Genomic DNA, 144179 nt, shown 5'->3' on the forward strand with positions numbered 1-144179 from the left:
GATTTCAAACTACTTACCACACATTTGGGCCCCTAGAATGCCAGGGCAGTATAACTACCCCACAAGTCACCCCATTTTGGAAAGAAGACACCCCAAGGTATTCGCTGATGGGCATAGTGAGTTCATAGAAGTTTTTATTTTTTGTCACAAGTTAGTGGAATATGAGACTTTGTAAGAAAAAAAAAAAAAAAAATCATCATTTTCCACTAACTTGTGACAAAAAATAAAAAGTTCTATGAACTCACTATGCCCATCAGCGAATACCTTAGGGTGTCTACTTTCCGAAATGGGGTCATTTGTGGGGTGTTTGTACTGTCTGGCCATTGTAGAACCTCAGGAAACATGACAGGTGCTCAGAAAGTCAGAGCTGCTTCAAAAAGCGGAAATTCACATTTTTGTACCATAGTTTGTAAACGCTATAACTTTTACCCAAACCATTTTTTTTTTTACCCAAACATTTTTTTTTTATCAAAGACATGTAGAACAATAAATTTAGAGAAAAATTGATATATGGATGTCGTTTTTTTGGCAAAATTTTGCAACTGAAAGTGAAAAATGTCATTTTTTTGCAAAAAAATTGTTAAATTTTGATTAATAACAAAAAAAGTAAAAATGTCATCAGCAATGAAATACCACCAAATAATAGCTCTATTAGTGAGAAGAAAAGGAGGTAAAATTCATTTGGGTGGTAAGTTGCATGACCGAGCAATAAACCGCTAAATTTGTGAAGTGCCGATTTGTAAAAAAGAGCCTGGTCACTAGGGGGGTATAAACCTGTGGTCCTTAAGTGGTTTATTTAATAGTCACTAAAAATACTCTCCTTGACTTTTTATACTATTCGTCACAAAAGAACTACCTTATTTCCAAGATATATCAGAAACTGAAAAAATAATTTACGAGAAGTAATAAATTTGGGAGCAAAATTAAATGGGAAAGGGAATTACACAGTAGCACTAACTTACCTTGGAATAATCTATGTGGTAACATAAAGAAATCCAATGTTTCGCGAGCACACAGATTGATATTAATCAAGGTCATACATGGTTTATATTATACTCCACTATTTCTGTCTAGGATTTATTAAGATAGGGAAGATAAATGCTATAAATGTCAAGCAGATAGGGCAGATTATCTGCACTTATTATGGGAATGTCCGGGTATCCAGGAGTATGGGTCCAAGATATTCGAGTAGATTCGGAGCTGCACATCTCTTGATTACCCCCTTAGAATTGAACACGCTGTGTTAAGTATCTTTCCGGAAACCACGAGATACAAAGGTGAACAATCACTGTGGTTTAAAGGGATGGCCTTAGCTAAAGTTGTCATAACAAAATATTGGGGATCAAAAAAAACAAACATAATTTGTAGAATGGAAAGAATATATGGATAAAATCAAAATATATGAGGGTATATTCTTTAACAAAAAGAAGAATTGGATCAAAACCTGGCAAAATTGGAACTAGAGTGCCTTGAGTTTGGGGACATCAGTGGAATAGGGAAAGGTTGGGTAGGGATAGGGTTAGTGGGTTTAAATTTCGACATTAAGGAATTGTATATTGAATGTAAACTTACTGATGAACTTAAAGGGCTTCTGTCACCCCACTAAAGTAATATTTTTTTTTTGGGCTACTTAAATTCCTTATACTGCGATATATCAATATATAATGCTCTTACTCATTTTCGTTCAGCAGTTTCTTCAAAAAACTGACTTTTATAATATATAAATGACCTCTCTACCAGCAAGTAGGGCGGCTACTTGCTGGTAGCAGCCGCATCCTCCTTTCATAAAGACGCCCCCTCCTCATGTTGATTGACAGGGCCAGCGAACGCGCTCGTCCTCTTGCTGGCCCTGTCTGCGTTCAAAACTTGGCGCCTGCGCCGTACCTGTCTTGAGTCGGCGCAGGCGCACTGAGAGGAGGACGCTCGCTCGGCCGCTCCTTCCTCAGTGCGCCTGCGCTGGGTGTAGATGTGACGTCATCGGCACAGGCGCATTGAGGATGGAGCGGCCGAGCGAGCGTCCTCCTCTCAGTGCGCCTGCGCCGACTGAAGACAGGTACGGCGCAGGCGCCAGATTTTGAACCCAGACAGGGCCAGCCAGAGGACGAGCTCGTTCGCTGGCCTTGTCAATCAACATGAGGAGAGGGCGTCTTTATGAAAGGAGGATGCGGCTGCTACCAGCAAGTAGCCGCTCTACTTGCTGGTAGAGAGGTAATTTACATATTATAAAAGTCAGTTTTTTGAAGAAACTGCTGAACGAAAATGAGTAAGAGCATTATCTATTGATATATCGCAGTATAAGGAATTTAAGTAGCCAAAAAAAATAAATATGACTTTAGTGGGGTGACAGAAGCCCTTTAAGACAAAAGAGACACATGCTATACATACAGTATACGATCTCTGATATATGTTGTTTGTGGTCCTGGCTACGGTGGGAACAGAGTGGACAACCCAGGTTAGGAAAAGTGACATGACTGTCAACTATGGCTGAGGTGTTCCGGAAGCCATGGCCGTGTGCGAGCTAAATGAGGGGCATGCCTTGATGGTGAGAGAAGTAAAGAGGGGAAGGGTGGGAGGGGTAAGAGCGCGGCGTCCATGAGGATAAGCGGGGCGGTGCTAAATAGGCCTCCTTCACCCCTCCCACAAACACAGGCTGAGCTTCAGCCTTAACCACTTGTGGTCCTGGCTACGGTGGGAACAGAGTGGACAACCCAGGTTAGGAAAAGTGACTTGACTGTCAACTATCAATGGCTGAGGTGTGCCGGAAGCCATGGCCATGTGCGAGCTAAATGAGGGGCAAAAATCAATCAGGTAGGAAATGGCTAGTTACTGGACTCAGAGGGCTAAACTAGTAAAGGCTTGGCAATTTCAACCTGCGGGTTTGGAACGTAGTGCGTAAAATAGGAAGATTGCCATCTGCCCATTTTTTGGATGACATGCGCTGGGACCCCATGACTTGACGCTGCAGATGCTGCCCCTATGCGAAACGAATGTCCCGAAATGGCCTTGGCATTGAAACCTAGTCCGGAAGCTAAGATTCTGATGTAGTGAACGAACTGTGATGCTGTGAGATGTTTGGAATTGAAAGGGAAAAGAGGGCTGCCTGGCGTAGGGTTTTTAAAGGTGGCGAATAGCTGTTTGAACACAGCAACTGGGCACCAGTCATTGAAGGTCTGGAAATAGTGGATTTTAACTGGTAGTCCCACATGAGAGGTTTTAGTGAAGTGATAGGGAGCACTGCGTCTGCTGCCAGGCTAATTGATCTATGGTGGGGCCTGCGTGTCCAGGAGAGCTGGTGAATTCCCCGGGCCGTAAGAAGCCGTAAAAACAGAGGTACATGGCCGCTTTGATCACTATGCTTTTGTATGGCCCGAAAGGATCATTGTCTAGGGAGGTTGAAAAGGCCCTGAACATTGCCCCGGTGAATGACTTCCTGCGGAACTCTGGCTTGTTGCTGTTCTTTTGGATTCCTCTCAGAGTGGATTTAATGGCCTGAGAAGAAAATATGGACTGGCTGGCTGGATGATCTAAAGTGAAAAAATGTTGTACCCCTGCCAAGTACAACTTGATGGTATAGAATGATAGGTGAAGTTCTGTGTGACAAAAAGCCAGGAATGCCATGACATAAGTTGTTCTATCCAAATGTTCTTGTGGATGTCTGAGGGAGAATTGCCTCAAGGTTTTCCACCCTGTTTTGTAATTCCTGGCTGTATTGAGGGACAAGGAATTATGGTGGAGTGACTTTGCCGTTCTGACGTGCTTGCTTAGTCCATCGTCAGTGTCTCGAGGGTGGGTGGAGGGACCCCTGATGGATCGGCATCTGGCATTACCTGAAAGAAAACAGGGAAGTTGAAACGAGAGAGGGCATCAGCCGCCGTGTTTGCTGAACCCTGTATGAATCTACATGAGAAATGAAAATTGAACTGTAAAGCAAGACACACTAGTCTACAGACAAAAGGCATGATTTGTGGAGAAGAGGAACGGCATTTGCTGAGGATTTCTACAACTGCCTGATTGTCTGTGACGAAGATGACTGGCTTATTCCTCCAAAGCTCGCCCCAGACCTGGACAGCTGCAACAATAGGATAGATTTATAGAAGTGGAGAGGATTTGATGGAACTCTGAACTGAAGAAATCTGAAGCGGCCAAGGACCTGCGAACCAGTGGCTGCTAAAAATGTCTGCAAACACTTTAGAAGCTGCTGCGTCGGAAAAGACTGTGGGTGAATTATGGTCCCAAGAAGGGACGAAGAGAGAGATGCCATTCCAGTTTGAAAGGAAATGGTGCCACATGTGTAAATCGGCCATCGCAGCGGTATCGAGATGGATCAAGGCGTCCTGATCCGAGGCAGCAGGTAAAAGTTGCAGCAGTCTGGAAATGAAAGCTCGGCACTGAGGCATGATCTTTGAGGCAAAGTTTAACATTCCCAGAAGTGACTGGAGTTCGACCTTGGCGAGGGTCCTGGCCGTGACTGATTTCCTGATGGAATCTTGGATTTTTTTGAGCTTGTCGTCGGGCAGTCTGGCTTCCATCTTACCAGTGTCTAAAATGATGCCCAGGAAGGTTATGATTGAAGATGGACCTTCAACTTTTGCCGGGGCAACTGGGACGTTTAGTTTTGAAAATATGTCAATGATTGGGTGCTTGATCTGAGGTTTCCATCAGCAGGAAGTCATCCAGGTAGTGAATGACCCTGGAACATCCGCCATGATTGACCAAGACCCAGTGGAGATCAAACAGCCAGGGGCTGCTTTTTGATCCAAACGTCAATCTGTCTGAAAAATAGTACAGGTCCCTCCATTTGATGCCATAAAACTTCCATAATTGAGGTGAAACTGGAAGTAATTTAAAGGCATCGGCAATATCTGCCTTGGAAAGCCAAGCGCCTGGTCCCAGCTGGAGAATCAACCGTATGGCTTCGTCCAAGGAAGAGGAAAAGTCACTGCATGGAAAAGTCTTCTGAAGGAATTAGAGAATTTAAACTAGGTGTGCTGGAAGCATGAGGAGCAGAGAGGTCAAATATCAGCCTTTTTTTATTTGAAAACTTTTTGGTGACTAGACCAATGGGGTTGACCCTCCAGATGTCAAAGGGGGGGACTGCAAATGGACCTAGGAGAAAACCCTTGCTGATTTCGGACTGGATGAGAGAGTCAACTGACTCCGGATCTGCCAAGGCGGAACGGAGATTGGAGCCTTCCCATGTGGCCAGCGGGGAGGAAACCAGCCCTGTGTGGAACCCCTGTGAAAACCCAGAAATCAAAAACTGCACAAATTTGGTGTCGTGGTGATGCTGAAGGAGGGCAGCTAGTAATTCGATATTGACTCCGGCTAGTCATAGATTTTTGGACGATCTTTGCGGACAAGAAGACTGGGGATGGGCCCTGAAACAAATGGAGCAAACGTGCAAGGCCTTGCATTTAGAAAAATAACAGTCTGACCAATTGAAATTATTGCAGACCTGACTCCTGCCCCACTTGTCAACATTCTGCCCTGAACTTGAGGACCCAGAAGGAATGGCAGGGGGCCTACCTTGGGCTAGAGATCCTGAATTGGGACACCAGTCGGAGGATGCGAGATGGATTGACAGGTGGCACAGGTAGGCGCTTTAAGACCCGCAAAATGCCTGCAGAACAGCTCCATGTCTAGTGTGGACCAAATTGTGATGTACTGGAATTGGGACAGAGCAGCAGCGGCTTTGGCAGAGAACGAGCGATGATAGTCATAAAAAGCAGGACCTCCATACTTGTGACCCAAATCAGTTACTCTCTACAGGTAGGTGTCTAGTTCCTCCCTACGGTGTGGTTGGGCAGAGCATAGAATATCCCGGAATAATCTGAAAGCCAGCACAAATTCCGGAATGTAGAGTTTTTTGTGCAAGCGGGCATCTTTGGACTTAAGAACCACTGACACGTCTCCACATGCGATGGTCTTGTTTTCATTGGAGTCATGAGTGGAAATGAGGATAGAAGCCAGGTTTACGTCTTTACCTGCCAAAATATCCTTCCGGATGTTGTCAGGAACGAAGTGTGACGGGGCAATGGTAAAGGAGCTGGGAGCCCTACCTGGGGTTGGGGCACGAGTGGTGGAGGGGCCTGGAACCAGAGATGTAGGTATGTCCGGCATTGACGGCCTGGTCTCCACGGCCAGCAACCTGGTCTGGATGTTAGACACTGAACTGGAAAGAGTGTTGATGGTTGAGTGAAGCTGGACCAGCGATGTCTGGATTCTAGACAGGGACACTTGTTCTTCCACATCTAAGATAGGCTCAGCAGCTAGCAGTCTGTAAAAAATCTGCTTTGCGAGCCGAGGCAGGATAGCGGATGCCTCTCCTAGTTAATTCGGTCATTAGCTTTGGAATGGTCCACTGCCTGAAGGAAAGATTGCTTCCATGGGCCGAGCCGGGTGATTCCTGAATGGAGCGATTCTCGGCGATATCGGAAGCGTGGGACATCGTGCTGTGAAATAAATGATGGGAAAATGAAAAAAATGGAAGTGAGGAGGGTGGAAGAGCCACCTGACGCCCTCAAGTGAACCTGCGGAACCCTCTGAATACAAACACCGGAGTGTGACAGAAAAAAGCCGTCACCAAGAAGAGGGGTAAGAGGCTGACCCACCTGACGAGCTGGCCTAGATTACCTAAGAGAAAGGCGACATACATGATTCCGGCAGGATCTTGAAGGACGAAATAGTGAAACATCGAAACTTACCTGGATTGGGCGTATGATACCGTCCAACTTGAATGATCTGGATGACCAAGGACCTAAGACTGATACCTGGAGGAAACCACCTAAACGGAAACCGAACCAGACAGACCTCTTAGATGACCGTGGAAAACATGGGGTGCGGTTTGAGAGATGCTGGAGACAACGTGGAACCTGACGTGGATCAGGGAGCTGGAAGCCCGAATGTAGAGAAACCGAACCGTGCCTGATACATGTGAGGTAAATGAACGTATACCTGGAGTCAGAATTAAATGACCGATGCGTGGCAGGCGAACAAGAACACGTGTGCTGGCTGCGTGGCCAGTGGCAAGCTGCACCTGACGCGCATCTGGGCGAAATAAACAAATGAACCGATTGAACAAGCGATGCGTGTCAGGGTGGCAGATGAACCTGATGCATTTAAGAACCTTGAAAATGACATGAATCTGCTGCGTGGCAGATACCTGACCAGATGAACCTGATGCGTGTCAGGAAAGAATGAAAAATGACATGAATCTGCTGCGTGGCAGATACCTGGCCGGATGAACCTGATGCGTGTCAGGAAAATAAAAATGACATGAATCTGCTGCGTGGCAGATATCTGGCCGGATGAACCTGATGCGTGTCAGGAAAATAAAAATGACATGAATCTGTTGCGTGGCAGATACCTGTCCGGATGAACCTGATGCGTGTCAGGAAAATAACAATGACATGAATCTGCTGCATGACCGATACCGGAGCAGATGAACTTTATACGTGTCAGGAAAATAACAATGACATGAATCTGCTGCATGACAGATACCGGACCAGACGAACCTGATGCGTGTCAGGAAAATAACAATGACATGAATCTGCTGCGTGACAGAAAATTGAACCAAACATGTGCCTGATGCGTGTCAGGCAACTCAGCATGGACGTAAGTGTACGGCAAGTTGAGTCGGCGCTCAGAATGTAGATGTGGATTAAATGGAACTGCGAGGTGATGGCGAGTGAATGTGCGTACCTGGTATGTGTGAAACATTTAGCTCAATTATGCGTGAACTGGCACAAAATGGTCAGTGAAATAAATGGTGGTCCATGTATTACATAATGGACCCTTTGGAGCGGTCTCCACTCTGGATCATAGCGGTTTTTAATTTATTTTTATTTTACACTACTGCACATCTTCCCAAGGTTAGGGGCTGGGGCTACTAATGGGGATTTCTGCAATGGCCTATTGTGTCTGGCTTAGCCGTGGAATACGTTTTGTCCCCTGCCACCATCTCTGCTTGTGATGAGATGTGAGTACTATAATGTATGCTGGCTGTGGTTACATCAGAATAATATTGTGCTCTGTGCTGCCTATCTGCTGTGGGAAAGAATCTGAGCAAGCCGGATGACGCAGCCGGCGTTGCCCAGGAGACCAATGCGGAAGGCGGGGGTCAAGTATCGCGAGAGAACGGCCGAAGCTGAAGATACCTGAAGGATAGGGCGCCGAGGCTCCCAGAACGGGGAGCAGCTCAAGGCGCCTCGAGCTTACCGGATGGGTGAGAGGGTGGCAGCGGCAGTGTGATTCAGGCAGCAGCGAGGTTCAGGCGGCAGTGAGGTCGGGCGAGCAGCGACGTGCGCAGGAGACCCGGAAGCAGAAGGGACATCATGTAAGAGCGCGGCGTCCATGAGGATAAGCGGGGCGGTGCTAAATAGGCCTCCTTCGCCCCTCCCACAAAGACAGGCTGAGCTTCAGCCTTAACCACATGTCTGTTGCACTTTAAGTTAATTATGTGTATGTATATGGATTATCTGCGGATGTGTTATCCGCTGTGTGTTCCTTTAGTCGATGTCGTCTTTTGTCTTTGTATTAATTTTTTCTTAATCATGCCTGTAAGTTGTACGTAAAAAAATAAATATGTTATGGGCCCCAAACTATTTTTAGCAAATTATATGTTAGAAAATCCTGATGCTGCTCCTTCCCTTCTGAATGCTGCCGTGTCCCCAAACAGCAGTTTATGACCACGTATGAGGTGTTGCCGTATTCAGGAAAAAATGCATAACAAATTGTTGGGTGGATTCTCCTCTGTTATCCCTTGTGAAAAAGAAAAATTTGGGGCTAAAGAAACTTTATACTGGAAATAAAAGTTAATTTTTCATTTTTACAGCCATGTGTTTCTAAATTCTATGAAACACTTGTTGGGTCAAAGCATTTACTTCACCACTATATGTATTCCTTGAGGGGGGTAGTTTCTGTAATGGGGTCACATTTTGGGGTTTTCTTTCTAGGGGGTACCTCAGGGTCGCTTCACGTGTGACATGGCACCTGAAAACCATTTCAGCAAAATCTCCCCTCTGTTAACAATATAGCGCTCCTTTCCCTCTGCAACCTGCAGTGTGCCCATACAGCAGGTTATGACTACATATAGGCTGTTTCAGTAAGCTGCAGAATCAGGGTAATAAATATTGATGTTTTATTGGCTGTTAACCCTTGATGTGTTACAGAAAAATTGGATTTAACAAAAGTGACTCCAGAAGGCCTCTTGCATACAACCATATTTTCATTCTGTTCCATATACATACAGTCGTGTACAAGAGGTCTAACTGAACTGGTCCTTAAAAAAAATGGGTTTTGGAAATTTTCTAAAAACTTTTAAAATTTGCTTCTAAACTTCTAAGCCGTCTAACTTCCTAAAAAAAAAAAAATGACATTTACAATATAATGCCAACATAAAGTAGACATATGGTGAATGCAAAGTGATAACTATTTTATGAAGTATCCCTATCCATCTTAAAAGCAGAGAAATTCTAATTTTGAAAATAGGGAATTTTTCCACATTTTCTGCAAATTTGGGATTTTTTTATGCATAAAGGTAAAATGTATCAACTCAAATTCACCACTAAAATGAAATATGATGTGAAAATAGCCTCAGAATGGCTTGGAAAAGCATTCCAAAGTTATTACCAGATAAACTGACACATGTAAGATTTGAAAAATGGGGCTCTGGCATTTGGTCCAAACTGGCTGTCGCTTGAAGGGGTTAAACAATGGAGCTAAACCAAACAGTCAAAAGGTTAATGTGTCTGTTTTTTTCCCCTCTAAAACTTTGCATAGTCCCTTGTAGTAACTGTGGAAGATTTCTAATAAAAAGTCCCAGAGTCTCAGTATTAGCTGGCTGTACATTAACCTTTTCCACAGGGCAGTGCAGATATAGTGCAATAATAGTGCAAATGAACAGGATATATTACAATAAACAAAAAACAGCAGTTCAATAATATAAAACTGTATAAGCGTGAACAATGGCATTAATCATAGTGCAAGTTAACCCTTCTAAGTGCACTAAAGTAGGGAATTGATTGCTTTGAGTGGTAGCAATAGGGGCAAATGTCCACAAACATCCATAGTCCAAAGTACCCTGGGCACTACAGGCTCCAGGGCACTACATTAAGGCTAGGTCTACACGACGACATTCGTCGCGCGACATTTTGTTGCACCAATGTCGAGCGAGAATTTTTATAATGGCAGTCTATGGTGTCGCACTACAACATGCGACATGCTGCGACTGCGACGCGACAGTCGCAGAAAATCCATTCGAGATTGTCGCATGTTTCAGTCGACACCATAGTCTGCCATTATAAAAATTGTCGCGCGACATTGGTGCAACTAAAAGTCGCGCGACAAATGTTGCAGTGTAGTTGTGCCCTATCTGTCGCGCGACAAATGTCGTCGTGTAGACCTAGCCTTATAGGTATTTCTGTCCTAGGCACAGTCTCAATACACCCTATATTCAGACTGCTGTTTCATGTTCAAGAGTATATCCTCAGAAGGATCATCAATATCAGATTGCCAGGAAATCTACAGTGAACGGAACATGCTTCTGCTCCATACACTGTATATTTTCCTGTGCTGCAGCTGCCCAGATAGGTCATGAGGGTTGGTCCTCAATATCTGTAGCCCAAAGAAACCCCTTCACTTACACTTCAGTTTTTTTTTTAATTATTTTAACAGACTCCCAGTACTTTGCTAGCAGTGGTCATTTGATCACTTACATACACGTAGTGCTTTGGAATACATAGTGTTCCAAGAATTCCAAAGCATTAGTGCACGATTTTTGTTTACTGGTTGCAGCAGTGATGTAACTGTATAGGGCAACAGGTGCAGCCAGTGGCCTCAGTGATGTATGACACAAAATGAGTATGTCTTTTTTCTCATTTTAACACATTTATGGACATTTGCAAGGTTTTCCTATAACTTAGACAACCCCTTTAGCCATGAAAATGACATTCATTAATTGCTGTTTTCTTTCTTTTCATAGATGGTCTGACTGCATTTAGAGATTTCTTGAAGTCAGAATTTAGTGATGAAAATATTGAATTCTGGTTGGCCTGTGAGGACTTCAAAAAAACTAAAATGTCCACCCAATTGGCCTACAAAGCCAATAAAATATATTGTGAATACATTAAGACTGAGGCTCCGCGAGAGGTAATATGCAGATTCATATTACTTTTTTATTAGGTTATTGGTAAAATACAATATAAAATGTCATTTAAAGCATGCCAGTATGTACCGTATTAATAATGGTAAAAGCTGAAATGTCTTGCAAGTAATTGTATTTGTGTGGTTCTAACATTCTTTGGGTTGAGAAACAATGGTTTAAAATGATTTGCCATTTGTCCAGGTGACATATATTAGGTTCTCATACACAGAGAGGTATCATTGTGTTATTCGTGGTGTTACATAGGACTGCAGGTGACATCTACTACATTATTTGTACTCATAGAGTTATCATTGTGTTATCTCTGGTGTTACATAGGACTGCAGGTAATGTCTCCCTTAAATTATCATCTTGCTGCCTGTGCAGCATATCAATTTCCTATGGAATTTAGGCCATAAATGTTTGATAAGTGGGGGTTCAGTGCCCCTGCAGACCATCACACTTGAAGGGGCCATGGCGCTCCTTCACCCAGGTACATTTTGCTGTGTCTGTGCTTTCTCACTTAAACAGGACATGATGCAGTGTTTAGCAGAGCTGTCTTATGGATGTGCCATTGTGTCTGTGTAGACAAAATAAAACTGGGTACATGACTTGCAGGAATATGAAGCTCCTGTCACCGTAGTGATTGTGGGGGGGACCTGGAGTTCAGAACTGCATGATTAGTATTGATGGCCTACAACAAGGATGAGCCACCCTCAGCACTCCAGCTGTTCTGAAACTACAACTCCAGCTGATCCCTAGCCTACAATATTGATGTATGGCAGTGCACCATAGAGCTCTGTTTGGTGCAATGTTCATGGGTGTTAGGCTAGGGCTACACGGCAACATGTGTCACATGACATTTAACCCTTTCAGGACCAAGCCTTTTTTCTCCTTTCTACCCAGGCCATTTTCAGCAAATCTGACATGTGTCACTTTATGTGGTAATAACTTTAAAACGCTTTTACTTATCAAGGCCATTCTGAGATTGTTTTCTCGTCACATATTGTACTTCATGACAGTGGTAAATTTGAGTTAAAAAATGTCATTTTTATTTATAAAAAAATACAAAATTTACCAAAAATGTGGAAAAATTAGCAAATTTCCAAATTTCAATTTCTCTACTTTTATAATAGATAGAAATAATTCCAAAAATAGCTACTACTTTACATTCCCCATATGTATACTTCATGTTTGGATCATTTTGTGAATGCTATTTTATTTTTTAAGGGACGTTAGAAGGCTTAGAAGTTTAGAAGCAAATCTTGAAATTTTTCTGAAAATTTCCAAAACCCACTTTTTGAGGACCATTTCAGGTCTGAAGTCACTTTGTGAGGCTTACATAATAGAAACCACCCAAAAATGATCCAATTTTAGAAACTACATCCCTAAAGGTATTCTAAACTGACTTAATTAATGGAAAATGGAGAGGAAATTTCTGAATTTCACTTTTTTGGCAAATTTTCCATTTGAATCCATTTTTTTCCACTAAAAAAGCAAGGGTTAACAGCCAAACAAAACTCAATATTTATTGCCCTGATTCTGTAGTTTACAGAAACACCCCATATGTGGTCGTAAACCGCTGTACAGGCACACGACAGGGCGCAGAAGGAAAGGAATGCCATATGGTTTTTGGAAAGCAGATTTCACTGGGATAATTTTAAGCTGCCATGTCACATTTGAAGACCCCCTGATGCACCCCCACAGTAGAAACTCCAACTAATTTTGTTATGTTAGTTTTACACAATGATATCATTTAAAAAAAAAAAAAAATCATGTTTTAGTGTCTCCATAGTCTGGGAGCCATAGTTTTTACAGTTTTTGGGCATTTCTCTTAGGCCTAATGCACACGACCGTGCTGTTTTTTGTGGTCCGCAAACCGCGGATCCGCAAAAACGAAAGCCGCCCGTGTGCCTTCCGCAATTTGCGGAACGGAACGGGCGGCCCATTGTAGACATGCCTATTCTTGTCCGCAAAACGGACAAGAATAGGACATGCTATATTTTTTTTGCGGGGCCTTGGAACGGAAGTGAATGGGTGAATGGGTCCGCACCTGAGCCGCAAAAACTGCGGCTTGGATGCGGACCCGAAAAACGGTTGTGTGCATGAGGCCTTAAGTAGTGTATCATTTTTGCGGGATGAGATGACGGTTTGATTGGCACTATTTTGGGGTGCATATGACTTTTTGATGGCTTGCTATTACACTTTTTGTGATGTAAGATGACAGAAAATGACTTTTTTGACACTTTTTTTTTTACGGTGTTAACCTGAGGGGTTCGGTCATGTGATATTTTTTGTTAGAGCCATTGTTTTTACAGTTTTTGGGTGATTGTCTTAGGTAGGGTATCATTTTTGCGGGATGAGATGATGGTTTGATTGGCACTATTTTGGGGTTCATATGACTTTTTGACCGCTTGCTATTACACTTTTTGTGATGTAAGATGACAGAAAATGACTTTTTTGACACTTTTTTTTTACGGTGTTCATCTGAGGGGTTAGGTCATGTGATATTTTTATAGAGAAGGTCGTTATGGACTTGGTAATACCTAATACGTATGCTTTTTTTTTTTTTTTTTTTTACATTTAACACAATAAAAGTATTTTTAAAACAAAAAAATGTATGTTTTAGTGTCTCCATAGTCTGAGAGCCATATTTATTTTTTATTTTTTGGGCGATTGTCTTAGGTAGGCGTTCCTTTTTTGTGGGATGAGTTGACGGTTACATTGGTGCTATTTTGGGGGGCATACTCCTTTTTGATAGCTTGGTGTTGCACTTTTAGTGATGTAAGGTGACTAAAATGTGTTTTTTTTAGCACAGTTTTTATTTTATTTTTTTGACGGTGTTCATCTGAGGGGTTAGGTCATGTGATATTTTTATAGAGCTGGTCGATACGGACACGGCGATGCCTAATATGTCTAATAAGTTTTTTACTTTATTTTGGGAAAAAGTCGCTTTTTTACTTTACTTGAAACAAAATAAAAAATGTAAACTTTATTTAACCGCCTCCGGACCGCCTAACGCAGGATCGCGTTCCGGAGGCGGCAGCTCAGCGCAGAGTCACGCATATACGCGTCATCTCGCGAGACGCGAGATTTCCTGTGAACGTGCGCACACAGGCGCGCGCGTTCACAGGATCGGAAGGTAAGCGAGTGGATCTCCAGCCTGCCAGCGGCGATCGTTCGCTGGCAGGCTGGAGATGCGATTTTTTTTAACCCCTAACAGGTATATTAGACGCTGTTTTGATAACAGCGTCTAATATACCTGCTACCTGGTCCTCTGGTGGTCCCCTTTGCTTGGATCGACCACCAGAGGACACAGGCAGCTCAGTAATAAGTAGCACCAAACACCACTACACTACACCCCCCCCCGTCACTTATTAACCCCTTATTACCCCCTGATCACCCCATATAGACTCCCTGATCACCCCCCTGTCATTGATCACCCCCTTGTAAGGCTCCATTCAGACGTCCGTATGTTTTTTACGGATCCACAAAACACATACGGACGTCTGAATGGAGCCTTACAGGGGGGATCAATGACAGGGGGGTGATCACTCCATATAGACTCCCTGATCACCCCCCTGTCATTGATCACCCCCCTGTCATTGATCACCCCCCTGTAAGGCTCCATTCAGACGTCCGTATGTTTTTTACGGATCCACGGATACATGGATCGGATCTGCAAAACACATACAGACGTCTGAATGGAGCCTTACAGGGGGGTGATCACCCCATATAGACTCCCTGATCACCCCCCTGTCATTGATCACCCCCCTGTAAGGCTAAATAGAAAAACAGGCCAGCACTACTCACTGTTGTTGCAATAATTCTAATACGTGGTGGTGCCTGTAGCGTTGAATCCTGGTCCTAGGATTCCCGTAGTAGCCAAAACATGTGTAGAATAAGCCACGGCACTCCAAAGGGATCCAATCAATTTCTTTATTACACCTAGTGCAGCAACGTTTCAACCTAATGGTCTTTATCAAGCTCCCAATACACTGATATCAAAGTGAACTTTAAATACAATCCCATAGCCCCACATTGGCTATTGCTAAGCCCTGCCCATTAACCCCCTCATTACTGCCTAAAAACATTCACAAATTGCCAACCCCATTGTCAATCCCTGATGACATACTTTTATCATCCTCACCGACATGCTGTAGGAGACTCCGTCAAGCCCTCATCACTTCAGGTACATAACGATGTTCTCCCGCTGTTCCATGAGGACTCGGCGTCCCTAGATCCAATCTGCGCAGGCGCGACATCACTTCCGCCCTTTCAGGCGCACTTCCGCCAGGCTATGCCCTGTTTTCCGACCACATGACCCTGTCGCTCCAGTGACGCAATGTCACATGATCGTGCCTCGCTATCTTCATGTCACTAGGCGCTGGGGCTCAGTTATATTGAGTATTTAAGCAAACCTATAGGCAGAAGTTCTCGATTGGATGATGTGGGCTGCCTGGTGCACACCATAGAAAAGAACTAATATCTTTAACCATTTATCAAATCATTATTATACATAAGTTACTTAAGTGAAGAAGCTGCAGCCATAGGGTCCATCATTGCATCCTTATTTAGGGGTGCTTTTATCACACCTCGAGAAGCTAAAGAGTGAATAACATGGCGTTTATTCTAAGGCTGTTCATGCAGGTTTTCCATCATTCATCCAGTGGCTGGTATATAGAGCAAGTGTTCCAGGGGTGATAAGCCCTCAGTCCACTAGCCCATCCAGTCCCATACTGACATTCATTCTACAGGGAGGTAGGAATAGAGATGTGTGGAGTTACCCACCATAAAGGAGGGTCTCCATCTACCTCTCTCAACCACACAATTTTTTATGGTTAATCCCGCTATATCATTATTCAGCTTCAACACCATTTCACTCTATTGTCCTTACAGATAGATAGATTCTCAAGTTATATAAATCAAGCAACTAGGCCCTTCCGGCTGCAGTCTCTATACACTATACAAATTATATATAAAAAATTATATTATATCTGATGCAGACCTCAACAGCCTCACATCTCCATCAGGAAATCCACATAGCAGGTTCCCCTACTCCCTCATCAGCTATAGAACTTTCTTATAGAGGTATCGTGAAGGCCAAAAAGACGGTTCTCCCACAGCATGCGTATGTTCTCCATCTAGGGAAAGAAAAATAAATAAACTAATATCATAAAAATGGAGATGCAAATACAATAAGGGTTACATATTATACATATATGTAAGCATATAAAAATCACGGCTACTAAGCCTGATGTTTAAATCATATCTCCGCACATCCTGATCGAGAGTTCAGAAAAGGGAACCAACCTTAAATTCCCTGTTTAAGCCTTTCGGCTCCATTGTCTCCAACTCATAGATCCATCTTAGTTCTTTCTGTTTTAGCAGCTTCTCCCTATCTCCACCCCTCCTCAGGACTGGAACACTATCAATGATCCTATATCTCAATTGAGAGACATTATGCCTATATTTCCAAAAGTGTTCAGGTACCGGTAACTCAGCCTCATCTTCACATTCCTGATTTTGCTGATTCCCTTTTTCTTTTTTAGCCAACAGCTTACGTATTGTGTACCGATGCTGATTTATCCTGTTTTTGCAGGGCTGTGTCGTCTCTCCAATATAGAGAAGGCCACACGGGCACTGTAAGCTGTAGATAACAAAATCTGTGTTACACGTATAGTGTCCTCTAATGTCATATTTCTTCCCCGTTCTAGGGTGGCAGAAGGAGTCACCCTTGATTAGGCTGCCGCAATTGCAGCAGCCCAAGCAAGGGTAACACCCCCTTCTACCAACCTCTTTTTTCTTAACTTTTACATCAGCTGATGTCAGGCTATCCTTAAGATTTCTAGGCCTCTTATATGACATCAGCGGGGTGGGGGATTGGAATTCAATTACCTTTGGGAAAGAATGTGTTAGTATATGCCAGTTACGTCTCAATATGCCAGAGATACGATTACTCATTTTACTATAGGTTGACACAAATGGGATCCTACTTATTTTTTGTTCTTCCCTCTTCGTTGTTGTAGTTAATAATTGCTGTCGATCACTATTCCTGGCTTTTTCTAAATGCCTATCTATCAGGTTTTTGGGGTATTTCCTATCCCTGAATCTTTGTCCCATTTTTTTCAATCTGTCGTCAACCAAATTCTCTTCTGACACTATTCTTCTTGCTCGTAAAAACTTACTAAAAGGCAAGGATTCCACTGACCTCCTAGGGTGTGCACTATCAAAGCATAACATGCTGTTCCTGTCCGTTGGCTTAATAAAGAGGTCGGTTTCTAATTTACCTTCCCTTACATAAACCAACGTATCTAGGAATTGTAAAGATTCCGCTGAGTACACTTTTGTGAATTTCAGTTGATCATGTAACTGATTAATATATTCATGAAATTCATGCAGTTTTTCTTCCGTACCATATTAGGAAAATATCGTCTATATACCGCATCCACCCCCTCACATGACTGTAGAAGGTGGATGGGTGTATAGACGTCTCCTCCATGTTTGACATGTATATGTGAGCATATGTCGGGGCCACGTTGGACCCCATCGCGGTGCCCTGACATTGCTCATAAAACACATCCTCAAACAAAAAATAATTATGATACAGTAAAATTTCAAGTAGGGAGATTAGAAAGGTTTTTATGTCAGAACCAAAGTCCGACCTATCTAGGGCCCATTTAATTGCCTCCAGTCCCAGTTCATGGTCAATACTGGTATAGAGACTGGTTACATCAAATGAAACCAATAAGTCTCCCTCTTGAAATTCTAGTGCATCAATTTTTAACAGAAAATCTGTAGTGTCTCTCACATAGGATCTGGCCTCCATTGCATAAGATCTTAAGACTTGATCCAGAAAAGTGGCTGCATTGGAGAAGACTGACCCCATACCCGACACTATGGGGTGTCCTGGCGGGTCTATCAACCCTTTATGTATCTTAGGGAGGGTATACAAGAGAGGAGTCACCGGGTTCTGTGGCACAAGATAAGTATGTAAATTGGCATCAATCAGGTCATTTGCGAAAGCATTGTCCGCCAATAACCTGATCTTGCGCATATTATTCAATTTTGGATCTTGACTTAGAGGTTTATATACTTCTTTATCATTCACTTGTCTCATCACCTCCATTTTATACTTCTCTGTGTCCATCACCACGGTGGCTCCTCCCTTATCCGCCCTTTTGATAGTAATTTCCCTCCTATTTTTTAAGGACTTTAGTGCCGCTTTCTCACCCCTTGTCAGATTGGTGATATTTAGATCCATTTTTGATCTCTTAAGTTTTTCAATCTCCAGTCTGACAAGGGAGACAAAGGTAAATTAGAAACCGACCTCTTTATTAAGCCAACGGACAGGAACAGCATGTTATGCTTTGATAGTGCACACCCTAGGAGGTCAGTGGAATCCTTGCCTTTTAGTCAGTTTTTACGAGCAAGAAGAATAGTGTCAGAAGAGAATTTGGTTGACGACAGATTGAAAAAAATGGGACAAAGATTCAGGGATAGGAAATACCCCAAAAACCTGATAGATAGGCATTTAGAAAAAGCCAGGAATAGTGATCGACAGCAACTATTAACTACAACAACGAAGAGGGAAGAACAAAAAATAAGTAGGATCCCATTTGTGTCAACCTATAGTAAAATGAGTAATCGTATCTCTGGCATATTGAGACATAACTGGCATATACTAACACATTCTTTCCCAAAGGTAATTGAATTCCAATCTCCCCCGCTGATGTCATATAAGAGGCCTAGAAATCTTAAGGATAGCCTGACATCAGCTGATGTAAAAGTTAAGAAAAAAGAGGTTGGTAGAAGGGGGTGTTACCCTTGCTTGGGCTGCTGCAATTGCAGCAGCCTAATCAAGGGTGACTCCTTCTGCCACCCTAGAACGGGGAAGAAATATGACATTAGAGGACACTATACGTGTAACACAGATTTTGTTATCTACAGCTTACAGTGCCCGTGTGGCCTTCTCTATATTGGAGAGACGACACAGCCCTGCAAAAACAGGATAAATCAGCATCGGTACACAATACGTAAGCTGTTGGCTAAAAAAGAAAAAGGGAATCAGCAAAATCAGGAATGTGAAGATGAGGCTGAGTTACCGGTACCTGAACACTTTTGGAAATATAGGCATAATGTCTCTCAATTGAGATATAGGATCATTGATAGTGTTCCAGTCCTGAGGAGGGGTGGAGATAGGGAGAAGCTGCTAAAACAGAAAGAACTAAGATGGATCTATGAGTTGGAGACAATGGAGCCGAAAGGCTTGAACAGGGAATTTAAGGTTGGTTCCCTTTTCTGAACTCTCGATCAGGATGTGCGGAGATATGATTTAAACATCAGGCTTAGTAGCCGTGTTTTTTATATGCTTACATATATGTATAATATGTAACCCTTATTGTATTTGCATCTCCATTTTTATGATATTAGTTTATTTATTTTTCTTTCCCTAGATGGAGAACATACGCATGCTGTGGGAGAACCGTCTTTTTGGCCTTCACGATACCTCTATAAGAAAGTTCTATAGCTGATGAGGGAGTAGGGGAACCTGCTATGTGGATTTCCTGATGGAGATGTGAGGCTGTTGAGGTCTGCATCAGATATAATATAATTTTTTATATATAATTTGTATAGTGTATAGAGACTGCAGCCGGAAGGGCCTAGTTGCTTGATTTATATAACTTGAGAATCTATCTATCTGTAAGGACAATACACTGCGTGCAGAATTATTAGGCAAATGAGTATTTTGACCACATCATCCTCTTTATGCATGTTGTCTTACTCCAAGCTGTATAGGCTCGAAAGCCTACTACCAATTAAGCATATTAGGTGATGTGCATCTCTGTAATGAGAAGAGGTGTGGTCTAATGACATCAACACCCTATATTAGGTGTGCATAATTATTAGGCAACTTCCTTTCCTTTGGCAAAATGGGTCAAAAGAAGGACTTGACAGGCTCAGAAAAGTCAAAAATAGTGAGATATCTTGCAGAGGGATGCAGCACTCTTAAAATTGCAAAGCTTCTGAAGCGTGATCATCGAACAATCAAGCGTTTCATTCAAAAAAGTCAACAGGGTCGCAAGAAGCGTGTGGAAAAACCAAGGCGCAAAATAACTGCCCATGAACTGAGAAAAGTCAAGCGTGCAGCTGCCAAGATGCCATTTGCCACCAGTTTGGCCATATTTCAGAGCTGCAACATCACTGGAGTGCCCAAAAGCACAAGGTGTGCAATACTCAGAGACATGGCCAAGGTAAGAAAGGCTGAAAGACGACCACCACTGAACAAGACACACAAGCTGAAACGTCAAGACTGGGCCAAGAAATATCTCAAGACTGATTTTTCTAAGGTTTTATGGACTGATGAAATGAGAGTGAGTCTTGATGGGCCAGATGGATGGGCCCGTGGCTGGATTGGTAAAGGGCAGAGAGCTCCAGTGCGACTCAGACGCCAGCAAGGTGGAGGTGGAGTACTGGTTTGGGCTGGTATCATCAAAGATGAGCTTGTGGGGCCTTTTCGGGTTGAGGATGGAGTCAAGCTCAACTCCCAGTCCTACTGCCAGTTTCTGGAAGACACCTTCTTCAAGCAGTGGTACAGGAAGAAGTCTGCATCCTTCAAGAAAAACATGATTTTCATGCAGGACAATGCTCCATCACACGCGTCCAAGTACTCCACAGCGTGGCTGGCAAGAAAGGGTATAAAAGAAGAAAATCTAATGACATGGCCTCCTTGTTCACCTGATCTGAACCCCATTGAGAACCTGTGGTCCATCATCAAATGTGAGATTTACAAGGAGGGAAAAGAGTACACCTCTCTGAACAGTGTCTGGGAGGCTGTGGTTGCTTCTGCACGCAATGTTGATGGTGAACAGATCAAAACACTGACAGAATCCATGGATGGCAGGCTTTTGAGTGTCCTTGCAAAGAAAGGTGGCTATATTGGTCACTGATTTGTTTTTGTTTTGTTTTTGAATGTCAGAAATGTATATTTGTGAATGTTGAGATGTTATATTGGTTTCACTGGTAAAAATAAATTATTGAAATGGGTATATATTTGTTTTTTGTTAAGTTGCCTAATAATTATGCACAGTAATAGTCACCTGCACACACAGATATCCCCCTAAAATAGCTAAAACTAAAAACAAACTAAAAACTACTTCCAAAAATATTCAGCTTTGATATTAATGAGTTTTTTGGGTTCATTGAGAACATGGTTGTTGTTCAATAATAAAATGAATCCTCAAAAATACAACTTGCCTAATAATTCTGCACTCCCTGTAGAGTGAAATGGTGTTGAAGCTGAATAATGATATAGCGGGATTAACCATAAAAAATTGTGTGGTTGTGAGAGGTAGATGGAGACCCTCCTTTATGGTGGGTAACTTCACACATCTCTATTCCTACCTCCCTGTAGAATGAATGTCAGTATGGGACTGGATGGGCTAGTGGACTGAGGGCTTATCACCCCTGGAACACTTGCTCTATATACCAGCCACTGGATGAATGATGGAAAACCTGCATGAACAGCCTTAGAATAAACGCCATGTTATTCACTCTTTAGCTTCTCGAGGTGTGATAAAAGCACCCCTAAATAAGGATGCAATGATGGACCCTATGGCTGCAGCTTCTTCACTTAAGTAACTTATGTATTATAATGATTTGATAAATAGTTAAAGATATTAGTTCTTTTCTATGGTGTGCACCAGGCAGCCCACATCATCCAATCGAGAACTTCTGCCTATAGGTTTGCTTAAATACTCAATATAACTGAGCCCCAGCGCCTAGTGACATGAAGATAGCGAGGCACGATCCGATGTTCTCCCGCTGTTCCATGAGGACTCGGCGTCCCTAGATCCAATCTGCGCAGGCGCGACATCACTTCCGCCCTTTCAGGCGCACTTCCGCCAGGCTATGCCCTGTTTTCCGACCACATGACCCTGTCGCTCCAGTGACGCGATGTCACATGATCGTGCCTCGCTATCTTCATGTCACTAGGCGCTGGGGCTCAGTTATATTGAGTATTTAAGCAAACCTATAGGCAGAAGTTCTCGATTGGATGATGTGGGCTGCCTGGTGCACACCATAGAAAAGAACTAATATCTTTAACTATTTATCAAATCATTATAATACATAAGTTACTTAAGTGAAGAAGCTGCAGCCATAGGGTCCATCATTGCATCCTTATTTAGGGGTGCTTTTATCACACCTCGAGAAGCTAAAGAGTGAATAACATGGCGTTTATTCTAAGGCTGTTCATGCAGGTTTTCCATCATTCATCCAGTGGCTGGTATATAGAGCAAGTGTTCCAGGGGTGATAAGCCCTCAGTCCACTAGCCCATCCAGTCCCATACTGACATTCATTCTACAGGGAGGTAGGAATAGAGATGTGTGAAGTTACCCACCATAAAGGAGGGTCTCCATCTACCTCTCACAACCACACAATTTTTTATGGTTAATCCCGCTATATCATTATTCAGCTTCAACACCATTTCACTCTACAGGGAGTGCAGAATTATTAGGCAAGTTGTATTTTTGAGGATTCATTTTATTATTGAACAACAACCATGTTCTCAATGAACCCAAAAAACTCATTAATATCAAAGCTGAATATTTTTGGAAGTAGTTTTTAGTTTGTTTTTAGTTTTAGCTATTTTAGGGGGATATCTGTGTGTGCAGGTGACTATTACTGTGCATAATTATTAGGCAACTTAACAAAAAACAAATATATACCCATTTCAATAATTTATTTTTACCAGTGAAACCAATATAACATCTCAACATTCACAAATATACATTTCTGACATTCAAAAACAAAACAAAAACAAATCAGTGACCAATATAGCCACCTTTCTTTGCAAGGACACTCAAAAGCCTGCCATCCATGGATTCTGTCAGTGTTTTGATCTGTTCACCATCAACATTGCGTGCAGAAGCAACCACAGCCTCCCAGACACTGTTCAGAGAGGTGTACTCTTTTCCCTCCTTGTAAATCTCACATTTGATGATGGACCACAGGTTCTCAATGGGGTTCAGATCAGGTGAACAAGGAGGCCATGTCATTAGATTTTCTTCTTTTATACCCTTTCTTGCCAGCCACGCTGTGGAGTACTTGGACGCGTGTGATGGAGCATTGTCCTGCATGAAAATCATGTTTTTCTTGAAGGATGCAGACTTCTTCCTGTACCACTGCTTGAAGAAGGTGTCTTCCAGAAACTGGCAGTAGGACTGGGAGTTGAGCTTGACTCCATCCTCAACCCGAAAAGGCCCCACAAGCTCATCTTTGATGATACCAGCCCAAACCAGTACTCCACCTCCACCTTGCTGGCGTCTGAGTCGCACTGGAGCTCTCTGCCCTTTACCAATCCAGCCACGGGCCCATCCATCTGGCCCATCAAGACTCACTCTCATTTCATCAGTCCATAAAACCTTAGAAAAATCAGTCTTGAGATATTTCTTGGCCCAGTCTTGACGTTTCAGCTTGTGTGTCTTGTTCAGTGGTGGTCGTCTTTCAGCCTTTCTTACCTTGGCCATGTCTCTGAGTATTGCACACCTTGTGCTTTTGGGCACTCCAGTGATGTTGCAGCTCTGAAATATGGCCAAACTGGTGGCAAATGGCATCTTGGCAGCTGCACGCTTGACTTTTCTCAGTTCATGGGCAGTTATTTTGCGCCTTGGTTTTTCCACACGCTTCTTGCGACCCTGTTGACTTTTTTGAATGAAACGCTTGATTGTTCGATGATCACGCTTCAGAAGCTTTGCAATTTTAAGAGTGCTGCATCCCTCTGCAAGATATCTCACTATTTTTGACTTTTCTGAGCCTGTCAAGTCCTTCTTTTGACCCATTTTGCCAAAGGAAAGGAAGTTGCCTAATAATTATGCACACCTAATATAGGGTGTTGATGTCATTAGACCACACCTCTTCTCATTACAGAGATGCACATCACCTAATATGCTTAATTGGTAGTAGGCTTTCGAGCCTATACAGCTTGGAGTAAGACAACATGCATAAAGAGGATGATGTGGTCAAAATACTCATTTGCCTAATAATTCTGCACGCAGTGTATTGTCCTTACAGATAGATAGATTCTCAAGTTATATAAATCAAGCAACTAGGCCCTTCCGGCTGCAGTCTCTATACACTATACAAATTATATATAAAAAATTATATTATATCTGATGCAGACCTCAACAGCCTCACATCTCCATCAGGAAATCCACATAGCAGGTTCCCCTACTCCCTCATCAGCTATAGAACTTTCTTATAGAGGTATCGTGAAGGCCAAAAAGACGGTTCTCCCACAGCATGCGTATGTTCTCCATCTAGGGAAAGAAAAATAAATAAACTAATATCATAAAAATGGAGATGCAAATACAATAAGGGTTACATATTATACATATATGTAAGCATATAAAAAACACGGCTACTAAGCCTGATGTTTAAATCATATCTCCGCACATCCTGATCGAGAGTTCAGAAAAGGGAACCAACCTTAAATTCCCTGTTCAAGCCTTTCGGCTCCATTGTCTCCAACTCATAGATCCATCTTAGTTCTTTCTGTTTTAGCAGCTTCTCCCTATCTCCACCCCTCCTCAGGACTGGAACACTATCAATGATCCTATATCTCAATTGAGAGACATTATGCCTATATTTCCAAAAGTGTTCAGGTACCGGTAACTCAGCCTCATCTTCACATTCCTGATTTTGCTGATTCCCTTTTTCTTTTTTAGCCAACAGCTTACGTATTGTGTACCGATGCTGATTTATCCTGTTTTTGCAGGGCTGTGTCGTCTCTCCAATATAGAGAAGGCCACACGGGCACTGTAAGCTGTAGATAACAAAATCTGTGTTACACGTATAGTGTCCTCTAATGTCATATTTCTTCCCCGTTCTAGGGTGGCAGAAGGAGTCACCCTTGCTTGGGCTGCTGCAATTGCGGCAGCCTAATCAAGGGTGACTCCTTCTACCAACCTCTTTTTTCTTAACTTTTACATCAGCTGATGTCAGGCTATCCTTAAGATTTCTAGGCCTCTTATATGACATCAGCGGGGGAGATTGGAATTCAATTACCTTTGGGAAAGAATGTGTTAGTATATGCCAGTTATGTCTCAATATGCCAGAGATACGATTACTCATTTTACTATAGGTTGACACAAATGGGATCCTACTTATTTTTTGTTCTTCCCTCTTCGTTGTTGTAGTTAATAGTTGCTGTCGATCACTATTCCTGGCTTTTTCTAAATGCCTATCTATCAGGTTTTTGGGGTATTTCCTATCCCTGAATCTTTGTCCCATTTTTTTCAATCTGTCGTCAACCAAATTCTCTTCTGACACTATTCTTCTTGCTCGTAAAAACTGACTAAAAGGCAAGGATTCCACTGACCTCCTAGGGTGTGCACTATCAAAGCATAACATGCTGTTCCTGTCCGTTGGCTTAATAAAGAGGTCGGTTTCTAATTTACCTTTGTCTCCCTTGTCAGACTGGAGATTGAAAAACTTAAGAGATCAAAAATGGATCTAAATATCACCAATCTGACAAGGGGTGAGAAAGCGGCACTAAAGTCCTTAAAAAATAGGAGGGAAATTACTATCAAAAGGGCGGATAAGGGAGGAGCCACCGTGGTGATGGACACAGAGAAGTATAAAATGGAGGTGATGAGACAAGTGAATGATAAAGAAGTATATAAACCTCTAAGTCAAGATCCAAAATTGAATAATATGCGCAAGATCAGGTTATTGGCGGACAATGCTTTCGCAAATGACCTGATTGATGCCAATTTACATACTTATCTTGTGCCACAGAACCCGGTGACTCCTCTCTTGTATACCCTCCCTAAGATACATAAAGGGTTGATAGACCCGCCAGGACACCCCATAGTGTCGGGTATGGGGTCAGTCTTCTCCAATGCAGCCACTTTTCTGGATCAAGTCTTAAGATCTTATGCAATGGAGGCCAGATCCTATGTGAGAGACACTACAGATTTTCTGTTAAAAATTGATGCACTAGAATTTCAAGAGGGAGACTTATTGGTTTCATTTGATGTAACCAGCCTCTATACCAGTATTGACCATGAACTGGGACTGGAGGCAATTAAATGGGCCCTAGATAGGTCGGACTTTGGTTCTGACATAAAAACCTTTCTAATCTCCCTACTTGAAATTTTACTGTATCATAATTATTTTTTGTTTGAGGATGTGTTTTATGAGCAATGTCAGGGCACCGCGATGGGGTCCAACGTGGCCCCGACATATGCTCACATATACATGTCAAACATGGAGGAGACGTCTATACACCCATCCACCTTCTACAGTCATGTGAGGGGGTGGATGCGGTATATAGACGATATTTTCCTAATATGGTACGGAAGAAAAACTGCATGAATTTCATGAATATATTAATCAGTTACATGATCAACTGAAATTCACAAAAGTGTACTCAGCGGAATCTTTACAATTCCTAGATACGTTGGTTTATGTAAGGGAAGGTAAATTAGAAACCGACCTCTTTATTAAGCCAACGGACAGGAACAGCATGTTATGCTTTGATAGTGCACACCCTAGGAGGTCAGTGGAATCCTTGCCTTTTAGTAAGTTTTTACGAGCAAGAAGAATAGTGTCAGAAGAGAATTTGGTTGACGACAGATTGAAAAAAATGGGACAAAGATTCAGGGATAGGAAATACCCCAAAAACCTGATAGATAGGCATTTAGAAAAAGCCAGGAATAGTGATCGACAGCAATTATTAACTACAACAACGAAGAGGGAAGAACAAAAAATAAGTAGGATCCCATTTGTGTCAACCTATAGTAAAATGAGTAATCGTATCTCTGGCATATTGAGACATAACTGGCATATACTAACACATTCTTTCCCAAAGGTAATTGAATTCCAATCCCCCACCCCGCTGATGTCATATAAGAGGCCTAGAAATCTTAAGGATAGCCTGACATCAGCTGATGTAAAAGTTAAGAAAAAAGAGGTTGGTAGAAGGGGGTGTTACCCTTGCTTGGGCTGCTGCAATTGCGGCAGCCTAATCAAGGGTGACTCCTTCTGCCACCCTAGAACGGGGAAGAAATATGACATTAGAGGACACTATACGTGTAACACAGATTTTGTTATCTACAGCTTACAGTGCCCGTGTGGCCTTCTCTATATTGGAGAGACGACACAGCCCTGCAAAAACAGGATAAATCAGCATCGGTACACAATACGTAAGCTGTTGGCTAAAAAAGAAAAAGGGAATCAGCAAAATCAGGAATGTGAAGATGAGGCTGAGTTACCGGTACCTGAACACTTTTGGAAATATAGGCATAATGTCTCTCAATTGAGATATAGGATCATTGATAGTGTTCCAGTCCTGAGGAGGGGTGGAGATAGGGAGAAGCTGCTAAAACAGAAAGAACTAAGATGGATCTATGAGTTGGAGACAATGGAGCCGAAAGGCTTAAACAGGGAATTTAAGGTTGGTTCCCTTTTCTGAACTCTCGATCAGGATGTGCGGAGATATGATTTAAACATCAGGCTTAGTAGCCGTGATTTTTATATGCTTACATATATGTATAATATGTAACCCTTATTGTATTTGCATCTCCATTTTTATGATATTAGTTTATTTATTTTTCTTTCCCTAGATGGAGAACATACGCATGCTGTGGGAGAACCGTCTTTTTGGCCTTCACGATACCTCTATAAGAAAGTTCTATAGCTGATGAGGGAGTAGGGGAACCTGCTATGTGGATTTCCTGATGGAGATGTGAGGCTGTTGAGGTCTGCATCAGATATAATATAATTTTTTATATATAATTTGTATAGTGTATAGAGACTGCAGCCGGAAGGGCCTAGTTGCTTGATTTATATAACTTGAGAATCTATCTATCTGTAAGGACAATAGAGTGAAATGGTGTTGAAGCTGAATAATGATATAGCGGGATTAACCATAAAAAATTGTGTGGTTGAGAGAGGTAGATGGAGACCCTCCTTTATGGTGGGTAACTCCACACATCTCTATTCCTACCTCCCTGTAGAATGAATGTCAGTATGGGACTGGATGGGCTAGTGGACTGAGGGCTTATCACCCCTGGAACACTTGCTCTATATACCAGCCACTGGATGAATGATGGAAAACCTGCATGAACAGCCTTAGAATAAACGCCATGTTATTCACTCTTTAGCTTCTCGAGGTGTGATAAAAGCACCCCTAAATAAGGATGCAATGATGGACCCTATGGCTGCAGCTTCTTCACTTAAGTAACTTATGTATAATAATGATTTGATAAATGGTTAAAGATATTAGTTCTTTTCTATGGTGTGCACCAGGCAGCCCACATCATCCAATCGAGAACTTCTGCCTATAGGTTTGCTTAAATACTCAATATAACTGAGCCCCAGCGCCTAGTGACATGAAGATAGCGAGGCACGATCATGTGACATTGCGTCACTGGAGCGACAGGGTCATGTGGTCGGAAAACAGGGCATAGCCTGGCGGAAGTGCGCCTGAAAGGGCGGAAGTGATGTCGCGCCTGCGCAGATTGGATCTAGGGACGCCGAGTCCTCATGGAACAGCGGGAGAACATCGTTATGTACCTGAAGTGATGAGGGCTTGACGGAGTCTCCTACAGCATGTCGGTGAGGATGATAAAAGTATGTCATCAGGGATTGACAATGGGGTTGGCAATTTGTGAATGTTTTTAGGCAGTAATGAGGGGGTTAATGGGCAGGGCTTAGCAATAGCCAATGTGGGGCTATAGGATTGTATTTAAAGTTCACTTTGATATCAGTGTATTGGGAGCTTGATAAAGACCATTAGGTTGAAACGTTGCTGCACTAGGTGTAATAAAGAAATTGATTGGATCCCTTTGGAGTGCCGTGGCTTATTCTACACATCTTTTGGTCCCCTGTAAGGCTCCATTCAGACGTCCGTATGTTTTTTACGGATCCACGGATCGGATCCGCAAAACACATACGGACATCTGAATGGAGCCTTACAGGGGGGTGATCAATGACAGGGGGGTGATCACCCCATATAGACTCCCTGATCACCCCCCTGTCATTGATCACCCCCCTGTAAGGCTCCATTCAGACGTCTGTATGTTTTTTACAGATCCACGGATACATGGATCGGATCCGCAAAACACATACAGACGTCTGAATGGAGCCTTACAGGGGGGTGATCGCCCCATATAGACTCTCTGATCACCCCCCTGTCATTGATCACCCCCCTGTAAGGCTCCATTCAGACGTCCGTATGTTTTTTACGGATCCACGGATACTGAGGTCAGGACTGTGTCAAATATTCTATATTCTGCCCTTGGGTTTTTACGCCCCGGGTGCATTATCTTGCACTTATCCACATTAAATTTCAGTTGCCAGAGTTCTGACCATTCTTCTAGTTTTCCTAAATCCTTTTCCATTTGGCGTTTCCCTCCAGGAACATCAACCCTGTTACATATCTTTGTGTCATCAGCAAAAAGACAAACCTTTTTTTATAATTACAAAATGCTAGCTTTTTATTTTTTAATGATTTGGGCCACTTCTGTACCACAGTGGTCTCTTCCTTTTTTTGCTTTTACTGACAAGTCTAATGCAATTTTCTGTTGCCTTCAATAATGCACCTTTTAAGTAGTCCCATTTCTCCTGGACTCCATGTAATCCGTTCCAGTCTGATAAGGACTCATTTATGACTAATTTCATTTTTGAAAAGTCTGTTTTTCTAAAATCTAAAACTTTTGTTTTTGTGTGGTGGGACTCTTTCACAGTTCTTATATTAAACCACACTGACTGGTGATCACTAGATCCCAAGGTTTCGCCTACAATGACATCATATACCGAATCCCCATTTGTGAATACCAAATCCAAAATGGCCTCCCTCCGGGTTGGCTCCTCAACCACTTGTTGTAGAGATAACCCCAGTAGGGAATTTAGAATATCTGTACTCCTGGTAGAACTTGCTATTTTGGTTTTCCAGTTTATATCTGGAAGATTGAAATCTCCCATAATGATAACTTCTCCTTTCATTGTCATTTTAGCTATTTCTTCAACTAGTAGATCATCTAGTTCTTTAACTTGACCAGGTGGTCTATATATCACACCTACACGAGTTACTGCATGGTTAGCAAACTGCAACGTAACCCAAACTGACTCTATGTTGGCCTCACCAACTTGTATTAGGTTAGATTTAATGCTATCTTTCACATACAGGGCCTCTCCTCCTCCTTTCTTGCCTTCTCTGTCTCTTCTGTATAAAGAGTACCCTGGTATGGTTATGTCCCAGTCATTTCTTTCATTAAACCATGTCTCCGTAACAGCCACTAAATCTACATTCTCAGATGCCATTATTGACGCAAGTTCATTGATTTTTTTACCTAAACTGCGAGCATTTGTAGACAGGACTCTGAGCTTATCATTTCTTAACCTCTGTGCTTCTGACCTGTTCTGGCATTGTTTCGGGGGGCAATTGGACTCTTTTATTTTCACTCTTTTGCCCCCCCCCTTCCTAGTTTAAATACTCTTCCGCAAATTCTTGGAGTTGTTCACTAAGTACATTTGTTCCTTTGAGAGAAAGATGCAAACCATCTTTTTTGTACAGTTCCTTTCTATTCCAAGTAGAGCTATCATGAGAAACAAAGCCAAATCCTTGCTCTTGACACCATTTACCAAGCCATATGTTGAACTCCTTTATGCGCCTCTGCCTATCATTCTGAACATTATGCACAGGCAGAACTTCAGAAAATGAAATGGTGGATGCAAAATCCTGTACGTCATTACCAAGTGTGATAAAAGATTTTTTCACCTCTGACACTTCATTGCAAGTCAGGTCATTTGTCCCTAGATGGGCAAGAACATCCACGTCCCCTTCCTGCTTTGCTTGCTTAACAATATTAATAATACGTCTTCTATCTCTTCTAGCAGTAGCCCCAGGGAGACATCTTACAAAACCATTTTCTTTAAGCTCCACACTTCTTATGATTGAATCACCCAGCAACAGCTGCTTCCTTTGAGACTTCACTTAATTTTTTTTGTCCTTGGCTGCAGTCTTGCATACATTAGACATAGGAGTAGTGTTGAGCGAACAGTTCGAGCATAGTTCGGGTCCGTACCGAATTTTGGGGTGTTCGTGACACGGACCCGAACCCGAACTTTTTCGTAAAAGTTCGGGTTCGGGTTCGTCGTTCGGCATGTATTTTGGCGCATTTTGAAAGGCTGCAAAGCAGCCAATCAACATGCATCATACTACTTGCCCTAAGATGCCATCGCAGCCATGCCTACTATTGGCAAGGCTGTGATTGGCCAAGTGCAGCATGTGACTCAGCCTCTTTATAAGCTTGTGCGCACGTCGGGACGTGCTCACTCCCGATGTGAATAGAACAGGGATAGACGCAGCTGATGCTAGGGCGAGAATAGGCAGGGATAATTGAATAACTGGAAGCAAATTTCTCTCCTCCACCTGTGATTCATCTGAACAACTGCAGCTGAGCTGCTTTTTTGATAGGGATTGGCTATTTTTAGAGTGGCCAGAGTGATTTTTCCATCCACATGTACCTGGGCTGACCGCCGGCCGCCATTTTGCGACTTGTAGTGCTGCAGCAGAAGCTGCCACAGTGTGCATTCCAAAGCTCCAAACAAGTCAGACATCTACACCTGGGATTCAGACCAATAGCGATTTAGCAGCACAGTCCAAGGCTATTTTTTTTAAAGGTTGTGCAGACCATTTTGTGGCACATGTTACTGGGCTGATAGGCGGCGGCCATCTTGGGACTAGTGCTGCAGCACAATCTCTCCCAACGTCCATTAATCACTTGTAATAGTGGTCTGTGCCATAGAAATCCTACATCAGGGACTTGGGTGTGCTTGTGTCACCCCTACTAATACCAGTCCACCTGTAATCCATACAGTGAAAAGCCATAAAGTATTCCAGTAAAGGAATTTTTTTTTTATTTAAAAAAGGCCAAGTTAGTTTATCTGGCGTTCAATATACTAGATACAGTTAGGCCTGCGTTTCATACATCTGGAATTAGCAAACTAATGTGCTGGGGTTGGGAAAACATATATGTACCCATACTAGAATCTGTCAAAGAAAGCGGTACTCACATATAACAGTCATTCCATCTGTAATCCATACAGTCAAAAGACTGAAAGTATTCCAGTGAGGGAATTTTTTTTATTTAAAAAAGGCCAAGTTAGTTTATCTGGCGTTCAATATACTAGATACAGTTAGGCCTGCGTTTCATACATCTGGAATTAGCAAACTAATGTGCTGGGGTTGGGAAAACATATATGTACCCATACTAGAATCTGTCAAAGAAAGCGGTACTCACATATAACAGTCATTCCATCTGTAATCCATACAGTCAAAAGACTGAAAGTATTCCAGTGAGGGAATTTTTTTTATTTAAAAAAGGCCAAGTTAGTTTATCTGGCGTTCAATATACTAGATACAGTTAGGCCTGCGTTTCATACATCTGGAATTAGCAAACTAATGTGCTGGGGTTGGGAAAACATATATGTACCCATACTAGAATCTGTCAAAGAAAGCGGTACTCACATATAACAGTCATTCCATCTGTAATGCATACAGTCAAAAGACTGAAAGTATTCCAGTGAGGGAATTTTTTATTTATTTAAAAAAGGCCAAGTTAGTTTATCTGGCGTTCAATATACTAGATACAGTTAGGCCTGCGTTTCATACATCTGGAATTAGCAAACTAATGTGCTGGGGTTGGGAAAACATATATGTACCCATACTAGAATCTGTCAAAGAAAGCGGTACTCACATATAACAGTCATTCCATCTGTAATCCATACAGTCAAAAGACTGAAAGTATTCCAGTGAGGGAATTTTTTTTTTATTTAAAAAAGGCCAAGTTAGTTTATCTGGCGTTCAATATACTAGATACAGTTAGGCCTGCGTTTCATACATCTGGAATTAGCAAACTAATGTGCTGGGGTTGGGAAAACATATATGTACCCATACTAGAATCTGTCAAAGAAAGCGGTACTCACATATAACAGTCATTCCATCTGTAATCCATACAGTCAAAAGACTGAAAGTATTCCAGTGAGGGAATTTTTTTTATTTAAAAAAGGCCAAGTTAGTTTATCTGGCGTTCAATATACTAGATACAGTTAGGCCTGCGTTTCATACATCTGGAATTAGCAAACTAATGTGCTGGGGTTGGGAAAACATATATGTACCCATACTAGAATCTGTCAAAGAAAGCGGTACTCACATATAACAGTCATTCCATCTGTAATCCATACAGTCAAAAGACTGAAAGTATTCCAGTGAGGGAATTTTTTTTATTTAAAAAAGGCCAAGTTAGTTTATCTGGCGTTCAATATACTAGATACAGTTAGGCCTGCGTTTCATACATCTGGAATTAGCAAACTAATGTGCTGGGGTTGGGAAAACATATATGTACCCATACTAGAATCTGTCAAAGAAAGCGGTACTCACATATAACAGTCATTCCATCTGTAATCCATACAGTCAAAAGACTGAAAGTATTCCAGTGAGGGAATTTTGCTTATAAAAAATAATATATTTCATTGTGGTGCGAGTTGAATCGCAACAATGAAGAAAAATACTATTAAGGGACGAGGACGCGGTCGTGGTGGTGTCCGTGGAGCCTCTGTTGCTGGTAGAGGACGTGGCCGTTCGGCCCCAGGCGCACACAGTAGGGAACGAACTCCCTCAACTAGCCGGCAGAATGTACCGCAATATCTCGTGGGGCCCAATGCCGCTCTTAGGATGGTAAGGCCTGAGCAGGTACAGGCATTAATCGATTGGGTGGCCGACAGTGCTTCCAGCACGTTCACCACATGGTCTTCCACCCAGTCTTCTGCGGAAAGCGCACAGGTGGCACCTGAAAACCAAGCCCATCAGTCTGTCACATCACCCCCAAGCATATCAGGGAAACGGTCTGAGCCACAAGTTATGCAGCAGTCTCTTCTTCTGTTTGAAGACTCTGCTTCCAGGGTTTCCCAGGGGCGTCCACCTAGCCCTTCCCCAGTGGAGGAAGACATACCATGCACTGACGCACAACCACTTATGTCTCCAGATGAAGAGGACATGGGAATACCACCACAGCAGAGTCACCGACTCTCTGATGATGACGAAACACAGGTGCCCACTGCCGCGTCTTTTTGCAGTGTGCAGACTGAACAGGAGGAGGTCAGGGAGGGAGACTGGGTGGAAGACGATGCAGAGGACGATGAGGTCTTAGACCCCACATGGACTGAAGGTCGTGGCGATGACTTTCACAGTTCAGAGGAAGAGGTAGTGGTGAGACCGAGACAACAGCGAAGCCAAAGAGGGAGCAGGGGGCCAAAGCAGACGAGCCGCCGCCCCCAGAGTTCGCCTGCTACTGGACATCGCCAACAGGGACCCAGCCCCACAAAGGCAGCTTCAAAGAGTTCCCTGGCATGGCACTTCTTTAAACAATGTCCTACCGACAAGACCCGAGTGACTTGCACGCTCTGCCATCAGAGCCTGAGGCGAGGCATTAACGTTCTGAACCTCAGCACAACCTGCATGACCAGGCATCTACATGCAAAGCATGAACTGCAGTGGGGTACACACCTTAAAAACCAGGCACTCGCTGAGGCTCCCCCTGCTCCCTCTACCGATGCTGCCTCGGCTTCCGCCTCGAGAGGAATGTTGCCACCTGCCGAGCAGCAAACAGAGGATGTGCCACCGACACCACCACCACCGCCACCGTCAACTAGCGTCTCCACTATATCACACAGCAGCGTTCAGCTCTCAATATCTCAAACCTTAGAGAGGAAGCGCAAATTCCCCCCGAGTCACCCTCGAGCCCTTGGCCTGAACGCCAGCATTTCTAAACTGCTGGCCTTTGAAATGCTGTCATTCCGGCTGGTGGACACAGACAGCTTCAAACAGCTGATGGCCATGGCTGTCCCGCAGTATGTGGTTCCCAGCCGCCACTACTTCTCCAAGACAGCCGTGCCTTCCCTGCACATGCAAGTGTCCGATAAAATCAAGTGTGCACTGCGCAACGCCATTTGTGGCAAGGTCCACCTAACCACAGATACGTGGACCAGTAAGCACGGCCAGGGACGCTATATCTCACTAACTGCACACTGGATGAATGTAGTGGCGGCTGGGCCCCCGGCGGACAGTTCCTTGGCGCACGTCCTTCCGCCCCCTAGGATCGCAGGGCATCATTCTCTGCCTCCTGTAGCCTCCTCCTCCTACTCGGCTTCCTCCTCCACTGCTTCCACCAGCTCATCCGGTCAGCCACACACCTTCACCACCAACTTCAGCACAGCCCGGGGTAAACGTCAGCAGGCCATTCTGAAACTCATATGTTTGGGGGACAGGCCCCACAGCGCAAAGGAGTTGTGGCGGGGTATTGAACAACAGACCGACGAGTGGTTTCTGCCGGTGGGCCTCAAGCCAGGCCTGGTGGTATGCGATAATGGGCGAAATCTCGTGGCAGCTCTGGGACTAGCCGGTTTGACGCACATCCCTTGCCTGGCGCATGTGCTGAACTTGGTGGTGCAGAGGTTCATTCACCACTACCCCAACATGTCAGAGCTGCTGCATAAAGTGCGGGCCGTCTGTGCGCGCTTCCGCCGTTCACATCCTGCCGCTGCTCGACTGTCTGCGCTACAGCGGAACTTCGGCCTTCCCGCTCACCGCCTCATATGCGACGTGCCCACCCGGTGGAACTCCACCTTGCACATCCTGGAGAGACTGTGCGAGCAGCAGCAGGCCATAGTGGAGTTTCAGCTGCAGCACGCTCGCGTCAGTCGTACTGCCGAACAGCACCACTTCACCACCAATGATTGGGCCTCCATGCGAGACCTGTGTGCCCTGCTGCGCTGTTTCGAGTACTCCACCAACATGGCCAGTGGCGATGACACTGTTATCAGCGTTACAATACCACTTCTATGTCTCCTTGAGAAAACACTTAGGGCAATGATGTTAGAGGAGGTGGCCCAGGTGGAGGAGGAGGAGGATGAGGGCTCGTTTCTAACACTTTCGGGCCAGTCTGTTCGAAGTGGCTCAGAGGGAGGTTTGTTTAAGCAGCAGAGGACAGGTTCACAAGTCGCCAGCCAAGGCACTGTACTGGAGGACGAGGAGGATGAGGAGGAGGAGGTGGAGGAGGACGAGGATGACGCAAGTTCACAGCGGGGTGGCAGCCCAGGCCCATCACTGGTGCGTGGCTGGGGGGATACGGTGGACGATGACGATACGCCTCCCACAGAGGACAGCTTGTCCTTACCCATGGGTAGCCTGGCCCACATGAGCGAATATATGCTCCAATGCCTGCGCAACGACAGCAGAGTTGCCCACGTTTTAACGTGTGCAGACTACTGGGTGGCCACCCTGCTGGATCCCCGGTATAAAGACAATGTGCCCACTTTAATTCCTGAACTGGAGCGCGACCGTAAGATGCGCGAGTACAAGCGCACGCTGATAGAGGCGCTCTTGAGAGCATTCCCACATGTCACAGGGGAACAGGTGGAAGGTGAAGGCAGAGGAGTGGCAAGAGGTCGCCAACGCAGCTGTGTCACGGCCAGCTCATCTGAGGGCAGGGTTAGCATGGCAGAAATGTGGAAAAGTTTTGTCTCCACGCCACAGCTATCTGCACCGACACCTGATACGGAACGTGTTAGCAGGAGGCAGCATTTCACTAACATGGTTGAACAGTATGTCTGCACACCCCTCCACATCCTGACGGATGGTTCGGCCCCATTCAACTACTGGGTTTCGAAATTGTCCACGTGGCCAGAGTTAGCATGTTATGCCTTGGAGGTGCTTTCCTGCCCGGCGGCCAGCGTTTTATCTGAACGCGTATTCAGCACGGCAGGGGGCGTCATTACTGACAAGCGCAGCCGCCTGTCCACAGCCAACGTGGACAAGCTGACCTTCATAAAGATGAACCAGGCATGGATCCCACAGGACCTGTCCCTCCCTTGTGCAGAGTAGTCCTTATTAACTGCCTAAAACATGTCTTGTTGTGCTACGGGCCACTTCTTTATTTGATACAAATTTTATGAAACCCACAGTTGAATGAAACTCTTCTCTGTCTGGGCGCCGGGGCCTAACCAGATGAAAGTGGCCGGTTAAACTAACGGGTGACATGAAGCCATAACCTCTGCCATGCTACCTCTGTCTTCTGTCTGGGTGCTGAGGCCTAAGTCAAATAAAACAAGACAAAAACACAGAGATGAAGTGGCAATTCTGGAGGAGCTGCTCAGCCCCTGACACTGTGGCGTGTCTTTTATTGGGGGAGCAGCCCCACCGCATGCGGACCGCAATAATCGACTAACCCCAGCAAAATATGCATACAATGGAGGACGTCGACGCGGTCCACATGCACCACAAGAGCAAACTACACAGAATGTAGCAAATAAACATATGAAACACAGAGAGGAAATGCACCAAACAGAAATGCTACTGACTATACTGGGAAGTCATACATGCAGGTATTAAAAGCTGAGACTTTCGCCAATATGTTCCAGTCAGGAAGATATCGGAGCCCATCAATGCACCACGTCACGGTCACTCAGCATGGCAAAGGGTCCTAGCCGCTACTCTAACTATGGTGTGAACATGGTCTGGGGGTGATATAATTCAGCACACAGCCAAGCCTCCACACAAAGGCCCAGCATGAATACTGTGGTAGTACAATGTGAATGAGGCCAGGCCGTGAGCCACACCTATGCCAGACCATGTGATGGAGGTTACCAGGTGCAACAGAGTGTCCAAACACACTCAAATCTAACAAGACAAAAACACAGAGATGAAGTGGCAATTCTGGAGGAGCTGCTCAGCCCCTGACACTGTGGCGTGTCTTTTATTGGGGGAGCAGCCCCACCGCATGCGGACCGCAATAATCGACTAACCCCAGCAAAATATGCATACAATGGAGGACGTCGACGCGGTCCACATGCACCACAAGGAGGCTTGGCTGTGTGCTGAATTATATCACCCCCAGACCATGTTCACACCATAGTTAGAGTAGCGGCTAGGACCCTTTGCCATGCTGAGTGACCGTGACGTGGTGCATTGATGGGCTCCGATATCTTCCTGACTGGAACATATTGGCGAAAGTCTCAGCTTTTAATACCTGCATGTATGACTTCCCAGTATAGTCAGTAGCATTTCTGTTTGGTGCATTTCCTCTCTGTGTTTCATATGTTTATTTGCTACATTCTGTGTAGTTTGCTCTTGTGGTGCATGTGGACCGCGTCGACGTCCTCCATTGTATGCATATTTTGCTGGGGTTAGTCGATTATTGCGGTCCGCATGCGGTGGGGCTGCTCCCCCAATAAAAGACACGCCACAGTGTCAGGGGCTGAGCAGCTCCTCCAGAATTGCCACTTCATCTCTGTGTTTTTGTCTTGTTAGATTTGAGTGTGTTTGGACACTCTGTTGCACCTGGTAACCTCCATCACATGGTCTGGCATAGGTGTGGCTCACGGCCTGGCCTCATTCACATTGTACTACCACAGTATTCATGCTGGGCCTTTGTGTGGAGGCTTGGCTGTGTGCTGAATTATATCACCCCCAGACCATGTTCACACCATAGTTAGAGTAGCGGCTAGGACCCTTTGCCATGCTGAGTGACCGTGACGTGGTGCATTGATGGGCTCCGATATCTTCCTGACTGGAACATATTGGCGAAAGTCTCAGCTTTTAATACCTGCATGTATGACTTCCCAGTATAGTCAGTAGCATTTCTGTTTGGTGCATTTCCTCTCTGTGTTTCATATGTTTATTTGCTACATTCTGTGTAGTTTGCTCTTGTGGTGCATGTGGACCGCGTCGACGTCCTCCATTGTATGCATATTTTGCTGGGGTTAGTCGATTATTGCGGTCCGCATGCGGTGGGGCTGCTCCCCCAATAAAAGACACGCCACAGTGTCAGGGGCTGAGCAGCTCCTCCAGAATTGCCACTTCATCTCTGTGTTTTTGTCTTGTTAGATTTGAGTGTGTTTGGACACTCTGTTGCACCTGGTAACCTCCATCACATGGTCTGGCATAGGTGTGGCTCACGGCCTGGCCTCATTCACATTGTACTACCACAGTATTCATGCTGGGCCTTTGTGTGGAGGCTTGGCTGTGTGCTGAATTATATCACCCCCAGACCATGTTCACACCATAGTTAGAGTAGCGGCTAGGACCCTTTGCCATGCTGAGTGACCGTGACGTGGTGCATTGATGGGCTCCGATATCTTCCTGACTGGAACATATTGGCGAAAGTCTCAGCTTTTAATACCTGCATGTATGACTTCCCAGTATAGTCAGTAGCATTTCTGTTTGGTGCATTTCCTCTCTGTGTTTCATATGTTTATTTGCTACATTCTGTGTAGTTTGCTCTTGTGGTGCATGTGGACCGCGTCGACGTCCTCCATTGTATGCATATTTTGCTGGGGTTAGTCGATTATTGCGGTCCGCATGCGGTGGGGCTGCTCCCCCAATAAAAGACACGCCACAGTGTCAGGGGCTGAGCAGCTCCTCCAGAATTGCCACTTCATCTCTGTGTTTTTGTCTTGTTAGATTTGAGTGTGTTTGGACACTCTGTTGCACCTGGTAACCTCCATCACATGGTCTGGCATAGGTGTGGCTCACGGCCTGGCCTCATTCACATTGTACTACCACAGTATTCATGCTGGGCCTTTGTGTGGAGGCTTGGCTGTGTGCTGAATTATATCACCCCCAGACCATGTTCACACCATAGTTAGAGTAGCGGCTAGGACCCTTTGCCATGCTGAGTGACCGTGACGTGGTGCATTGATGGGCTCCGATATCTTCCTGACTGGAACATATTGGCGAAAGTCTCAGCTTTTAATACCTGCATGTATGACTTCCCAGTATAGTCAGTAGCATTTCTGTTTGGTGCATTTCCTCTCTGTGTTTCATATGTTTATTTGCTACATTCTGTGTAGTTTGCTCTTGTGGTGCATGTGGACCGCGTCGACGTCCTCCATTGTATGCATATTTTGCTGGGGTTAGTCGATTATTGCGGTCCGCATGCGGTGGGGCTGCTCCCCCAATAAAAGACACGCCACAGTGTCAGGGGCTGAGCAGCTCCTCCAGAATTGCCACTTCATCTCTGTGTTTTTGTCTTGTTAGATTTGAGTGTGTTTGGACACTCTGTTGCACCTGGTAACCTCCATCACATGGTCTGGCATAGGTGTGGCTCACGGCCTGGCCTCATTCACATTGTACTACCACAGTATTCATGCTGGGCCTTTGTGTGGAGGCTTGGCTGTGTGCTGAATTATATCACCCCCAGACCATGTTCACACCATAGTTAGAGTAGCGGCTAGGACCCTTTGCCATGCTGAGTGACCGTGACGTGGTGCATTGATGGGCTCCGATATCTTCCTGACTGGAACATATTGGCGAAAGTCTCAGCTTTTAATACCTGCATGTATGACTTCCCAGTATAGTCAGTAGCATTTCTGTTTGGTGCATTTCCTCTCTGTGTTTCATATGTTTATTTGCTACATTCTGTGTAGTTTGCTCTTGTGGTGCATGTGGACCGCGTCGACGTCCTCCATTGTATGCATATTTTGCTGGGGTTAGTCGATTATTGCGGTCCGCATGCGGTGGGGCTGCTCCCCCAATAAAAGACACGCCACAGTGTCAGGGGCTGAGCAGCTCCTCCAGAATTGCCACTTCATCTCTGTGTTTTTGTCTTGTTAGATTTGAGTGTGTTTGGACACTCTGTTGCACCTGGTAACCTCCATCACATGGTCTGGCATAGGTGTGGCTCACGGCCTGGCCTCATTCACATTGTACTACCACAGTATTCATGCTGGGCCTTTGTGTGGAGGCTTGGCTGTGTGCTGAATTATATCACCCCCAGACCATGTTCACACCATAGTTAGAGTAGCGGCTAGGACCCTTTGCCATGCTGAGTGACCGTGACGTGGTGCATTGATGGGCTCCGATATCTTCCTGACTGGAACATATTGGCGAAAGTCTCAGCTTTTAATACCTGCATGTATGACTTCCCAGTATAGTCAGTAGCATTTCTGTTTGGTGCATTTCCTCTCTGTGTTTCCTAAGTCAAATAAAGCGGTCTTCTGCTGTGCTGGGGGATATGAAGCTAATCTCTGACCTCTCTCCTCTGTCTGGGTCCAAAGGCCTAAATCACTGAAAGAGGCCTTCTCCTGTGGTGTGTGATATGATGCCAGAATATGTGCTGTGGGGCCTCTCTCCTCTTCCTGGGTGCAGGGGTCAAATAAACTAAATTGTGGCCTACTCCTGTGGTGGTTGATATGATGCCTGATTCTCTGATGTGGAACCTCTCTCCTCTGTTTGGGTGAAGGGGTCAAAGTAACTAAATGGTGGCTTCTCCTGTGGTGGCTGATATGATGCCAGAATATGTGCTGTGGGGCCTCTCTCCTCTTCCTGGGTGCAGGGGTCAAAGTAACTCAATGGTGGCTTCTCCTGTGGTGGCTGATATGATGCCAGAATATGTGCTGTGGTGCCTCTCTCCTCTTCCTGGGTGCGGGGGTCAAAGTAACTCAATGGTGGCTTCTCCTGTGGTGGCTGATATGATGCCAGAATATGTGCTGTGGTGCCTCTCTCCTCTGTCTGGGTCCAAAGGCCTAAATCACTGAAAGAGGCCTTCTCCTGTGGTGTGTGATATGATGCCTGAATATGTGCTGTGGTGCCTCTCTCCTCTTCCTGGGTGCGGGGGTCAAAGTAACTCAATGGTGGCTTCTCCTGTGGTGGCTGATATGATGCCAGAATATGTGCTGTGGTGCCTCTCTCCTCTTCCTGGGTGCGGGGGTCAAAGTAACTCAATGGTGGCTTCTCCTGTGGTGGCTGATATGATGCCAGAATATGTGCTGTGGGGCCTCTCTCCTCTTCCTGGGTGCAGGGGTCAAAGTAACTCAATGGTGGCTTCTCCTGTGGTGGTTAGTATGATGCCAGAATATGTGCTGTGGGGCCTCTCTCCTCTTCCTGGGTGCAGGGGTCAAAGTAACTCAATGGTGGCTTCTCCTGTGGTGGCTGATATGATGCCAGAATATGTGCTGTGGTGCCTCTCTCCTCTTCCTGGGTGCAGGGGTCAAAGTAACTAAATGGTGGCTTCTCCTGTGGTGGCTGATATGATGCCAGAATATGTGCTGTGGGGCCTCTCTCCTCTTCCTGGGTGCAGGGGTCAAAGTAACTCAATGGTGGCTTCTCCTGTGGTGGCTGATATGATGCCAGAATATGTGCTGTGGTGCCTCTCTCCTCTGTCTGGGTCCAAAGGCCTAAATCACTGAAAGAGGCCTTCTCCTGTGGTGTGTGATATGATGCCTGAATATGTGCTGTGGTGCCTCTCTCCTCTTCCTGGGTGCGGGGGTCAAAGTAACTCAATGGTGGCTTCTCCTGTGGTGGCTGATATGATGCCAGAATATGTGCTGTGGGGCCTCTCTCCTCTTCCTGGGTGCGGGGGTCAAAGTAACTCAATGGTGGCTTCTCCTGTGGTGGTTAGTATGATGCCAGAATATGTGCTGTGGGGCCTCTCTCCTCTTCCTGGGTGCAGGGGTCAAAGTAACTCAATGGTGGCTTCTCCTGTGGTGGCTGATATGATGCCAGAATATGTGCTGTGGTGCCTCTCTCCTCTTCCTGGGTGTGGGGGTCAAAGTAACTCAATGGTGGCTTCTCCTGTGGTGGCTGATATGATGCCAGAATATGTGCTGTGGGGCCTCTCTCCTCTTCCTGGGTGCAGGGGTCAAAGTAACTCAATGGTGGCTTCTCCTGTGGTGGTTAGTATGATGCCAGAATATGTGCTGTGGGGCCTCTCTCCTCTTCCTGGGTGCAGGGGTCAAAGTAACTCAATGGTGGCTTCTCCTGTGGTGGCTGATATGATGCCAGAATATGTGCTGTGGTGCCTCTCTCCTCTTCCTGGGTGCGGGGGTCAAAGTAACTCAATGGTGGCTTCTCCTGTGGTGGCTGATATGATGCCAGAATATGTGCTGTGGGGCCTCTCTCCTCTTCCTGGGTGCAGGGGTCAAAGTAACTCAATGGTGGCTTCTCCTGTGGTGGTTAGTATGATGCCAGAATATGTGCTGTGGGGCCTCTCTCCTCTTCCTGGGTGCAGGGGTCAAAGTAACTCAATGGTGGCTTCTCCTGTGGTGGCTGATATGATGCCAGAATATGTGCTGTGGTGCCTCTCTCCTCTTCCTGGGTGCGGGGGTCAAAGTAACTCAATGGTGGCTTCTCCTGTGGTGGCTGATATGATGCCAGAATATGTGCTGTGGGGCCTCTCTCCTCTTCCTGGGTGCAGGGGTCAAAGTAACTCAGTGGTGGCTTCTCCTGTGGTGGCTGATATGATGCCAGAATATGTGCTGTGGTGCCTCTCTCCTCTTCCTGGGTGCGGGGGTCAAAGTAACTCAATGGTGGCTTCTCCTGTGGTGGCTGATATGATGCCAGAATATGTGCTGTGGGGCCTCTCTCCTCTTCCTGGGTGCAGGGGTCAAAGTAACTCAATGGTGGCTTCTCCTGTGCTGATTGATATAAAGCTGATGGTTGTGCCATCTGACATGGTTGCCAGGGTCTGATTCAATGGGGGCCTACTCCTGTGGTGGGTGATCTAAATGCCTGATTCTCTGCTGTGAAACCTCTCTCCTCCGTCTGGGTGTAGGGGTCAAAGTCTTTCAAAGTCGCCTTCTCCTGTGCTGATTGATATGAAGCTGATGGTTGTGCCATCTGACATGGTTGCCGGGGTCCCATTAAATTGTGGCCTACTCCTGTGGTGGTTGATATGATGCCTGATTCTCTGATGTGGAACCTCTCTCCTCTGTTTGGGTGAAGGGGTCAAAGTAACTAAATGGTGGCTTCTCCTGTGGTGGCTGATATGATGCCAGAATATGTGCTGTGGGGCCTCTCTCCTCTTCCTGGGTGCAGGGGTCAAAGTAACTCAATGGTGGCTTCTCCTGTGGTGGCTGATATGATGCCAGAATATGTGCTGTGGTGCCTCTCTCCTCTTCCTGGGTGCGGGGGTCAAAGTAACTCAATGGTGGCTTCTCCTGTGGTGGCTGATATGATGCCAGAATATGTGCTGTGGTGCCTCTCTCCTCTTCCTGGGTGCGGGGGTCAAAGTAACTCAATGGTGGCTTCTCCTGTGGTGGCTGATATGATGCCAGAATATGTGCTGTGGTGCCTCTCTCCTCTTCCTGGGTGCAGGGGTCAAAGTAACTAAATGGTGGCTTCTCCTGTGGTGGTTGATATGATGCCTGATTCTCTGCTGTGAAACCTCTCTCCTCCATCTGGGTGTAGGGGTCAAAGTCTTTCAAAGTCGCCTTCTCCTGTGCTGATTGATATAAAGCTGATGGTTGTGCCATCTGACATGGTTGCCAGGGTCTGATTCAATGGGGGCCTACTCCTGTGGTGGGTGATCTAAATGCCTGATTCTCTGCTGTGAAACCTCTCTCCTCCGTCTGGGTGTAGGGGTCAAAGTCTTTCAAAGTCGCCTTCTCCTGTGCTGATTGATATGAAGCTGATGGTTGTGCCATCTGACATGGTTGCCGGGGTCCCATTAAATTGTGGCCTACTCCTGTGGTGGTTGATATGATGCCTGATTCTCTGATGTGGAACCTCTCTCCTCTGTTTGGGTGAAGGGGTCAAAGTAACTAAATGGTGGCTTCTCCTGTGGTGGCTGATATGATGCCAGAATATGTGCTGTGGGGCCTCTCTCCTCTTCCTGGGTGCAGGAGTCAAAGTAACTCAATGGTGGCTTCTCCTGTGGTGGCTGATATGATGCCAGAATATGTGCTGTGGTGCCTCTCTCCTCTTCCTGGGTGCGGGGGTCAAAGTAACTCAATGGTGGCTTCTCCTGTGGTGGCTGATATGATGCCAGAATATGTGCTGTGGTGCCTCTCTCCTCTTCCTGGGTGCGGGGGTCAAAGTAACTCAATGGTGGCTTCTCCTGTGGTGGCTGATATGATGCCAGAATATGTGCTGTGGTGCCTCTCTCCTCTTCCTGGGTGCAGGGGTCAAAGTAACTAAATGGTGGCTTCTCCTGTGGTGGTTGATATGATGCCTGATTCTCTGCTGTGAAACCTCTCTCCTCCGTCTGGGTGTAGGGGTCAAAGTCTTTCAAAGTCGCCTTCTCCTGTGCTGATTGATATAAAGCTGATGGTTGTGCCATCTGACATGGTTGCCAGGGTCTGATTCAATGGGGGCCTACTCCTGTGGTGGGTGATCTAAATGCCTGATTCTCTGCTGTGAAACCTCTCTCCTCCGTCTGGGTGTAGGGGTCAAAGTCTTTCAAAGTCGCCTTCTCCTGTGCTGATTGATATGAAGCTGATGGTTGTGCCATCTGACATGGTTGCCGGGGTCCCATTAAATTGGGGCCTACTCCTGTGGTGGGTGATCTAAATGCCTGATTCTCTGCTTTGAAACCTCTCTCCTCCGTCCGGGTGTAGGGGTCAAAGTCTGTCAAAGTCGCCTTCTCCTGTGCTGATTGATATAAAGCTTATGCTTGTGCCATCTGACATGGTTGCCGGGGTCTGATTCAATGGTGGCCTACTCCTGTGGTGGGTGATCTAAATGCCTGATTCTCTGCTGTGTAACCTCTCTCCTCCGTCTGGGTGTAGTGGTCAAAGTAACTAAATGGTGGCCTACTCCTGTGGTGGGTGATATGATGCCTGGTTCTCTGCTGTGGGACCTCTCTCCTTTGTCTGGGTGCTGTGGTCAAAATAATAGTAAGTGACCTTCTCCATTGGTGGGTGACTTGAAGCCTGATTCTGTGCTATGGGACCTCACTCCAATTAATATTGTTTAATTTTTATTTATTTTATGTTAACTCATCATTTCCCTATCTACATTTGTTTGCAGGGGATTTAACTACATTTTGCTGCCTTTTGCAGCCCTCTAGCCCTTTCCGGGTGTGTTTTACAGCCTTTTTAGTGCCCAAAAGTTCGGGTCCCCATTGACTTCTATGGGGTTCGGGTTCGGGATGAAGTTCGGGTCGAGTTCGGATCCCGAACCCGAACATTTTTCGAAAGTTCGGCCGAACTCGTCGAACCCGAACATCCAGGTGTTCGCTCAACTCTACATAGGAGTCGATGGTTTCTCACCCTCTGTGCTTGAGTCCATATCCATGTTGTCCTTACATTCTGAGAGTGCTGCAAATGAATTATGGAGAACCACCGACTGTGGGACATGTCTTCTATCCACCACTCTAAGTCTTCCAGAACCTACAGTAACCCATCTGCCATTTCTGGGGGTCCTCTGTGGCAGTGGCATTGCAGCAGTCCTAGCTGGAGTTTGTTTAACAGATAATTTAAATATCTCAGATTTCAAAAATGCAATTTCCTGCTGCAGTAAGGAGAACTGTCTACAAATCTGACAGCATCCGAATCGCCAAATAGTGGAACATGAAATAAATGCACAACAATTCCTGCACTGAACAAAGTCTGCCATTTTAAAGAGGAGAAAATAAAAAATAAAATAAAAAAATTGTAAATTTAAATCAAACAAATCTTACCTTTTTTTTGTATTGTTTCCACCTTCCAGCCTACCTCCTGACTATCTCCTGCAATATCTCTTCACTGTACTTAATGTAGTACTTGCAGCTAATGAATTAGGCCAGCTAATGAGTCTGTCTCTATATATACACACACTCCTTCACAAGCTCCTCCCCCAGCAACAAATGTAACACCTTAGTGAGCTAGGCTCATTAGCAAACGCACAATAGCAAACACCTGACCAAATTCCTTACCTCTTCTCAAGCAATGGTCAGCAAAAAAAAAAACACAGATGAGCCAGTTGCAAACTCCAAGCCAATCTCTTGCAGTATCTCTTCAATCTCTTCAGTCTCCTGCAATATCTCTTCACTGTACTTAATGTAGTACTTGAAGGTAGTACTTGCAGCTAATGAATTAGGCCAGCTAATGAGTCTGTCTCTATATATACACACACTCCTTCACAAGCTCCTCCCCCAGCAACAAATGTAACACCTTAGTGAGCTAGGCTCATTAGCAAACGCACAATAGCAAACACCTGACCAAATTCCTTACCTCTTCTCAAGCAATGGTCAGCAAAAAAAACACAGATGAGCCAGTTGCAAACTCCAAGCCAATCTCTTGCAGTATCTCTTCAATCTCTTCAGTCTCCTGCAATATCTCTTCACTGTACTTAATGTAGTACTTGAAGGTAGTACTTGCAGCTAATGAATTAGGCCAGCTAATGAGTCTGTCTCTATATATACACACACTCCTTCACAAGCTCCTCCCCCAGCAACAAATGTAACACCTTAGTGAGCTAGGCTCATTAGCAAACGCACAATAGCAAACACCTGACCAAATTCCTTACCTCTTCTCAAGCAATGGTCAGCAAAAAAAACACAGATGAGCCAGTTGCAAACTCCAAGCCAATCTCTTGCAGTATCTCTTCAATCTCTTCAGTCTCCTGCAATATCTCTTCACTGTACTTAATGTAGTACTTGAAGGTAGTACTTGCAGCTAATGAGTACGGCGATACCAGATGTGTGACACTTTTTTGCAGCCTAGGTGGGCAAAGGGGCCCACATTCCAAAGAGCACCTTTTCACAGGTCATTTTTTACACATTTTGATTTCAAACTACTTACCACACATTAGGGCCCCTAGAATGCCAGGGCAGTATAACTACCCCACATGTGACCCCATTTTGGAAAGAAGACACCCCAAGGTATTTCATGATGGGCATAGTGAGTTCATGGAAGTTTTTATTTTTTGTCACAAGTTAGTGGAATATGAGACTTTGTAAGGAAAAAAAAAATCATCATTTTCCGCTAACTTGTGACAAAAAATAAAAAGTTCGATGAACTCACTATGCCCATCAGCGAATACCTTAGGGTGTCTACTTTCCGAAATGGGGTCATTTGTGGGGTGTTTGTACTGTCTGGCCATTGTAGAACCTCAGGAAACATGACAGGTTCTCAGAAAGTTAGAGCTGCCTCAAAAAGCGGAAATTAACATTTTTGTACCATAGTTTGTAAACGCAATGGGCCAGATTTATCATTAGCTCAGGTCAGAATAATGGAGTGAAAAAGTCCCAAAAAAGTCCCAAATGCTAAAACTGCGCACAAATTTGCGACTTTTTTCTGCTCTGCACTATGCTCGCCAGTTTTCTGAAAGTGGGCGTGTTTTCTTATGTAAATTAATCTCTAGACAGATTTACTATTGGGACTATTTAAAAAGTCGCAAAAAAGTCGCAAAGAAGTCGCAATTTCACTCCAGTGAGGACCATGCTTATCTTATGAGACTTTTTAATAGAACATGCGACTTTTTCATAAAAACGTGCGACTTTTTCGTAAAGATGTGCGACTTTTGTAAAGCTGCTTACTGACGGATAAACTGCTACCATCAAACCACATTTATTACAGTCTTAAAGGGCCGATCATAAATCTGACTTGGCTAAAACTGACTTTAGCCATATGTGAAAGTGGAGTGAGCTGTCAGAGTCATGATAAATCTGGCCCTATAACTTTTACCCAAACCATTTTTTTTTTTACCCAAACATTTTTTTTTTTATCAAAGACATGTAGAACAATAAATTTAGAGAAAAATTTATATATGGATGTCGTTTTTTTTTTAAAAAAAATTTACAACTGAAAGTGAAAAATGTCATTTTTTTGCAAAAATTTCGTTAAATTTCGATTAATAACAAAAAAAGTAAAAATGTCAGCAGTAATGAAATACCACCAAATGAAAGCTCTATTAGTGAGAAGAAAAGGAGGTAAAATTCATTTGGGTGGTAAGTTGCATGACCGAGCAATAAACGGTGAAAGTAGAGTAGTGCAGAAGTGTAAAAAGTGGCCTGGTCATTAAGGGTGTTTAAGCTAGGGGGGCTGAAGTGGTTAAAAAAATTATAATTTGTCCCACTCTGGGACTTCAACTTTTGGGGTTCTGATCCCCTTTACAATGCACACCAAAAATATTACTCCACACATATGATATAAATTCCTTCTTTATTGTTTTAAAAGGAGAAAAGATCAATACATAATATAACCAAATACATTTAGTGGGAGGCGTCTGCTAAACCGTGAGTAACCGATGAACTGTATGTACATTCCGGCCCTCCGATTCACTGTCCTGCACTGCTACCACTGTATGTGTATATTGTACATATTATGTATTGATCTTTTCTCTTTTTAAAACAATAAAGAATGAATTTATATTATATGTGTGGAGTAATATTACAATGTACTTCTGTATTGTGATACATTGGCTGTAAGTGTGTTACAGACTGTAATACACCTACAGCCTGTTTGCCTGTTTGCCTGTGAGATCCAGGGGGCTGGATCTCACAGGCTCTCCCGGAAGGCAGCCATGATGCCTAAGTAAGGCATCGGGCTGCCTTCCCTGCCATCGGATCCCCATCACAGCATCGCGGGGACCCATTGGCTGCTTCCTCCCTGCACGGACATCGCACGTGCCGCGGTCAGCGCTGACAGCGGCCGTGTAGGGGTTAATGCGCCGGCATCAGTGATTTCACCGATGCTGGCGCATACAGCAGGGGTCCAGCTATCAGCGACTGCCAGACCCCTGCCGCAGATCGGGCGGGTGCAGCTCCTGCACCCGCCCGATCAGCGCGCCGTACATGTACGGCGCTGGGCGTTAAGTCACGTCCAGTTGCGCCGTAAAAAAAAACTGTGAGGTAGAAGCAAATTTTCCCCACTTAAGGCCTCTTTCACACTACCGTATGGCTATTTCAGTGTTTTGCGGTCCGTTTTTCACGGATCCGTTGTTCCGTTTTTTGTTTCCGTTGTGTTTCCTTTTCGGTTCCGATTCTCCGTTCTGTTTTTCTGTATAGCATATACAGTATACAGTAATTACATAGAACAAATTGGGCTGGGCATAACATTTTCAATAGATGGTTCCGTAAAAATGGAACATATACGGAAGACATACGGATGCATTTCCGTTTGCATTCCGTTTCTTTTGCGGACCCATTGACTTTAATGGAGCGACGGAACGTGATTTGCGGCCAAATATAGGACATGTTCTATCTTTGCACGGAACGGAGATACGGAAACACAGAAACGGAATGCATACGGAGTACATTCTGTTTTTTTTGCAGACCCATTGAAATGAATGTTTCCATATACGGACCATATACAGAACGCAAAAAACTGCAAAAAAAAAAAACTCAGGGGATCAACGACCCATCTCTAGTAGCTATAACCTGTAAGGGTGGCAGGGCTATGTTCTCATCACGGGCATGTATGCCCCTTTTGATGCAAGTCATTATCTTATTGGCCTTGGCAACAGCTGCCTGACACTGGTTTCTACAGCTTAGTTTGCTGTTCACTAAAATTCCTAGGTCCTTTTCCATGTCAGTGTTACCCAGTGTTTTACCAGTTAGTATGTACGGGTGATTTGCATTATTCCTTCCCATGTGCATAACCTTACATTTGTCAGTGTTAAACCTCATCTGCCACTTATCTGCCCAAGCCTCCAATCTATCCAGATCCCTCTGTAGTAGTATACTGTCCTCTTCAGTGTTAATTACTTTACACAGTTTAGTGTCATCTGCAAAAATTGATATTTTAATGTGCAAGCCTTCTACAAGATCATTAATAAATATTTTAAATTGATATTTTAATGTGCAAGCCTTCTACAAGATCATTAATAAATATTTTGAAGAGAATAGGGCCCAATACTGACCCCTGAGGTACCATTAATGACCACCCTCTGATTTCTATTACTGAGCCAGTTACTTACCCACATACAGACATTTTCTCCCAGTCCAAGCATTCTCATTTTATATACTAACCTGTCATGCGGTACAGTGTCAAATGCTTTGGAGAAGTCCAGATATTGATGTCAAGTCTAAAACTTACCTACTCATAAAAACTGATTAAATTAGTTAGACATGACCGATCCCTCATGAAGCCATGCTGATATGGCGTTATTTGCTTATTTCCATTGAGGTACTCCAAGATAGCATCTCTTAGAAAACCTTCAAACAGTTTACCCACAACAGATGTTAAACTTACCGGCCTATAGTTTCTGGGCTCTGTTTTTGGACCCTTTTTGAATATTGGCACCACATTTGCTATGTGCCAATCCTGTGGAACACTCCCTGTCAGTATAGAGTCCTTAAATATCAGAAATAAAGTTCTGGCTATGACATTACGTAATTCTCTTAGGATATGGGGGTGTATGGTGTCACACTGCGACAGGCTGAAAGTGTGACGTGACAGTCGCAAAAAATCTATCCAAGTTGGATTTTTGTGTGATTGTCACATCGTAGTAGCAGCATATCACATGTCGCAGTGTGACACCATAGACCAGGGATGCCCAATCTGTGGCCCTCCAGCTGTGGAAAAACTACAACACCCAGCCTTCCCGGAAAGCCTACAGTTATCTTCCTACTGCAGGGCATTGTGTGTAGTTTTACAACAGCTGGAGGGTCGCAGGTTGGGCATCCCTGACATTAGTGCGACGTGTGACACTTCGCAATGTAGTTGTACCCTTTTGTCACAAGACAAATGTCACCGTGTTGCCCTAGCCTTAGGCTGGTGATACAAGAGGATCTTGGGCATGACCGATGTCGCTCGACCAAGAACCACAGTGTAGCAATGCATCCATAGATATGAATGTGGTCGTAGCGTGACTTTCAACTTGCTGGTTATTTTAATTTTCATATTTGTTATATGAGTGGGTGGGGGTTGTATGGCAAGTGTAGGTGTCACGACCGCTACCCCAGCAGCAGTCGTGTCGCACCAGACGGAGGGGAAGGGGGACCCTTATCTACGGATGGGAATAGTATGGCCACCCCTGACTAACCCTAAGCTGGCACCTGTCTGCCCTGATACCCTAGACGGGGTGTGAACCCGTGTGGCGAGCAGGATGCCTAAACCCTCAGTCACCCTAAAAAGGCCTAGAGTGGGGAAAGGCCGATGGGAGCACTAGTCACCATCACTCATGTCTAGGAGAACAGCAGGGGAAGACAGAAACAAACAAACTATATCAGAGATAGACTTATCCAGTCACGAGCAGAGAAGGCGATCCCAATCACGACAGTCCACGCCGGACAAGAGCTCCACAGCAACACCATCAAACGATCTCCTTCAAAGGTCAGAATAGAACTGGAAGTAAGGACTATATCTGGCAATGACTGTAAGTGAAAGTGAAACTAATATAGTAGCTGGGAGTGGCAGACAGGACTCACCTGAGAAGGATGCCTACAAACTCCCAGTCAGGACAAAATGGTTCACAAGGCAAAACCCAGATGACATACCCTGAACCACGGAGCAAACTCACAAGCTATCGCGAGTAGCAAGTCACTGCGACCTTCTCCTCCCAGACCTGTCTGGATCAGTCACAGTCGTGACAGTAGGTGATCTTAACCATTTCAGGAGAATTTGATTCACACCCAATCCGAATTTCGTCACGCTTCGTGGTAACGAATTAAATTTTTTCCTAAAATGGCTACTGCACTTGTTAGGAAATGGAGCAAAGAACTCTGGGAACGAGGGATCACCCACAATGCCATGCATGCAGCCAATCAGCAGCCAGCCAGCCCTATAAATAGCCCCAGCCATTTTGGATTCTGCCATTTTCCAGTGTGCTTAGTGCAGGGAGAGACATCAGCAGGTGCTAGGGACAGTGCTAGGAAAGACCTCATTGTGGCAATGAAAAAATAAAAAAAATGAAAAAAATGAAAAAATGATTTACAAGTTCAGGGAAAGATTAATCAAGGTGTAGCGGAAGTATAGGGAGACATCAACTACACTATAAAAGGAGAACAGGGTGCAATAGGAGAGTGTACAGCTTGAGTAATAGGAGCGATTCTATTATACCTTGCTGCACTAATTGGGGATCGAAATTGTAGTTATACTACTGCTTTAAGGTTGTATACACTATATGACACATCATTAATTCCAGCAAACCTTGCTTGTTATTGGGGTACAAGTTCTGTGTGATACAGCCATTTACGGGGTGTATTAATAGGAAAGATATATACGTCCTATTAGCCGTTCTGCTTTGATTTTACATTGTTTTACTTTTTTATGGGGATGTATTAATAGGATAAAAAAGGAAAAAATATATATCACAATTACTGTTCAGTGGTCAAGTTACATTGTACTACAGCCATTTACTGGTTTTATTAGTAGGAAAGATATGTACGTCCTATTAGCCGTTCTACTGTGATTTTACATAAACATTTTTTTGGGGGGTGTATTAGTAGGAAAAAAAGGGAAAAATATATGTCATAATTGCCATTCAGCGGTGAAGTTACATTGTAGTACAGCCATTTATGTACATTACATGCACCAGTATTCAGCCATATTAAATAAAAATCCCAGGGGGAGCTGCGTGTCAGATTTTAATTTAATATGGCTGAATACTGGTGCATGTAATAGCGGTGTGCACTGCAGGCACACAGCACATGCACAGGACAGGGCAATCTAGCTCATCGGAGACAATCAGTGAGCAATAAGAATATAACATTTTAGCTCAGTGGTTATAGGGCAAATCAGCTATAGGGAAGTATAGGTATTAGATAATAATCAACTACCTTGGGAAAGATAGTATATCTGGCTGCCGCAGTGCTGATTGTGTTCACTCATAGCAGCACTGACCACTTGAGCGTCAGATAATCTGTATACTGATCTTGTGGTAACATTATTTACAATTATACTGGAATAACTGACTGCCATTATATGGTAAACAAGAGGATATGCAAATAATATCCCTAAGGTTATCTCCAAACAAGTTATATAATAATTCAGAATGAATAAAAATTACAGAGTGATAGAATCATTCCTTGCTACAGCATCTAGCCATGTTTTATTTTTAAATTGGCTTCTCTTTTGAGTTTCTTGTTACATTTTTAATAGAGTCAATAAACGTTATGTTTTAAATAAATACCACAAATGGGAACAATTTAGCCTTTGGCTAATGAACCTTATATTGTTAATTTTTTTCTTCCCGGGTCCATAGGGTCACTAATATAAAGAAATTACATTGTACTACAGCCTTTTACATGGTGTAATAGGAAATATACGTTTCATTAGCCGCTGCGGTGAATTGTGATTGTTATATTTCTTTCTTGGGGGTATAGAAATAGGAAGAAGAATACGTCTTAATTGCCGTTCTGTGGTGAAGTTACATTGTACTATAGCCATTTACGGGGTGTATGGAAGGGAAATAAACCTACTTCCTATTATCTGTATTGCAGAGAATTGGGATAGTTATTTTATTTTTAGGGAGGGAGTTCATTAATCAGAAAAAAAGATATATGTCTTAATTGCCGTTCAGCAGTGAAGTTACATTGTACTACACCCATTTACATGGTGTATTAAAAGGAAACATATGTATGTCCTATTAGCCGTTCTGCGGTGAATTGTGATTAATATATTTCTTTTTTGGGGTGTAGAAATAGTAAAAAAAAGGAAAAAATATATGTTATAATTGGCATTCAGCAGTGAAGTAACATTGTACTACAGCCATTTATGTGCTGTATAAAAAGGAAATATACGTACGTCCCATTAGCCGTTCTGCGGTGATTTGTGATTGTTACATTTCTTTTTTTGGGGTGTAGTTATAGGAAAAAGAATACATCTTAATTGACCTTCTGCAGTGAATTGTGATTGTTATTTTTTTTTTGGTGGGGGAGTTTATTAATCAGAAAAAAATATATATGTCTTAATTGCCATTCAGAGGTGAAGTAACATTGTACTACAGCCATTTTTTTTTGGGGGGGGGGGTAATATTTTAATTTAATTATTTTATTATACAGTATTTCAGACAGACAGGTGACAGGCCCTTCAAAGGGAATGGGCAGTGACCACAATGTTTCTGTCGCAGGCAACAGAAAAAGGGAGGGTGGTAGCAGGAGTCGCAGTGAGAGGCCTGAGCTCCCAGTGTCATCTAGCGATCGTGTATTGACCAGCAACCCAGTGGTGCTTGAATGGTTGACTCGGTCTTTGACTTTGTCGCAAGTGACATCAGACACCCCCAGCCAAGAGTCGGTGGGTTCCTCTGACACAATGCTTAGTTGGCATGCCGTAGGCTCAGCTCCACTTTTCAGTGAGGTTGTGCTACTAGAGGACAGTCAGCAGCTACTGCCTAGCTAAGATCTGGAGGAGACATCCACCGCTTCCTCCTGTAGGCGGGCAAGTAGTGATGATGAGAGTCGCGTGGGAGCAGGTGTTGCATGCGGTCAGGCTCCTGGACCTAAGACCGTTGAGGGGTACATCAGTGACATGCAGACTGTAGTAGATGATGATAATGATGTAGCCGATCACACTTGGGAGCCAGGTGAAGAAGGAGCTTCATCATCATCATCAGAAGAGGGTGGCAGCTTGCGTGTGAGGCAGCGGCTGAGCCAGCAGGGTGGCAGAGTGGCTATGAGTCAGCAGGGTGGCAGAAGTGGGAGGTCGGGAGCCAAATGTTCCCGGGATAGACCACACGCTTCACAGGAGCCTACCTGCCGAGAAAGTAGCAGTTCAGGAGTTCACGGAGGCAGTGGTAGCAGGCAGTTAGCCAATGTTGGCACCAAGGCCCTGTGTCAACACATGCAGCATCACCATAAAGTGACCTAGGAGAACTGTGGCTCTGATGTGGTGGTTCAGCCTGCCGCAGCAATCATTGCATCACCCAGTGGCACGCACCCAATTTCATGCAGTGAAGGCTCCACCACCTCAGCCGAAGGGAGCTGTCTGTTCTTCCCATCATTTGCTGGTCCTGATGCTCCTGCTCCTCCTTCTACTCCTTGTCAGTCATTCCTTCAGCAATCGATCGCCAAGAGACAACAGTATGCGTGAACTCATCCAACAGAACAGAAGCTGAACGTGCTCCTGGCCAAGTTGCTAGTTCTGCAGTCCCTCCCTTTCCAAGTGGTGGGCTCTGCACCTTTCAGAGAACTGATGGTTTGTGCCGAGCCAAAGTGGAGAGTCCCAAGCTGTCATTTCTTTGCAAAAAAGGCAGTACCAGCCCTGCACACAAATGTAGACCAGAAGGTGGGCCAGTCTTTGAGCCTGTCTGTGTCAGCACCGACATATGGAGCTGTAACTACAGTCAAGGACAATATATGTAATTTACGGCCCACTGGGTAAATGTGGTTCCTGCCCAACCACACCAGCAACTTGGCCAGATGACACTGTTTCTGCCTCCACGTTCTGAAGCCATTGATCTTGCGACAATGTGCGCCTCTGCCTCCTCATCCTTCACTGTGTACTCAGCCTCAACTGCAGGGACATTTCACAGTGCTCCCCCAGCATACCACATGTGCAGGGCACGTCGGTGTCACACTGTTCTGCACCTAGTTTGCTTGGGCAAACGGAGTCACACAGGGGAGGAACTGCTCCACATCCTTCATCAAGAAATCAAATTCTGGTTTTCTCCTCGACAAATCAAAATCGGAACCAACAACGGGAAGAACATGGTGTCAGCGATGCGTCAAGGAGGGCTGAGCCATGCACCCTGCATGGCGCATGTGTTCAATCTGGTTTTAAAGCGGTTCCTGAAGTCTTCACTCCATCAGCAAGACATCCTGAAAATGGCCAGGAAACTTTGCATGCACTTCAGCCGCTCGTACACCACAAAGCACACCCTCCTTGAGCTGCAGCGGCAGAACGTCGTCCTCCAACATAGGCTGATATGCAACATTTCCACCCGTTAGAATTCCACCCTCTATATGTTGGACCATAAATGAACAGAGAAAGGCCATGAACAATTTCTTGATGACACAGGCGGACAGAGGTACTCACCTGTGTAACTTTGATGTTAGCCAGATGCTGCTAAATCTGGCTGGCCAGGGGACAGGAGATGTGGCGACTACATCTCATGGCCACATGAGCCCTGTGGGGTCTGAACTAGATGAGGAGGAGAACATTCGAGCACAAGCAATGCACAGAGAAATGGCTGTTCTTTCTATACAGGTGACAGGAGAGGAGGAGTAGGAGAAGCAGGAACAGCCGGAGGAGCTACAGGGCGATGTGGAAGAGGAGGCAGATAACCCAGACACACTGTGGCAGTATGCAGTGGAGATGGAGGCAGGGAGTCCCTCCGGGTCACTTGCGCAAATAGCCCGATGCACGCTCAGTTGCTTGCATAGTGACAGCGGAATTGTCTCCATTCGGCAGAAGGATGACTACTGGATCTCCACCATGTTATACCCTCGCTACCGGTCCAAAATGGGGGGCCTTTTTTACCCCCGCTGAGAGGGAAGACAAACTGAACTACTATCGAGACATCCTATGTCATCAGTTGGCCACTGACTATGTGCACAATCGCCCATCCTCACACAGGTATGCTCTCAAGTTCGCTCTGAGATCACGTTCCACTGCCATGGCTGCTGGATGGGGGGGGGGCAGGAGCAGTACTAGCTCCATCAGCAGCAACTTAAGTCTAGAGTCGCTAATGAGCAGTTTTCTTCACCCACCTACAGAAGAACCTACTCACCAGCAGCCATAGTTGACTCAAGGAGAACTAGCCTGTTCAGCCAAAATGTGGAGAAACTGACCTTTGTGAAGATGAGTCAGGTGTGGATTAGCCAGGATTTTCAAACACCAGTGCCTAATGCATCAGACTAGATCATCCATGGTGCCACACCTACAATTTGACAAAAGAGACCTGTTATTTCTGGTTACCTCCTTCAGCTACTATTCTGAGGCTGCCACCCACCTGATGCCACACCTGCCGCCAGGTGCTCCTACAGCCACCCACCATCTTTAGCTGGTACTGGTATTGCCCCCCACCTCCCCACTATGTCACTGGGCCACTCTGTGGTCTCCTCATGCTGTTGCCACCTCAACACTCTGTGGTCTCCTCATGCTGCTGCCACATCACTACTCTGTGGTCTCCTCATGCTGCTTTCACCTCACCACTATGTCATTGAGCCACTCTGTGTTCTCCTCATGCATCTGCCACCTCAAAACTATGTCACTGGGCCACTCTGTGGTATCCTCATGCTGCTGCCACCTCAAAAATATGTCACGGGGCCACTCTGTGGTCTCCTCATGCTGATGCCATCTCACCACTATGTCATTGGGCCACTCTGTGGTCTTCTCATGCTGCTGCCACCTCAACACTATGTCACTGGGCCACTCTATGGTCTCCTCAAGCTGCTGCCATGTGTCATGAGGGTGTCAAGAGCCACGTCTGACTCCGTTATACCCGGGGTCAGGAAGTCGCAGCGGGTGGCTGCGCGTTCGATGTACAAAGACAGTGCTGTTTCGTAATGGTAGCTTTCTGGGTTTGCCTTGCTATCCTTTTTGGCTCACTCAGGGATCCGTAGCTTCTCCTCCTCAGCTGTTTCTTGTCCAGCAATCCCAACCTCCTTATATTCCCATTTCCCACTTCTCTGGTATATAGAGCTTCCTGCCTGGACTTCTATACTGACCCACTGGAGCTGTGTAGCTGTGTTCCCTGGTTGTTGTTCCAGAACATTACCCTCTGGATCCCTGTTGGGCCTTGGTGGTCTGCTGTTGCCGCCCACCTGGGATTATATGTTTTTCTGTATTGTCTGTCCTCTCCTTGGTGTTTTCCTCTTAGTGTCAGTGGTGCGGACTAGTGATCCCACCGCCCCGTTCACTACACAGGGCTCATCTTAGGGAAAGCCAGGGTTTAGGCACGTGATCGGCGTACGGGTGAGGAACCCGTCTAGGGACGTCAAGGCAGTCAGGTGCCTCCCTTGGACAGGGCCTTCCCATTTCTCTCCCTTTGCGTGACGCCGGTCATTACATTATATCTGGCCCTTATTTTGTGTAGGTAAAAAAATATATATATTTTTCTTTCTACCTACTTAGAATCCAGTATGGATCCAATTGCTGCTTTGTCAAAGCAACTTCAAGGCCTGTCTTTGGAGGTGGCAGGATTGAAGGCGTCGGTCCTCCAGCAACAGCAGCAATTGCAACAGACCGCAAGCCCAGCGGTTGCTACAGGTAACCAGGTTGTTGCGGAACCCAAGGTTGCTCTTCCTGACAGGTTTTCTGGGGGAAGGGACAAATTTGTGACGTTCCGTGAGGCTTGTAAATTATATTTTAAACTGCACCCTTACTCCTCTGGTAATGAAGAACAGCGGGTTGGGGTTGTTATTTCCCTGCTGCAGGGGGACCCGCAATCCTGGGCGTTCTCTTTACCCACTGATTCCCAGGCTCTCCGGTCAGTGGATGAATTTTTTGGGGCCTTGGGTCTCATATATGACGACCCTGACCGAGTCGCACTGGCTGAATCAAAATTACGGAGACTCCTACAGGGAGAGCGGCCAACAGAGGAGTATTGCGCAGAGTTCCGTAGGTGGGCTACGGATACCCAGTGGAACGACCCGGCTCTCAGGAGTCAGTTCTGCTCTGGGTTATCCGAAAGGATTAAGGATGCGCTTGCGCTGTATGAGACTCCCTTTTCCCTTGATGCGGTGATGTCCCTTTCTATCAGAATAGATAGACGTCTTAGGGACAGATTGAAAAATCCGGAGCAATTGTTAACCCCTCTCAAGCAGCAGTTAGTTTGTACGGACTTAGACGAGCCTATGCAGCTAGGAGGAACTACTCGTCAGGTCCATCCTCCTGAGGCTCGCCGTAGGCGTGGGTTTTTTTTTTTTCTGTGGGGAGAGGGGTCATTTTATTAATGTCTGTCCTTCCTTCCTCAAAGACAAAAGACCGTCGGAAAACTACTAACCCCAGGCTGTGTGGAGGATGTCAGCCGGGGGATATACGTACCGTACCACGGGTGTGACGTCACACGCTGCGCTCTCGGATTCCCTTACCAGCACGCTCCTTCGTGCGCGCGCCAGCTGCCGGCCGGAGCGGCGCACGCTATTTTGAAGTGTTGAGCAAGAAGAACTACTGCCCCTCCTGCACTGATTAGTGCCTACAGAAACCGAATCTTGATTAGAAGTATTCCCGGACCTACATCCAGCGATACAGGTACTCTTTTCTTCTCTGTGCCCCATGTCCTTTTTTTCCAGCGCTGATACCACACTTTTATATTTGAAATACAGGTATACGTTTCCTCCATACGAACATAGCAATTTGTGTTGCCAGCGGTTGTTGTTTTTGGCGTTAAGACGGAGACTATTTCTTTTTTTCTAGACAGTGGAGCAGGAGTAAATTTGATAGATGCCCATTTTGCCCACACTATGGGTTTGTCTCTCTGTACGCTACAGAGACCTATTCCCATATTCGCTATTGATTCTGCTCCTCTGTCTCAGAGAAACCTCACTCACATTGTCCATAACTTACACCTTCGGGTAGGGGACCACCATAACGAGTTGCTTTCATGTTATGTTCTGGAGGGGCTTCCCACTCCGGTGGTGTTGGGTCTTCCCTGGTTGATAGCGCACAATCCAGTGGTGGATTGGCAGGCCAGGGAGATATTGGAGTGGAGTGAGCAGTGCAGAGAAAATTGCTTAAATAGCAATTGCTTAGTCGCCTCCATAGCTACCCTACCCACATTTGTTTTGGACTTTGAGGACGTTTTTTTCTGAAAAGGGTTGTCAGAAGTTACCACCTCACCGTCCTTATGATTGCCCGGTTAACCTGATTCCTGGTGCTAAATTACCCAAGACCAGGTTATATAATCTTTCGGGTCCAGAGAAACAAGCCATGAAAGATTATATCTCCGAGAGCTTGGCTAAGGGACACATCAGACCCTCTTCTTCACCCGTGGCTGCAGGGTTTTTCTTCATTAAAAAGAAAGATGGGGGCCTGCGTCCTTGCCTAGATTTTCGCGAATTAAAGCGGATAACCATCCGAGACCCATACCCTCTTCCTCTCATTCCTGACCTGTTTAATCAGATTGCGGGTGCTAGGTGGTTCTCCAAACTTGATCTTAGGGGGGCCTACAATCTGATTCGTATCAAGGAAGGGGATGAGTGGAAGACAGCTTTTAACACCCCTGAGGGGCATTATGAAAATCTAGTCATGCCTTTTGGTCTGACCAATGCTCCTGCTGTCTTCCAACATTTCGTTAATGACATTTTTAGTCATCTTATCGGCAGGTTTGTGGTGATATACCTAGATGATATTTAAATTTATTCGTCGGATCTGAAAACACATGAGGTGCATGTCAGACAGGTACTGCAGGTCCTACGGACGAATAAATTATATGCTAAAATTGAAAAGTGTGTTTTCGCCGTTCAGGAAATACAGTTCCTTGGGTATTTATTATCTGCTTCAGGTTTCCGTATGGATCCTAGGAAGGTCCAGGCAATTTTAGATTGGGATCTTCCTGAGAACCTCAAAGCACTGCAACGGTTCTTGGGCTTCGCAAATTTCTATAGAAAATTCATAAAAAATGATTCGGTGATTGTAAAACCCCTTACTGACATGACTAGGAAGGGGACTGATTTTTCTAAATGGTCTGATGCCGCTAAAATAGCTTTTTCCTCTCTAAAAGAGAGGTTTACCTCGGCACCTGTACTAATCCAACCTGATGTCTCCCAGCCTTTTATTGTTGAAGTAGATGCGTCAGAGGTGGAAGTGGGGGCTGTGCTTTCTCAGGGTCCGTCTCCTGGCAAATGGCGTCCTTGTGCGTTCTTTTCTAAAAAACTATCTGCAGCAGAGAAGAACTATGATATTGGCAATAGGGAACTATTAGCTATTAAACTAGCGTTTGAAGAATGGCGTCACTTTTTAGAGGGGGCAATCCACCCCGTCACTGTGATTACGGACCACAAAAACCTTCTGTACCTCGAATCAGCTAAGCGTCTCACCCCTAGACAAGCTAGGTGGTCGCTATTTTTTACCAGGTTTAACTTTGTTATTACCTATCGTCCTGGGGCAAAAAATACCAAGGCAGATGCATTATTGCGTTGTTTCCCTGGAGGGGGTAATGTGAGTGATCCGGTACCCATTCTACAAAGAGGAGTGGTTGTCACTGCGGTACACTCTGTTCTGGAGGGGAAGGTGTTAGAGGCCCAGGGGGACGCCCCGGTCTCTTGCCCCTCAGAGAAATTGTTTGTACCGTTGAACCTGCGTCTCGAATTATTAAAGGAACATCATAATTCGGCACTTGCTGGGCACCCGGGTAGTAAAGCAACCTTGGAGCTATTGTCTCGTCGTTTTTGGTGGCCAAGGTTGCGTCAGGATGTAATGGATTTTGTGTCTTCTTGTTCTACTTGTGCGCGCGCAAAAGTCTCTCATACACGTCCTGCAGGGTCTTTATTGCCACTTGTCATTCCCAATAGGCCATGGACACATCTGTCAATGGATTTCATCACCTGACTTACCTTTGTCTGCGGGTAAAACAGTTATCTTGGTAGTAGTGGACAGGTTTAGCAAAATGGTACACTTCATTGCGTTACCCGCACTACCTAATGCTAAGACTCTTGCTCAGGTATTCATCAGTGAAATCGTGAAGCTTCACGGGGTCCCTTCCGATGCTGTTTCGGATCGGGGAACCCAGTTTATTTCAAAATTTTGGAAAGCTTTTTGTTCCCGTTTGGGGGTACACTTGTCCTTTTCCTCAGCTTTCCATCCTCAGTCGAATGGACAGACTGAGCGTACCATCCAAAACCTTGAGACATATCTAAGATGTTTTGTGTCTGAAAACCAAGAGGTGTGGTCATCATATTTACCGTTAGCCGAGTTTGCCATAAATAATAGCCGTTAGGAATCTACTGGCAAGTCACCATTTCTTGGTGCATATGGTTTTCATCCCCAATTCTGTACTTTCAAAGAGGGGGGGTCTTCTGGGGTTCCCGAAGAGGAACGGTTTTCGTCGTCTTTTTCATCTGTATGGCAGAAAGTGCAAGCTAATTTGAAAAATATGGGAGGTAAATATAAATGCATGGCTGATAAAAAACGGTCGCCAGGTCCGGACCTAGGAGTGAATGACTATGTGTGGTTATCTACTAGGAATATTAAATTAAAGGTTCCCTCTTGGAAACTGGGTCCTAGGTTTATTGGTCCTTACAAAATAGTAGCCATCATTAACCCCGTGGCTTTTCGCCTGGAGCTACCTCAGACTTTTAAAATTCATAACGTCTTCCATAAATCGTTACTCAAACAGTATGTTCCACCTCTAGAACCATCACCGCTGCCACCCCCTCCTGTTATTGTGGATGGTAATCTAGAGTTTCAAATATCCAAAATTGTTGATTCTCGTCGGGTCCGCCGTTCTCTTCAATATCTGGTGCATTGGAGGGGTTACGGTCCCGAGGAAAGAATGTGGGTTCCAGCGTCTGAGGTAAACGCCGACAGGTTAGTTCGGGTTTTTCATGCCTCTCATCCTGAGAGACCTAGTCCTGAGTGTCCGGAGGCCCCTCGTGGAAGGGGGGGTACTGTCACGAGGGTGTCAAGAGCCACGTCTGACTCCGCGGGTGGCTGCGCGTTCGATGTACAAAGACAGTGCTGTTTCGTAATGGTAGCTTTCTGGGTTTGCCTTGCAATCCTTTTTGGCTCACTCAGGGATCCGTAGCTTCTCCTCCTCAGCTGTTTCTTGTACAGCAATCCCAACCTCCTTATATTCCCATCTCCCACTTCTCTGGTTGCCAGATATAGAGCTTCCTGCCTGGACTTCTATACTGACCCACTGGAGCTGTGTAGCTGTGTTCCCTGGTTGTTGTTCCAGAACATTACCCTCCGGATCCCTGTTGAGCCTTGGTGGTCTGCTGTTGCCGCCCACCTGGGATTATTTATTTGTCTATATTGTCTGTCCTCTCCTTGGTGTTTTCCTCTTAGTGTCAGTGGTGCGGACTAGTGATCCCACCGCCGGTTCACTACACAGGGCTCATCTTAGGGAAAGCCAGGGTTTAGGCACGTGATCGGCGTATGGGTGAGGAACCCGTCTAGGGACGTCAGGGCAGTCAGGTGCCAGCCGCAAGGTGAGTCAGGGGTCACCACCTTTCCCTCTCCCTTGGACAGGGCCTTCCCATTTCCCTCCCTGTGCGTGACGCCGGTCATTACACCATGTCAACACTATGTCACTGGCCCACTCTGTGGTCTCATCATGCTGCTGCCACCTCAACCCTATGTCACTGAGCCACTCTGTGGTCTACTCATGCTGCTGCCACCTCACCACTATGTCACTGGGCCACTCTGTGGTCTCCTCATGCTGTTTACACCTCAATACTTTATCGCTGAGCCACTCTGTGGTCTCCTCATGCTGCTGCCACCTGACCACTATGTCACTTGAGAATTCACAGCTAAGACAATTACCTGTCAGAGGAAAGATAATAGTGGGCGAATATATTTACATAAATCGTATTCACAGAGTACCACCAGTTCTAAAATGTAGCCTTTATTCTATTTTTTATTAAAACAACGCCACAAAAACACAAAAAAAGAAATACGCGAAACTAATAACAATGGATACGGTAGGGACATGGTGGTCCTGAGTCCTCCAAGGTTCTGGAGAACACTGTTCTTCAGGTAGGGTTATAGCAATTGATTTGGGAACTGTCTCTAGTGCTTACCATTTTCTCTGATAATCCCTGCTTAAAGAACGGAATGGCCGCCCCGATAGGGGCGATCCCGTATTCAGGAACCTCCTGTATGCCCTAGGATGGCCCTGAAGACTGGTGACACAGGCAAAACCATAATGGTATGCCCAATGCTTATATAATGTGGCCTATTCTAGATACATAAAATAATAAATGCTCAGTACACACGGTTGTTATTTTCGATATTAAATAAATGCTGAGTACACAATGTCGTTCTAATAATTTCTACAATGTTCAGATGTCTAGATACATAAAATAATAAATGCTCAGTACACACGGTTGTTATTTTCGATATTAAATAAATGCTGAGTACACAATGTCGTTCTAATAATTTCTACAATGTTCAGATGTGCGATAGAAAATATAACTATCATCCAGTGGATGCCAAGTACACTGTTCGCCAGTTTAGATTCTATAACATGGGCACCTAAGCCATTACAGTTAACAACACCACGCTTTAGGCCCCAAAATTCCAACGCGTTTCGCCCACAATGATAATTTGGGCTCCTCAGGGGACACCTAATACAGTGTCCCGATAGGCATCATGTATAGATAAAGATTTATTTTCTCACTGATGACAATGATAGATTATCATTCACAGCAAACAATTATAACAATAAACCATATATCTAGTCCGACTTATGGACCCTGAGACGTCCCTCCACATCCATGTTAATGCATGAGATTCACATAAGCTTCATGGAAATATGGTGCATAAATGATATTACACCCTATTAACATTTCAGTGGTACTTGCGTGCCCAGAGACAAATGCTCAGGATGATCCCATGGGGTAACTGATGAATATGGTTACCACAGTCTTAGTGTCATCCGGCCGCATACCCAATAGTTTGCATCAGTTCCTCATCAGGCCGACCTCATTTTCTACCTAATGAGGCACTGATGCAGACTATTGGGTATGCGGCTGGATGACACTAAGAGTGTGGTAACCATATTCATCAGTTACCCCATGGGATCATCGTGAGCATTTGTCTCTGGGCACGCAAGTACCACTGATATGTTAATAGGGTGTAATATCATTTATGCACCATATTTCCCTGAAGCTTATGTGAATCTCATGCATTAACATGGATGTGGAGGGACGTCTCAGGCTCCATAAGTCGGACTAGATATATGGTTTATTGTTATAATTGTTTGCTGTGAATGATAATCTATCATTGTCATCAGTGAGATAATAAATCTTTATCTATACATAATGCCTATTGGGACACTGTATTAGGTGTCCCCTGAGGAGCCCAAATTATCATTGTGGGTAAAACGCGTTGGGATATTGGGGCCTAAAGCCTGGTGTTGTTAACTGTAATGTCTTAGGTGCCCATGTTATAGAATCTAAACTGGCGAACAGTGTACTTGACATCTACTGGATGATAGTTATATTTTCTATCGCAAATCTGAATATTGTAGAAATTATTACAACGACATTGTGTACTAAGCATTTATTTAATATCTAAAATAACAACCGTGTGTACTGAGCATTTATTATTTTATGTATCTAGACATCTGAACATTGTTGAAATTATTAGAACGACATTGTGTACTCAGCATTTATTTAATATCTAAAATAACAACCGTGTGTACTGAGCATTTATTATTTTATCTATCTAGAATAGACCACATTATATAAGCATTGGGCATTCCATTCTTTAAGCAGGGATTATCAGAGAAAAGGGTAAGCACTAGGGATAGGTCCCAAATCGATTGCTATAACCCTACCTGAAGAACAGTCCCCTCCAGAGCCTTGGAGGACTCAGGACCACCGTGTCCCTACTGTATCTATGTTATTTGTTTTGTGTATTAGTTTTTTTGTGTTTTTGTGGGGTTGTTTTAATAAAAAATAGAATAAAGGCTTTATTTTAGAATTGGTGGTACTCTGTGAATACACTATGTCACTTGGCCACTCTGTACTCTCCACACACTGCTGCCACCTCACCACTATGTCACTGGGCCACTCTGTGGTCTCCTCATACTGCTGCCACATGAACACTCTGTGTTCTCCTCATGCTGCTGCCAGCTCACCACTATGTCCCTGGGCCACTCTGTAGTCTCCACACACTGCTGCCACCTCACCACTATGTCTCTGGGCCACTCTGTGGTCTCCTCATACTGCTGCCACCTCACCACTATGTCACTGGGCCACTCTGTGGTCTTCTCATGCTGCTGCCACCTCACCACTATGCCACTAGGCCACTCTGGGTTCTCTTCATGCTGCTGTAACCTCAACACCATTTCACTGGCACACTCTGTGATCTCCTCATGCTGCTGCCACCTCAACACTATGTCACTGGGCTACTCTGTGGTCTCCTCATTCCTCACTCCACGTTCCACTGCTAGGCTGCTGGGGGTGGGGGCAGGAGCAGTACTAGCTCCATCATCAGCAACTTAAGTCTAGATTTGTTGATGAGCAGTTTTCTTCACCCACCTACAGAAGAAAGTACTCACCAACAGCAGCAGCTAGACATAGAGCAGAACCTGAACCTGCAGGTTGTGGCATACTTGTAGTGCACCCTGCCACCCCACATCGAAAATCCCCTGGACTACTGGGCAGCCAAACTCGATTTGTGGCTGCAAATGGCCAAGTTTGCCCTGGAAAGCTATCCTGCCTGGCCAGTAGTGTGGCATCAGAGCAGGTGTTTAGTGCAGCAGAGGCCATAGTTACCCCAAGGAGAACTCGCCTGTTCACCCAAAATGTGGAGAAACTGACCTTTGTGAAGATGATTCAGGCATGGATCAGCCAAGATTTTCAAACACCAGTGCCTGATGCATCAGACTAGTTCATCCATGGTGCCACGCCTACAATTTGACAAAAAAGAGACCTGTTTCTTCTGGCTATCTGATTCAGCTACTATTCTGATGCTGCCACCCACCTGATGCCACACCTGTTGCCAGGTGCTCCTACAGCCACCCAGCATCTTCAGCTGGTACTGGTACTCCCCCCAACTCCCCACTATGTCACAGGGGCACTCTGTGGTCTCCTCATGCTTCTGCCACCTCACCACTATGTCACTGGGCCACTCTGTGGTCTTCTCATGCTGCTGCCACCTCACCACTATGTCACTGGGCCACTTTGTGGTCTCCTCAAGCTGCTGCCACCTCAACATTATGTCACTGGGCCACTCTGTGGTCTCCTCATGCTGCCACCTCACCACTATGTCACTGGGCCACTCTATGGTCGCCACATGCTGCTGCTACCTCACCACTATGCCACTGGGCTCCTCTGTGGTCTCTTCATGCTGCTGCCACCTCAACACACTGTCAATGGGCCACTTTGTGGTCTCCTCATGCTGCTGCCACCTCAACATTATGTCACTGGGCCGCTCTGTGGTCTCCTCATGCTGCTGCCAAATCAACACTATGTCACTGGGCCACTCTGTGGTCTCCTCATGCTGCTGCCACCTCACAACTCTGTCATTGGGGCACTTTCTGGTCACCTAATGCTGATGCTACCTCACCACTCTGTCACTGGGCCACTCTGTGGACTGCTCCTGCTGTTCCCACCCTCCCCACTCCATGACCGGGTTACTATTTTGCCTTTTTGGCCTGGTTGACATCATCATTTATTTGACCCTTCTTTTGATCTGTCATAAAGAAGGAAAAATGAGACACACAATTGATCCTGTCTATGTAGCAGCTGTAAGACCTGTAGGACATGGTCTCCATTTTGCATCAGAATTGGCTTAAGTCAAGTTTGCCATGCAAATGATAGGAAAAAAACGGACGCGGATGACAATCTTGTGTGCCTCTGCGTTTTTTCACGGTCCCATTGACTTGAATGGGTCCGCGAACCATTTTCCGTGAAAAAAATAGGACAGGTTATATTTTTTTGATGGACCGAAACCACGGATCACGGACGCCGATGACAAACGGTGCATTAGCCAAGTTTTCAACTGACCCATTGAAAGTCAATGGGTCCGCAGAAAATCACGAAAAACTGAACAACGGACACGGAATGAAACAACGGTCGTGTGCATAAGGCCTAAGAGCGACGCCTGTATGTCATACAGTATTGTTTTACTAACACAGCAGACTTCCTATGCGTGTTACTGCAAGACACAGTGTTCTACACCCCATTACAGGCTCACTGCAGCCAGGAAATAGCTGTTTTTTAACACGATTTGCCATGAATAAATTTGTATCGAATCTTTTTCAGAAAATTCGGCAAAGAGGCTGAATTGAATTTTTGAGAAATTTGCTCATCTCTAGCCATAAAAGAAAATAAAACAATAAAAACATGATTCACCATTTTTTTGTCACCTTTACCCCAAAATAGTTGAATAAGGCCTCATGCACACGGCCGTGTGCATGAGGCCTAACAATGATCAGAAAGTACCTATAAAATCTACAGTTCATCCTGCAAAATAAAACAAGCTTTATATACCGAAATATAAAAAAGTTATGGCTGTCAGAAAATTTTGATTTTTTTCATAAGTACAGGTCGTACAAGCCAACTATATAAACATGTATAGAGTCTTGTACTATATGGGAATCTTAAATAAGAGAAAAAAGGAAATAAGCATATCAACATAGGAGAAAATATACATCTGATTGTGAAGATAAATACACACCATTTATTCCAGTCTTCAGTAAATGTCTCTGGATATCCTCTTCCTTTATAAACTATTAGGGTAATTTATCAAACTGATGTAAAGTAGAACTGGCTTAATTGCCCATATCAACCAGATTCCACCTTTCATTTTTGACAGCTCCTTTGGAAAATGAAAGGTGGAATCTGATTGGTTGCTATGGTAAACTAAGCTAGTTCTACTTTACAACACTTTGATAAATCTCCCCCCATCTTGTTAAAGGGGGTAATCATATTTACCAATTTATACCCCATTGATAATGTCCACCTATTTAATCTCTATAGCTTTTCGAGTACAAAACAAGGATTCCCATAAAAATATCCTAGTATGGTGTTGCCAATTTTCTTCCCTAAGTATCCCAAAAAGGTACACTTTAGGGAGAAAAGGTATTCGGGTCCCAAAAATCTCAGAAAGAAAGTATATGACCTCCTTCCATAAACCTTGTATACCAGATAATCTCAGATCCTATGCCAAAAGTCAGAAAATATACAGTCACATCTAATACAAGCAGAAGAAGAGATCAGATCCATCTTACACAATCAAACTGCTGTGAGATAACATTGGTTAAAACAATAGAATTGAATACGTTTATTCCTGGTGAATCAAAAAAAGATGATTCTAAAACATCATTAAATGTATCAGTTGTTTAACTGGGAATTAGGATTTTCCAATTATGTAAAACTGGAAAAGAGCATTGCGTGATTTTTGCCAAAAGGGTATTCAGATTATAACAACTTATTGACGATCCACAGAGCGGCTGGTCAAAACAACGTGCCACCGCTCTATTAATTTCTATGGGAGTGCCGAAGATAGCTTAGTGCTGTACTTTCCTATCTCAAGCACTCCTATACAAATAATGGATTGGTGGCGGCTGTGTCACCGAGCTTTTAAGATATCTAAGGCCTCTTTCACACTTGCGTTGTTGGGATCCGGCATGCACTTCCGTTGCCGGAGGTGCCTGCCGGATCCGTAACAACGCAAGTGTACTGAAAGCATTTGAAGACGGAACCGTCTTCCAAATGCTTTCAGTGTTACTATGGCACCCAGGACGCTATTAAAGTCCTGGTTGCCATAGTAGGAGCGGGGAGCGGGGGAGCGGTATACTTACAGTCCGTGCGGCTCCCCGGGCGCTCCAGAATGACGTCAGAGCGCCCCATGCGCATGGATGACGTGATCCATGTGATCACGTGATCCATGCGCTTGGGGCGCCCTGACGTCACTCTGGAGCGCCCGGGGAGCCGCACGGACGGTAAGTATGCTGCTCCCCTGCTCCCCGCTACACTTACCATGGCTGTCAGGACTTTAGCGTCCCGGCAGCCATGGTAACTATTCAGAAAAAGCTAAACGTCGGGTCCGGCAATGCGCCGAAACGACGTTTAGCTTAAGGCCGGATCCGGATCAATGCCTTTCAATGGGCATTGATCCCAGATCCGGCCTTGCGGCAAGTCTTCAGGATTTTTGGCCGGAGCAAAAAGCGCAGCATGCTGCGGTATTTTCTCCGGCCAAAAAACGTTCCGTACCGGAACTGAAGACATCCTGATGCATCCTGAACGGATTACTCTCCATTCAGAATGCATTAGGATAATCCTGATCAGTATTCTTCCGGCATAGAGTCCCGACGACGGAACTCTATGCCGGAAGACAATAACGCAAGTGTGAAAGAGCCCTTAATTGACCATAATATAAAAATAGATGTGGAAGGGCCAACCCAGCATATTGCTTGGGGTGCTGCAACATACAGAGCTTAAGTTTATGTTTAGATGAACCCCATACAAAGGAATTTATTAAACACTCCTGTAACGAGGGGCCGGCGACTTGTGCTTCCTTCTCAGCACCGCCCGCGCCCTGCGCAAGGAGAGGGTCAATAGCGCAGCCTGCGTCCTCGTCTCTATGGCAGCAGGCGAGCAGCAGTGCAGTTGAGCGCCGATAATGATGATCGGTGCTCAGCTGTGTTGGGCTGTGTACTGTGAGTCACGTGACGCTGGCCATGTCATGTGACTCACCAGCCAGGGCTATTTAAACAGGCAGGCTGCTGGCCACAGGTTGCCTGTGATTGGTCTTATTTCATTCACCAGCATATCCCCTGTTAGTGTTTGTTGTGTTTTGACCTCAGCTCCATATTTTGATCTCGCTCTTGCTACCTCCTGCATTTGACGTGACCTCTTGGCTTTGACCCCGGTGTGAGTTTGACTTGATCTTGCTTTTCTCTTTTGTATTGTTGTTCCTCTTGGCTCCTGACCTCGGCTTGTATTGACTTTGATATTTGATTAACCCCTCAGTGCCTGCCTGTCACTTTGTTGTTTTCTCCTTCATTGTATTCTTACCTTTAAGGCCCTGCACGTACCCGCTGTCAAGTTGTACACCGCCGCCTAGTGCAGACTGTGCAAGAAGGCAGGGACAGAGGTGAGGGTGGAGCTCAGTACAGCACACACTCCTCCAGTACGTGACAACTCCATAGTATTTAAAAAAAAAAACTATTAGCGTACGGCCAAATGGCCAAGTGACTTCACACAGTTTTGGAAGCCAAAGCCAGGAGTGCATTCAAAACAGAGGAGAAGTTATATTTGTCCTGTAGACTTTCTCTCCTTTTATGATCCACTCCTGATCTAGGCTTCTAAAACTGCATGAGGAAATCTGACCGTGTTGCTGTACCCCTACAGGGACATGTTCCAAAACATACAAGCATTTATATAATACTATAATTTTGATTAGGTTGATACGACCAGGTACAGAAAGGGGCACCGAATTTTAAACTTGATTTGAGATCAATTTGTCACGAGGGTGTCAAGAGCCACGTCTATACCCGGGGTCAGGAAGTCGCAGCGGGTGGCTGCGCGCTCTATGTCAAAAAATGGCGCTGCTTCTTCTTAATGATAGCTTTCTGTGTTTGCCTTGTAATCCTATTTGTCTCACTCAGGGATCCGTAGCTTCTTCTCCTCAGCTGTTTCTTGTCCGTCACTCCCAACCTCCTTATATTCTCCCTCCCACTTCTCTGGTTGCCAGATATAGAGCTTCCTGCCTGGACTTCTATACTGACCCACTGGAGCTGTGTAGCTGTGATTCCTGGTTGTTGTTCCAGAGCGTTACCCTCCGGATCCCTGTTAGGCTTTTGTTGTCCGCTGTTGTCGCCCACCTGGGATTATATGTTTTGTCTGTATTGTCTGTCCTCTCCTTGGTGTTTTCCTTCAGTGTTAGTGGTGAGGACTACTGTTCCCACCGCCCTATTCACTACCTAGGGCTCATCTTAGGGAAAGCCAGGGTTTAGGCACGTGATCGGCGTACGGGTGAGAAACCCGTAAAGGGACGTCAGGGCAGTCAGGTGCCAGCCTCAAGGTGAGTTAGGGGTCACCACCTTTGCCTCTCTCTTGGACAGGGCCTTCCCTTTTCCCTCCCTTTGCGTCACATATGTGATCGGCACGCCGGTCATGATATTATATCTGGCCCTTATTTTGTGTAGGTAGAAAGAAAAAAAGAAAAAGAAAAAATACTTTTTCTTTCTGCCTATTTAGAATCCAGCATGGATCCTATTACTGCTTTGACAAAGCAACTTCAAGGCCTGTCTTTGGAGGTGGCAGGATTGAAGGCGTCGGTCCTCCAGCAACAGCAGCAATTGCAGCAGACCGCAAGCCCAACGGTTGCCATGGGTAACCAGGTTGCTGCGGAACCCAAGGTTGTTCTTCTTTCTGGGGGAAGGGACAAATTTGTGATGTTCCGTGAGGCCTGTAAGTTATATTTTAAGCTGCGCCCTTACTCCTCTGGTAATGAAGAACAGCGGGTGGGGATTGTTACTTCCCTGCTTCATGGGGACCCGCAATTCTGGGCGTTCTCTTTACCCACTGATTCCCAGGCTCTCCGGTCAGTGGATGAATTTTTTGGGGCCTTGGGTCTCATATATGATGACCCTGACCGAGTTGCCCTACAGGGAGAGCGGCCAGCAGAGAAGTATTGCTCAGAGTTCCGTAGGTGGGCTACGGATACCCAGTGGAACGACCCGGCTCTCAGGAGTCAGTTCTGCCCTGGGTTATCCGAAAGGGTTAAGTAGGCGCTTGCGCTGTATGAGACCGCCTTTTCCCTTGATGCTGTTATGTCCCTTTCTATCAGAATAGATAGACGTCTTAGGGACAGATTGAAAGATCCTGAACAATTAGTAACCACTCTGAAACAGCAGTTAGTCTGTACGGACCTAGAAGAGCCTATGCAGCTAGGAGGAACTACTCGTCAGGTCCGTCCTCCTGAGGCTCGCCGTAGGCGTGGGGCTTGTTTTTTCTGTGGGGGGAGGGGTCATTTCATTAATGTCTGTCCTTCCTTTCTCAAAAAACAAAAGACCGTTGGAACTACTAACCCCAGGCTGTGTGGAGGATGTCAGCCGGGGGGTATAAGTTTCCTCCATACGAACATCTCAATTTGTGTTGCCAGCGGTTGTTGTTTTTGGTGTTAAGACGGAGACTATTTCTTTCTTTCTAGACAGTGGAGCAGGGGTAAATTTGATAGATGCCCATTTTGCCCGCACTATGGGTTTGTCTCTCTATACGCCACAGAGACCTATTCCCATATTCGCTATTGATTCTGCTCCTCTGTCTCAGAGAAACCTCACTCACATTGTCCATAACTTACACCTTCAGGTAGGGGACCACCATAACGAGTGTCTTTCATGTTACGTTCTGGAGGGCCTTCCCTCTCCTGTGGTATTGGGTCTTCCCTGGTTGGTAGCGCACAATCCAGAGGTGGATTGGCAGGCCAGGGAGATATTGGAGTGGAGTGAGCATTGCAGAGAAAATTGCTTAAATAGCAATTGCTTAGTCGCCTCCATAGCTACTCTACCTACATTTGTTTTGGACTTTGAGGACGTTTTCTTCTTAAAAGGGTTGTCAGAAGTTACCACCTCACTGTCCTTATGATTGCCCGGTTAACCTGATTCCCGGTGCAAAATTACCCAAGACCATGTTATATAATCTTTCGGGTCCCGAGAGACAAGCCATGAAAGATTATATCTCCGAGAGTCTGGCTAAGGGACACATCAGACCCTCTTCATCATCCGTGGCTGCAGGGTTTTTCTTTGTTAAAAAGAAAGATGGGGACCTGCGTCCTTGCCTAGATTTCAGCGAACTAAACCGGATAACCATCCGAGACCCATACCCTCTTCCTCTCATTCCTGACCTGTTTAATCAGATTGCGGGTGCTAGGTGGTTCTCCAAACTTGATCTTAGGGGGGCCTACAATCTGATTCGTATCAAGGAAGGGGATGAGTGGAAGACAGCTCTTAACACCCCTGAGGGGCATTATGAAAATCTAGTCATGCCTTTCAGTCTGACCAATGCTCCTGCTGTCTTCCAACATTTAGTTAATGACATTTTTAGTCATCTTATCGGCAGGTTTGTGGTGATATACCTAGATGATATTTAAATTTATTCGTCTGATCTGAAAACACATGAGGTACATGTCAGACAGGTACTGCAGGTCCTACGGACGAATAAATTATATGCGAAAATTGAAAAGTGTGTCTTCGCCGTTCAGGAACTACAGTTCCAGTGATATCTATTATCTGCTTCAGGTTTCCATATGGATCCTAGGAAGGTCCAGGCAATTTTAGATTGGGATCTTCCTGAGAACCTTAAAGCACTGCAATGGTTCTTGGGTTTCGCAAATTTCTATAGAAAGTTCATTAAAAATTATTCTGTGATTGTCAAACCCCTTACTGACATGACTAGGAAGGGGACTGATTTTTCTAAATGGTCTGACGCCGCTAAAATTGCTTTTTCCTCTCTAAAAGAGAGGTTTACCTCGGCACCTGTACTAATCCAACCTGATGTCTCCCAGCCTTTTATTGTTGAAGTAGATGCGTCAGAGGTGGGAGTGGGGGCTGTACTGTCTCAGGGTCCGTCTCCTGGCAAATGGCATCCTTGCGCTTTCTTTTCTAAAAAACTATCTGCAGAGGAGAAGAACTATGATATTGGCAATAGGGAACTATTAGCTATTAAACTAGCGTTTGAAGAATGGCGTCACTTTTTAGAGGGGGCAATCCACCCCGTCACGGTGATTACGGACCACAAAAAGCTTCTGCACCTCGAATCAGCTAAGCGTCTCACCCCTAGACAAGCTAGGTGGTCGCTATTTTTTACCAGGTTTAACTTTTTCATCACCTATCGTCCTGGGGCAAAAAATACCAAGGCAGATGCATTATCTCGTAGTTTCCCTGGAGGGGGTAATGTGGGTAATCCGGTACCCATTTTACAAAGAGGAGTGGTTGTCTCTGCTGTACACTCTGTTCTGGAGGGAAAGTTGTTAGAGACCCAGGGGGATGCCCCAGTCTCTTGCCCCTCAGAGAAATTGTTTGTACCGTTAAACCTGCGTCTCGAATTATTAAAGGAACATCATAATTCGGCACTTGCTGGGCACCCGGGTAGTAAAGCAACCTTGGAGCTATTGTCTCGTCGTTTTTGGTGGCCAAGGTTGCGTCAGGATGTAATGGATTTTATGTCTACTTGTTCTACTTGTGCACGCACGAAAGTCTCTCATACACGTCCAGCAGGGTCTTTATTGCCACTTGTCATTCCCGATAGGCCATGGACACATCTATCAATGGATTTCATCACTGACTTACCTTTGTCTGCGGGTAAAACAGTCATCTTGGTAGTAGTAGACAGGTTTAGCAAAATGGTACACTTTATTGCGTTACCCGCACTACCTAATGCTAAGACTCTTGCTCAGGTGTTCATCAGTGAAATCGTGAAGCTTCACGGGGTCCCTTCCGATGTTGTTTCGGATTGGGGAACCCAGTTTATTTCAAAGTTTTGGAAAGCTTTTTGTTCCCGTTTGGGGGTACACTTGTCCTTTTCCTCAGCTTTCCATCCTCAGTCGAATGGACAGACTGAGCGTACCAACCAAAACCTTGAGACATACCTAAGGTGTTTTGTGTCTGAAAACCAAGAGGTGTGGTCATCATATTTACCGTTAGCTGAGTTTGCTATAAATAATCGCCATCAGGAATCCACTGGCAAGTGACCATTTCTCGGTGCATATGGTTTTCATCCCCAATTCTGTACTTTCAAAGAAGGGGGGTCATCAGAGGTTCCCGAAGAGGAATGGTTTTCGTCATCTCTTTCATCTGTATGGCAGAAGGTGCAAGCTAACTTGAGAAATATGGGAGGTAAATATAAATGCATGGCTGATAAGAAACAGTCACCAGGTCCGGACCTAGGAGTGAATGACTATGTATGGTTATCTACTAGGAATATTAAGTTAAAGGTTCCCTCTTGGAAACTGGGTCCTAGGTTCATTGGTCCTTACAAAATAGTAGTCATCATTAACCCCGTGGCTTTTCGCCTGGAGCTAGCTCAGACTTTTAAAATCCATAACGTCTTCCATAAGTCGTTACTCAAAAAGTATGTTCCACCTCTAGAACCGTCACCGCTGCCACCCCCTCCTGTTATTGTTGATGGTAATCTGGAGTTTCAAATATCCAAAATTGTTGATTCTCGTCGGGTCCGCCGCTCTCTTCAATATCTGGTGCATTGGAGGGGTTACGGTCCCGAGGAAAGAATGTGGGTTCCAGCGTCAGAGGTAAACGCCAACAGGTTAGTTCAGGCTTTCCATGCCTCTCATCCTGAGAGACCTGGTCCTGAGTGTCCGGAGGCCCCTCGTGGAAAGGGGGGTACTGTCACGAGGGTGTCAAGAGCCACGTCTGACTCCGTTATACCCAGGGTCAAAAAGTCGCAGCGGGTGGCTGCACGCTCTATGTCTAAAAATCGCGCTGCTTCTTAATGATAATTTTCTGTGTTTGCCTTGCAATCCTTTTTGTCTCACTCAGGGATCCGTAGCTTCTTCTCCTCAGCTGTTTCTTGTCCGTCACTCCCAACCTCCTTATATTCTCCCTCCCACTTCTCTGGTTGCCAGATATAGAGCTTCCTTCCTGGACTTCTATACTGACCCACTGGAGCTGTGTAGCTGTGTGTGATGGTAACGTACACTACACACAGGGGGGAGGATAGTGACCACTGCGCTCCACCCTCACCCCTGGCCCTGCCTACTTGCCTCGCAAGTCCTAATGACAGGGGACAACTAGACGGCAGTCCCTAACGTAGGATACGTGCTGGGAAGACAGACAAGACAAATAACGGAACGTGAACGGACCGGGTCAATACCTAGAGAGCTACACAGTACTAAGGAATGAGCAGAGAATAGTCAGGAAAAGCAGAGGTCAAATACCAGGAGAGAAACAAAGTACAACAGGATTCCGCAAAGAATCGTCAGGTGGAAGCTGGGGTCAGGATACCAGGAGAGATGCGCAGTACAGGAGGAGCAGGCAGAAAATCGTCAGGCAACACAGGATCAGGTAAGTATGCAGGAACAAAACAATCACCAGATACCTAGAATTAACAGGCAACCTGTGGCCAGCAGGCTGCCTGTATTTATAGTGGGGAGTGAGGGTCATGTGACGTGGCCAGCATCACATGACCGACAGACCGACCAGTCGAGCACCGAGTGATCAGCTCGGCGCTCAAGGCAGACCTAGGAGCAGGGAGCTTCCCAGCTAGCAAAGCTGCCCTGGGAACAAGGTCAAACACAGATTGCTCCCGAAGCTGAGCAGCAGGTCTGCGGCCTTCGGCACCACGTTACAGTACCCCCCCTTTTACGAGGGGCCACCGGACCCAAGACTTCAGGCGATGGCCTTTCAGGGCTTTCTAAATGAAATTTTCGAACAAGTCTAGGAGCATGACCCTCCCTGGCAGGTACCCAAGATCTCTCTTCAGGTCCATACCCCTTCCAGTGAATCAGGTACTGCAAGGAATTACGCACCTTCCTGACATCCACTATTTTAGACACGACATACTCAACAGCATCATTAACAAGAACCGGCAGAGGCGAGGCTTTTGATGGTACTACTGGTTCAACATATCTTTTAAGTAGAGATTTATGAAACACATTATGAATGTGGAATGACTCGGGCAGCTCCAACCTAAACGATACTGGGTTAATCACCTCCATGATCTTATATGGTCCAATAAAGCGAGGAGCAAATTTTTTAGAATCTACCTTGAGAGAGAGATTCTTGGAGGATAACCACACCTTATCCCCAACCAGAAAATTTGCGCCCCTTCAACGTTTCCTATTGGCTTTGAGTCTTTGAGAACTTTGAGCCTTTTCTAGATTCATTTGAACCCGAGCCTAAACTGTGCACAGTTCAGAAGAGAGCCTATCCGCCTCAGGGTTAGAGGAGGAGACGGATGACCCAGAATGAAAACGGGGATGAAAAACATGGTTACAAAAGAAAGGGGAGACCCCAGCAGAAGAATTAAGACTGTTATTCAAAGCAAATTCAGCCAACGGGAGGTATTTAACCCATAATTGCTGGTCATCAGCAACATAAGACCTCAAGAGTTGTTCCGCAGACTGATTAAGGCGTTCAGTCTGCCCATTACCCTCAGGGTGGTAGGCGGAGGAAAAAGACAACGAAATCTGACATCTTTGACAAAAAGCCCTCCAAAATTTGGACACAAACTGAACACCCCTGTCAGATACAATATTTTCCGGGATACCATGTAACCATACAATTTCTTTCACAAAAATAGATGCCAGGGTCTTGGCATCTTGTTAAACCTATCGACCACTACCCAAACCACAGTCTTACCCTCCGCCGGTGGCAGGTCAGTAATAAAGTCCATCGAGATATGGGACCAGGGTCTACTGGGAATGGGAAGGGGTCATAGGTTACCAGCAGGGCGAGTCCTAGGTGTCTTAGACCTAGCACAAACCTCACAGGCTGACACGTAGGAATTGACATTCCTAAATAGAGTGGGCCACCAATAGGATCTAGAAACCAGCTCTCTAGTGCCCTCAAAACCAGGATGTCCACAAAAGGCAGAATCATGACACTCACCCAACAGCTGGAGACGAAATTGTATGGGAACAAACAACTTATCTGTTGGGATGGTTGCCGGTGCCAGATGTTGTTCAGCCTTAATGAGAGCCGAGATATCTTGGGTTAAGGCTGCTACGAAGATATTTGCTGGTAGGATGGATTCAGACGGTGCCTCTGTAGGCTGAAAAACATGGAAGCTCCGAGATAATGCATCAGCCTTCACATTTTTACTTTCAGGCCTGAAAGTAATGGAGAATTCAAAACGAGTAAAAAACAGTGCCCATCTAGCCTGACGGGGATTCAACCTCTTAGCAGATTAGAGAAACATAAGGTTCTTATGGTTAGTGACAACAGTTACACAATGCCTTGCCCCCTCCAGAAAATGCCTCCACTCCTCAAATGCCCACTTAATGGCCAACAACTCCCGATTCCCTATGTCGTCGTTTCTCTCGGTTGAAGAAAATTTTCTGGAAAAGAATGCACACGGTCTTAGGTTAGTTAGACTAGCAGGACCTTGTGAAAGGACTGCTCCTGCGCCGTCCTCAGACGCATCCACCTCCACAATAAAAGGTCTCTCCTGATCTGGCTGGATCAGAATGGGAGCGCTACTGAATGCCTTTTTTAGTGTTTCAAACGAAGTAATGGCCTCAGTAGACCAGTTCTTCAAATCCGCCCCTTTCTTAGTAACATCAGTCAACGGTTTAGCAATTACTGAAAAATTCTTAATAAATTTACGGTAGTAATTGGCAAAACCTAAGAACCGTTGTAAGGCCTTTAAGGATGAAGGCGTTACCCATTCCTTAATAGCTAGTACCTTACCAGGATCCATCTTGAAGGCGTGAGGGGTCAGGGCATGCCCTAGAAACAGTATCTCCTGTACACCAAAGACACATTTCTCTTGTTTAGCGGACAACTGATTCTCCCTCAACACCTCTAATACTTGTCTAACATGAGACACATGAGATTTGAAATCAGAAGAAAATATCAAAATGTCGTCAAGATAGACAATGACAAATTTACCTAAAAACTCTCTAAGAATATCATTCATAAAGTTTTGGAACACAGCTGGGGCATTGCTGAGTCCGAAAGGCATAACCTGATATTCAAAGTGCCCTGCCGGAGTATTGAACGCCGTCTTCCATTCGTCTCCCTCCTTGATTCGGATTAGATTATATGCCCCTTTCAGGTCAATCTTAGAAAACAAAGTTTCCTCCAGAACCTGGTTAAATAAATCCGGAATCAATGGGAGAGAGTATCTATTCTGGATAGTGATCTTATTCAATTTCCGGTAATCGATACAAGGCCTAAGACCACCATCTTTCTTCTTAACGAAGAAAAACCCTGCTCCCATAGGAGAGACAGAAGGTCTAATGTGCCCCTTACCGAGGCTTTCCTTAATATAATCCTCCATGGCCTTGCGTTTGGGCTGAGAGAGATTATAAATACGCCCCTTAGGAAACCTGGCACCTTCAACTAACTCTATGGCGCAATCATAAGGTCTATGGGGTGGTAGAACCTCCGGGGTAGGTGATGAGAACACATCAGAATATTCCCTAATGACCGTGGGTAATATATCAGATTCTACTGAGACCCCAGCTTGTACCACAGACAAGCACGAGTCACACTTAGGTCCCCATTTCACCAACTCCCCCCTGGACCAATCAATAGTGGGGTTGTGTAATCGGAGCCAAGGCAACCCTAGTACCACCTCGACCGGTAAGTTCTCCAGGACTAAGAGGGAACATTTCTCAGAGTGGCACACCCCCACGGTTAAAGAAATCTCTGAGGTACATGACCTCACCATACCACCTACCAGGGGAGTGGCGTCAATAGCCATGACATGGATAGGTGTAGGAAGAGAAAAAATTGGAATACCCAGTCTAATGGCGTACTCAGAGTCAATAAAGCTGGCCGCTGAACCAGAGTCAATAAAGGCCTTACCCGGCCATTTAGTAACCCCCAGAGATATTGTTATAGGTACCAAAAGCTTACATTTCGTAATATCAGGGTGTACCTAGTCTTTAGGTTGCCTTGCCTTGGGAGACTTAACGGAGAGGGCCTTCTTAGGACACTGGTTGATACAATGGTCAGGATCTCCGCAGTAAAAACACACTCCACGTCTGCGGTGCAGATTCCCTTGAGTCATGCCGACCTGCATGGGTTCTTCGGTAGAGACCTTAGAGTTGTTTCTGGGATAGACCTCAGGCTGGACCACCATCTGAGAAGAGAACTGTCATTCCTGTCGTCTCTCTCTAACCCGTCGGTCAAGTCGGACTACAAGGGTCATCATCTCCTCTAGAGTCTCTGAAAGCTGATAACTCACTAGAAGATCCTTTAAGTTATCAGACAGACCTGACCTGAACTGACTCTTAAGTGTGGGTTCATTCCATCCTGAGGGAACACACCACCTTCTGAATTGGGTGCAATACTCCTCCGCAGGTAGATCGCCATGAACCAGAACTTTTAGAGCAGTCTCGGCTACCAGTGTCCTGTCTGGTTCATCATACAGGGTACCCAGGGCCTGTAAAAACCCCTCCACTGATGTTAAACAACTGGCGTCAGCAGGTAAAGAAAATGCCCAGTCCTGGGGATCACCCTGTAACCGGGAAATGACAATGCCCACGCGTTGACTCTCGGGGCCAGAGGTTACGGGGCGCAAACGGAAAAAAAGTTTACTTTTTTTTTTAAAGGAAAGAAACTTCTTCCGATCTCCAGAAAAGGGCTCAGGAAGCTTAATCTGGGGCTCTAAATGTGGAGGCCTGAGGGATGGAAGTACCTTGCCCTAGCTCAAAAGAACAGAGTTTCTCCCCTAGCTCCTGCACCATCTGCGTCAGGTTAGAGACATGGTCAGTCAGGGTCACCAGAGGATTCATGATACAGTGGTTAGGTTACGGCCTGTTAATCTGTGATGGTAACGTACACTACACACAGGGGGGAGGATAGTGACCACTGCGCTACACCCTCACCCCTGGCCCTGCCTACTTGCCTTGCAAGTCCTAATAACAGGGGACAACTAGACGGCAGTCCCTAACTTAGGATACGTGCTGGGAAGACAGACAAGACAAATAACTGAACGTGAACGGACCGGGTCAATACCTAGAGAGGTACGCAGTACTAAGGAATGAGCAGAGAATAGTCAGGAAAAGCCGAGGTCAAATACCAGGAGAGAAACGAAGTACAACAGGAGTCCGGAAAGAATCGTCAGGTGGAATCTGGGGTCAGGATACCAGGAGAGATGCGCAGTACAGGAGGAGCAGGCAGAGAATCGTCAGGGAACACAGGATCAGGTAAGTATGCAGGAACAAAACAATCACCAGATACCTAGAATTAACAGGCAACCTGTGGCCAGCAGGCTGCCTGTATTTATAGTGGGGAGTGAGGGTCATGTGACGTTGCCAGCATCACATGACCGACAGACCGACCAGTCGAGCTCCGAGTGTTCAGCTCGGCGCTCAAGGCAGACCTAGGAGCAGGGAGCCTCCCAGCTAGCAAAGCTGCCCTGGGAACAAGGTCAAACACAGATCGCTCCCGAAGCTAAGCAGCAGGTCTGCAGCTGATGGGAGACCGAGTGCGCCTTCGGCACCCCGTTACACTGTGATTTCTGGTTGTTGTTCCAGAGCGTTACCCTCCGGATCCCTGTTGGGCTTTTGTTGTCCGCTGTTGTCGCCCACCAGGAATTATATGTTTTGCATGTATTGTCTGTCCTCTCATTGGTGTTTTCCTTTAGTGTTAGTGGTGAGGACTAGTGTTCCCACCGCCCTATTCACTACCTAGGGCTCATCTTAGGGAAAGCCAGGGTTTAGGGCAGTCAGGTGCCAGCCTCAAGGTGAGTTAGGGGTCACCACCTTTCCCTCTCCCTTGGACAGGGCCTTCCCTTTTCCCTCCCTTTGCGTCACGTATGTGATCGGCACGCCGGTCGTGATACAATTATTGGACAAATATTGGAACTAAGATAATTCCTATGGTCATTAGATATATGCATCCCAATATATTTGAATGTATTAACTATCTGTAGACCACATAGCTTATCTTCAGGGATCAGGAGCAAAGATGTTAATAGGGGAATTAGTGAAGTCTTAGTGAGCCTTGAAAATGTAACAAATGTGGTGATCTGGGTCAAAAAGAGCAGAAGTAAAATGGTAGGATCATCTAGACGAGCGATGGTGAACCTTTTACAGACTGAATGCCCAAACTGTTAACCAAAACCCACATATTTATCACAAAGTGGCAACACGACAATTTTACCTGAATACCCATATAGTATATCTTCCATCTACCTTATCATTTAGCTATAATAGCCTGCCTGCGCTGTTCATAGCGTGCCCTGCACTGATGAATGGCAGGAAAAGTCTAAGGCATATTGGTACACCATAGACTTTTTCCAGGGTGCGGGTGCCCACAGGGAGGGCTCTGAGTGCCACCTCTGGCACCCGTGCCATAGGTTCGCCACCACTGATCTAGACGTACCATAATAATCTGCATAAAGAGCTATTCTATTCTATTCTCAATTTGTCCAATTTTGATACCATGATCATTTCTGAGGATAATAGCTAGAAGCTCAATGGGCAGGGTAAACAGAATGGGAGAGAGTAGACGACCTCTGTATAAATTAAAGTTAGGCGAGAGTGAGCTATTATCTAAGATGGCAGCTTTAGGGGATTTATATATTATATTTATCCAGCTATTGAATACTTTCCCAAACATGTGGGGGACATGAATAAGAAATGGCCATTCAAGGAATTCAAAGTCCTTTGTCTCATTGAGAGATGGCAATGCCCATTTTTCTTTTTCAGCAGCCCCTCACTGTGCAATAAGCTGGACTTTTCTCAAATTCTGAATGGATCCAATCTAGAATAATGATGTTTATTTGCTAGTATTTTAGTTAGCAATTTATAATTAATATTCAGTAAAGAGAAATGCCTATAAAGTCTAATGGGTTTTCATTAGGATTATATTCAACAATATTAGCTTCATAGAAAGAATCTAGTAATGCCCTGTTTACGTAAGCTGCATTATAGGTTTTAGGAAGAAGAGAGAATTATATCCTGATATCTACTTTAATCCTCAACCGGCATTCTGTCCAGGCCAGGAGATATACTCGTTGCCATATATTCTTAAGGACCACTGAAAGGTCCTCCTCTGTGAGAGGGGCATCTAAGTGGGAATGTTGTGCAGGGGTTAATTTAGGGCATTGCACATTCAAAACATAATAATGTATTTTTAAATTATGTGTGAATATTAAGTACGATAAAGATGTTCCTAAAACTGGAAGAACCTGGTTCTGCTACCTAAATTACCAGTCAGCAATTCCCCCAGAGAAAAATGGAAGGCTAGCCAGGGATGCAGAATTCTGATGAGCTAGGTGGGCAAGTAGAATACTAAACTGACTACCCAAAGTTCTTACTTTATTTCATTTGAAAGGGTTAACATGCACTGTTTAATACTGTGTAAATATATTTTATATGCACAGTGGATATAAAAGTCTACACACCCCTGTGAAAATGTCAGGTTTCTGTGATGTAAAAAAATGAGACAAAGATAAATAATTTCAGGACTTTTTCCACCTTTAATGTGACCTATAAACTGTACAACTCAATTGACAAACAAACTGAAATCTTTTAGATGGAGGGAAGAAAACAAAAAAAACTAAAATAATGTGGTTGCATAAGTGTGCACACCCTATTATAACTGGGGATGTAGCTGTGTTCAGAATTAAGCAAAACTGGTCTGGGAGGCTACCAAGAGGCCTACAGCAACATTAAAGGAGCTGCAGGAATATCTGGCAAGTACTGGCTGTGTGGTACATATGACAACAATCTCCCATATTCTTCATATGTCTTGGCTATGGGGTAGAGTGGGAACACCATACACACAGTGAAGCATGGTGGTGGCAGCATCATGCTTTGGGGCTGTTTTTCTTCAGCTGGAACTGGGGCTTTAGTTAAGCTAGAGGGAATTATGAAGAGTTCCAAATATCAGTCAATATTGGCATAAAACCTTCAGTCTTCTGCTAGAAAGCTGAACATGAAGAGGAACTTCATCTTTCAGCATGACAACGACCCAAAGCATACATCCAAATCAACAAAGGAATGGCTTCACCAGAAGAATATTAAAGTTTTGGAATGGCCCAGCCAGAGCCCAGACCTGAATCCGATTGAAAATCTGTGAGGTGATCTGAAGAGGGCTGTGCACAGGAGATGCCCTCACAATCTGACAGATTTAGGGTGTTTTTGCAAAGAAGAGTGGGCAAATCTTGCCAAGTCAAAATGTACCATGCTGACTCATACCCAAAAAGACTGAGTGCTGTAATAAAATCAAAAGGTGCTTCAACAAAGTATTAGTTTAAGGGTGTGCACACTTATGCAACCATATTATTTTATTTTTATATTTTTTTCTTCCCTCTACCTAAAAGATTGCAGTTTGTTTTTCAATTGAGTTGTACAGTTTATAGGTCACATTAAAGTGGAAAAAGTTCTGAAATGATTTATTCATTTTAACAGGGGTGTGTAGACTTTTTATATCCACTGTATGTTATGAAGTCTATTCATTTGCATTGTATTTGCAAGGCTCTGTGGAAAGGGTTAATGAATACTGAGAGACTTTGGGGAGTTTGAATGAGAAGCTGGTAATTTTCCACAGCTAATAAAAATGAAGAAAACAGGTGTGCACTCCTTCTTCTAGTTTTGCGTATAAGGTTAATTGTTTAATAAAAATATATACATATACAATTCCCCCAAAAATATATAAAAATATATAAAAACTATAAAAAAACTTATTTACACTTCAGTCACATTTATGTTACATGATGCTGTAAAGTAAATGAGTGAAATATTAGTGTTGAGCGAGCATGATTGGCCGAATACCTGTTCAGCTCGAGCATCGCTATGCTCAGCACATGGCGTTACTCGGCCGAGTACCGCATGAGCTCAAGCGCTATGCTCGAGTCTCCTTCCCGCATGTTTCGCAGCTGCTAAGCAGCCAATAAACGTGCAGGTAAGTACTGCCATCACTGGAATGCCAGTAGCCATGTTGGCTACTGGCATTACAGTGATTGGCTGTCCGGAACACGTCATCGGGTGCTATATAGCACCCGATGACCCGGGTTCGGCTCATTGTAAGTCAGGGAGAGCTGTGCCTAGGAAGGGACAGATAGTTTAGGGAGTGTGATCGCAATATGATCAGCAGAAAAACGTTTCAAAGACCCTAAAGTCCTTTTAAGGACTATTGTGTGTGATGGCAGGCTGGCAGCAATATAATTTAGCCAGCAATTTTTTTTTTTCCCATACTTTGCAATACTTTTTTGATAGAGGGTGTCTGCAGTGACTTGTGATATCTGTGCTGTAATACCTTCTGTGTGTCAGGGCCAGATATTAGGAAAAATATTAGCGAAAACAATTCTATTTTTTCCATAATTTATCCACACTTTGCCTATAAACGGTGTCTGCAGTGAATTTTCACATCTGCGCTGCAATAGCGTGTGTCAGGGCCAGATATAGGGAAAAATATTAGAGAAAACAATTATAATTTTTCCATAATTTATCCACACTTTGCCTATAAACGGTGTCTGCAGTGAATTGTCACATTGTCACGGTGGGGAGTGAGGGAAACCCCCCACTGTGCAGTGTCAAAGGATAAAAGGGGATCAGTCTGGCCAAAAGGAGTAATAAGGGAGCAGGTCACCTCCTACAGCGTCCCTAATCCTCTCCCTGACTCCTCACCGTATGAGCGGACCCCGATGGTAGGACGGCTCATACTCTGGATTCCTAGAGACCCTGAGTCGCCCTGGTAATCCCTCACCAAGGAGCTGGGAAGAGACGACCTGTTCATCCCAGTCATGGTGGAACAGGAGTCTCTATCTGAGGCCAGGCTGCAAGGAGAGGGGAACACATACAGTATATGGAGTTGGCAGGTAAGCAAAACCCATAACACACTTACCTGCCACAGACACACTGACTGGAACCCGTGCACAACTGCTGCTGTCCACACCAACATTAAAGGACACAGCACAAACCACAACCACACAGGAACCCAGGACACCCATAGCTGCAATAAACATGGGACAGCGGAATGTCTAGCAAACATGCTGGATACCAAACATCACCAGCCATGTAACACAACAAAAGACATACAACACCCTGAACATAACCCACGCAAACCAAAAGATAAGAAGGGAAAGAGACACCATAATAACATCAATGACCACAAGGGTGGCCCTCACTGAACAGATGGTAAAAGCCAGGAGCAGTGAACTACCAGCATACACCAAGGCTGGAGGCACAATGAGCTTCAGGCATCCAGCAGAGGCTAAATAGCCCAAGCAGCCACACACACACAGAAAGCCAGTGTTCACAAAACACTAGGAAGGGAGTTAACCCTTCCAACACCAGACAGAGGAAGGAAGCCACTTAAAGGGGAAGTGCACGCACAAGCATACCAAACCACACGTTACCACTGGCAACAGCATGCGTTGCAACCATGTCACGGCAATCACCCAGAAGTCCGAGACACTGCCACCGCATGCTCTCACAGCAACACGTTGCAACAGTGTCACAGCGCAAACCAAAGGACGTGACACATCTGCACTGCAATAGTTTGTGTCAGGGCCAGATATTGGGAAAAATATTAGCGAAAACAATTATATTTTTTCCATAATTTATCTACACTTTGCCTATAAACGGTGTCTGTAGTGAATTGTCACATCTGCGCTGCAATAGCGTGTGTTAGGGACAGATATTGGGAAAAATGTTAGCGAAAACAATTCTATTTTTTCCATTATTTATCCTATAAACGGTCCCATATAACATTTAATATGAAGAAGGCGAGCATTAAGGAATAGGGAAGCGGCCGTGATGCTGGTGGTGCACGCAGAGGGCGTGGCCCTGGGCGCGGTGAAACTGTGTCTATGCCAGAGCACAAGAAAAACAATCATCCAAGATACCTAGTGTTGTAGAAATATTAAAAGTTGTAATCAGCTCGCATCAAAGTTTGTGTAAGGAAAAAGGTAAATCCCTATTCCCTTAGCCACAGTCAGAGACAGACCCAGGTACTACCATCTTGATTGAAATTCTGAGCAACTCCTCCTCCTCCCTGCCCAGCCTGTGCCTTTTATTTACTCACAAAAGGTGTAAAAGGGGCTGGCCCAAGTCAAGGATACAGGAAGTGATAACATACAGGAAGTGATGACATGTCAAAGGACAGGGAGGGGCAATCAATGTGGCTGGACAGACAATGCACACACCCCATCCCTGTAAGGATGAGTCATGTTCATTGTCTGACCAGCCAGGTGGCCGCCCACCCCCCATCACTGTCAGCTTGGATCTCATTCAATACTGCTCAAAAGTGACCAGTATCTAATAAAGATCATTCTACTGGTTCTTATAGGTTTGAGATTATCTGTGAGACATTGCTACGGCTATTGTCAGTATACGGTACGAGTATACCGACAAGGCAGATATGCATGTCTTAAAAGCAGATATGTATCCAGAAAGGGATAGCGAAGCCGCAGCAGAGGTATAATATGTATCAAAACAAAACACACACACATCCTAAAGTAAAATGTCCGCATAATAAAATTTCCACAACAGTCCCTCCTCTTTGTCATATGCTCCCCAATGTCCCTCGACGGATCTCGATCTTCTTCTTTGAAAAAAATAGTCTTGTAAAACAAAACAGATGATGGAAAACAGAAAGTCAATCTTGACACGTAGCTTCTTTTCTTCGGGAGGTGACTTAGGAGGTAGCGTTTCGCGTTGGTCGCCGGCTGGTTTGGGATCCTCTGCATCTGGTCCATGGTTTGGTCTTCAGGGCGTCTTGTCTGTTCGGGCTTCGGTAACTCAGTCGATTAGACATCAGGAACATCTCACTCCGGCGTATAGAAGGAATGGAAACAAAAAACATAAGTACATGTCCTATTTCCTTTCGCCCGGATCCAATGGAAAACCAGTGAGCCCCAAGACCTTCCAAAGCTTTAAAAAAGATTCTGACCCTCACTAGTCATAGCTCCGCCTCTGTCCTGCTCCTGTCAGTATGGGCCTGACCCTTGTCAATGGTGTCTGCTAGCCAGGCATAACCATATACCTTCCTCACAACTGGAGGATCCCACATCTACGGGTCGCCGAGCTGCCCAGACGCCCATACAGGATTAACAAGCGAGGAGCAGGAGCCAGAGCTAATATTAATATTACCCTTTAGGAATGTATTGTTTATCAACAAATGCCTCCTTGTAATAAATAAACAAAAGTGATACTCTGCATTCTTTGACTTAGTTTAGCAGCTTCTTGCAGTGACCGGTGTGGATCCAGTTGTCTCATCCCTCGAACTTCAGAGAGGTTGGCATCATCAGCAGCACCTGGAATGGCCCAAGATATCTCGGCTCTAGTCCCGTCCTCGGATGTTTCTTTAGCACGACCCAATCACCTGGTTGACTAGAATGAACACTGGTTATTGAGTCTGGGTCCGGGAGAAACTCCTGAACCCGGTGGTGGACATCGGGTGATAACCCGTGGGGCTGCCTGGGGGCATACCTGATGGAATAAAAGGGTTACAGCGGAAAATTCAGGCCATGGATCGGACGTGATTTTTACCTTCTTTGCAAAAATCGGACCCAAGTACCAGCAAAGAAAAGGCAGTTGTGATGGTTTAGTATTGATTGACATTTGAGAGGTTAGAAAGTTTGAAGATCGTTGTTTTCGGCACCACTTTCCCCCCTTCTCATCGTCCTTAAAACCAGGACGAAGAGAAGCTGGATTAAACATGGTGCATCGTCTCAAGGTTAGATGGAGAGGTGAGGGAGGGATGAGAGAGAGAGAAAAAGAGAAAAGCGCTTCTCTTGGACTCTGCAGTCTTAACGGGACGGGAGTACATGACAGTGTTAGTTCGCACTGTCTGGGACTTTTGAATGCCCTGTTGCTGGAGATCGATGGATTCGTGCAGCCACAGTTCTGCTTTCTAGAGGGAACCATGACTTTGGAGTCTAGTGGGGAATTTACGGACAAACTTTTTCCCAATCCAGACCTCAAAGGTCCCTTCTCTGGGGATGGTCCACTCTGAACCTACAGTCCCTTGGTGCCAATCTTTGAGGGGCTTAACAACTCCTCCTCCATAGATGGATTTCATGTACTGCTTGGCTGTACTATAGTCAGAAGTGGTACCCTTCTGTTCCCTAAATTTCCCTAAACCCATGCTCGAGCCTTCTAAAAGTAGATGCGTCCATCATACAGTTTCCCGCGACAAACGCCTGGACGGCTGCTACTCCCCTTCGTTCGCCTCTGAGTTGCCCTAGGGCTTCTGGCACCGACACACGGACTAATGAGTAATCAGTTTGAGGAAAAGGGCTCTCGCCGACACACAACGGCCCTCTGAGTCTCCTAAGGAGATATACCAGCCTCGGTTTTGGCTCTGAATAGTGACCTGACTACAGGATAGGGCTTCCAATTAACCTGGAGTGGAAAAAGGTGTGCACAGAGAACACACAGTACCTTCTGTGGGGACGAGGGGTGCACAGAGAACACACAGTACCTTCTGTGGGGACGAGGGGTTCACAGGAAACAAACACACAGTACTCCTGTGGGGAATGGGGTTACTCACACAGCTATTGGTATGCCCGGGTGATATACACTCACCTAAAGAATTATTAGGAACACCATACTAATACGGTGTTGGACCCCCTTTTGCCTTCAGAACTGCCTTAATTCTACGTGGCATTGATTCAACAAGGTGCTGATAGCATTCTTTAGAAATGTTGGCCCATATTGATAGGATAGCATCTTGCAGTTGATGGAGATTTGAGGGATGCACATCCAGGGCACGAAGCTCCCGTTCCACCACATCCCAAAGATGCTCTATTGGGTTGAGATCTGGTGACTGTGGGGGCCATTTTAGTACAGTGAACTCATTGTCATGTTCAAGAAACCAATTTGAAATGATTCGAGCTTTGTAACATGGTGCAGTATCCTGCTGGAAGTAGCCATCAGAGGATGGATACATGTTCTCATTCTGTTTACGCCAAATTCGGACTCTACCATTTGAATGTCTCAACAGAAATCGAGACTCATCAGACCAGGCAACATTTTTCCAGTCTTCAACAGTCCAATTTTGGTGAGCTCGTGCAAATTGTAGCCTCTTTTTCCTATTTGTAGTGGAGATGAGTGGTACCCGGTGGGGTCTTCTGCTGTTGTAGCCCATCCGCCTCAAGGTTGTGCGTGTTGTGGCTTCACAAATGCTTTGCTGCATACCTCGGTTGTAACGAGTGGTTATTTCAGTCAACGTTGCTCTTCTATCAGCTTGAATCAGTCGGCCCATTCTCCTCTGACCTCTAGCATCCACAGGACTGCCGCATACTGGATGTTTTTCCCTTTTCACACCATTCTTTGTAAACCCTAGAAATGGTTGTGCGTGAAAATCCCAGTAACTGAGCAGATTGTGAAATACTCAGACCGGCCCGTCTGGCACCAACAACCATGCCACGCTCAAAATTGCTTAAATCACCTTTCTTTCCCATTCTGACATTAAGTTTGGAGTTCAGGAGATTGTCTTGACCAGGACCACACCCCTAAATGCATTGAAGCAACTGCCATGTGATTGGTTGACTAGATAATTGCATTAATGAGAAATAGAACAGGTGTTCCTAATAATTCTTTAGGTGAGTGTATATCACCTTGTCTCCTTAAAAAAAGCTCATCAACTCACTTTCCTTTGCCGATATGATTCTATATAGTCAAGCTGAACAGCACACAAAGCCCTTTTTGCAGTGACTGATCAAAAACCTCTCACTCAGCAGCAACCCTTGAATTCAGACAGTAGTTCCCACACAATATGATGAGACCCCCAGTACTCCTAACAAAATCTACAGAGAAAAGAGAGGGAAAGAAAGAGAAAAAGAAAGAAAAAGAGAAAAGCGCCAAAATATGAAAAACCTAAAAAATATAAATAAATTAGTTAAAGAAGAAAAATAGAAATGGGAATTAATCAAAGAAATACCCAAACAAAAATAGACAAAAATAACTGAAAATGAAACCGAAAAAGATGCCAAAATATGAAAAAGGAAAAAATTAATAATAGACTAAAAATAAAAATGGGTTGGTAAATAAGGAAAAACCTTATTATGATTTGCCGCCTTGTCTTTCTCGTTTAGTAGTAGATTTTCTGTGGACTCTGGTATATTAGGTGGTTTATAGTAAACTCCTATTAGTAATTTATTATTGTTTTTAGTTCCATGTATCTCTACCCACAGTGACGCCACATGTTCATGTCCCTCACTTATATATTCCCGGAGTGTGGGCTTTAGACAGGACTTTACATAAAGGCATACCCCCCCCCCCTCCGGTTTTGACCATCCTTTCTAAATAGACTGTAACAGTGTACATTAACTGCCCAGTCATAGCTATCATCCAGCCATGTTTCCGTTATCCCCACTATGTCATAGTCCTCCTCACACATCACTAATTCCAGTTCCCCAGTTTTATTGGTCAGGCTTCTGGAATTAGTATACATACATTTGAGAGGTTTATGTATATTTTTTACCCTACACCTTTCCTTCTGAACTGTTCTAGTCCCGCCATCCATTCCTCCCCCAGTCCCACTACCTTGCCCCCGGTCTCTATCTGCACTATCTTCCCCTCCTATAATGTAATTTCCCTCCCCCCCAGTCCCTAGTTTAAACACTCCTCCAACCTTCTAGCCATCTTTCTCCCCAACACAGCTGCCCCTTCCCCATTGAGATGCAGCCCGTCCCTACGATAGAGCCTTTAGAGATAGAGAAGTCGGCCCAGTTCTCCAGGAACCCAAACCCCTTCTTCCTAGACCAGTTCTTGAGCCACTTGTTAATCTCCCTAATCTCCCGCTTCTTGTGTGGCCCGTGGTACAGGCAGTATTTCGGAAAATACTACCTTTGAGGTCCTTGCCCTAAGCTTTTGACCTAAATCCCTGAAATCATTTTTAAGCACTCTCCACCTACCTCTAACTTTTTCATTGATTCCGATATGGACCATGACCACTGGATCTTCTCCAGCCCCCCCCCCCCCAGTAATCTGTCAAACCGATCCACGATGTGTCGAACTCTAGCGCCAGGAAGACAGCACACTGTTCGCGATCACGGTCTTTGTGACAGATTGCCATCTGTTCCCTTAATAATGGAGTCTCCCACTACCAGCACCTGTCTGGCCTGCTCTCCTGGTTCTCTGCTTACTGGAGATGACATTCCCCTGACTGGCAGAGGAAGTGTCCGCCTGCAGCAGTGCCGTCCCTGGACTGACATCCCCCTCATCTGCCAAATGTGCAAACTTGTTGGGGTGTGTCAGATCAGTGCTAGCCTCCCTGGCACTCTTCCCTCTACCCCGCTTTCTAACTGTTACCCAGCTAGCTACCCACTTTCCTCAGCCTCCTCTCTGTCACCCTCCCCCTCATCTACCCCAAAGAGTGCTTGCTCGGTGAGAAGCAAACTTTTTGGCAAATTGTCAATGCCTCTCAGTGTTGCAACTTGCCCGTTTAGAGACTCCATTTGCGATTCCAAATGGGCAATTTGCTCATATCTTGAACAAAGATATACACCCTCGAATGGCTGTTCCAGGACTGCATACATCATGCAAGATGTGCACTGGACTGCCTTGTCAATTGTGCAACACATACTAAATGGGGATTACACCACAAATGCGAAAAATACAATATAATGTAGTAATAAAAAACTGGCTAATTGCAGTCCCCCACTGAATTCCCTGAATCTAAAGTCACTTAATCTTAAGTCACACACTTACACAACCACACACTTACACAACCACGCGTCGCGGTAAAACTTGCGTTATATATCTGCTTATATAAATATAAATGAAGTTCACTACACCAGCCTGGTTTGTTTTCCCTTTGGATTCAAAAAGGATGTGCTGCCTTCACTGCTGACTTTTTATAATCTCCTAATTAGACAGCCACACCCTAATTACTCACCTGTGCAACCCCTGGAGAAGGGGGGAAAAAAGTGTTATCACAGCACAATGAAGCTTGCAGAGCAGAAAGTCCCAGTGTACAATACAGTAAAATACAGCAACTCATCAATGTCCACAAATAATTTAGCTCTCAGATATTCTCTGACTTAATCTTAAGTCACACACTTGCACAACCACACACTTAATCAACCATGTGTTGCGGTCAAACTCGCGTTATATATCTGCCTATATAAATATAAATGAAGCTCACTACACCAGCCTGGTTTGTTTTCCCTCTGGATTCAAAAAAATATGCAACTGGCTAATCCCTCAAGCTGATGTTAAGAACTGAGACTTTAGCCAATGTATTCCTGTCAGGAACACATCGGAGCCCTTTTGCACCACCGTCAAGGTATCTCAGTTTGGCATGGGTTCCTACCACTAGACTACCTACGGTGTGTGAACACGGTCTGAGAGGTGCTAAGATACAACTTACAGCCTCCATAGTGAAATCACTCATGTAGTGGGAGAGATGATAAGGCTGTAAGCCACACCTATAACAGGCCATGTGACACAGGCTACCAGGTGCAACAGAATGCTACCAGCAGTACACAATGGCACATTCTAAACATACATAAAATAAAGTGGCCTAAATGGGAGGAAATGCTCAAAAACCCCAAACACTGTGGTGTGTTTATAACCGGGGGAGCAATTCCTCAGCATGTGATCCATTGCTAACGGCAATCCCCAGCAAAAATGCATACAATGGAGGATGTCCGCAGTGGACCACATGCACCACATGCACTTTATTTCAGTTATTTTTCTTGATATGTTTATAATGTGCCATTGCGTACTGCTAGTAGCATTCTGTTGCACCTGGTAGCCTGTGTCACATAGCCTGTTATAGGTGGCGCTTACAGCCTTATCTCTCCCACTACATGAGTGATTTCACTATGGAGGTATGTGGGAGCTTGGCTGTAAGTTGTATCTTAGCACCTCTCAGACCGTGTTCACACACCGTAGGTAGTCTAGTGGTAGGAACCCATGCCACACTGAGATACCTTGACGGTGGTGCAAAAGGGCTCCGATGTGTTCCTGACAGGAATACATTGGCTAAAGTCTCAGTTCTTAACATCAGCTTGAGGGATTAGCCAGTGTTGTCAGTTGCATATCATTGTAGTGCACCTTTCGCAGTGATTTATGTATTTTTATATTTGCATCCACACACTATTCCATTTTGTGTAGGATACCATTGTGGTGCATGTGGTCCGCTGCCAACATCCTCCATTGTATGCATTTTTGCTGGGGATTGCCATTAGCAACGGATCACATGTGGAGGTATTGCTCCCCCGGTTATAAACACCCCACAGTGTTTGGGGTTTTTGAGCATTTCCTCCCATTTAGGCCAGTTTATTTCAGGTATTTTGCATAATGTTTGGACCCTTGTTCAGAACAAGCTGTTGTTTTTCCTGACATTACCATTTATGTGTATAAATATGAGTGATATATGTTAATTGTTAGGTAAATTGCTGTAGGCAAAAAGATTGAGGTACAATTGATTTGGCCTCAATCAAATTTTTAAACGATTCATTAAAGTCGGATCTGAAACAAATTTCAGTATCTACTGTTTTTATTTTTTATACTTGGGAAAATATACCAAAAAGGGGAAAAAGTCTGTTAGTCACATTTTCTTAATTTTTTTAATAGCAAAATTCAACATTTTTTTTTTTATTATTATTGTACAAGCCCTTTGATGGGAAATTTTAAGTTTACATATTTTTATTGCTGATTTCTCCCTTAACTAGGGCTTGCATACAGTTTTTTCCCCCAGCTATAGGTTAAAATATAATTTTCTGAATGCACTGTACAGCTGTTTTGCAGTTACCCATTACCCTTTGATCACGATTGCTGGTCCCAGAGCAAGAAGTAGCATGGCTGCTGCCTGATCTGTATACACAGTGCTCATTGAGCACTGTGTACACAGTGATTGAGAAGACAGGGATGGTAAAAAAAAAAGGATCTGCCTTCTGATTCCTTGACAGGCAGTCTTATATCCATTACTCCTGACAAATCGGGTTGCTGTGTGTGCCACTGTGGAGGAGAAAACTTTGAGAGGGGCACATTGCCAAGCTAGTGCTGAGATCCCTTTCATTCCATAAATTTGGAATTATGTGATCCTGTTATGTCTTCATTGATGCCTGGGCAAGGTATCAGGAGAAAAATCTAGTGTCTGTGGTGATTTCAGCCAAAATATTGGACCAAAATGTGGACTAGTCTCGTCTAAAAAGCAAGCTAGAGGTGGCAAGAAGGAATTCAGAAGAACAGGGTCATAAAGAGATCTAACTTAGAGTAAGTTGAGAGTGATAGTATGTGCCTGTTTGACATTCTTTTTGGCAATGGGAAACAACTAACATTTGGGGGAAAATCATCTGTAATAGTTTTTAGTTGTAGCCATCAAATTATTGTTATATATATGGTCAGCCTTTAATATTTCTTTTTAGTGCTGGGAATTCAATCATCTTGACATCAGGGATGCTTTTATAGTGTTTGTAATTAGAGTTGAGCGAACACCTGGATGTTCGGGTTCGAGAAGTTCGGCCGAACTTCCCGGAAATGTTCAGGTTCGGGATCCGAACACGACCCAAACTTCGTCATTGAAGTCTATGGGGACCCAAACTTTTCGGCACTAAAAAGGCTGTAAAACAGCCCAGGAAAGGGCTAGAGGGCTGCAAAAGGCAGCAAAATGTAGTTAAATCCCCTGCAAACAAATGTGGATAGGGAAATGAATAAAAATAAAAATAAAATAAATAAAAATTAACCAATATCAATTGGAGAGAGGTCCCATAGCAGAGAATCAGTCTTCATGTCATAGCAGAGAATCATGCTTCACGTCACCCACCACTGGAACAGTCCATTGTCACATATTTAGGCCCAGGCACCCAGGCAGAGGAGAGAGGTCCCATAGCAGAGAATCTGGCTTCATGTCAGCAGAGAATCAGTCTTCATGTCATAGCAGAGAATCAGGCTTCATGTCACCCACCACTGGAACAGGCCACTGTCAGATATTTTTAGGCCCCGACACCCAGACAGAGGAGAGGTTCATTCAACTTTGGGTTGCCCCGCAATATAATGGTAAAATTAAAATAAAAATAGGATTGAATGAGGAAGTGCCCTGGAGTACAATAATATATGGTTAAGGGGAGGTAGTTAATGTCTAATCTGCACAAGGGATGGACAGGTCCTGTGGGATCCATGCCTGGTTAATTTTTATGAACGTCAGCTTGTCCACATTGGCTGTAGACAGGCGGCTGCGTTTGTCTGTAATGACGCCCCCTGCCGTGCTGAATACACGTTCAGACAAAACGCTGGCCGCCGGGCAGGCCAGCACCTCCAAGGCATAAAAGGCTAGCTCTGGCCACGTGGACAATTTGGAGACCCAGAAGTTGAATGGGGCCGAACCATTAGTCAGTACGTGGAGGGGTGTGCACAGGTACTGTTCCACCATGTTAGTGAAATGTTGCCTCCTGCTAACACGTTCCGTATCAGGTGGTGGTGCAGTTAGCTGTGGCGTGGTGACAAAACTTTTCCACATCTCTGCCATGCTAACCCTGCCCTCAGAGGAGCTGGCCGTGACACAGCTGCGTTGGCGACCTCTTGCTCCTCCTCTGCCTTCGCCTTGGGCTTCCACTTGTTCCCCTGTGACATTTGGGAATGCTCTCAGTAGCGCGTCTACCAACGTGCGCTTGTACTCGCGCATCTTCCTATCACGCTCCAGTGCAGGAAGTAAGGTGGGCACATTGTCTTTGTACCGTGGATCCAGCAGGGTGGCAACCCAGTACTCCGCACATGTTAAAATGTGGGCAACTATGCTGTCGTTGCACAGGCACTGCAGCATGTAGTCGCTCATGTGTGCCAGGCTGCCCAGAGGTAAGGACAAGCTGTCCTCTGTGGGAGGCGTATCGTCATCGTCCTGCGTTTCCCCCCAGCCACGCACCAGTGATGGGTCCGAGCTGCGTTGGGTGCCACCCCGCTGTGAACATGCTTCATCCTCATCCTCCTCCACCTCCTCCTCATCCTCTGCCTCCTCATCCTCCAGTAGTGGGCCCTGTCTGGCCACATTTGTACCTGCCCTCTGCTGTTGCACAAAACCTCCCTCTGAGTCACTTTGAAGAGACTGGCCTGAAAGTGCTAAAAATGACCCCTCTTCCTCCTCCTCCTCCTGGGCCACCTCCTCTTCCATCATCGCCCTAAGTGTTTTCTCAAGGAGACATAGAAGTGGTATTGTAACGCTGATAACGGCGTCATCGCCACTGGCCATGTTGGTGGAGTACTCGAAACAGCGCAACAGGGCACACAGGTCTCGCATGGAGGCCCAGTCATTCGTGGTGAAGTGGTGCTGTTTCGCAGTGCGACTGACCCGTGCGTGCTGCAGCTGAAACTCCACTATGGCCTTCTGCTGCTCGCACAGTCTGTCCAGCATGTGCAAGGTGGCGTTCCACCTGGTGGGCACGTCGCGGTGGCGGTGAGCGGGAAGGCCGAAGTTACGCTGTAGCGCAGACAGGCGAACAGCGGCAGGATGTGAATGCCGGAAGCGCGAACAGACGGCCTGCACTTTATGCAGCAGCTCTGACATGTCGGGGTAGTTGCGAATGAACTTCTGCACCACCAAATTTAGCACATGCGCCAGGCAAGGGATGTGCATCAAACCGGCTAGTCCCAGAGCTGCAACGAGATTTCGCCCATTATCGCACACCACCAGGCCGGGCTTGAGGCTCACCGGCAGCAACCACTCGTCGGTCTGTTGTTCTATACCCCGCCACAACTCCTGTGCGGTGTGGGGCCTGTCCCCCAAACATATGAGTTTCAGAATGGCCTGCTGACGTTTACCCCGGGCTGTGCTGAAGTTGGTGGTGAAGGTGTGTGGCTGACTGGATGAGCAGGTGGAAGAAGAGGAGGAGGAAGCTGAGTAGGAGGAGACAGGAGGCAAAGAATGTTGCCCTGCGATCCTTGGCAGCGGAAGGACGTGCGCCAAACAGCTCTCCGCCTGGGACCCAGCTGCCACTGCATTTACCCAGTGTGCAGTTAGGGAGATATAGCGTCCCTGGCCGTGCTTACTGGTCCACGTATCTGTGGTTAGGTGGACCTTGCCACAGATGGCGTTGCGCAGTGCACACTTGATTTTATCGGATACTTGGTTGTGCAGGGAAGGCACGGCTCTCTTGGAGAAGTAGTGGCGGCTGGGAACAACATACTGTGGGACAGCAAGCGACATGAGCTGTTTGAAGCTGTCTGTGTCCACCAGCCTAAATGACAGCATTTCATAGGCCAGTAGTTTAGAAATGCTGGCATTCAGGGCCAGGTATCGAGGGTGGCTAGGTGGGAATTTACGCTTTCTCTCAAATGTTTGTGAGATGGAGAGCTGAACGCTGCCGTGTGACATGGTTGAGATGCTTGGTGATGCAGGTGGTGGTGTTGGTGGTACATCCCATGTTTGCTGGGCGGCAGGTGCCAACGTTCCTCCAGAGGCGGAGGAAGAGGTCGAGGCGGCGGCAGCAGCAGAAGAGGCCGAGGCGGCAGCAGCAGAAGAGGTAGCAGGGGTAGCCTGAGTGACTTCCTTGTTTTTAAGGTGTTTACTCCACTGCAGTTCATGCTTTGCATGCAGGTGCCTGGGCATGCAGGTTGTGCTAAGGTTCAGAACGTTAATGCCTCGCTTCAGGCTCTGATGGCACAGCGTGCAAACCACTCGGGTCTTGTCGTCAGCACATTGTTTGAAGAAGTGCCATGCCAGGGAACTCCTTGAAGCTGCCTTTGGGGTGCTCTGTCCCAGATGGCGGCGGTCAGTAGCAGGCGGAGTCTCTTGGCGGCGGGTGTTCTGCTTTTGCCCACTGCTCCCTCTTTGTCTTTTGCTACGCTGTTGGCTCAGTCTCACCACTGCCTCTTCCTCCGAACTCTGAAAGTCAGTGGCACGACCTTCATTCCATGTGGGGTCTAGGACCTCATCGTCCCCTGCATCATCTTCATCCCTGACCTCCTGTTCAGTCTGCACACTGCAGAAAGACGCAGCAGTTGGAACCTGTGTTTCGTCATCATCAGAGACGTGCTGAGGTGGTATTCCCATGTCCTCATCATCAGGAAACATAAGTGGTTTTGCGTTAGTGCATTCTATGTCTTCCACCGCTGGGGAAGGTCTAGGTGGATGCCCCCGGGAAACCCTGCCAGCAGAGTCTTCAAACAGCATAAGAGACTGATGCATAACTTGAGGCTCAGACAGTTTCCCTGATATGCATGGGGGTGATGTGACAGACTGATGGGCTTGGTTTTCATGCGCCATCTGTGCGCTTTCTGCAGAAGACTGGGTGGGAGATAATGTGAACATGCTGGATCCACTGTCGGCCACCCAATTGACTAATGCCTGTACTGTACCTGCTCAGACCTTACCATCCTTTAGAACGGCATTGGGCCCCACCAAATATGGCTGTAAATTCTGGCGGCTACTGGGACCTGAGGTAGTTGGTACACTAGGACGTGTGGCTGTGGCAGAACGGCCATGTCCTCTCCCAGCACCAGAGGGTCCACTAACACCACCACGACCATGTCGCGTACGCGTCCCTTACTAGATGTTTTCCTCATTGTTACCGTTCACCACAATAAGAAAAATATTATTTGGCCCAATGTATTGAATTCAAATTCAGGCCTTTTTTTACAGACACCTAACACTATCTGGCTATCTATTTAGGTACCGTATTACACTAATACAGGCACAGCAGTAATGACAGATTTAGCTGAATATAAATTTGAGGCCTATTATTTAGGCGCTGGGTGACAGGTATACGTTTACGGACAGAATTAGACTTGGATCTGCACAGTAGCGTGTGTGTGAAGTTATTGAGAATTACTCTATCAGCACCTTGAATCTAATATACCCTTTTAGGGATAGATCTAAAGTAGGCCTGATACAGCAGAAACCACTAATTTAGAGAATTGCAAAATTGGGAATTTTATTTCAACCCAGAACAAAAACTGTGCTTTGACGGACACTAAATAACTTGACCAACTAAAGCAATAATGACAGATTTGGATGAATATAAATTTGAGGCCTATTTTTTAGGCGCTGGGTGACAGGTATACGTTTACACACAGAATTAGACTTGGAATTGCACTGTAGCGTGTGTATGAAGTTATTGAGAATAACCCTATCTGCACCTTGAATCTTATATACCCTTTTAGGGATAGATTTAAAGTAGGCCTGATACAGCAGAAACCACTAATTTAGAGAATTGCAAAATTGGGAATTGTATTTCAACCCAGAACAAAAACTGTGCTTTGACGGACACTAAATAACTTGAACAACTAAAGCAATAATGACAGATTTGGATGAATATAAATTTGAGGCCTATTTTTTAGGCGCTGGGTGACAGGTATACGTTCACAAACAGAATTAGACTTGGAATTGCACTGTAGCGTGTGTGTGAAGTTATTGAGAATAACTTGGTGACAGGCTCAGCTTGACCCTGATGTAGGATATAGCCAAAAAATTACCACACTATTGATGGTTAAATGCACTTGGTGACAGGCTCAGCTTGCCCCTGATGTAGTATATGGCCAAAAAATAACCACACTATTGATGGTTAAATGCACTTGGTGACAGGCTCAGCTTGACCCTGATGTAGGATATAGCCAAAAAATAACCACACTATTGATGGTTAAATGCACTTGGTGACAGGCTCAGCTTGCCCCTGATGTAGTATATGGCCAAAAAATAACCACACTATTGATGGTTAAATGCACTTGATGACAGCTTGACCTTGATGTAGGATATAGCCAAAAAATAACCACACTATTCATGGTTAAATGCACTTGGTGACAGGCTCAGCTTGCCCCTGATGTAGTATATGGCCAAAAAATAACCACACTATTGATGGTTAAATGCACTTGATGACAGCTTGACCCTGATGTAGGATATAGCAAAACATAACCACACTATTGATGGTTAAATGCACTTGGTGGCAGCTTGTGCTGGCGCACCACAAGACACAAAATGGCCGCCAATCAACCCAGAAAAAGTGACTGAAAAACGCTCTGGGCAGCCTAAAAACAGTGAGCAATTGAATAGCAGCAGTTCAATGATCCACAGCTGTAGATCGATCACTGAATGAAGTCTTTTGGAGGAGTTAATCCCTGCCTAATCTCGCCCTAACGTCGCAGCTGCAACCTCTCCCTACACTTGTATCAGCAGAGTGACGTGCAGCGCTACGCGACCCAAGCTTATATAGAGGCTGGGTCACATGCTGCACTGGCCAATCACAGCCATGCCAATAGTAGGCATGGCTGTGACGGCCTCTTGGGGCAAGTAGTATGACGCTTGTTGATTGGCTGCTTTGCAGCCTTTCAAAAAGCGCCAAGAAAGCGCCGAACACCGAACCCGAACCCGGACTTTTACGGAAAATGTTCGGGTTTGGGTCCGTGTCATGGACACCCCAAAATTCGGTACGAACCCGAATGTTACGACACTCACCGCCAGGTAGATGAAGCCGCCGTTTAGTGAATAAGCCCCTTTCTCCAGAAATGCAGTTTTTAATCCAGCCGATCGTCAAACTCCCGAATGGAGCATACGAAGTGGCAACTTCCGATCAGCAATTCAGTCGAACTCCTTACACAGCTAGCAATATACGAAAGCGCTGTCCCAATAATAAATCCCTCCACAAACGAGACCAAGCTCCGTCTTGAAAGTCAAACAGGAATCAATTTTATTGAGGGCTACCCGCCCGTATTTATGCAGGTCTCCATCTGGTGGACACGCCCCTAGGGGACCAGAATGGAGACTGACACAGGACAGACATGCAGCACTACAGAGACAATACATCCCCCACAATGCATCATGGTCTCATCCTCTCTGCCCTGGAGACCTGAGGAGTAATCCCATTATCTCTCAAGACAGAGGGTAACCACAATACACATGTGGGGACAACAGAACAGACATCACCATTTAAACATACAATGTCACAACCCTTTTCAATACACAGACATTTAACATCCCACAATGGCACGAATTAGACCAGGAGTTCAAGTTAGTTTAAGTCCTTTGTGAACAATGAGGCCATTTGGGTTAACTAGCAGCACACTCTTCTCCTGGGTGGCCGTCCGTTCAGTAGTTCCAATCGGTATTTGGGGAAACACACAAACAGGGGCATACGGGCAGGAAATCCAGCGAAATAAAGGCAAACAGACGAACTAGCAATATAGGTCTATACAGATGGATCTGTCACACGGCTCCCCCCTTGTGGGACACTCCGGCAGACCCGGCTTGACCCTTTAGCGGGTCAACTTGGGGCTGACCGGACTAGGAGGTAGCAAGAACGTCGGTTTGCCGGGACAATCCATCTGCATTCCCATTCTGCTTACCGGGTCGGTAGCTGATGGTGAAGTTATACGGTTGTAAAGCTAAACTCCACCGCAGCAGTCTACCATTGTCTCCTGAGACCCGGTTAAGCCAGACAAGGGGATTGTGGTCCGTCACAAGGGAAAATTCCTGTCCATACAAATAAGGGCTTACTTTTTTAATGCCCAGACCAGGGCCAAGCATTCCTTCTCCACTGCCGCATAACTCACTTCTCGGGGTAACAGCTTCCTACTGAGATATGCGACAGGGTGCTCTCCTCCATCTTCCCCGACCTGGCTCAGCACAGCCCCCAGTCCATACATGGAAGCATCTGTATGGACGAGAAAACGTTTGCTAGGGACTGGGGCAGCCAGGACAGGGGCATTTACAAGAACCTGTTTGAGTGCTTGAAACGTAGCTTCACAAGCCGGAGACCACAGGACCTGCTTAGGGAGATTTTTCTTAGTCAGGTCAGTCAGGGGCTTAGCAATAGTGCTGTAGTCTGGGACAAAGCGTCTGTAATACCCTGCTGTCCCTAGGAAGGCTAACACCTGGGTCTTAGTGACAGGTGTGGGCCAGTTAGCTACTGCCTCTATCTTAGCCGGCTCCAGTCTCTGGCTCCCACACCCCACTCTGTGACCCAGGTATTGCACTTCAGCCATGCCTAGATGGCACTTCTCTGGCTTCAATGTCAGGCCAGCAGCCCGAATTTTGTCCAAAACTACCCCTACATGTACTAGGTGTTCCTCCCAGGACCCACTGTAGATCGCAATGTCATCCAGGTATGCACACGCAAATTCCTGGAATCCATCGAGAAGTCTATCCACCATACGCTGAAAGGTAGCCGGGGCATTCTTCATCCCAAATGGCATGACCTTAAATTGGTACAAGCCAAATGAAGTGACGAAGGCCGACTTGGGTATAGCATCCTCGGCCAGGGGAATCTGCCAATAGCCTTTACACAGGTCTATGGTGGTCAGATAGCGTCCCCTGGCAATACGATCTAATAATTCGTCTACCCGGGGCATCGGGTAGGCGTCAGTGGTGGTCCGCTCGTTGAGCCGCCTGTAGTCTACACAGAACCGCGTGGTCCCATCTTTCTTAGGCACCAGGACTACAGGCGAAGCCCAAGGACTATCGGAGTGTTCGATGACCCCAAGCTGGGTCATCTCCTGTATCTCCTTCAGCATTCCTTCTCGGACTGCTTCAGGGATACGATAAGGGGGCTGTCGCAGGGGGTTCTGTCCAGGGGTCTCTACCTTATGTACAGTTAGGGTAGTGTAGCCAGGCTCTTGGGAGAACGTCGCCTGCTTCTCCCACAGAAGCTGTCTTGCCTGTCCCTTCTCTGTGGGGCTTAATCTATCCCCTAGCTGTACAAGACTAGTAAGGTCAGTCTGGGAGTCCCTCTCTAACAAATCGGGTAAGGGTAAACTCTCTGTATCGTCCGCAGCAGGGGCACATACTGCAGCGACATCCTCCGGTCTCTCCTGATACTCCTTTAGCATGTTCACATGAAAGGATCGCTGGATCCTCTCATCTGAACAGCTGGCTATGAGGTAGGTAGTATCACACACCTGAGCTACCACCTTATACGGGCCCTGCCAAGATGCTTGCATCTTGTTCGCCTTCACAGGTTTGAGCACTAGCACTTTCTGCCCAACCTGGAAGACTCGCTGCCGGGCACCCCGATCGTACCATCTCTTCTGTCTCCCCTGGGCCACCTGGAGATTCTCTCTTACCATCAGGGACAGTTTCTCCATGCGGTCCCGGAGTTCCAGGACATACGGTACTATGGGGGTCCCTTCCTGCTCTGTCTCCCCCTCCCAGTGGCCTCTAATGAGATCTAGGGGTCCGCGGACCCTCCTCCCATAGAGCAACTCAAAGGGGGAGAACCCAGTAGATTCCTGGGGCACCTCTCTGTAAGAAAACAACAGATGAGGCAGGAATCGCTCCCAGTCTCTGCAAGTGTCAGAAAAGGTCCTCAACATCTGTTTGAGGGTGCCGTTAAATCGCTCGCAGAGGCCGTTAGTCTGTGGATGGTACGGGGAACTAAGTATCGGTTTAATGCCGCACACCCTCCACAGTTGCTGGGTGAGCACAGCGGTAAATTGGGTTCCCTGGTCAGAGAGAATCTCCTTAGGGAACCCGACCCTAGTAAAAATTCTAACCAGGGCATCAGCAACTGTCTCTGCCTCTATATTAGACAGCGCTACTGCCTCTGGATAGCGAGTGGCATAGTCCACCACGGTGAGAATATACTTCTTACCGGATGGACTAGCCCTGGCCAGTGGACCCACAATGTCAACGGCTATGCGGGCAAAGGGCTCCCCAATGATAGGCATAGACATAAGCCTAGCTCTTGGGTGGTCCCCCCGCTTTCCTACCCGTTGACAAGTGTCACACGTACTACAATATATCCGCACAGCCTGATTAAAATTTGGCCAAAAGAAGTTCTGCATGATCCTATAGGCTGTGCGGCGGGACCCTAGATGTCCGGCTAATGGAACATCATGCCCTATCCGCAGAATCTCCTGCCGGTATTTTGCGGGCACCACCAGCTGTCGATTCGGCGGATGGGCAACACTTTTCTGGGACGGTTTAGGGATCCTATATAACCTGTCCCCCACCCATTCATACCGCTCCCCATCTACTCCTACCTCTCCAGTATCTGCTCTGTCTCTATACTTCTGGAGAGTCGGATCTGCCTGAGTTTCCCTCCCAAACTCCTCTGGGGAATCCCAGCTAGCAAAGGTCTGTCCTAGGGTATCAGTCGGGGAATCGGGTCTTACCTGGGTCTCAGCAGCAGGTGGGCTGGTTCCAGCAGCACGGGTCTGGGCCCGGGTAGTCACTGGGTTGACATCAGCAGGTCCCATTGGAGCATAAGCATAAACCAAAGGGGCCAGGTCATTCCCGAGCAAGACATCAGCAGGCAAGTCTTTCATAACCCCCACATTCACATGTCCAGAGCCCACTCCCCAATCCAAATGAACCCGGGCAACAGGTAGAAGGAACACGGCGCCTCCTGCTACCCTCACTGCCACAGTATTTCCAGTGTGTTGGTGTTCCGAAACAAGGTTCTTTTGGAGCAGGGTCATAGTGGCTCCGGTGTCTCTCAGACCAGTGACCACTTTGCCATTTAGTCTAACGGTCTGCCTGTGTTGCTGCCGGTTATCCTGCTGGGCTGCTTGTACTGGATCCGCCTCATGTAGTATACCCCAAAATTCCTCCTGCTCAAGACAGTGAGTGGAAGACTGGGGTGGCTGCTGATGTCCGCCGGCTGGTTTTCTCCACGACTGCGCTTGGTTGTTATTGTTCAATGGGCACTCCGGTCTCTTGTGCCCCAACTGTTTGCACCCATAGCACCGGATAGGCTAAGAGTAATCCCGGGCGTTGAACCGAGCTGGCTGAACATAATTGTTCGCTGGTGGTATTGTGGGGGTGCGTTGCGCTGGGGGGTGATACACAGTAGTGGTTGGAGGTGCTGCCGGTTTGTACTCCACTCGGGTAGGGACCTTGGCTGCTGTCTGGTCTAGCCTTCGTGCATCTGTGTATTCATTGGCCAGACGAGCAGCTTCAGGTAAGGTAGCGGGTTTGCGGTCCCTAACCCACTCTCTGACTCCTGCTGGTAACCGATCAAAGCAGTGCTCCAACAAAAATACTTGCAGCACCTCTTCTCCAGTTACCGCTTGACACCCTGCCATCCAGTGGGCTGCGGTGCGGTGTACCCTGCATGCCCACTCCACATAAGAATCACCAGCCTGCTTGTTAGTGTCCCGGAATCGCCGCCGGTACGCCTCAGGGGTGACAGCGTATCTTAGCAAAAGGGCATCTTTTACTGCCCGGTAACTTGTAAGTTCCTCCTCTGGGATGGCCCGAAAAGCCTCACTGGCCCGGCCGGATAATTTCCCAGAGAGGATAGTGACCCATTCCTCTGTGGGTACCTGGTGTAAGGCACACTGCCTTTCAAAATCGGCCAGGAACCCGTCAATCTCTCCCTCCGTTTCCACAAAATGTCTAAATGCAGCAAAAGGTACCTTTCTCCTTCCATTATAATTATGGGGTACCTCTGCTGCTGCAGCTCCTCTTCCCTGGAGCGCCTGTTGTGCTGCTACTGCTGCTTGCACCTGGATCACAATATCTGCTGCAGGGTTGGGGCCAAGGTGTGCCAGCCTTATCTGGACTGCCCGGTTAAATTGTACCTCCTCGGGTGTTAAATCCAGTATGCCAGGCACATTAGCTGTCTCCGTTCCCTGTGATGCATCCATCTCCAATAATATTGAAATAATCTCTCTCTTCTTGAGATTACTCGCTGATCGTCCTCTGCGTTCCAATATATCTTTAAGGGTAGCATGCCTTAATTCCTCATACTGCATTTCCACTCTGGGATTTGTAGCTGGCCTTCTGGGCGGTGGGATTCATCCCACTGCTGCCACCAATTGTTACGACACTCACCGCCAGGTAGATGAAGCCGCCGTTTAGTGAATAAGCCCCTTTCTCCAGAAATGCAGTTTTTAATCCAGCCGATCGTCAAACTCCCGAATGGAGCATACGAAGTGGCAACTCCCGATCAGCAATTCAGTCGAACTCCTTACACAGCTAGCAATATACGAAAGCGCTGTCCCAATAATAAATCCCTCCACAAACGAGACCAAGCTCCGTCTTGAAAGTCAAACAGGAATCAATTTTATTGAGGGCTACCCGCCCGTATTTATGCAGGTCTCCATCTGGTGGACACGCCCCTAGGGGACCAGAATGGAGACTGACACAGGACAGACATGCAGCACTACAGAGACAATACATCCCCCACAATGCATCATGGTCTCATCCTCTCTGCCCTGGAGACCTGAGGAGTAATCCCATTATCTCTCAAGACAGAGGGTAACCACAATACACATGTGGGGACAACAGAACAGACATCACCATTTAAACATACAATGTCACAACCCTTTTCAATACACAGACATTTAACATCCCACAATGGCACGAATTAGACCAGGAGTTCAAGTTAGTTTAAGTCCTTTGTGAACAATGAGGCCATTTGGGTTAACTAGCAGCACACTCTTCTCCTGGGTGGCCGTCCGTTCAGTAGTTCCAATCGGTATTTGGGGAAACACACAAACAGGGGCATACGGGCAGGAAATCCAGCGAAATAAAGGCAAACAGACGAACCAGCAATATAGGTCTATACAGATGGATCTGTCACACCGAACTATAGAGTTCGGGTTCGCTCATCCCTATTTGTAATACATTTTTCAAAATGAAAATAATGCAAATTCTGTTTTCTATTCAGCCATTTCAATAGTAGCACTTCTCATCTGTCCATGTTTGCATTAGAATCCTTAACAATTTAATGTCCTTGCAATTTCCCAAAATGTGATGGCTATTTTGTGTAATTATGACTTTATGCGTATAATTTCATTTTCTATAGGTAAATATTGATCACAGAACAAGAGAGCTGATCTCCCAGAAAATATCACAGCCAACAGTTAATTGCTTTGATGATGCTCAACAACTTATCGTGTGTCTTATGGCAAAGGACTCATTTCCACGTTTTTTACGGTCAGAGCATTATAAGGAGCTGGTGAAAAAGCAACAAAATAACGGACAAAAAAGGTGGCTCTCCTTTTAGTAGACTGCAATAGCGAAAAGTAGTAAAGATGTCTACAGTTTACATAACTTCATTTAATAGCTTTCTTGATTGTAACACTCACTGAATACTGAAATAAATGGAATGGATTTTACATGAGAAAGAGTTGTTTAATTGACATACTACAATTCATTCCTGTTTATGATTCTTCATAGGACCCATGCACAAATGTTTAATGTCACCTTAAAGGGGTTCTCTGGGCCTTGACTAAATTATTTGTTGCTGTTAACCTGCAGAGAAAAAAGTTTTGGCAGTACTTGCTATTCTGTCGCACCGCCGATTCCGCAACCTTGACTGCAATTGAGTAAGCCAGATACTGTAGCCTCTTTTACTGCAATCTCAACTGGATGTGCTCCTGTGACCAAAACAAAATACAGAAGCAGTACCACAACATATGAATAAAGTTCACAGCATCCAATAGTCTCACATAGCTTCTTTATTCAAAACATGATCCAACATGACAGGAAATGCAAAGTTTTGACCCTTAGAGGTCTTTGTCAAACATATAAAAACATATGCACATATGTATATAATATATAGACCAGGGATCAGCAACCTCCGGCACTCCAGCTGTTCTGAAACTACAACTTCCAGAATTTTCCTTTCACTTCTGGGGGAGTTACAAGAACAGCCAAGTAAGTTTGCTGGGAGTTGTAGTTCAGCTGGTGTGTCGAAGGTTGCTGATCTCTGATATAGACCATAGCAGTTAACTGATGAACCAATCAAGTGTAGGGGCAGAGCTTGCAGCCCTTGTAGCGATGGCATCCTATATTCAAATCCGACCAAGGACAATGTGTTTTCCTGGCTTTCAGGTTTCCTTCTTCGCTCCAAAGGGATACTGGGGACAGTGTGATGCTAATGTCTGTAAACCATGTGAATATCTCAGTGCTATGTAAGTGAGTAAAATTAATAAATAAAGTCTCTCTCTGACTTCAATCTATATAACCGATCTCCAGAGATAATAAATGCATAAAGCACTGCTGATTCCTCGGCTGTGATCAAGTAACTGCCAGACTGGCTGCAGGCTCTTCCTCTGCAGTCGCAACTGGATGTGCTCCTGTGAATTAATATCCCCCGATTGGGATCGGGCTCATTATGGCTTCATGGCATGTGTTCAGGCGTTTGTAAAAATCTAATGCAACGTCCAGTCATCTAGGAAACACGCTTAGGTAAGAAATCTTCACTATGGCTCAAAGGTGTCTATCTCACTAGCTCTACACTTACACAGAATCTATCTGAATGTCACATCTCCTGGGAAACAAAAAGACTCATAACTCACTACCGCTACCAAAATGAAGCTCATATTTAATCACAATAAACTAATATTCACAATCAATTTATCTACCGTATTTTCCAGCGTATAAGACGACTTTCTAACACTAGAAATTATTTTCAAAAGTCGGGGGTCGTCCTATACGCCGGGTATACTCAGATCCGATGGTATATTCTAACCCCCAGGCGTTCCCATGGTGACAGGGACGCTTGCCTGGGGGTTAGAATATACAGGGACCCGCGGCTCAGAGGAGTATACATTTATTAACTGTAATTCGTAACTTTAACTTTAAATCAGCGCTCATCTCTTTACTAGGGTACCTTACTCTCAGCTCCGGTAACAAGCAGTGCGGGCGGCGCTCACTCACTAGGCGGCGCAGGCGTGTGCGCCGCCCGCACTGCCTGTTATCGGAGCTGAGAGTAAGGTACCCTAGTAAAGAGATGAGCGCTGATTTAAAGTTAAAGTTACGGATTACAGTTAATAAATGTATACTCCTCTGAGCGGCGGGGAGGGGGATCTGTGGATGGCACATGGGGAGGGGGATCTGTGGATGGCACATGGGGAGGGGGATCTGTGAATGGCACATGGGGAGGGGGATCTGTGGATGGCACATGGGGAGGGGGATCTGTGGATGACACATGGGGAGGGGGATCTGTGGATGGCACTGTTATGGGAGGGGGATCTGTGGATGGCACTGTTATGGGGAGGGGGATCTGTGGATGGCACTGTTAAGGGGGATCTGTGGATGGCACTGTGGATGGCATAACAGTGCCATCTACAGATCCCCCTCCTCATAACAGTGCCATCCACAGATCCCTCTCCTCATAACAGTGCCATCCACAGATCCCTCTCCTCATAACAGTGCCATCCACAGATCCCTCTCCTCATAACAGTGCCATCCACAGATCCCAGTCAGTTCCCTGGACTGGAGAAGATCGTCTTGAGGACAGGGAGGGCTGGGCATTCAGGGGTAGTCTTATACGGCGAGTATAGCCCAAGCCCTATATTTTTAATGGAAAAGTTGGGAGTCGTCTTATACGCCCAGTCGTCTTATACGCCGGAATATACGGTATGGATGCATGTCCTAGTGTCTAGAGGTGGACTATCTACATGACCATAACCCCACTTACAAAGAGAACAAAGGGAGGGCAGGTGGAAAAAAGTCAAGCAAAAAGGGCATAGGGGGTAATTTACTAAGCTGAAATAACCCTATTCAATAACCCTATAACCATATCTGAGGCATAGATGGTGGCACAATGGTTAGTTGTGTCGCTATCTGTGACTTTTCCCCACTCAGTTCTAAAATGCCGGTCTTAATAAATGTGCAACATAGTATATGCAAAGTCAACAGAGGTAAAGCCGTATCTAAAACATTAGGTCTCACCATTAAACCAATAATAGTCCCATCCAAAGGTGTGCTGAGACACACGTCACAATCACTGCACACTCGAAGCTCAACCACCGCTCAGATGTCCCTGCCCAGAGTGATGGTGCTCATGTGGCTCATTACAATGAAACGAAAACAATACAAATATAAAGTAACACAATCCATGCTCCAGATATTGACACCAAAGGTATTTACATGCAGGGCAGGTGCAAGGATTTTTGCCAACACAAGCAAAGCTACATTTTGGCGCCAAACCCCCCCCCCCCCCAAGGCGCACCGGCCCATAAGACGCACCTAGGTTTTAGAGGAGGATCATAAGAAAAAAATATTTTTCATTGCACCTCAGGTCAGACCAGCAATCAGACCCCCAATGTTAATCAGAACTCAGATCAGACCCCCAATGCCTCAGATCAGCCCCCATGTCAGCCATCATGTCCCCATGTCAGCCATCATGCTCCCATGACAGCCATCATGCCCCCATGACAGCCATCATGCTCCCATGTCAGGCATCATGCCCCCATGTCATCCATCATGCCCCCATGTCAGCCATCATGCCCGCCATCAATCATGCCCACCCATGTCAGCCATCAGCGCAAATAAAATAAAATAACTTACCTCTCCTGCTCCTGGACGCCGGTACTCCTCACCACCAGCACTCTCTCTCTCTTTTTCCTTGTTCTCGGCTATCAGCTGTGAAGGCTGCGCACAGTGAGGACACATGGTGAGCAGCCCTTTACAGCAGACAGCCGAGCGGAGGATCAGGAAGCGGTGAGTACAGATCCTTCACCGCTTCCCGGTCCTCCGGTACTAATGAAATGCTTCCAAAATGGAAGCGCTTCATTAGTATGCGCCCCATAAAACCCAGGGGCGAAAAATACAGGGTATTTAAAAAGAATAAAAAAAGTTTAATTTTTTCCGCCTCCCCCGTCTCTGTGCCCTAAGGCAGTCGCTTGGTCTGCTTTATTATAACACCGGCCCTGTTTACATGCTTCATGCCACAAGAACAGACCTGCATCCTACATAACGTGGCCAGAATGAAGCACTTTCATAATTTAAGTGACAGCCATGCCACGCATGTGGACATCTGCGCTACAACGGACGACACCCGTAGTCATAGGTGTATCACTCCTGTGCACTATGAGACAAAAGTATGCAACGGCATGCATATCCTCAACTTACATATTGTCAGTGCCATTTACTGGACTAATTGACTCCCTACCCCAATCTAAAACCAAACCATTGCATCCCACCCTTTTACAAATGAAAAAAAAAAGTTCTGAATTCCAATTACAAGCTGATAGCAGTATCTTCACTCAATTTGCAAAGATGGTTAAAAACAAATTAAAAGGTATTAAATAGCAAATTAATGTCATATAGTTCTACATAGATGCATACCTCCCAACTTTTAAAAAGAATAGGACATGTTCGATCTTTTTTGCGGGGCCGCGGATCGAAACAACGGATGCGGACAGCACACGGAACGGATGCAGATTCATTCATACAGTCGTCTGAATGAGCCCTAGGTATAAACATATATGACAAAATGTCTACTGCAGCTTCATTGAACGTGTCCACCTAGTGTTCCCGCTGGAGCTTGGAGCCAGGGCGTACATAGAAATCACTGGGCACCATAGCAAGAATCTAAATTGGGCCCCCATTCCCCTTTTATAGCACATCCATCCCACTACCCATTCCAGGCCTCTCCCTTTATTCCATGAACTATGCTTGCTGCTGCGTTTTATAATGTATGCCATCAAAAGAGGTATAATAGATGCAGTGTGTACAGATGTATAGCATATACAGCAGTGTACTGTTATGTGAGGTACGAGGTAAAATAGATGCAGTGTGTACTGGCATATAGAATATACCAGGGGCGTAACGATCGCGGTCGCAGGGAGTGCGACTGCGACCGGGCCCGGCGGGGGGAGGGGGCCCGCTGTACTAACATGTAATGAAGCGCTGTGAAGGGGCCCGGCATGAAGTACAGTGACAATGCCGGGCCCCGTCAGGGCGCTCCATTACATGTTTAATATGAGGCAAGGTGGGGGAGGTTTGCGCAGAGGGGGTGGGAGGAAGAGGGAGGACGCGCGCACTCACTCACATACACTCGGCCCGGCAGTTCTTGTCACTGCCGGGCTGTCTCCAGATCATCAGTGAAGCAGGAGCTCTAGCGCTCCCTCTGCTGGCCGCACATCGGGCTGCTGGCTGTGGGAGGAGCTCTGAAGGCCCGGGAAACTGCCTTTAGTACAGCCAGCAGCGCGATGTGAGTGTGGCAGTGAAACATCAGGGAAGAGGGTAAGTATGTGTTTTTTTTTTATTTTCCTAACACTGCAGACTGGGGGCAAAGGGGAAGGGGGGGGGGGGTTGATGGGCACAACAGGGGGGGGGGTTGATGGGCACAACTAGAGTGAGGGGGCACAAAAGTGGGCATCTCTACTGAGGGGGCACCTAATCTGCCATAACTACTGTGAGGGGGGCACATAATCTGGCATAACCACTGTGAGGGGCACATATGTGGGCATATTTAATGTGAGGGGCACATAATATGGCATAACCACTGTAGGGGGCACATATCTGGTCATAACTACTGTGAGGGGCACATAGTCTGGCATAACTACTGTGAGGGGGAACATATCTGGCCATATCCACTGTGAGGGGCACATATCTGGGCATAACTACTGTGAGTGGGCACATATCTGGGCATAACCACTGTGAGCGGGCACATATCTGGGCATATCCACTGTGAGGGGCACATATCTGGGCATATCCACTGTGAGGGGCACATATCTGGCATAAATACCGTGAGGGGGCATATATTTGGCATAACTACTGTTAGGGGGCACATATTTGGCATAACTACTGTGAGGGGCACATATCTGGGCATAACTACTGTGACAGGAACAAAGGTGGGCATAACTGCTGTGAGGGGCCACAAGAAGGACATAACTTTTGTGAAGGGACCACAAGGTGGGCTTAATTACTGTGAAAGGCCACAAGATGGGCATTACTACTGTGAGGGGCCACAATGTGGACATTAGTACTGTGTGGTAGCACTTAGGGGAAATGTCCTAAATTACCCTGCTATACATTGGCATAGCTCAGTCTACCAGGCCAGCAGAGCGCCCCCAGCTGGTAGTTTCACAGGGGTAGTCACCATCCCTTCCTTATGTGATTATTCTTTTTTTTTCTATCACCACAGGGACCTTGTTCTGGATCCAGCGGACATCACACCGACGCCAGCGACACCCTGGATGAGGTAGGACCAGATTTTATTAGGATTGGGTGAGTGTAGCCATGCATTGGGCTCTTTCACACGAGCGGATCCCGTGTGGCTAATCTGCTGTGTGAAAGAGAGCCAAGCCCCGCTCCGGACAGCAGAGACACCGAGCAGTAACATGATTGATAATGCTCCATGCCTCTCTATGATCGTTTTGCTACAAAATCACGGTGACCACTTTATCTCCCTGTGATTTTTTAGTAAAAAGGTCACAGAGAGGCACGGAGCATTATCAATCGCGTTACTGCTCCGTGTCTCTGCTGTCCGGAATGGGGCTTGGCCCTCATTCACGCAGCGGACTAGCCACACGGGAAAGCCATTAGTAAGAAAATCTGCCGCTTCTTTATAAAAATCGGGGGGTAGGGGGGCCCCGATACAAAGTTTGCACTGGGGCCCATAACACTCTAGTTACGCCACTGGAATATACCATAGCGGGGCGGACACAGACAGCAGAGGGCCCCTGTGCAAAGAATGTGCCTGGGCCCCCTCCCCTCCAAGCCAAGTTCTCAACATAACCAATTCCGTCCTAACATTACTTATAGCAATACAATATATACAGTGTCACTGTGATTTTGTAGTAAAAAGATCACAGAGAGGCACGGAGCATTATCAATCATATTACTTCTCAGTGTCTCTGTTGTCCGGAGCGGAGCTTGGCTCTCTTTTACGCAGCAGACTACCCGCACGTGATCCGCTCATGTGAAAGAGCCCTAAGCCCAATGCATGGCTACACTCACCCAGTCCTAATAAAATCTGGTCCTATCTCATCCAGGGTGTCACTGGCGTCGGCGCGATGTCTGCTGGATCCAGAACAACATTCCAATTTGTATAGCAGGGTAATCAAGTGCTACCATACAGTACTAATGCACACATTGTGGCCCCTTACAGTAATTAAGCCGTCAAAATAGTTATGTCCTCCTTGTGGCCCCTCACAGCAGTTATACCCAGATATGTGCCCCCTCACAGTCGTTATGCCCAGATATGTGCCCCTCACAGTAGTTATGCCCAGATATGTGCCTCCCTCACAGTAGTTATGCCCAGATATGTGCCTACCTCACAGTCATTATGCCAGATATGTGCCCCCTCAGTCTTTATGCCCAGATATGTGCCCCTCACAGTAGTTATGCCCAGATATGTGCCTCCCTCACAGTAGTTATGTCCAGATATGTGCCTCCCTCACAGTCGATATGCCCAGATATGTGCCTCCCTCACAGTCGTTATGCCAGATATGTGCCCCTCACAGTCGTTATGCCCAGATATGTGCCCCTCTCACAGTCGTTATGCCCAGATATGTGCCCCTCACAGTAGTTATAGCCAGATATGTGCCCCCTCACAGTCATTATGCCAGATATGTGCCCCTCACGGTAGTTATGGCCAGATATGTGCCTCCCTCACAGTGGTTATAGCCAGATATGTGCCTCCTCAGTCATTATGCCCAGATATGTGCCTCCCTCACAGTCGTTATGCCCAGATATGTGCAGGGATGGACTGGGACAATAAAGTGGCCCTGGACTTCAGCCAGACCGGCCCACTTTATTTTTCCCAAACACACTCAAAAAAAAACTAATGTATTGTGATTGTCCATATTGCTTCCTTTGCTGGCGGGAGTCATTTTTCCATCACATTATGCACTGCTCGTTTCCATGGTTTTGACCACCCTGTAATCCAGCAGCGGTGGTCATGCTTGCACACTATAGGAGTAGCCGGGATTGTGGGAGTGCACATAGTTTGGTGCTTTTTTCGACCACCAATGCTGGATTACAGGGAGGTCGTAACCATGATGACGAGCCATGTATAATGTGCTGGGAGACATTTTGTCTCTATGGCACTATCTGCCCTAATAGTGATACAGTGCCCACATAGAGCACGATAGTGCCCTCCTATTCACAGAAAAATAGCGCATTTGTACCCATATAGTACCTACCTAGGTGCATAGAAAGTGCCATACTTTGGCTCTATGTCGGCACTGTATGACTGTGGCCAAAGTACTGTAGGTTTTCACTTTAGGTAGGTACTGTATGGCACCATAAGCAAGAAATACACCATTTATCTGTGCATAACATGGCGCTATCTGAGCACTGTATGACCGTGGGAAGACCTGGGCATACTATGCTCAGATAAGTTGTGTATTTAGTGTCTACAGTGCCCACAAAGTGCCATATCATACCTACCTAGAGCTAAAACGTGGGCAGAAAGTGCCATACTTTGCCTATAATTATACTCTGTCTACACAAGTATGGCGCTTTCCGAGTATGGGTTCTATATGGCACTATGTGGGCACGACAGGCACTAAATGCGCCATTTATCTGTGGATAGTATGGCACTATCTGCCCACAATCATACAGTGCCCACATAGAACCAAATATCGCCGTACCGTACCCACACTATTATATGGCAGTGCCCAGAGCGCCATATGTTGACTATGTGGGCAGATAGTGCCCTACTATGCCCAGATAAATAGTGCCCTTAGTGACTGCAGTGCCACACTGTACCCACCTAGAGCCAATCTGTGCACAGAAAGTGCCATACTTTGTCCACAGTGACAAAGTGCCCTTTCTGTGCACAGTCTGGCACTGGCTCCAGGTAGGTATTCTACTACACGTGGGGGCACAGCGCTCATCTCTTTAGTAAAGAGTTTTACTACCTTACATATTCAGCTCCCGCCTCCAGCCTCCAGTAACAAGTGCGGGCGGCAGCGCTCACTCACTGACGTCACGCGCCTGCGCCGCCTAGTGGGAGGAGCAGGCGTGTGACGTCAGTGAGTGAGCGCCGCCCCCACACTGCCTGCTGTTACTGGAGCTTTACCCCCCTGATGCCTGGCGGCCCTGGCTGGCCCATAATTCGATCGGCCCACCGGGATTCTCCCGGTTCTCCCGATGGCCAGTCCATCGCTGGATATGTGCCCCTCACAGTAGTTATGGCCAGATATGTGCCTCCCTCACAGTGGTTATAGCCAGATATGTGCCTCCTCAGTCGTTATGCCCAGATATGTGCCCCCTCAGTCGTTATGCCCAGATATGTGCTCCCTCACAATAGTTATGGCCAGATATGTGCCTCCTTCACAGCAGTTATGCCAGATATGTGCCCCTAGTTATGCCAGATATAAGCCCCTTTACAGCAGTTATGCCAGATGTGTTCCTTCACAGTGGTTATGCCAAATATGTGCCCCTCACAGTGGTTATGCCAGATATGTGCCCATAGTTATGCCAGATATGAGCTGCCTTACAACAGTTATGCCAGATATGTGCCCCTCACAGTAGTTATGCCTATATATCTGTGCCCCCTCACAGTAGTTGTTATACCCAGATATGTGCCCCTCACAGTGGTTATGCTCTTTTGTTCCCCCCCACTTTAGTGGTTGCCCCCTTTTTGCAGCTTTATGGGGGGAAAAAAAACTTAATACTTACCTTCTTCCCTGATGACAGGCTCCCACACTCACATCCCGCTGCTGACGACTGTGCTGGAGGAAGATTCCCGGGCATTCAGCGCTCCTCCCACAGCCAGCAGCGCAATGTGCAGCCAGCAGGGGGAGCGCCTGAGCTCTGAATATCAGTGAAGCAGGGAGCAGAGAGGTCTCCCTGATTCACTATAGAAACGAACAGCCCGGCAGTGACGAGAACTGCTGGGCCAGGTGAGTGCGCCCCTCCCCTCCAACTCCGTCTCCTTGTATCTGCGACACCTGTTTGAAGAGCGCTCTGACTGGGCCCGGCATTCTCACTGTACTTCATGCTGGTCACGGTCAGAGCGTTCCCATTACATGGGAGTGCAGCGGGCCCCCTCCCCCGCCAGGCCCATATGCCCCTGCTTGGACCCGGGCAGCTGCCTTTGCCCGCTTTAAAGACGGCCCTGGGAGTAGCTTATTTCCCGCTGCGGCCGGTAAGAAGGGGCCACCTCCTGCTCTGAGCCCCTGTGCAACCGTACCGGCTGCACATGCGGTATGTCCGCCCCTGTACCATAGTGTATTGATATGTTGGATACGAGGTATAATAGATGCAGTGTGTACAGATATCTCTTACATATATAAAAATGTGTTTATGTCTGTCTAGACATCTGTCTGTCTGTCTGTTCTGTATTCGCGACCAAACGACTGGACCGATCTTCACCAAATTTGGCACACAGGTACATCAGATGTCCGGGAAAGTTTTAGACCGGGTCTCAGCTCTCTAGGACTTACCGTTCCTGATATGTTCCCAAAAAATGTCCTGCATTAGCCAATAGAAGCCAGCAAGCCTGTCACTTAAATCCAAACTGCCATTTACACGGTCATATGTCCCTTATTAGCCAATAGAAGCATGCAGGTCCTACTCCAGGTTTCCATAACAACTGATCACAGGTTTTAGCAGTTCGCAAGTACTTAAAGGGGTTGTACGGGTACAGAGCTGAACCCGGACATACCCTTATTTTCACCCAGGCAGCCCCCCTGACAGGAGCATCGGAGCATCTCAGAGCATCTAAATCGCAAGGGCAAGGGCTCTTTTATTTTCTTTTTTTTTTTTTATTCTTTATTTCTATTTTGCAAAAGTAACAAAATTATTGCATGTTGAATCACATACAGTAGGAAATAATAGTCGGACACAAGCCGACTGATATCATGGAACATAATCCAACAATACACAAACAATTACAACACATAAGTCTGTGTTTGATATTCAGCCTGCGGTGACAATAAAGCACCTTGATTCATATAAAAATCATCACAGGGCCAAGAAGACATGGCCTCAGCATGAAATTAAAAGAAAAATCAACAATCAACAGCATGAATGGGGGGGGGGGGAGCACAGGACAAGGATACAAAAGGGAAAAATAGGACAAAGGATTAAGGTAACGAGGGGAAAAGGGCTCTTTTATTTTCAATAACACACTGCCGGGCGGAAACTTCACCGGGCGGTGACGTCACCAGGGATCCTGGCAGCCCCATGGAGAGCCCCGGGACGTCACCGTAACTCCAAAAAATGCCTTTGCCCTGTGAGATTTAGCACAGGGCAAAGCAGAGCATGAACTGCTCCGATGCTCCTGTCAGGGGGGCTGCCAGGGGGAAAATGGAGGGATGTCCGGGTTCAGCTCTGAGCCGGGACAACCCCTTTAAATATTCAGTCATACGAAGTTCGACGGCACAACTACACTGCTAAATGCATAGGGGGTAGGAGCCACTATTAAACGGACGGGCGCCCTGGAGTTCACTGTTAACCACCTCCGGACCGCCTAACGCAGGATCGCGTTCCGGAGGTGGCAGTCCTGCGCACAGTCACGCATATATGCGTCATCTCGCGAGACGCGAGATTTCCTGTGAACGCGCGCACACAGGCGCGCGCGCTCACAGGAACGGAAGGTAAGAGAGTGGATCTCCAGCCTGCCAGCGGCGATCATTCGCTGGCAGGCTGGAGATGTGATTTTTTTAACCCCTAACAGGTATATTAGACGCTGTTTTGATAACAGCGTCTAATATACCTGCTACCTGGTCCTCTGGTGGTCCCCTTTGTTTGGATCGACCACCAGAGGACACAGGTAGCTCAGTAATATGTTGCACCAAGCACCACTACACTACACTCCCCCCCCTGTCACTTATTAACCCTTTATTCACCCTTGATCACCCCTGATCACCCCATATAGACTCCCTGATCACCCCCCCTGTCATTGATTACCCCCCTGTCATTGATCACCCCCCTGTCATTGATCACCCCCCTGTAAAGCTCCATTCAGATGTCCGCATGATTTTTACGGATCCACTGATAGATGGATCGGATCCGCAAAACGCTACAGGGGCGTGATCAATGACTGTGGTGATCACCCCATATAGACTCCCTGATCACCCCCCTGTCATTGATTACCCCCCTGTAAAGCTCCATTCAGATGTCTGCATGATTTTTACGGATCCACTGATAGATAGATCGGATCCGCAAAACACATACAGGCGTCTCCCTGGAGCCTTCCGGGGGGGTGATCACCCCATATAGACTCCCTGATCACCCCCCTGTCATTGATCACCCCCCCTGTCATTGATCACCCCCCCTGTCAGGCTGCATTCAGATGTCCGTATGATTTTTACGGATCCACGGATACATGGATCGGATCCGCAAAACACATACGGACATCTGAATGGAGCCTTATAGGGGGGTGATCAATGACAGGGGGGTGATCACCCCATATAGACTCCCTGATCACCCCCCTGTCATTGATCACCCCCCTGTAAGGCTCCATTCAGACATTTTTTTTTGCCCAAGTTAGCGGAAATTATTATTTTTTTCTTACAAAGTCTCATATTCCACTAACTTGTGTCAAAAAATTAAATCTCACATGAACTCACCATACCCCTCACGGAATCCAAATGCGTAAAATTTTTTAGACATTTATATTCCAGACTTCTTCTCACGCTTTAGGGCCCCTAGAATGCCAGGGCAGTATAAATACCCCACATGTGACCCCATTTCGGAAAGAAGACACCCCCAGGTATTCCGTGAGGGGCATATTGAGTCCATGAAAGATTGAAATTTTTGTCCCAAGTTAGCGGAAAGGGAGACTTTGTGAGAAAAAAATAAATAAAATCAATTTCCGCTAACTTGTGCCAAAAAAAATAAATTTCTATGAACTCGCCATGCCCCTCATTGAATACCTTGGGGTGTCTTCTTTCCAAAATGGGGTCACATGTGGGGTATTTATACTGCCCTGGCATTTTAGGGGCCCCAAAGCGTGAGAAGAAGTCTGGGATCCAAATGTCTAAAAATGCCCTCATAAAAGGAATGTGGGCCCCTTTGCCCACCTAGGCTGCAAAAAAGTGCCACATACTGTATGTGGTATCGCCGTATTCAGGAGAAGTTGGGGAATGTGTTTTGGGGTGTCATTTTACATATACCCATGCTGGGTGAGATAAATATCTTGGTCAAATGACAACTTTGTATAAAAAAATGGGAAAAGTTGTCTTTTGCCAAGATATTTCTCTCACCCAGCATGAGTATATGTAAAAAGACCCCAAAACACATTGCCCAACTTCTCCTGAATACGGCGATACCACATGTGTGACACTTTTTTGCAGCCTAGGTGGGCAAAGGGGCCCACATTCCAAAGAGCACCTTTAGGATTTCACAGGTCATTTACCTACTTACCACACTTTAGGGCCCCTGGAAAATGCCAGGGCAGTATAACTACCCCACAAGTGACCCCATTTTGGAAAGAAGACACCCCCAAGGTATTCCGTGAGGGGCATGGCGAGTTCCTAGAATTTTTTATTTTTTGTCACAAGTTAGTGGAAAATGATGATTTATTATTTTTTTTTTTTCTTACAAAGTCTCATATTCCACTAACTTGTGACAAAAAATAAAAACTTCCATGAACTCACTATGCCCATCAGCGAATACCTTAGGGTGTCTACTTTCCGAAATGGGGTCATTTGTGGGGTGTTTGTACTGTTTGGGCATTGTAGAACCTCAGGAAACATGACAGGTGCTCAGAAAGTCAGAGCTGCTTCAAAAAGCGGAAATTCACATTTTTGTACCATAGTTTGTAAACGCTATAACTTTTACCCAAACCATTTTTTTTTTTACCCAAACATTTTTTTTTTTATCAAAGACATGTAGAACAATAAATTTAGAGCAAAATTTATATATGGATCTCGTTTTTTTTGCAACATTTTACAACTGAAAGTGAAAAATGTCATTTTTTTGCAAAAAAAATCGTTAAATTTCGATTAATAACAAAAAAAGTAAAAATGTCAGCAGCAATGAAATACCACCAAATGAAAGCTCTATTAGTGAGAAGAAAAGGAGGTAAAATTCATTTGGGTGGTAAGTTGCATGACCGAGCAATAAACAGTGAAAGTAGTGTAGGTCAGAAGTGTAAAAAGTGGCCTGGTCTTTCAGGGTGTTTAAGCTATGGGGGCTGAGGTGGTTAAAGGGGCGGGCACTATGGAGGTCACTGTTAAAGGAACAGGCACAGAGGAAGTCATTGTTAAAGGGGCGGGCACTGTGGAAGTCACTATTAAAGGGGCGGGAAATGTGGAGGTCACTGTTAAAGGGGCGGGCACTATGGAGGTCACTGTTAAAGGAACAGGCACAGAGGAAGTCATTGTTAAAGGGGCGGGCACTGTGGAAGTCACTATTAAAGGGGCGGGAAATGTGGAGGTCACTGTTAAAGGGGCGGCCACTATGAAGGTCACTGTTAAAGGGGGGGTCAATGTTAAAGGGGCGGGAACTGTGGAGGTGACTGTTAAAGGGGCGCACACTGTAAAGGTCACTGTTTAAAGGGGCGGCCAAGGTGAAGGTCACTGCTAAAGGGGTGGTCAATGTTAAAGAGGAGGGTACTGTGGAGGTCACTGATAAAGGGGTGGGCACTGTGGAAGTCACTGTTAAAAGGGCGGGCATTGTGAAGGTCACTGTTAAAAGGACGGGCACTGTGAAGATCTCTGTTAAAGGGTTTATCAATGTTAAAGGAGTGGGCACTGTGGAGGTCACTGTTAAAGGGGCAGGAACTGTGGAGGTCACTGTTAAAGGGGCGGCCACTATAAAGGTCACTGTTAAAGGGGTGGTCAATGTTAAAGGGGCGGGTACTGTAGAGGTCAATGTTAAAGAGGTGGGCACTGTGGAAGTCGCTATTAAAAGGGCGGGCACTGTGTAGGTCACTGTTAAGGGGGCAGGCAATGTAAAGGTCACTGTTAAAGGGGTGATCAATGTTAAAGGGGTGGGCACTGTGCAGGTCACTGTTAAAGGGACAGAAACTGTGGAGGTCACTGTTAAAGAGGCGGCCACTATGAAGGTCACTGTTAAAGGAGTGGTAAATGTTAAAAAGGCAGGCATTATGGAGGTCACTGTTAAAGGGGCAGCTACTGTGGAAGTCACTGTTAAAGGGGCGGGTACTGTGGAGGTCACTGTTAAAGGGTGGCCTCTATGAAAATCACTGTTAAAGGGATGGTCAATGTTAAAGGGGCGAGAACTGTAGAGGTCACTGTTAAAGGGGCGGGCACTGTGAAGGTCACTGTTAAAGGGGTGGTCAATGTTAAAGGGGTGGGCATTGTGGAGGTCACTGTTTAAAAGGCGGGAACTGTGGAGGTCACTGTTAAAGGGGCGGCCACTATAAAGGTCACTGTTAAAGGAGTGGTCAATGTTAAAAGGGTAGGCACTATGGAGGTCACTGCTAAAGTGGCAGGTACTGTGAAAGTAACTTTTAAAGGGACGGGCACTATTAAAGGGATGGGCACTGTAAAGGTCACTGTAAAAGGGGGGGGCACTATGTAGGTCACTGTTAACGGGGTGGTCAATGTTAAAAGGGCAGGCACTATGGAGGTCACTGTTAAAGGGGTGGTCACTTAAAGGGGTGGGAAATGTGGAGGTCACTGTTAAAGGGGCAGCCACTATGAAGGTCACTGTTAAAGGGGTGGTCAATGTTAAAGGGAAGGGAACTGTGGAGGTGACTGTTAAAGGGGCGGGCAATGTGGAAATAACTGTTAAAGGGGCACACACTGTAAAGGTCACTGTTAACAGGGTGGTCAATGTTAAAAGGGCAGGCACTATTGAGGTCATTGTTAAAGGGGTGGTCACTTAAAGGGGTGGGAAATGTGGAGGTGACTGGTAAAGGGGTGGTCAATGTTAAAGGGGAGGGTACTGTGGAGGTCACTGATAAAGGGGCAGGAACTGTGGAGGTCACTGTTAAAGGGGTGGCCACTATGAAGGTCACTGTTAAAGGGGTGGTCAATGTTAAAGGGGCGGGTACTGTAGAGGTTAATGTTAAAGAAGTGGGGACTGTGGAAGTCACTATTAAAAGGGCGGGCACTGTGAAGGTCACTGTTAAAGGGGTGATCAATGTTAAAGGGGTGGGCACTGTGCAGGTCACTGTTAAAGAGGCGGCCACTATGAAGGTCACTGTTAAAGGAGTGGTCAATGTTTAAAAGGCAGGCACTATGTAGGTCACTGTTAAAGGGGCAGCTACTGTGGAAGTCACTGTTAAAGGGGTGGGTACTGTGGAGGTCATTGTTAAAGGGGTGGCCTCTATGAAGATCACTGTTAAAGGGATGGTCAATGTTAAAGGGGCGAGACCTGTAGAGGTCACTGTTAAAGGGGCGGGCACTGTAAAGGTCACTGTTAAAGGGGTGGTCAATGTTAAAGGGGCGGGCATTGTGGAGGTCACTGTTTAAAAGGCGGGAACTGTGGAGGTCACTGTTAAAGGGGCGGCCACTATAAAGGTCACTGTTAAAGGAGTGGTCAATGTTAAAAGGTTGGGCACTATGGAGGTCACTGCTAAAGGGGCAGGTACAGTGAAAGTCACTTTTAAAGGGGCGGGCACTATTAAATTGATGGGCACTGTAGAGGTCACTGTTAAAGGGGCAGGCACTATGTAGGTCACTGTTAAAGGGGTGGTTAATGTTAAAAGGGCAGGCACTATGGAGGTCACTGTTAAAGGGGCAGGTACTGTGGAAGTCACTGTTAAAGGGGCGGGTACTGTGGAGGTCACTGTTGAAGGGGTGGTCACTGTTAAAGGGGCGGGTACTGTGGAGGTCACGGTTAAAGGGTTGCACACTGTGAAGGTCACTGTTAAAGGGGCGGGCACTGTGAAGGTAACTGTTAAAAGGGGTGGGCACTGTGGAGGTCACTGTAAAGGGGTGGGAACTGTGGAGGTCACTGTTAAAGGGGGCGGCCACTATAAAACTCACTGTTAAAGGATTGGTTAATGTTAAAACGGTGGGCACTATGGAGGTCCCTGTTAAAGGGGCAGGTAATGTGGAAGTCACTGTTAAAGGGGCGGGCACTGTGAAGATCAATGTTAAAGGTCAGCCAATATTAAAAGGAAGGGCAATGTTGAGGTCATTGTTAAAGGGGCGGGCACCGTGGAGGTCACTGTTAAAAAGACGGACACTGTGGAGGTCAATATTAACCACCTCAGCTCCTCAGCTTAAACACCCTTAATGAACAGACCACTTTTTACAATTCTGCACTACACTACTTTCACGGTTTATTGCTTGGTCATACAACTTACCACCCAAATGAATTTTACCTCCTTTTCTTCTCACTAATAGAGCTTTCATTTGGTGGTATTTCATTGCGGCTGACATTTTTACTTTTTTGTTATTAATCGATATTTACCGAAATTTCTGCAAAAAAATGACATTTTTCACTTTCAGTTGTAATTTTTTTTTTTTTTAAATACATTTCTATATAGATTTTTCTCTAAATTTATTGTTCTACATGTCTTTGATTAAAAAAATGCAATAAGTGTATATTTATTGGTTTGGGTAAAAGTTATAGCGTTTACAAACTATGGTACAAAAATTTGAATTTCCGCATTTTGAAGCAGCTCTGACTTTCTGAGCACCTGTCATGTTTCCTGAGGTTCTACAATGCCCAGACAGTAGAAAAAGCCCACAAATGACCCCATTTCAGAAAGTAGACGCCCTAAGGTATTCGCTGATGGGCATAGTGAGTTCATAGAACTTTTTATTTTTTGTCACAAGTTAGCGGAAAATGATGATTTTATTTTATTAATTTTTTTCTTACAAAGTCTCATATTCCACTAGCTTGTGACAAAAAATAAAAATTTCCATGAACTCACTATGCCCATCACGAAATACCTTGGGGTGTTTTCTTTCCAAAATGGGGTCACTTGTGGGGTAGTTATACTGCCCTGGCATTTTAGAGAACCTAATGCGTGAGAAGTAGTTTGAATTCCAAATGTGTAAAAAATGCCCTGTGAAATTCTAAAGGTGCTCTTTAGAATTTGGGCCCCTTTGCCCACCTAGGCTGCAAAAAAGTGTCACACATGTGGTATGGCCGTACTCAGGAGAAGTTGGGCAATGTGTTTTGGGGTGTCTTTTTACATATACCCATGCTGGGTGAGAGAAATATCTCTCTAAAAGACAACTTTTCCAATTTTTTTATACAAAGCTTTCATTTGACAGAGATATTTATCTCACCCAGCATGGGTATATGTAAAAAGACACCACAAAACACATAGCCCTACTTCTCCTGAGTACGGTGATACCACATGTGTGACACTTTTTTGCAGCCTAGGTGGGCAAAGGGGCCCATATTCTAAAGAGCACCTTTAGTATTTTACAGGGCATTTTTAACACATTTGGATTTCAAACTACTTCTCACGCATTAGGGCCCCTAAAATGCCAGGGCAGTATAAATACCCCACAAGTGACTCCATTTTGGAAAGAAGACACCCCCAAGGTATTCTGTGAGGGGCATGGCAAGTTCCTCGAATTTTTTTTTTTTGGCACAAGTTAGCGGAAAATGATGATTATTTATATTTTCTTTTTTTCTTTCAAAGTCTCATATTCCACTAACTTATGACAAAAAATAAAAACTTCCATGAACTCACTAGGCCCATCACGAAATACCTTGGGGTGTCTTCTTTCCAAAATGGGGTCACTTGTGGGGTAGTTATACTGCCCTGGCATTTTAGGGGCCCTAATGCGTGAGAAGTAGTTTGAAATCCAAATGTGTTAAAAATGCCCTGTGAAATCCTAAAGGTGCTCTTTAGAATTTGGGCCCCTTTGCGCACCTAGGCTGCAAAAAAGTGTCACACATGTGGTATCATCATACTCAGAAGAAGTAGGGCAATGTGTTTTGGGGTGTCATTTTACATATACCCATGCTGGGTGAGAGAAATATCTCTCTAAAAGACAACTTTTCCAATTTTTTTATACAAAGTTGTCATATGACAGAGATATTTCTCTCACCGAGCATGGGTATATGTAAAAAGACACCACAAAACACATTGCCCTACTTCTCCTGAGTACGCCGATACCACATGTGTGACACTTTTTTGCAGCCTAGGTGCGCAAAGGGGCCCAAATTCCGTTTAGGAGGGAATTTTTAGACATTTGGATTCCAGACGCTTTAGGGCCCCTAAAATGCCAGGGCAGTATAAATACCCCACATGTGACCCCATTTTGGAAAGAAGACACCCCAAGGTATTCCGTGAGGGGCATGGCGAGTTCATCTAAGAATTTTTTTTTTTTTGGCACAAGTTAGCGGAAATTAATTTAATTTAATTTTCTTCTCACAAAGTGTCCCTTTCCGCTAACTTGTGACAAAAAATTAAATCTCCCACGGACTTAATATGCCCCTCAGCTAATACCTTGGGGTGTCTACTTTCCAAAATGGGGTCACATGTGGGGTATTTATACTGTCCTGGCATTTTAGGGGCCCTAAAGCGTGAGAAGAAGTCTGGAATATAAATTTCTAAAAAAATTTACGCATTAGGATTCCGTGAGGGGTATGGTGAGTTCATGTGAGATTTTATTTTTTGTCACAAGTTAGTGGAATTTGAGACTTTGTAAGAAAAAAAAAAAATAAATAAATAAACAAATTTCCGCTAACATGTGCCAAAAAAAAAAAAAATCTTCTATGAACTCGCCATGCCCCTCAAAAGTGATCTTTATAGCACCGCTGCGATTTTACGGTGTTTTTGCAGTGATCAGAAAAAATAAATTCTGGCACTGTGGTGGGGCAGACTGAACGCAAGTGTGCGCACAAGATCAGGCCTGATCGGGCGAACACTGCGTTTATTGTAGAGCCTATAGAACATGTCCTATTCTTGTCCGCAATTGCGGACAAGAAAAGGCATTTTCTATATAGTTCTGGCAATGTGCGGATCCGCAAAATGCGGAAAGTACATTGCCGGTGTCCGTGTTTTGCGGATCCGTGGTGTCCATGTTTTTTGGATTCGCGGTGTCCGTGTTTTGCGGATCCGTGGATCCGCAAAACACATACGGACGTCTGAATGGAGCCTTACAGGGGGGTGATCAATGACAGGGGGGTGATCAGGGAGTCTATATGGGGTGATCACCCCCCTGTAAGGCTCCATTCAGAAATCCGTATGTGTTTTGCGGATCCGTGGATCCGCGGATCGGCAAAACACATACGGACGTCTGAATGGAGCCTTACAGGGGGGTGATCAATGACAGGGTGGTGATCAGGGAGTCTATATGGGGTGATCACCCCCCTTTCATTGATCACCCCCCTGTAAGGCTCCATTCAGACGTCCGTATGTGTTTTGCGGATCCACGGATCGGCAAAACACATACGGACGTCTGAATGGAGCCTTACAGGGGGGTGATCAATGACAGGGGGGTGATCAGGGAGTCTATATGGGGTGATCAAGCCCTTGTAAGGCTCCATTCAGACATCCGTATGTGTTTTGCGGATCCGTGGATCCGCGGATCAGCAAAACACATAGGAACGTCTGAATGGAGCCTTACAGGGGGGTGATCAATGACAGGGGGGTGATCAGGGAGTCTATATGGGGTGATCACCCCCCTGTAAGGCTCCATTCAGACATCCGTATGTGTTTTGCAAATCCGTGGATCCATGGATCCGCAAAACACATACGGACGTCTGAATGGAGCCTTACAGGGGGGTGATCAATGACAGGGGGGTGATCAAGGAGTCTATATGGGGTGATCACCCCCTGTCATTGATCACCCCCTGTAAGGTTCCATTCAGACGTCCGTATGTATTTTGCGGATCCACGGATCCGCAAAACACATACGGACGTCTGAATGGAGCCTTACAGGGGGGTGATCAATGACAGGGGGGTGATCAGGGAGTCTATATGGGGTGATCAAGCCCCTGTAAGGCTCCATTCAGACATCCGTATGTGTTTTGCGGATACGTGGATCCATGGATCCGCAAAACACATACGGACGTCTGAATGGAGCCTTACAGGGGGGTGATCAATGACAGGGGGTGATCAGGGAGTCTATATGGGGTGATCACCCCCCTGTCATTGATCACCCCCCTGTAAGGCTCCATTCAGACGTCCGTATGTGTTTTGCGGATCCGCGGATCCGCAAAACATACGGACGTCTGAATGGAGCCTTACAGGGGGGTGATCAATGACAGGGGGTGATCAGGGAGTCTATATGGGGTGATCAGGGGTTAATAAGGGGTTAATAAGTGACAGGGGGGTGTAGTGTGGTTGTGTTTGGTGCTACTTTACAGAGCTGCCTGTGTCCTCTGGTGGTCGATCCAAGCAAAAGGGACCACCAGAGGACCAGGTAGCAGGTATATTAGAAGCTGTTATCAAAACAGCGTCTAATATACCCTTCAGGGGTTAAAAAAAAAAAAATCGCATCTACAGCTAGAGATGTCGCGAACATAAAATTTTCCGTTCGCGAACGGCGAACGCGAATTTCTGCAAATGTTCGCCATAGATTTCAATAGACAGGCGAATTTTAAAACCCACAGGGACTCTTTCTAGCCACAGTAGTAATGGAAAAGTTGTTTCAAGGGGACTAACACCTGGACTGTGGCAAGCCGGAGGGGGATCCATGGCAAAACTACCATGGAAAATTACATAGTTGACGCAGAGTTGGATTTTAATCCATAAAGGGCACAAATCACCTAACAATCCAACGGGGAGATGGTTAAAAAACCGCTGGCTCCCTCCCCTTTGTTTGAATCCACGCCATGGTCACTGCATCTGCGCCGTGCAATTTACTGTCACACCCGTGAGTGGTATTTTCTGTAGTACTATTCTCATCTGTTTAATCCCTGTATGGTCCCCAATCTGGGATCCATTTATTAAATAGATTTTTCGAACGGGGAGATGGTTAAAAAAACGCTGGCTCCCTCCTTTTTGTTTGAATCCACGCCACGGTCACTGCGTCTGCACCGTGCAATTTACTGTCACACCCGATATGAGTGGTATTTTCTGTAGTTCTCTCTTCTCATCAGTTTAATCCCTGTTACGTCCCCAATCTGGGGTCCATTTATTAAATTGATTTTTCGAACGGGGAGATGGTTAAAAAAAAGCTGGCGCCCTCCCCTTTGTTTCAATCCACGCCACGGTCACTGCGTCTGCGCCGTGCAATTTACTGTCACACCCGATATGAGTGGTATTTTCTGTAGTTCTCTCTTCTCATCAGTTTAATCCCTGTTACGTCCCCAATCTGGGGTCCATTTATTAAATTGATGTTTCGAACGGGGAGATGGTTAAAAAAAACGCTGGCTCCCTCCCCTTTGTTTGAATCCACGCCACGGTCACTGCGTCTGCGCCATGCAATTTACTCTCACACCCGATATGAGTGGTATTTTCTGTAGTTCTCTCTTCTCATCAGTTTAATCCCTGTTACGTCCCCAATCTGGGGTCCATTTATTAAATAGATTTTTCGAACGGGGAGATGGTTAAAAAAACGCTGGCTCCCTCTCCTTTGTTTGAATCCACGCCACGGTCACTGCGTCTGCGCGGTGCAATTTACTGTCACACCCGTGAGTGGTATTTTCTGTAGTACTATTCTCATCAGTTTAATCCCTGTATGGTCCCCAATCTGGGATCCATTTATTAAATTGATTTTTCAAATGGGGAGATGGTTAAAAAAAACGCTGGCTCCCTCCCCTTTGTTTGAATACACGCCACGGTCACTGCGTCTGCTCCGTGCAATTTACTCTCACACCCGATATGAGTGGTATTTTCTGTAGTTATTTCTTCTCATTAGTTTAATCCCTGTTACGTCCCCAATCTGGGGTCCATTTATTAAATAGATTTTTCGAACGGGGAGATGGTTAAAAAAACGCTGGCTCCCTCTCCTTTGTTTGAATCCACGCCACGGTCACTGCGTCTGCGCAGTGCAATTTACTGTCACACCCGTGAGTGGTATTTTCTGTAGTACTATTCTCATCAGTTTAATCCCTGTATGGTCCCCAATCTGGGATCCATTTATTAAATTGATTTTTCGAACGGGGAGATGGTTAAAAAATACGCTGGCTCCCTCCCCTTTGTTTGAATCCACGCCACGGTCACTGCGTCTGCTCCGTGCAATTTACTGTCACACCCGATATGAGTGGTATTTTCTGTAGTACTATTCTCATCAGTTTAATCCCTGTATGGTCCCCAATCTGGGATCCATTTATTAAATTGATTTTTCGAACGGGGAGATGGTCAAAAAAACGCTGGCTTCCTCCCCTTTGTTTGAATCCAGGCCACGGTCACTGCGTCTGCGCAGAGCAATTTACTGTCACACCCGATATGAGTGGTATTTTCTGTAGTACTATTCTCATCAGTTTAATCCCTGTTACGTCCCATATCAGGGTGGGATTGCCTTTTGTGAAAAAAAATGTAGGCCGGGTTCCTTCGACTGCCTTCACAGTGACAGACCAAACTCTGATACACCAAACTGAATTGATTTTAGGAGATGGAAAAAGCAGCTTGGTCGGTCCTCTTACTCCCAAGTTGGGGCACTGCACGTGCACGGAGCAATGTGCTGTGACACCCTATATGAGTGGTGTCTTAACTAGTACTATTCCTATCAGTTTAATCCCTGTTACGTCCCCTATCCGGGGACGTGTGTCGGATTGATTAACCATTGTCGAATTAACGAACCATTACGACATCCTGGAATAATTTAGTTCTGAGCTTTGTACTTGCTTTGTATTGGAATTGATGGGGATTTTTTAAATTGTCTGCATTATTTCTAATAAACTATTAAGAGACTTTATTATGATTTTTTTATTTTATGTATTAAAAACCCACCCATACAACTTTAAAAAAAATTAAAAAAAATTAAGTTTTTTCTATGAAAAATTATCCAGCCGATCGCTTTTGGTCTGATCATAATGAAGCAACGGCCTTATCATCTGGGGTGTGGCAACATTGCCAACACACTCATAGAGGTGATAATCGCTTCATTGTGATACGCAAGCCCCTTCACCACAACAAGGTAATTATCACGAAGGGGAATTGACACTTGTATGTGCCTTTTTTTTTAAATTTGTTTATGCAGCCACAGTGCAGCACCAGAGGCCAGAAAAATTAGGCATGTACACATGCCTTAAAAATAAGGTTATTGTTGCAGCCGCTGTTGTAGCAGCGGCCAGAAAAATTTATGTTTTCAAGGCAGAAAGGTGACTAAAACATTGCGGCTTGAACCCTAGTTGGTGGCGGAGAATTCATGAAAGTCATCCAGTATGCAGACATTAAAGGGACACTGACAGGCCTTCTGAGCATAGTTAGCTCTTTATATGCCCCCCTAGGTCTTATAATAAGTTCCCAATTCATATAAGTATTATCCCTGTGCGCATTATAAAACTTTAAAAATAATCTTTATAATCACCTCTCCTTTCTGCCCAAGGGGCGTTCTTTGCGGCGCATTTGTGCCCAGCCGCGTCCCAACTGCCGGGTCCTTAGACACGCCCATCTCATTAGTATTCACTTCGCTGGGCGGCATTTCTCAGTCCCCGACATTCGGAGATCATGCGCATGCGCCCGGCACCCTCACTCGCCGGGATTACATTGCGCCAAGTGAATACTAATGAGACCTAGGGGGGCATATAAAGAGCTAATTATGCTCAGAAGGCCTGTCAGTGTCCCTTTAAATACAGCAGCGTGGGGACCATTTTGAGGCCAAGGCATGTCATCAGGCCTTTTGTTAGTCAAACGTATCCCCCACTGTCAGTCCCTTCGGGATCCATGCCTCATTCATCTTAATGAAGGTGAGGTAATCAACACTTTTTTGACCGAGGCGACTTCTTTTGTCAGTGACAATGCCTCCTGCTGCACTGAAGGTCCTTTCTGACAGGACACTTGAAGCGGGGCAGGCCAGAAGTTCTATCGCAAACTGGGATAGCTCAGGCCACAGGTCAAGCCTGCACACCCAGTAGTCAAGGGTTTCATCGCTCCTCAGAGTGTCGATATCTGCAGTTAAGGCGAGGTAGTCTGCTACCTGTCGGTCGAGTCGTTCTCTAAGGCTGGATCCCGAAGGGCTGTGGCGATGTGTAGGACTGAAAAAGCTCTGCATGTCCTCCATCAACAACACATCTGTAAAGCGTCCTGTCCTTGCCACCGTAGTCGTGGTAGGAGGAGGATTACTTTCACCTCTTCCCCTGCTAAATTCCCGTTGTGCTGTGACATCCCCCTTATAAGCTGTGTAAAGCATATTTTTTAGTTTTGTTTTGAACTGCTGCATCCTTTCTGACTTTCAGTAATTTGGTAACATTTCCGCCACTTTCTGCTTATACCGGGGGTCTAGTAGCGTGGCCACCCAGTACAGGTCGTTCTCCTTCATCCTTTTTATACGAGGGTCCCTCAACAGACATGACAGCATGAAAGACCCCATTTGCACAAGGTTGGATGCCGAGCTATTCATTTCCCGTTCCTCGTCCTCACTGATGTCATTGACGATCTGTTCTTCACCCCAGCCAGGTACAACACCACGGGTCCCAGATAGGTGACAACAACGAGCACCCTGGGATGCCTGCTGTGGTTGGTCTTCCTCCTCCTCAAAGCCACATTCCTCCTCTGACTCCTCTTCCTCATACTCCTCTTCCAGCGTTGCCGCAGGTCCAGCAAGCAATGATGACAAGGCTGTTTCTGGTGGTCATGGTGACCACAACTCTTCCTCTTCCTCTTCACGCTCATGTACAGCCTGATCCAGCACTCTTCGCAGGGCACGCTCCAGGAAAAAAACAAATGGGATGAGGTCGCTGTTGGTGCCTTCGGTGCGACTGACTAGGTTTGTCACCTCCTCAAAAGGACGCATGAGCCTACAGGCATTGCGCATGAGCGTCCAGTAATGTGGCAAAAAAATTCCCAGCTCCGCTGAGGCTGTCCTAGCACCTCGGTCATACAAATACTCTTTGACGGCTTTTTCTTGTTGGAGCAGGCGGTCGAACATTAGGAGTGTTGAATTCCAACGTGTCGCAAATCAAGCGCCTCACTGGCATGTTGTTTCGGTGCTGAATGTCTGAAAAGTGCGCCATGGCCGTGTAGGAACGCCTGAAATGGCCACACACCTTCCTGGCCTGCTTGAGGACGTCCTGTAAGCCTGGGTACTTAGACACAAAGCGTTGTACGATGAGATTCAACACATGTGCCATGAACGGCACATGTGACAACTTGCCCAAATTCAATGCCGCCAACAAATTGCTTCCATTGTCACACACCACTTTGCCGAACTCCAGTTGGTGCGGGGTCAGCCACTTATCCACCTGTGCATTCAGGGCGGACAGGAATGCTGGTCCGGTGTGGCTCTCTGCTTTCAGGCAAGTCAACCCCAAGACAGCGTGACACTGTCGTATCCGGGATGTGGAATAGCCGCTGGGGAGCTGGGGGGATTCAGTTGATGTGCAGCCAGATGCCACAGCAGAAGAGGACTCAGCCGAGGAGGTTATCGAAGAGGATGGAGTAGGAGGAGTAGAGGAGGTGGCAGTAGGCCTGCCTGCAAGTCGTGGCGGTGTCACCAACTTCGCTGCAGAGCCACGCATTCCATGCTTGGCAGCCGTCAGCAGGTTGATCCAATGCGCAGTGTAGGTGATATACCTGCCCTGACCGTGCTTTGCAGACCAGGTATCAGTGGTCAGATGGACCCTTGCCCCAACACTGTATGCCAGAGATGCCATGACTTCCTTTTCAATCACTGAGTAGAGGTTTGGGATTGCCTTTTTTTTTTTTTTATTCGTCCGGGTACCTTCCACTGTGGTGTCCCAATAGCAACAAATTTTTTTAAGGCCTCAGACTCCACCAGCTGGTATGGTAAAAGCTGGCGGGCTAAGAATTCCGTCAAGCCAGCTGTCAGACGCCGGGCAAGGGGGTGACTCTGTGACATTGGCTTCCTACGCTCAAACATTTCCTTTACAGACACCTGACTGTGGGCAGATGAGATAGAACTGCTGAGGGTGAAAGGCGGAGTGGCGGGTGGTTGAGAGGGGGCAAGGAGGACAGCAGTGGTTGACGTGGCTGAAGATGCTGGACCAGGAGGAGGATGGTGGCTTTGAGCTTGTGTGCTGCTTCTACTCGTCATCATGTGTTGATCCCATAGGCGTTTGTGATGTGCGATCATGTGCCTTCGCAAAGCAGTCGTACCTAGGTGGGTGTTGGATTTCCCACGACTCCGTTTCTTTTGGCACAGGTTGCAAATGGCATCGCTGTTGTCAGAGGCAGACACACAAAAAAAATGCCACACTGCTGAGCTTTGCAATGACGGCATTCTGGTGGTGGCTACAGCATGCGTTGATTGGTGTGCTGTCTGGCTGACCCCGGGTGCCGATACATGCTGTCTGACTGTGCCACTAGCTCCTTGCGACGACCTCCCCCTGCTTCCAACTCGTCTCCCCTTCTGAACTTTCCCCCTCTTCTTCTTATCTTCGAGCAGGCACCCACGTGGCATCCACGGACACATCGTCAACATCAACCACTTCACTTGTATTTGACACCTCAGCAAAGGAAGCAGCAGCGGGTACAACATCATCATCATCATCATCACCATCATCACACTGTACGTCCATGTGTGTAATGCTGCCTGACTGAGACATATCCCTGTTATCTTCATCCTCTGGCAATAATGGTTGCGCATCACTAATTTCATCCAACTGATGTGTAAATAACTCCTCTGAGGGATCAAGTGAAGTGGCTGTGGTGGCTGTGGTGGTAGTGGTGGTGGTGGCGGCGGGCGGGAGAGTGGTAACTTGAGAGCAGGTGACCAAAGCTGAGCTGGAGGAGGATGGTGCGTCAAGGTTCTTAGCGGAAGATGTTGAAGATTGGGTGTCCTGTGTAAACCAGTCAAATATTTTCTCTGAATTTTTTGGGTTCAGGGTACTTGGCCTCTGAACACTGGGCATTATTCCAGGGCCAGTGGAAATCACAGCACCACGACCACAATGGCCCCTGCGGGGTGGCCTGCCTCTGCCTGTCATTTTTTATTAGATAAGTGTTACTATGCGTGCAAGGTACTGTGCCACCCTATATAAGTGGTGGGCAGTGGGCACAGTACAGTCTGTGTGGGCCTGACACACACTGGCTTGCAACTGTGATTATATCACAGAAAAAGATTAAATATAATTTTTTTTTATCTGCGAGGTATTTGTGAGTGAGTGACACCCTGTAACGGTATGAGTGGAGGCCTAGCCACTAGCCAGTGGCCACAATACAGTCTGTGTGGGCCTGACACACACGCTTGCAAATGTGATTATATCACAGAAAAAGATTAAATATAATTTTTTTTATCTGCAAGGTATTTGAGCGAGTGACACCCTGTAACGGTATGAGTGGAGGCCTAGCCAGTGGCCACAATACAGTCTGTGTGGGCCTGACACACACTGGCTTGCAACTGTGATTATATCACAGAAAAAGATTAAATAGAATTTTTTTTTATCTGCAAGGTATTTTCTGTCACACCCTATATAAATGGTGTGCACACAGTACTGTCTGTGACTGAGCCTGCAGCCTCTCACACACGGGCAGGCAACTGAAATATATATATATATATACAGTGGGATGCAAAAGTTTGGGCAACCTTGTTAATCGTCATGATTTTCCTGTATAAATCGTTGGTTGTTACGATAAAAAATGTCAGTTAAATATATCATATAGGAGACACACAGTGATATTTGAGAAGTGAAATGAAGTTTATTGGATTTACAGAAAGTGTGCTATAATTGTTTAAACAAAATTAGGCAGGTGCATAAATTTGGGCACTGTTGTCATTTTATTGATTCCAAAACCTTTAGAACTAATTATTGGAACTCAAATTGGCTTGGTAAGCTCAGTGACCTCTGACCTACATACACAGGTGAATCCAATTATGAGAGAGTATTTAAGGGGGTCAATTGTAAGTTTCCCTCCTCTTTTAATTTTCTCTGAAGAGTAGCAACATGGTGGTCTCAAAACAACTCTCAAATGACCTGAAGACAAAGATTGTTCACCATCATGGTTTAGGGGAAGGATACAGAAAGCTGTCTCAGAGATTTCAGCTGTCTGTTTCCACAGTTAGGAACATATTGAGGAAATGGAAGACCACAGGCTCAGTTCAAGTTAAGGCTCGAAGTGGCAGACCAAGAAAAATCTCGGATAGACAGAAGCGACGAATGCTGAGAACAGTCAGAGTCAACCCACAGATCAGCACCAAAGACCTACAACATCATCTTGCTGCAGATGGAGTCACTGTGCATCGTTCAACCATTCGGCGCACTTTACACAAGGAGATGCTGTATGCGAGAGTGATGAAGAGGAAGCCTTTTCTCCGCCCACAGCACAAAAAGTGCCGCTTGAGGTGGACTAAAGCACATTTGGACAAGCCAGCTTCATTTTGGAATAAGGTGCTGTGGACTGATGAAACTAAAATTGAGTTATTTGGCCATAACAAAGGGCGTTATGCACGGAGGAAAAAGAACACAGCATTCCAAGAAAAACACCTGCTACCTACAGTAAAATATGGTGATGGTTCCATCATGTTGTGGGGCTGTGTGGCCAGTGCAGGGACTGGGAATCTTGTCAAAGTTGAGGGACGCATGGATTCCACTCAGTATCAGCAGATTCTGGAGACCAATGTCCAGGAATCAGTGACAAAGCTGAAGCTGCGCCGGGGCTGGAACTTTCAACAAGACAACGACCCTAAACACTGCTCAAAATCCACTAAGGCATTTATGCAGAGGAACAAGTACAACGTTCTGGAATGGCCATCTCAGTCCCCAGACCTGAATATAATTGAAAATCTGTGGTGTGACTTAAAGAGATCTGTCCATGCTCGGAAGCCATCAAACCTGAATGAACTAAAGATGTTTTGTAAAGAGGAATGGTCCAAAATACCTTCAACCAGAATCCAGACTCTCATTGGAACCTACAGGAAGCGTTTAGAGGCTGTAATTTCTGCAAACGGAGGATCTACTAAATATTGATTTCATTTCTTTTTTGTGGTGCCCAAATTTTTGCACCTGCCTAATTCTGTTTAAACAATTATAGCACACTTTCTGTAAATCCAATAAACTTCATTTCACTTCTCAAATATCAGTGTGTGTGTCTCCTATATGATATATTTAACTGACATTTTTTATCGCAACAACCAACGATTTATACAGGAAAATCATGACGATTAACAAGGTTGCCCAAACTTTCGCATCCCACTGTATATATATATATATATATATATATATATAAAAAAAATAAAAAAAGCAGACTGATGTACCAGCCCTGAAAAGGGCTTTTTGGGGTGATGTCAGGACGCTGTCCTTACAGCAGATGAGTCTGTGGACACAGAACACTGCCCTAGCTAACGCTTTCCCTATTGAATCAGCAGTAGCAGCACTGTCCCTCCTCTCACTGAGAATTCAGCTTCCGAATGAATCTAAAATGGATGCTGTCCTTGAGGTGGGAGGGTCTGGGAGGGAGGGTCTGCTGCTGATTGGCTGGAATGTGTCTGCTGACTGTGAGGTACAGGGTCAAAGTTTACTCAATGATGATGTATAGGGGGCGGACCGAACATCGCATATATGTTCGCCCGCCGCGGCGAACAAGCTATGTTCGCCGGGAACTATTCGCCGGCGAACTATTCGGGACATCTCTACTCACAACATCCACTCAGTGAAATTGGAGGGAAAATCTACCTGGATACACGCATCCCATTGCAAACGAGTCAAAATCTCGGGAGAAGAAGATCACTGACCAGACCATCATGATCATGTATATCCTTTTATGTCGTATTGTTGTATTGATTCTACTTCTACCCCAATCGTCTGGACCTCAGTCTAAAACAGTGATGGTCCATGGAGTCCAGACAGCCATTACACAAGAACAGGAAGATTCACAGGTCAACACCATATTTTGGTATAACTCCTTAGCTGTCCATGTGGCAGTATTTAAGGTTGACTACTGTAACATAGTAAAGCCCTGTCCAACCCCAGGGCAGCAATGTAATGCTTATGTGGATGGCACAATATACATATGTGTAACAGATGATGATTATTGGGGAAAGAATTGTGCATATTGGGGCTCTGTTGGCTGGACCACAGGCGCTGACTGGGGATATAAACCCACAAGTGCACTAGATAGAGTGGATAAAAATGGTAAACCACTCCTTACCCGTATGACCATTAGAAAGACCGGTGGTTGCTCTTGGCTTGGGAAGACTGGATCCAATATGCCACTGACTCTGACAATAGAGAACCCCAGTCCAGGGGATGCTGGGGAATATATACTTAGTTCATATGTAACCGGAGGTCCCACACCTCGATATGGCAGATTTTATCTACGAGACATGCAAAATAATCCAAAATGGGGAACCACATCCACTGTGAAGCCTCCTGTACAATTAAACCCCTTAGTGCCACCACGCGTTTCCACCTTCAACCACATGGTGGCGATATCTAACCCCACCTTTGAAGATACTCTAGCCATAGAAACAGGCTATACAGACATTAACCTGTGGCTAGAATGGATGAAATATAATGCCAACTCACATAATAAAAGTGATTGTTATGTATGCAGTGCTGCCCGCCCTCATCTAGGTACAGTACCTCTCCATATTCCCTCCAGCCAGGAAGACTGTTTCTTTAGCTTATATACCAACAAAAATTCAAGTGATGATCTGTGTACACATTGGAAGGAAAAGTACCCATTAGTTACTGGAACCCATAGGCTAGGACAAGGGCTCACAATCTATCCTGGTAACTATACCTGTTATACCAGCCTTATTGGTAATAGAAACTTAGTAAACTTTACCGATGAATTCTGTGGGATTTACAGTGAATACCCAGGGAGAAACCTACAGGAACAAAAACAATCGCTGGGTGACATTTATTGGATATGTGGAGATATGAAAATACGGACCAGATTGGAAAGGAACTGGACAGGACAGTGTGCTCTAGCCAAAGTCATAATGCCTCTCCATATTTTGCCTGCGGATGTAGGCAGAGGTCTGTAGCTACAGCTGATATAAAAATCTGACCGCTTCCCGTAGAAATAGGAGAGAAGTGGCAGGGAGTCTGGATCCACACGTTTACTTAGACTCCATAGGGGTTCCTAGAGGAGTACCAAATGATTTCAAGGCCAGAGATGAAGTCAAGGCAGGATTTGAATCCCTTAGTGACCATTAACAAGAATGTGGCCTGGATCAATTACATTTACTATAATCAGCAGCGGTTTTTAAACTACACTAGATATGCTATAAAAGGCATAGCTGAACAACTCGAGGCTACCTCCCAGATGACGTTCCAAAACAGGATTGCTCTAGATATGGTCTTAGCAGAAAAAGGGAGGGGGTGTAAAATGATCCCAAAAACTAGTGTATGTTGTACTTATATCCCAGATGACACCGGTCCCAATGATAAAGTTACTCTAGCCATTAAAAATCTTGACGATCTAGCAGATGAAATGAAAAGAAATTCAGGGGTCTCAGATCCCTCGGAACGGTACTTTGGATGGATGTCTGAGTGGCAGAAAATGCTGACTCAGATAGGGGTGACTATCTTGATTATTTTGGTACTTTTTGTGATTATTACACATTGCATACTTCCTTGTTTTCGTAAACTTTCTGACAAGATCACAGATGCCCCCTTGATGACTTACCTAGACATGGCTTCGATACCACTCACACCACCTACTTGTTCACAAACTCCCCCTCTCCTCATTCATCTCGAGTATCAGATGTTCTGCCATCCACATCCATGGAAACAACCCCAAGAGAAGATGAAGATGACTTTCCTCCTCCTCCTCCTACTCTGTGAAAAGTGGCTGATAAAATAGTGCAAGAGATCCAAAAGCAATGTCCGTCCCTCATCATGGGCATCATCTACTAGAGATGAGGCGGGTGCACTGGGGGTGAAGAAGTACCACCTGGAGGACATTCTCAGGGATCATTAGGCAGGGTCAGTCATGTCATCAACCAAGAATACAAAAGGGGGGACTGTTATGGAATTATGGAGTGGGATGACAGAATGTATTCTTATCCTTGATTCATATCTATCTCTCTCTCTCATCAGCAGCCTCTTGTCTCTCCATGTCTGTCTCTCCCCCCTGTTGTCTGTCTGTCCCCCCCCCCTCCTTCTTCTCCCCAACTTCCCCTTTTCAGTATTGCAATATTACCAAATAAACATATGCTTGCTTTTTTATAGAAGTACATTAAGCACATGACGTACATAAGAATAAAGCTTGCATGCGATAGGATAACATAATCTGCGCACTTTTATATCCATATATAGCAAATTGCAGAACTAATTACGTGTACTTGAGATACTGGACATTAATATTAAGCCTATCATAAATGCTTATGAGATTATTAGATAACGCCTTGATAAGGGACTATAAAAAAATGTAACTTCCTCAAATAAAACAGAGTATTGTCTCATAACGTCTCATGAGTCAGTTCCTCTCACTATGCGCACAGATTGCAATATTGCCTAAGAATAGAATAATTGGAAACAGCTGTCACAAAGTTACTGACGTTTGGGTCAGAACCGAACCAGGACCAGGACAAGATCAGCCTCACTCAGGCACCTGCTCTAAGCAATCCAAACCCAGATTTACCCTTTGCAATGCAGGTCAATGCCTACAAAATAGCGATTACGGCTGTGTTGCTACAAGAGAGACAAGGAAAATTGGTTCCTGTTGGATACCTATCAAGTTTATTGAGTCCTGTGGAAATAGGATTTGAGGACTGTGTCAGAAATCTTTTGGCAGTACACTGGGCAGTGATAGCTACAGAACCGCCAAGATCATCATACAAACACCTCACATTCCCATCAAGATGCTCTTGGAGCGGACGCTCAGTGGAGTGTCATCTCAAAGGGTAGCCAGATGGCTGGTAGATCTGACACCAAGAAACATCACTGTAGCACACAGTACTACCTATGTGCTGCCACAACTGATGCACTACGAAGGTGAGAAACATGATTGTGGAGAGGTGCATAGGACTAAGACACAGGAAGTATCCAAATTGACAGGAGGAAAGGAAGATCTGAAAATTTGGGTGGATGGATCTAAGAATTGGGAAGAGGGACAGTTTCACACAGGGTACGCCATGTGGTGTCCACAAATTAATGAACGAATTCTCATTAGGTGCCCAAGAAATTTCTCCGCTCAAAGAGCAGAGTTGGAAGCGGTAAGAGAAGCCATTTTTCACTTTCAGTCAGGCCCAATTGCTATCTTTTCCGACAGTGCCTATGTTACTAGATTACTAATTGAGTACATGCCTTTGTGGCATACAAGAGGGTTTAGTGATGCATCAGGAAAGACACTTGCACATGGTTCAGTGTTAAAGGGCATTTGGGACAAAGCCTGTTTAGAACCACAAAGAGTAGCAATAATAAAGGTGAAGGCACATCAGAAGGGCATTGATGAAATGAGGTAGACAAACCAGCCAAAGAGGCAGCTGTCATGAGGGCTGAAAGGAATCTCAACGTCCCACTTGGTACCCCTGGCACCAAACTTCTAGTATCGGCTTGGTTTGAGTCTTGTTCTGACGTCAGGAGAGCGCTTCGCTCAGTAGGGAATAACAGACACAACAATGGTGTACTGAATGAACGCTCTGAGGTTTATTTTTAATTCACACAGGTTATATAGAGGGGGCTTTACCCCCTTTATTAGCATATCATCGTAAGTTATGTATTCAACCTATCATATTAACACGTTCTATTCTACAGACAGAAAAAGAGAAACAAAAACAGAACTTCAATATTAGGAATATTGTCCGGGAGTCGTGCCAAAGAGATAAAATTCAGGGTTACAGAGAAAAGAAACTTAACAGCAATCAGATTAACAGCAATCAGAGTTAGTTTCTAACAGAGAAATGAAACTACAGCAAAAAGCAGAATTGGTTTTGACATATAAAAAAACATGGATTCCTTTCAAATCCCCTCTTAGAACCTTTAGTGTATCACACTACATGGTTCTTTCCTTTCTTGTCCCTTTTCTCTCTATATGATGTTAGATAATTTTTATACCCTTCTGGGCTTCGATCCTCCTGGGGTAGAGTAGTCTGATATAATGACATATTAGAGAGCCCTTTTTCTAGCATTCGTCTCACACAAGGAATAACACATAATGCTACTACACCTATTACTACAATTACTATTAGTATGACAATCCCTAGTTGCATGAGACCTTGTTTCCAACTTGTGAACCACCCAAAGTATTGATCCCATCGCATATTTATACCCGAGTTCTTTTTCAGTTCTATTGACAGATCTTCAAGCTTTTTTATAGCTAGTGTGACCTTACCAGTGGGGCCAGTATTATTTAGTATGTATGTGCAACAGGAGGTTGGATCAGTCAATACTCGGCACACTCCGCCCTTCTCTGCAAGAATCATATCCAACACCATTCGATTCTGGAATGTCATGATTGAGTCTGCTTGTAGTCCTTCTGCTACCCCTTGTAATGCATCTCTGGTATAGTTTACAAACCTTTGCTGATTGTGGTATATGTAATTTATCCAATCCACATTTTTATTCACAGTAATGATGGGAAATATTGATTCAAATCCGGCTGCTACTTGATCTCTAGCTTTGATCTCATCTGGGACCCCTCTTGGAACGCCTATTGCATCTATATACACATGGGGATCAAAGCTTGAAAGGGGGCTGCTTCTTTTGTTTATCTTTAGCACCCCTTTTTATATAATATCTGATTCAGTAAAAATGTGCAT

The 144179-nt window shown here is 45.7% G+C and overlaps 1 protein-coding gene across 1 annotated transcript; it reads left to right on the forward strand.

Moving 5' to 3' along the window:
- Nucleotides 1-7653: 7653 nt before the first annotated feature.
- On the forward strand, nucleotides 7654-108883 carry RGS21 (regulator of G protein signaling 21). The gene is made up of 3 exons (XM_040408768.1): nucleotides 7654-7693; nucleotides 10982-11148; nucleotides 108683-108883. The coding sequence occupies exons 1-3, from the start codon at nucleotides 7654-7656 to the stop codon at nucleotides 108881-108883; spliced, it is 408 nt and encodes a 135-aa protein (XP_040264702.1).
- The last annotated feature ends 35296 nt before the right edge of the window (nucleotides 108884-144179 follow it).

This window comes from Bufo bufo, chromosome 9 (assembly GCF_905171765.1).
Source record: "Bufo bufo chromosome 9, aBufBuf1.1, whole genome shotgun sequence".
NCBI classification, from domain to species: domain Eukaryota; kingdom Metazoa; phylum Chordata; class Amphibia; order Anura; family Bufonidae; genus Bufo; species Bufo bufo.

What these genes read in the sequence shown, in the direction of transcription:
- RGS21 (XM_040408768.1), top strand. Translation starts at nt 7,654, where the DNA reads ATGTGGATTAAATGGAACTGCGAGGTGATGGCGAGTGAAT. An exon ending in CGAGGTGATGGCGAGTGAAT is followed by an intron (nt 7,694 to 10,981) that starts GTGCGTACCTGG and finishes TTCTTTTCATAG; the next exon opens with ATGGTCTGACTGCATTTAGA. An exon ending in AGACTGAGGCTCCGCGAGAG is followed by an intron (nt 11,149 to 108,682) that starts GTAATATGCAGA and finishes CATTTTCTATAG; the next exon opens with GTAAATATTGATCACAGAAC.